The sequence below is a fragment of the Vicugna pacos genome, chromosome 34, assembly GCF_048564905.1.
Source record: "Vicugna pacos chromosome 34, VicPac4, whole genome shotgun sequence".
NCBI lineage: Eukaryota > Metazoa > Chordata > Mammalia > Artiodactyla > Camelidae > Vicugna > Vicugna pacos.
In genome coordinates this window covers 9,852,957-9,997,135 of record NC_133020.1, presented here as the reverse complement: position 1 = coordinate 9,997,135, position 144,179 = coordinate 9,852,957, and the positions used below count along the sequence as shown (strand labels likewise).

At 37.5% G+C, this 144,179-nt stretch overlaps 1 protein-coding gene and 1 long non-coding RNA gene across 2 annotated transcripts; both read left to right on the top strand.

Annotated features, from left to right (window-relative positions):
• The first annotated feature begins 43,257 nt into the window (after positions 1-43,257).
• Positions 43,258-44,290, top strand: LOC140691350 (uncharacterized). The gene is made up of 2 exons (XR_012066977.1): positions 43,258-43,346; positions 44,094-44,290. It is a non-coding gene; the product is annotated as an uncharacterized lncRNA (long non-coding RNA).
• A 4,920-nt stretch (positions 44,291-49,210) lies between these two features.
• On the top strand, positions 49,211-96,163 carry LOC140691244 (uncharacterized). Its single transcript, XM_072954258.1, has 8 exons — positions 49,211-49,358; positions 52,306-52,398; positions 60,386-60,456; positions 64,117-64,198; positions 66,969-67,126; positions 68,409-68,465; positions 79,449-79,518; positions 95,867-96,163. Exons 1-8 carry the CDS (start codon positions 49,211-49,213, stop codon positions 95,878-95,880), a joined length of 693 nt encoding a protein of 230 aa, XP_072810359.1. The 3' UTR covers positions 95,881-96,163.
• The last annotated feature ends 48,016 nt before the right edge of the window (positions 96,164-144,179 follow it).

Below are 144,179 nucleotides of genomic sequence, written 5' to 3'. Positions count from 1 at the left end.
ATAAGCTTTCTTATATCCTCTGTATATTATTTTTGGTAGAATTTTGGAAACCAATGTAAAGGAATAATATATTTTGAATATTCAGTCTTGTCAGATTGCTCCAGGCCTTTTGTATAAATTTGCAGCCCATCTAATATCTGTACAAGTCATGTGTGACATTGTCATTTATGTATCTGTTGGTAGATAGAAAAAATCCTGTTACCTCTTTTGTATATTCATTTTATTGCTGTGATCTGTGTCAGGTCAGATTTTTGTCTTAACTAGCTTTGGAAGGTAGGGATGGGGAAAGACTGCCATTCTGTATATTGTGTCTTTTGTATGTATAAACTCATTGTTTCAGTATAAACATGATGAAAAGTCCCATATTTTCCAGAGAATGAAGTTCGGTAATACAGGGGAATACATTTAAGTAAAAAAAAATATATAATTTATAAAATATGAGAAATGGTGTGGTAACTATTTGGTATAACAGAATGAAAACTCAAGGTTTCAGTGAACCAGAACATAGGCTGTTACCCCCCAAAATTGCACTCTTGGGGTTTTTTGTTATTGTTTTCTTTATTATGAGATACAGTATATACATATATATAGAAAAAATTATAAAACAAATATTTATCATGTGAACAGATAGTTCTGTGGTAAACCCTGGGTACCACTGAGGTGAGGAAGTAGAAGCTAGCCAGCTCCCTGGAACCCCCAACCTTTTTCATCCCTCTCTGGTCACAACCCCATCTCTTGACTTGAATGTATCCATTCTATAATCGTTTGTCATAAATCTGTAAAGAAAGGGGACACTAACACCATTATATGCATCTCTAAAAAGCTGCTTTTTATTTTAGTTTAGCTATTTTTAAAAACACTCTCTTTGAATGAAATCATACATTTCTTTTCGTCTAGCTTCTGTATCTCAATATTATATTTGTGAGATATATCTACAATGTAGTGTTTGCTATAGCTGTGTATATTTCATTCATTTTCATTGATGTATAGCATTTTATTATATGGGTAAACCACAGTTTATATGTATCCTAGTGATGGAATACATTTGGCATATTTCCAGCTATGAAATCTTTGTACTTGTTTTCTGGGGCATATATGTTCCAGTGTCTCTAGATGTGGAATTGAGTCAACGGGAACCTAAATCTTTAGTCATTATAATGTCAAAGAGTTTTCCAGCAGTATATGAGAGTTCCCATTGCCACATCCTTATGAACAATGGTATAATTAAACTTTTAAAATTTCCTTTTAGTCTAATGGATATGCAATGATTGTAGAAATTTGTATGACCCTGATTACTAATGAAAATGAGAATAATTTTTTTTACATTTATTTGCCATTTGAACTGTTTTTTTGACTACTTTGCCTAGTTAAAAATTTTGCCCATTTTTCTACTGTATTATCTTTTAAAAATTTATCTATAGGAGTTATTTTTATATTCTAGATACTAGTTTCTTTTTGTGTTTACACACTGCAAATATCTTCCTCTAGGATCTGTACTTTTATTTTCTTTATCTTTTTGATAAGCAGATGTTCTTAATGTTATGTGGAAGAATTTGTCAACCACTTTCTTCATGGGTAATTTTGTTTGTGTGTTATTTAAAAAATCCTTCCCAATCTAAGGTCATATGGATGTGTTTCTCTATTATTTTCTTAAGATTTATAGTTTTATTCTTTTCATTTTGGTCTTTAATGTATCTGATTGATTGTAGTAGATTGTGTGAATAAGAGTCTGATTTTATAGTATCTCACATGGATGTTCAGTTTTCCCAGCAGCATTTACTTAAAAAGCTGCCATGTCTTTACTAGTGCCACTTCCGTCATATGTGAATGCTTATACCAACGTGACTTGTTTCCTAGCTGTTTGTCACTGGACTCACACCATACAGTTGTACTGAGCTTTATAATAAGTCTTAATATCTGTTCGAGCACATTCTTACACTTTGCTTTTCTTCAAAAATATTTTGGCTATTTTTAGCCTCTTAAAAGTTTGTATGTATTTCAAAATTGACTTTTCAAACTCTAACCAAATGACTGTTGAGATTTTGTGGGCAATTGTATTGAATCTGTACACTCGAGGAGAGTTTGTCATCTCTAAAATAGAGATTTTAATCTATGAACATATTTTATATTTCCATTTATTTGGTCCTTTTTAATGTTTCCAGTTAATTTCATAATTTTTTCATGGAAGTCATACATATTTTCATAAATTTGTTCTTAAGTACTTTATATTTTCAATCACTGTTGTGAATATATCACAGTTTAAATTTTATGTCTTATTAGGAATACATTTCTATATTGACTTTTATATATAGGAACCATGCTAAATTCTTGTTACTGAAAAATTATATGGAAGTTCTTTTGGATTTTATCTATACACAATGATTTCTTCTGCAAATAATGACAGTTCTATTTCTCCTTTCCAATTCTTGTACTTGTATTTCTTTTTCTTACCTTATTGCACTGATCAGAACCTCAAATGCAACGTGAAGCACAGTTGTAACACTGGGAAATTTTATCTTGTTCCTGTCACAAAGGAAATGGTTTCATCATGAGTTGTGATAAGTACGAGTAGATTATGTTTTATGGATAGGAGTTGGCAGTCTGTGGCCCATGGGCTAAATCTAGCTGCCACCTGATGTTGTAAGTTAAGATTTTTTGGAATACAGCTGTGCCATTCGTGTAAATATTATTGTCTATAGCTACTTTTATACCAAAAAGGCAAAGTTGAGTAGTGGCAGTAGTGGCAGAGATCACATGGCCTGCGAAGCTGAAAATATTTATTATCTGGCTCTTTAATAAGAAAAAGTTTTCCAAGCTCTACACTACCAGATCAAGTTGTTCTCTTTAGTCCTTCATTCCTTTTTGTTAAATATTTTGTTACCAAGAATAAATACTGGATATTATTAAATAATTTTTCTGCATTTCCTGCCTTGAGATAATATGGTCATGTTGTGAATTAAATTGTCTTACTTGTGTGAAACGAAACACATTTTCAGAATAAATTCTCCGTTGTTAAAATGTAGTATTCTTTGTATATGTCTTTGGATTTAGTTTGCCACTATTTTGTTGAAGATTTTGCATTTTTGTTTATAGTTCGGTTGACCTGTAACTCTCCATTCCGTTACTGTTCCTTTGGGTTTGGGTATGAAATTGATGCTGTCCTCTTCGAATAATCGTGAGTTATATTTGGTTGAATGGCCAGGGGAACCATTTATTCCTGGAATTTAGTTGTGGAAAGACTTTTCATTATTGATTCAATTTCTTTCATGCTGTAAGATTATTCACATTTCCTCTTTCTTCTTGAGTCATGGTTATGTTTTTTCTGGGAATTTATCCATTTGTCCTAAATTTATATTTAATGTCATAAGCTGTTCATAATAGCCTCTTAATCTCTTTAATGTCCGCAAGATGTTCTTTTTGTCATTTCTAATATGGGCGTGTCTTCTCTCTTCTTGTTCACTAGTATTTTATCAATTTTGTCTTTCAGAGAGCCAACTTTTGGCATTTATCCTCTATTGTGTTGTGCGTATGCTTTCTAATTCATGAATTTCTCTGTGAATATTTAGTCTTCTACTTTATTTGGCCTGTAATCTGATGCTCTTTAATTTATTGAAATGAATGTTTAGCTCATTTTTTCTGTCTTTTTCAGTATGCCTTTGAAGTGTGTCATTTCTTTAAAATAAACAGATGTTCTTAATTTTGATACCTTCCATTTTAATTTTCTTTCCTTTATACTTTTCTGATATCTGATATAATTCTAACCCATGGATGTTGCATGATATTTAGGAAATAGTGATTTATGGATTAATTATGTTTATAACATTTTCTTAGGTTTTTTATAGAAATTTCTTGATAGTTGATTTATGACTCAACATATGGTCAATAAATGTTCCATGTAAATTTTTAAAGAATGTATGATGTGATATTATATATGTCCATTAGGTCAAATGTATATATGTATTCTCTTGTTCTGTATCATTAATTTTTTTTTTGTTTGCTTGTTCTATCAGTTATTGAGAAAAGCACACTAAAGTTTCCATCATAATTGTGGATGTATCTCTCTTTCTTTGTTCAGTTAAGTTTTGCTTTAAATATTTGAGGCCACGTTATTATAGGAAAACTAGAGAAGACAAGACACAAGTTTGTCTGGTAGAACCCACTGGAAACCCTGAAAGCAGAGGTTGAGGATTTAAGATGATCATCACAACCCTTTATAATTGCTCAAAATGCTTTCATGTGTAATCTCTCCTTTCATAATTATCAGATCTGCGAATTAAGACAGATATTATTAACCAAACCTGATGACATTAGGACAAGGATATTATCCTGAGTCATTTTACCTGGGCAGGTAGACGGCCCTCTGTTCATACATCAGCTCTTTAGAGAGGCTTTCCCTGAGCTTTCTGGTCACTCTATTCCTTTAGCTGGTTTTATTCTTCAAAGCATTTAACACTATCTGATGTTATGTTATCTATTGGAGGATTCAATTATTATCTCTCTTCCTTATAGTATATCAGTTCAAGACACTAAGGTCCATACTGAGTTCATAGTTATATTTCCAATATAATGACTGACACAGAGTTGGTGTTGAACAATTTTTGATTCAATGAATGAATGAATGAATTAATCTTAAAATAAGTGTGTTGATCAATAAAAAATAGTTTGACTAAGAAATAATTATGGAGACTTTATAAGTATAAGGAATTCTTTTCAGCATGATGGAGAGGTACAAGCAGGAATAAAACAAGATTGCTGACTTTGGTTTATAATCCAGTTGCAGATATAAGATACAAAAGATAGAATCTAAAAGTGATATATAAAAAAAAAATGGTGATACAAGAGACGTCCCAGGACTGTGAACAGTTAGTAGCCAAATATATTATTTAAACAGTAAATGCTATGAATTCCACTGAAATAAATATCACTGAATTCTTACTATTACATAAAGCAACAGACATTTAAGAGAATATGATCTGGGCACATTATTGTTTGTTTAAGCATTACCTTTTCTGTTAAAAGCAGCAGAAAAAGGGAAAGGAGAAGTTCATAATCATCATAAGAGAGATTGGATAAGACCTAATTTTTTCCCTCCATTAACTATAAGTATCTCTAGGGGAGAAAAACAAAACAAACAAAAAAAAAACAAAAGAAACTCTATGTGCCTGGGGATAAGATATGAATATGATAAGAAACATATTGTATTCATATCCCCAGCCACACAGGAATCTCTTAAATTTCTTTTCAAGAATATTAATTTAAATTCTCTTAAATTTCTTTTTTTTTGGTATTTTTAAAATTGAAGTATAGTCAGTTTACAATGTTGTGTCAATTTCTAGTGTACAGCATAATGCTTCAATCATATATGAACATACACATATTTGTTTTCATATTTTTTCACCATAAGTTACTACAAGATAGTGAATATAGTTCTCTGTGCTATACAGTATGAATTCATTGTTTATCTATTTTATATATATTAGTGCCTACAAATCTCAAACTACCAATTTATCCCTTCCTACCCTCTTCTCACCCTGGTAGCCATAAGTCTGTTTTCTATGTCTGTGAGTGTGTTTCTGTTTTGTAAAGAAGTTTGTCTTTTTTAGATTCCACATATAAATGATATCAGATGGTATTTTTCTTTCTCTTTCTGGCTTCACTTAGCATGACAATCTCTAGGTCCATCCATGTTGCTGCAAATGGCATTATTTTATTAATATTTTATGGCTGTGTAGTATTCCATTGTATAAATATACCACAACTTCTTTATCCAGTCATCTGTCAATGGATATTTAGATTGTTTCCATGTCTTGGCTATTGTAAATAGCGCTGCTATGAACATTGGGGTGCATGTATTTTTTTGAATTAAGGTTCCCTCTGGATATATCCCCAGGAGTGGGATTGTTGGATCATAGGGTAAGTCTATTTTTAGTCTTCTGAGGAATCTCCATACTGTTTTCCATATTGGCTGCACCAAACTACATTCCCACCAACACTGTAGCAGGATTCCCTTTTCTCCACACCTTCTCCAGCATTGGTTTGTGGACATTTGAGTGATGGCCATTCTGACTCCTGTGAGGTGATACCTCATTATAGTTTGGATTTACATTACTCTGATAATTAGCGATATTGAGCATTTTTTCATGTGCCAGTAGACCATTTGTATGTCTTCTATCAGTTTGTATGTCTTCACTGGAGTAAATTCTCCTCAATTTCTTTTATTTTCTATAATACCAAGAATCCAGTGATATTTCCTGCCATTGAATTAACTTTCAATGCCTGGTAAAGGACAGCAATGTTAGAAGATACCTCTATATTTATATATCTCTATTTATATATCCTATCTATGTATCTATCTGTCTATCTCATTGGTGATCAGCAATGGTACCCCATGATGTAGGTAAGCGTCTTGCAGCCATAGTACTTTGTAAAATGTATTGGTAAATTTAAGAGTAGGCTGGTAGATTTATGTACCATTGTATTTTAAATTGTCATTTTGCTTTTTCCGCTCCTTTTTTTCTCTGCTTGAGAGAAGGAGATCCTGGATTAGGGATCATGCTTGAGAGATCACTTTGGTTCCCTGACAAACCAAGAATGGCATTATTTTCATTAATAATCTAGTCTCCTTCTCTTGTTTAACCTGGACATGTCTGTCTCTTAGTTTTCTAAACATTATAGTTAAGAGAATTTCTGTGCTTGGAATTTGAAGTCATATCACACAGGAAAAAAACCCCTAATGAAAAAATATTTTCTATTAGATTTTCAGTGGCATGGTTGGTAGAAAGAGGATTTATTTTGTTTTTACATTATTTAGTCTTCATTGCATTTGACTAGAAGATTGGTAGTTCCCAGAAAAATAACAATTCTTCCATATTTTACACCTTCAGATAAATTCTACCCAGCAATTTTTCATTGTTAAATACAACTATAATAAGAATTTCATCATCAATTTCAGCAAACTCTACAGCTTGAAATATTTTTGTTGGTTCAAATCTAAATTATATATTGGCATTAAGATAAAGTTTTCTTTAAAGACTGTAAGCAGCTGAAATAGTGCACTTAGTTGACCACAAAGCCCTCCGAGTTCTTATTTTTCATCTGATTTAGGAGCATATCTGGGACTGTGAGGACTGCCTGTTCTTTAGGGGTGAAACAGATGCCTGCTGAATCCCAATAATCTCTTTTCCTATTTATGCCGTTAATAAAGGTAGCTTTCCCGTTCAAGTTCTTCATGGTTTTTATTTCCATTTCTATGTCTGTGCCTGGCAATTTTATATCTTTGTCCCAGACTTCTCTCTTGAGATTTAAACTACCCTTCCAAATTCCTGCTGACTATACCCTGTTTGGATATTCCATAGGTGCTTCAAATATCTCAGACTGAATCCATCCACTTCCCTGCACATCTGCTGGTTTTTTCTGTGAAGTGGTAGGTTCTTAATGAACAGTTGCTGAAAATATTTTTCAGTGAATGAACAACTGACTAAAAATGTCTCGGGTATCTGTGTAGCAGAGTTTCAGTAAATAGTTTTTGAATTATGAATAAGTGAATGAAATAATGGGACTTTTATTCAGATTCACAAATATAATTGTTTGTAAATTTTCAAGTTTGTTGCTGTATTTTCCTAACTATTTTTTTACTGTATAATCTTACTATTTATGCAAAGTCAAGAGTCAAAATGTAACTTTGCAGTTAATCTTGTATTGGTTTTTCTTGGGGCTCTGTCCTTGGTGATCCTCTCTCACTCAACTTCCAATTACTCTATTTTATTTTATTTATTTTTTTTACTTTGAAGGCTTTGCTTTTAATTGCTCCAGACACCTTCTTTCCCCCAATTTCTGACTGGATGTTCTTTTCCAGCGTAATTAGTTTCACTCTCGATCTTTTTTTCAATCCATGGGAAAAAACATCACACAATAGCGCTAGTCATGTCTGCAAGTGCAGCATGGTTTCCTCTCCATCATTACTATATTCTAGTCTATTCTAGATGTATTTTTTGTATTTGGGTCAACTAATTATCCACCTGAATATGCGTATGTGCAAATCCCAAGACAGCAACATTCTAATCAGTGAGTGACATCTAAAGTTGATCATCTGCCAAGCTGTGAAAAAGCCAAAGTTGACATCCTTCACTTCTCCTTTCAGCGTCCATCCTCTTTTCCTTTCACATTTCTCAACCTTATGATATAACTCAGGTAAAGACTTCCTCCCAGCTATCTGCTAAGAATATTTCTTTCCGAGGTAAACGAATGACATACGGTATTAACCTTGCCTAGGATGTTTGCATTTGGTTTGGAAAATTCTAAGAGATGGAATGCTCCCCAAGGCCAAACGAATATTCTGTTGGTAGAATTTAAGGAGCAGACACCAAGAGATGCCTTTGTACCAGAGGCCCTTCCTGGAAATCTAAGGTCATAAGGAAAATGCATTTATAGAGATGGCTCGCATTTGTATCCATTATGAAGTCCTAAGGCTTCCAAACTCTAGGAGCACAGCCTGGTTCTGTCATTGTGCTTCTTTCTATGAAGTACCAGGAGCACAGGAAAGGTGACTAGAGAGAAGAAAGTACCAGATGAGATGGAGAGTGAAAGCTTGAGCCAAAAGCCTGCCAGTGTTCTTCACATTAACATCCCCCTTATCCAGTTAATCACAATGGACTATGTATATTCAGTCACCAAATATGTCTTCAGCTGATCAATTTCCCCCCATGTCCTTCGCCACCTTCTTACTTTCATCTAATCCATCATCATCCCTCCAATGTAGCGCTGGAGGAACTTCCTCATGGGTCTCCCTCCTCCTCCTCTGTGCCCCCACCCCCCAGCTCATCTCCACACCAGTAATCATAGTGAATTATTTAGAATGCAAACAGGGTCATGCCATTTCCTTGCTTATCATCCATCTTTCAAGGGTCTCCCATTACCCTTAGGATAAAATACAGACTCTTAATGTTGCCTTCAAGGCTCTTCAGGCCCCAGCACCTGCCTGTCCTGCACCATCTCTTGTTGTTCAAGGTCAGCAGGCTCGGCTGGCCTCCTTTCAGCCCCAAGCCCAGGCGCGCTGAGCTCTTAACCGCGTCAGGACTCATGCTTTTGCTGCCTGGATCACTTTTGACTTGACTCAGTTCCTCAGGTTTCAGGGTCCCCGGGCCACTTTTTCAGATAGTCCATATAAATGGACCTTGTCCTGTTACTTCTTCTCATCTGTTTTAGCGCCCTGATCTTTCCCTTCACAGTAGTAATTTCATTGGCAATTACGCAGATTTATTTATTAATTACTTCTGCGTCTCCTAATCAGACTTGATGAGATGGTCTTTTGTTCTACATTTAACTCTTGACTGAGGCTCTGTTGAAGGATACTTTTGTCTGTTTTTCTGCATTTTAATACTTCACAAATTTATTTGTCTATCTTTATTTTTCAGTGTATATCACTCAACTGTAAGCTCTACTGCTGGTTTTTTTTTTTTTTTGGTTGTTGTTTGATATATCCCTGAATTCTTTGCAGAAGATAGTCAATAAATGATAATAATGAGTAATTAAATTATTTACCCTGGTGGCTGAGTGTCTGGTGGCCAGATCATTGGAAGAGCACATCGTGGAAACCAATAGGATTCTAGAGACTTGAATACGCATGTCGTTTTAATCATGTGTGGTGTATGCTGGTACATATGGGATGGCATGCATTTGAATTTTAGAACAGTACCAATTTCATGCAACCTCATTCTCTTAAAAAGTTAATTATCTGAATGCAGTCTCACCTCTGATTTACCTTTATGCCTTCTTAACTAATTCAGTGTGTAACCATTCACATACCACTTTTTAAAAAAGGTATAAAAAAAGTCTTGTCGTACTGTGGGTTTCCATTTTTGTTGCAGAACTGTGGGCCAGGTTATTTATGCCAATGAAAGGGAATTAAGGCAACCAGAAGAGAAAGGTCGCTTAGCACAGACTTGTGCAAGATACTCGGTTGTGAGCCCTCCCCTGGAGTAGGGCTGTCACGGGGAGAGAGGAGGAGGAGCTGGGAGTAATGCGGAAGTGCAGTAATAAAACAATGTGCTTTGGAGAAGGAGCTTTTGAATATCCCCTGAGAAGTGGCCATTTATTAGCTAATTGACATGTTAAGCATGTCAATTAATTTCTGTGTGTCTCAGTTCCTTTTTCTCATAGATGAAAGAGCTAAACCCCATTAGATACGCTTTCCTGCCTTAAGATCCTGTGATTCTTTCTCTATAATGATGGCAGCATAAGAAAGAGTCTGAGAAAAAAGGATGAGAAAAAGGTGATTAGCTGCTGCAGAGCAGAAAGATGCATAGGGGAGACATGGATGGTGGTCGTAAAAGGGAAAGTATGTGAGAAAGTAAGGATACAGGTCTTCCCCGCTTCCCCCGCAGGTTGTTTAGTGTTAATAAATACTTACGTAGCATTACTGCGTGCCAGCTTCTGTTCTAAGGGCTTTACAGAGATGAACTCATTCGGCACTTAGGAGATAACATACTACTGTTACATCTGTTTTATAGCTAAGGAGACTGAGGCACGAAGAAGTTAAACAACTTAACCAAAGTTGGATAATTAGTAAGGGGTGAGGCTGGGTTTCCAACCCCAGCAGTCTGGCTCCAGAGTCAAGCTCTTAGAGTGCTTGTTTCACTGTTAGAATTTACCATACGTTCTCCTCAGTGAAAATGTCTGAAGACATCAAAGACAAAAAAAAAAAAAAAAAAAAAAAGTACTGACCTGTAACAAAAAATAATAAATCACTCCAGACATATTGAGGCTAACACACACCCTATTTGTTTCTGTGTAATTACACTTTCTCAAGAGCCTGCCACATTGGGTATCACTGGTTTCTTACGAACTCTTCAGGCAAGACTGGTGCAGTATGGAGAGAACTGTTCTTGATTCAGCTGCAGACCAGGTGGCACAGCGGCACAGAGAAGCAAGCCGGGCTCCAGGAAACGTGCGAGGGAGACCCGGAAGCAAGCCCAGGCCGGGCTCGTGTGGAGTCAGGGAACATTTTCGTTCAAATGCTTGCAAACTTAAAAAAAAAAAAAAATTTAAGTGTATGAACTATTTTATTTCCATCACCCTAATTAAAAAAAAAACTTAAAAAAGAGAACTACTAAAATAGAACAATAGACAAAAACGATAAACCAAAAAAACCCAAAAAAATCCACCCAATGTAGTTTGGTTTTGCCATTGGGGAACATTCCAAGCTCAAGAGCTGTGTTCATCTTGTAACTGCAGGAGGCAGCATCTCATTAATAAAGTGGTGACCACGTGGTTCCCCCAACCCCCTCCCCCCACCACTGTTGAAATTTTTTCAGCGTTGTGACTATTATTGTAATTGTCCCATTCTCTGGTATAGCTTGGTTCCTCTTCAGAAAGTAAAGAATTGATAGGATTTTGTGTGTGTGTGTGTGTTGGGGAGGTAATTAGGTTTATTGATTGATTGATTTTATTATTTTTTAAATGGAGGAACTGGGGATTGAACCCAAGACGTGGTGCATGCTCAGCACGCACTCTACCACTGAGCTGTATCCTCCCCTAAGAACTTACAAGTTTTGCAAAAGGGTGAACCTGAGGAGGGATTGTTCCCTGTTGATGTAAAATTAAATCTTATTTCCTTATTCTGTCCATCTATTTTTAGTAGATTTAATTTCTTGTGCTTATAATATTACAGAGTTTAACACCTTAGGGTTGGAAGGAACTAGGCGATGAGTCTCTGGATTTAATTCTGTCATTTTACAGATATGGAAGTAAGACCAGAGTGGTTACAATGGCTGGCCCAGGACAGCTAGTGGCTTAACCCGGGCCGGCTTCCAGATTTTTCACTGCTGCTTCTGTGCCCCGCACATGAGACCAAGCTTCATTGTTCGCTCAGTTTGGGATTCAAGCCCCTGGAACATGCTTCTCTTTCTCCTCCCCACACAAAACCACACAGCTTCCAGTACATCTTCCTTTATTTTCTTTATTCTAGTTCAGTTTGCTTTAGAAGATTAATACGAGTATCTGGGGAGTTAATGTCTAGAGGGCTGTTCAGATTTCCTAAACTTCAAGCAATGGGATGTCTAGAGAGCTGTGCCTAAAAGTTACTTTGAGGCTATCCCTGCAGAGAGAGACGTCCTGACTGCTGGGGGCTGGGGCTTCCCTCACCCCAGGGTGCTACAGTCATGCTGTCAGTGTGTGTTAGAGCTCATCTTCATGCCTCTGGTCCTGCTGCCCTGCCATCCTCTCCTTGCTCCTCTTCTTTTTATATTTTATTCAAATATTCATATTTTATGTATGTAATTTGTATTAACATTCTTGTTCCTGTATCTCCACGCTTGAGACTTAGTAATTGGTGTCCAGGTATTTCCTTCGACTAATGGTGTCTTTCAAAGAACAAAAGTTTTTAATTTTGATAAAGCCTAATTTATCTGTTTTTTATGGTTTGTGCTCTTTGTGTTCTAAGAACCTTTTGCCTATCTCAAAGTCTTAGAGACATTAAAATAATATCTATGTTTTCTTTGTTGTTGACTTCCAACTTAATTCTATGTTGTAGGCAGAGAATCCGCTCTGTCAGATCTCAGTCTTTTTAAATTGAGAACTGTTTCATGGTCCTATGCTCCATGTTGGTGAATATGTCATGTACATGCACACTTGATTAATATATATTCTGGATTTACTGATGCTGTTAATATAAATTGTGTCATTGTGGTTAATGGTATTTTTCAGGTTACTTCTATATTGGCCGAGTTTGTGTCTAGTTGTTTATTAATTGCTAAGATAGATATGGGTGTTAACGTCTCCAAATTTGATTGTAGAGTTGTATTTTTCTCCCTTTAATTCTGTAATTTTAGATTAATACATATTTATGATCTTTATATTTTTCTTTATTATTTTTACTATTTCTTTGAAGACTGACTTACCTGATTTTAATATAGGCATTCTAACCTTGTTATTCTGACTTTTGGCGTAGTCTATATTTGTAATATCCATTTAACTCCAACTTTTAGGGATAATTATAATTTACCAGGCTATAAATATGACTAAAGTAAGGGAAAATATTTTGCAAAATTCTCCTAAGGTGATTCTGATAATTCTCTCTCTAAACCCTGAAGGTAGAGCATGAAAGTTTTTACTTTGTTTCATTTGACTGCTTATAGCAAAAGTGAAAAGACTCAGGATTATTTCCCAAGGGTGATTGTGGACTTTGTTTTCATTGCAAGGAGAATAGAGAATCATTTGGCTCGAATAGCTAAGACATTGGTGTGGCAGAACACAGTGGTTCAATCAGTTCCTGGAGGTTTTTTCTTGTGTATGAGTCTAAAAAGTTATTAGAATAGTTACTTGTGAATGCATTTCTGCTAAGCAAACACGTAAGAAGCCACAGACATATGGCCTCTTGATTTTTCTTGAATGAGGGTGTAGAATGTCACCATGCTAAGAAAAGGGTGAGATCTGAAGTGAAAATTATTTGGATTAAAATTGCAAATAATATAAATGTTTATGTCTGGGGGAATTGATAAATTCATTGGTTAATTATTGGTAATGAAGGGAGACCTATGTTCTAGTGACAGAGCAGCCCTGGCATTTTGGGCAAATCACTTGTCTTCTCCATTCCAGATTCCTCATCTGTAAAATGAATGGGTTAGACTAAAGCATAGCTTTCAAATGATGTTACAGCAGGACTCTTCTTTGAAAGAAATAGGAGAAGGAAGCTGAACATGACAAGTAGGAAAAAAAAAAAAGGAATCTGCTATGGTTGAAGAACGCCTGTTGTTGTCTGCTAGGCTCCCCCGTGTTATAAGTTGGCTCCTACGCATTCTCAGATAGAGGGTTTCCTCCATCCCATTCTAATGTTACTGGTTTGTGAACCACTATTTGAGAACCATTGCTCTGAGCTCCCTTCAAGCTCCAGAATTCAATGAATTTTTTTTTGCTTCTGAGTTGGATTATGTTAAATGAGTTTCCTTTAGGGTGGATGGAAATTATACCACTTACTTCTGTTCACTAGTGGACGATTAAACATCTTGAGAAGGAGATCTCTCTCCTTCCTATCTGAGTCTGGTTGCTTAATCTGTGTGTTGCCTCCTCCAACATTTACTTTGTCAATAATCTCCTCTCTGTCCTGTATCTCTGGATTTTCATTGGTTTCTTTCATATACTCAAACTTTTTTCACTCCACTTTCTCTTCACCCTCCCCTACACCCCAAAGCAAGCAAATACAAAATTCCCTCTCCACTGACACTTCATCCTCTTTTAGGTACTACCCTAGAGAAAAAATAACCTGTTTTCTGTCTTTACTTCCTCCCTTATTCATTATCTTGATCCAGGAAATTTGGCTTTTGTTATCACCCTTACACTGAAAATTCTTTCACTAAGTTTACCTTTTAATTGTCAAATCTTGGGGGAAGGAATAGCTCAGTGGTAGAGTACGTGCTTAGCATGCACAAGGTTTAATCCCCAGTACCGCCATTAAAAAATGACTTAAAAAAAATAAATCTAATTGTCCCCCTCCCCCCAGAAAAACAAGAAAAAAATTGTCAGTTGTCAAATCTACTGGGAAATTTTCAGATTTTCTTTGACTTAACACTTTGGGTTATTCAATACTCTTTCACCTTTTGAAACTATCAATCTGCTGTCTTGTGATTTATTTACTTGGTTCTCTTGTGGCTCTTTTTCCCCTTTTTCCATTTCATATGTGCTGTTCTTCTTTGTCCTTGGCATCTTTTCTTTTCAAATAACTCATTTTCTCTCGACACTTTCATCCATGCTCAAGTCTTTGTCTTTCACATATCTGTTGACAATTCTAAGAATTTGTACCTCCAGCTCAAACCTCTCTCCAGATTTCAAGACCCATTATCCAGTAGGACACTCAGAAGTCACCTCAAGCTCAAAATTTCCATGATACAGTTCACCTTCCTCCTTCACATACTGTGCCAGTTCTTAATTTATTGCTTCTCAGCTCCAAATCCACTCTTCACTGTGTTCTCTGTGATAATAGAACTGGACCCTGTAAACATTTCTCCTTTACCAGTGGGATCGGTGTTAAGCTTTGTCAGAAGAGTATTGAAGGGCACTACAGGGGGAAGGGGTAGCTCTTGCATAGCTCCTTCCCCTTGATAGGCTCCAGCAGCACCATGGCCAGCGGCCAGCAGCACTTCCTCTCTGCCCCAAGGTTAGCTTTCTGGTGGATTCCACAGCATGGCACCTCCATGTGGATGGCATACTTTAGCACCCTAGAGATTGAAATCCTAGTGTGTTCTGCTGTCATGACATCTCAGCAAAATACTTGGTCATCATTGGGCTATGGCTGCCCCCCTCCATCAAATTCTGGAATCCAGCCGTGGTAGGACACAGGGACCTCTTCCAGACTTGCTGTTTCCTTGGATATTTTGCCTGAGCCCTAGTGGTAGTGATTATTCCATATCTGCCATTTCTGTTGTCTTTAAAGTTCTCTCCTCTTTCCCTTTCAGTAGGTCACCCCCTATTTTAGTTAAAGTTTCTCTGTTCAAATTTCTGTGTGATTTCTGTCCCCTTGTTAGAGCCAGACTCAAATACAGAGTTCCTTCTTGCATCCCTTATCACAGATAAACATGATCACTGCCAGCACTCCTTCTTATTCCTAATATCTGTCAGTCACCGAGTCCAGTTGGCTCACTCTCAAAGCCCCTTTTGTGCCTCTTCTCCACTCTGCCCCTATTTCCTGTCTGTTCTATCTATTGCTTGTGCACTTACATAGTACACTTCTTGATAGTGCTACATCTTCTCTCAACTGACTTCAATCATGATGTCCTTAAAAATTAGCTTTATTTAAAATGTTTTTCTTACCTTTTTTTGTTTAATGGAGGTGCTGGGTTTTGAACCTAGGATCTCATGCATACTGAGCAGACACAACACCACTGAGCTATTCCCCCCCTCCCCCAAATTAGCTTTCTAACACATACATCTGATGTCCATCCTCCCCCTACTCCTTTATGTGATATGAAATGCCCTTTGTGGTTGGATTCCTACTGGTCTGTTCAGGTTCATACTCCATCTCTGTGCCAGCAAACTCTTTTACTCCACTGGTGCTTGAGAGTTCATTTTATAGTTTCAGCCTCTGTGCCTTGAATATCTTTGTTCTTCTCCTTGAAATTCTCCAGACTGTCTGCAAAACCCTTACTACTGTGAGCCTTTAAAATTTGTCCCAGACAGACATGGGTGATTTTTTGTCTGAGATCCCACCATACTTTGTAAAATCCTCCAATGAAAGAGTTATTTTGGGGTATTGTAATTGTTTCCAAGTCTGCCTCTTCATTCATTTTTGATTGTCTTAGGGAGAAAGACTTGTTTTTCCTGTGTTTGTGTCCTAACAGTGCCTGAAGCCTTTAACAAATACTTGCTAACACACTAAATGAATTAAAATGACATTTTTATAATTTCAAATAAAAACATTATTTTTATTAAGTTTCTTAACTTTCCTTATAGTAGACTGTTTTGACCTGAAGTTTTTAAGGACTAAGTGAGAACAAAAGCAGTGATACCTTTTTTTAAAAAATGACATTTATTATTTTTCTCTTCCTCTTACTTTTCTGTACAAAGGAGAGAGAAAGAGAAGGAAAAAGGTTATTATATGACCTCCCTTTTACCTCTTGGTTTACTTCTGCAGATTAAAGAAAGACACCCCACAAATGATAGTAAAATTCTGGTCCTTTGGGCTCAGGGGTGGAGCTAAGAGGTAACATTTCTTGAAATAGTACCACATGTCACACACTGTGTCTGTGGACTAGGCTACAGCATGATTGTCTCTCACCACCATCCTGTAAAGTAGGTAATTTCACACTTTTCATTTTACAGATAAGGAAAGTAAGGTGACACTCAGAGTTCAATGCTTAATCACTGACACTGTTAGTAAACAGGACCTGGGATTTAGAACCAAACATTCTAACATCAGAGCCTGTGCTTCTAACCATTAAGCTATAAAGCCTGATAGTAAAGTAACAGATGCTTCAAAAGTAGGACTTTGCCTAAGGACTGTTGAAGTAGAAGCCACCTGTTAAGCTCTTTCACTTTGGAAAGACTTGTTGAGAGTTTTACAAGCTGAATTGTGCTGTAGTTGTGACATACCATCATTAACCAGAGGACTGGATTGTTGGTCCCAACTGTGGAGCTGTCCACCCAGATGGCAGTCCTGTCTTCCTTATTTATCCATGGAGTCCCCCACCACCTTCTCTTCTCTGGCTCCCTGTTGGACAGATAATGCTTACTTAGTATTAATTCATAAGTTTTCTTTTTCCCCTCTGAACTTTATTTTACCCTCTAACATATATTAACATTTTTAGTTAACAACATTTTCTGTCATCATCTTGAGCCATACTGTAGAGACTAAGTATGTGTGAGTGTGTGTGTAAAACTTTAAAAAATACTGTTATTTTTTCCTACCCCCCAAATTCTATTTACACTAACATATGTGCTCAAATTATAACCTCAGTAATTTAAAAAAAGTGGTGGAGTAATTACATTGTATTGTGGACCAAAAAAGACTTACAGCCCCAATTATAAGGTTGACCCCTGGGTCTCCAAAATCTATTACTACCTTACAGCTAATTCTAATATAATATCTGTTTAGTCTTTCTCTTATGTTAGTCATATAAATTATACCTATTTAGTTCTCCTGGCCATATTTTATGTTAGATAAAAATGATTCCACTTTAATTTCATGAGGACCTTAGGGGATGCATCTACATTATTATGCAGCATTTACCTATGACTGGTGAGCTGAGTTGTTTAGAGCTCTGATAATGCAGTCTAGAGTCCATACCTACACAAGCCAATTTATTTTTCTTGATAGCATCGTAACACAGTGGTGAAGAGTGTGGGCTCTGAAGCTGGCTTGTCTCATTTGAATCCTGGCTCTGATACTTACCAGTTATATGACTTAAGGCAAAATATGTGACTTCTTTGTGCTTCAGTTTTCCTCTTTAAAGTGGAAATAATGATACACTTACCTCATGAAGTTGCAATGAGGATTAAATGACTATCGATTTTTTTTTCAAGTCTTAGAACATTTCCTGGCTCTCAAAAAATGGGTATTCATTGTTGTTATTCTTGTTGTTATTACTACAATTATTCAGTAACCACAAACTATGTTTTCCAACAATGTATTTTATACTGTTGATACTTTTCTTTCCATATTGGATGATGATGATAATGATGATGATGATATGGAATGCAACCAGTCATTGCTTTAAGTTCAAAGTCACTTCCATTATCTTGGCAATGGCTCACAAAGCACTGCACCAACAATGATGGGAAACAAGTGAGAGAGTGTGGATAAATTAGTATGAACTGATCATAATTACTGGAAAACCACCTCAAAGAGCACAAAAGGACAAACATGTGTACTGTTTTTGAATACAAAGGACTTTTTTTTTCTTAGAAAAAATTGAATAGCCTGCTGATTTCTCTCTGGCCTCAAGTCTTTGGGTAGTATAGTTCTTTTCATGTACTAGATGTTTTCTGTTTTCTAATTTAGAAGGTACTTGTTAAAGCATTCTACACTTCATCATTAAGTGCTGTTCTCTCAGCAAAAGATTCCATGTTAGAAAACACTTCGGGGCAGTGAAAAAAGAAGGCTGCCTAAGTTCATCCCCTTGACAGGGGCTTCATTAATTTTTTTGAAGAGTTAGTGAGAGCTGTAATCATTTAATTACTTGGCATTTGTCAAAAAATTGCTGATTAGCCTTCTGGCAATTCCAGATACTTTAATGACTGAGAGCAAAGCAAACAGAAAACCAGCACAACATTTGTCTACAATGAAAATTACTTGCTTGATATAAGCCTTTTCAACCAGCTTTCATACAGTTCATCCTGGCATTGGAAAGAGTGTCCGTATAAGGAAGCAAACTTGTGGTTCCCAGTGGGGAGAGCAAAGAGGGGAGGGGTATGACAGGGGTATGGGATTGAGAGATACAAACTGCTGTGTATAAAATACATAAGCAAGAAGGACACCATGTATGGCACAGGGAAATATAGCCATTGTTTTGTAATAACTTTAAATGGAGTATAAATTATAAAAATATTGAATCATGATGCTGTACACCTTAAATGAACATAATAGTGTAAATCAACTGTATTTCAATTAAAAAAAAAAGGAAGTCTGTGTAGAAACGCTGTGAAAAAAAGAGCAATGAGGACAACTGGACTTGAGAAATGTCTTCCTGATACAAAGAGAGTAGGAAAAGCTTTTGTCCTTTAATATATTTAATGCTGGTATCTGGTTAAAATGTGATCTTTAGTACTTTATTAATTTCCAACTTGATATTATAGAATTTTCTTCTTCGTGTATTTTCAGTCATCTCCAAGTTGCAGGGCCTCTTGGAGACTGAGGGACTCATGGGACTCAAAATTGTTGTACTTCAAAATGAGGATGTGGGAGGATTACAGAGAACATTATGGGTCCTGATTCCTGAGACACACTTGCCACTGAACGGCAAATGCAAGACCGATTTTTAAAAAGTTGTTACCATTTCCCCACTATTTACCTAGTTAATGAGTCCTCCCCCCACATGAATAATCATTTCTTTTAGTATCTGATCCAGAAAATGATAAGAAATCCTACTTTCTGACATGTGCTTAGTATATTTTTCTCCGAGTAAGGAATAGGTTTCTGTGATGTGTGTGTGTGTGTGTGTGTGTGTGTGTGTGTGTGTGTGTGTGTAGGAATGGGTTTCCCAATCTCATGTGAATGAGAATTATTCAGGAAGCTTGTTGAAAATTCACAGTTGTAGATCTCATCTTCAGAAACTGTCTCAGTAGTAGCTCTGGTCTAGAACCTGCAGCTAATTCTTAGAGGAGATCAGTAGACTACACTTTCACAAAATCTAGTTTATGGGCTAAAGAGGAGGAAACTGAAAAATCTCAAATAAAAAAGGGAGGTAATCTGACTGTTTTGTGGAAACAATGCTAGGTCCTAAAGATACAAAGATGAATGAAATCCCTACATAGAAGGGGCAAATCTGAGCTGTGCTCACTTTGTAGTAGGAAAATAGCACCCCAGACAGTAGAGTTATTTAGTAAAAGCAGATTAACTCCAGGGACCCTCTCATGAAATTATTTACCAGTACTCTTCAGCAATATTCTTCCCTTTTGATTGAGGTTGTGACAATTTAAAAATTGTAGCCATTTTGTGTGTGTATTACCAACCACGTTGAACTTGACGACAGTGACTGTAGGCTGAGTAATGAGTTTACTTGACTTCGTTATCCATATTTTGAATTAATTCCTCATTATGCAGATTTATGCAAAATAATATTTTGAGTCAAGAACACTTTTCTCTTTTTTATTTTTATTTTTTTTAATTTTTTTAAACATTTTTTATTGATTTATAATCATTTTACAATGTTGTGTCAAATTCCAGTGTTCAGCACAATTTTTCAGTCATTCATGGACATATACACACTCATTGTCACATTTTTTTCTCTGTGATTTATCATAACATTTTGTGTTTATTTCCCTGTGCTATACAGTGTAATCTTGTTTATCTATTCTACAATTTTGAAATCCCAGTCTATCCCTTCCCACCCTCTACCCTCCTGGTAACCACAAGTCTGTATTCTCTGTCCATGAGTCTATTTCTGTCCTGTATTTATGCTTTGTTTTTGTTTGTTTGTTTTTGTTTTTGTTTTTTAGATTCCACATATGAGCGATCTCATATGGTATTTTTCTTTCTCTTTCTGGCTTGCTTCACTTAGAATGACATTCTCCAGGAGCATCCATGTTGCTGCAAATGGCATTATGTTGTCGGTTTTTATGGCTGAGTAGTATTCCATTGTATAAATATACCACCTCTTTATCCAGTCACCTGTTGATGGACATTTAGGCTGTTTCCATGTTTTGGCTATTGTAAATAGTGCTGCTATGAACATTGGGGTGCAGGTGTCATCCTGAAGTAGATTTCCTTCTGGATACAAGCCCAGGAGTGGGATTCCTGGGTCATATGGTAAATCTATTCCTAGTCTTTTGAGGAATCTCCACACTGTTTTCCATAGTGGCTGCACCAAACTGCATTCCCACCAGCAGTATAGGAGGGTTCCCCTTTCTCCACAGCCTCTCCAGCATTTGTCATTTGTGGATTTTTGAATGACGGCCATTCTGACTGGTGTGAGGTGATACCTCATTGTAGTTTTGATTTGCATTTCTCTGATAATTAGTGATATTGAGCATTTTTTCATGTGCTTTTTGATCATTTGTATGTCTTCCTTGGAGAATTGCTTGTTTAGGTCTTCTGCCCATTTTTGGATTGGGTTGTTTATTTTTTTCTTATTGAGTCGTATGAGCTGCTTACATATTCTGGAGATCAAGCCTTTGTTGGTTTCACTTGCAAAAATTTTCTCCCATTCCGTAGGTTTTCTTCTTGTTTTACTTTCTCTTTTTTAAAAAAGAGTTAAAACAGTAAGTGAAATCAAGTTCAAGAAAATGAACATCAGGGAAACATATGACTGTCCCATCTGCTCTCCTTCTGGGGAAGCTGCTCGCAGGACTCAGGCCACTGTCGGAGCCCTGGGTACAGCACAACCTGAAAATCCAAAGCAGGGCTCTGAGCCTTCATCAGAGCTCAGCAGGCATGCGGCGTCCAGGAGTGATTTTTTTGTTGGCTGAGCACCAACGTCTTGATCTTTTAAATCTACTTTAAAAATTAAAGACAGGAAGAAAAAGAATTAATGAGCAAGTTTTCGAAGACTGGGGAACAACTTCCCAGAAAAGGTTATAGCTTTGTTCCTGTCTTTTGGGAAAAGAGGTCTGAGAAGGAATGCTTTTCTCCATTTTCTTGGCCATTTACCCTAAATATTTCCATATTTATCCTTTTTATTTGAGGGAAAAAATCCTTTGAGTTTTAGGCTCTTCATTTCAAGAAATGGAAGTTTTCAATTTAATCTCATTTTTTCCTAAACCTATTAAGGTATAAGTCAACTCAAAAATAACTGAATAGATGAGCATATTCCCCGATATAGTATGAGTCAGGTAAAACACTGTTTTACACGGAGTATATGTGTCCACCTGGTCAGTCAATAATAATTTATTGGGTATTTACTGTAGCCTCAGTTCTGTGAGGGTATAAGTATTTGCCTTTCCCAACTAATCTACACTTAGTTGAGCAGAAATGTCATGAAACATAGAAAGTAACTAAAAAAAAAAAAAACCCAAAACAAACAAACCCCAGAAAAACCAGCCAAAAACTTGATGAACGATGCAGATGATAGGAAACCACACTTGCTAAAAAGAGAAGGCAGCCACAGAACCTCCACAGACATCTGAGAATCCGCAAGAGAGCAGCAGAAAGCTGGAACCACACCTTGAAGGACAAATTGGAATTATACATATAGAAAGAAGCTTGTGGGGAAGGCAGGGGATGGAAGGAGATATTCCGGGTGGATGAAAAATATATGAGAAATGAGGCTGGTATTTTATAAGTTGAGTCCAAAAAATTAGAGCTGAAAATGTAAAGTTGGAGAGAATATAGTATGGGCGGACCAAAGATAACTTTGAATACTGTGCTAGTGAGTGTGAAATTTATTACATAGTAAGTATACAGAATTCTGCAGATTTTTGGATAGTGGAGTGATACAGGTATGCTGGTGTTTCGGGAACGTCAGTCTGGAAACCATCAGGTTGCATTTGGCCATGGCCATTAGAGTTAATTGCTTCTCACTTCTGTTTCCAAGGCTCTAGAAGTATGTCTTTCACAGTACACTGTAAAACAGTTCCTTTATTGTATACGCTAAATGTTTATTGAGTGCTTACTATGTCCCAGGCTTTCTTCTAGGTACTACAGTTAGAGAGGTGAAAAAGATCAAATCCCTTGTCCCCACTAAGCACACATTCTGATGGGAGAGGCAGACTAGAATAAAGTAAAATCACTATACAGGATAGAGCATAGACTCCAATGCTGATGAGTGTTTTAAAGAAAATGGAAAGTTAGGAATTAGAGAGGGACAGGGCTGGAAGGAAACATTTGCATGGGGGTAGTCAGGGAAGGGTTCTCGGAGATTGTAGCATCTGAGTGAGGAGATGTTGACACCTGAATGAGGAGAAGAGGGCAAGCCATGAGAACTGGAGGTTGCGATTACAGGCATTTGATTTTATTCCAGGTATGATAGGAAGCAATTGTAGGGCTTTTTAAAAATTTTATTTATTACTTATTTAGCAGAGTGACATAAACTGATTTATACTTAAAGATGATTGTTCTGATAGTGTTTTTTAATTTATTTTTATTTTTATTTTTTTGAGAATAGGTTGTGTGTGTAGAGGATTGAGGTGGGACAAGAATGGAAGCAGGGGGATTTCAAAATTGTAGAACAGATAAACAAGATTACACTGTATAGCACAGGGAAATATACACAAAATGTTATGATAAATCACAGAGAAAAAAATGTGACAATGAGTGTGTATATGTCCATGTATGACTGAAAAATTGTACTGAACACTGGAATTTGACACAACACTGTAAAATGATTATGAATCAATAAAAATGTAAAAAAAAAAAGAAGAGAAGCCATTAAAATCAAAAAAAAAAAAAGAATGGAAGCAGGGGGAGCAGTTGAGATGCTGTTATAAAGGACCATTGAAAGATGGTGGGCAGTGGTCAAAACAGGGAATTTTTAGAAAAGATAGGGCCAGTTGATCATATCGCTGATCGTATAATTGGAGAGACTAGCGATTTTATCATCCGAAGTGGGAGCCTTTTGAGCATGAAAGGACACTTCTACTGATTATTCCAGGACAGGTACAAATGGTGACTATCTTAGGCAAACATGTGGTATGATGGAAAAGTAGGAGGGGAGCCAAGAATGACACGTAGGTGAATAGTAACAGGACCACAACCAAGGTGTGCAGGACTGTCGACAAAAGATATTTTTGCAGGGTCCCTGTCCATGGAAGCAAATTAAGAATGATAGAATTCATGGATCCGTAAGACGTATAATGACTTTTAAAAAAATTAAAGTACAGTCAGTTACGGTGTGTCAGTTTCTGGTGTACAGCACAATGTCCCAGTCATGCATATATATACATATATATATATTTGTTTTCATATTCTTTTTCATTAAAGGTTATTACAAGATATTGAACATAGTTTCCTGTGCTATACAGAAGAAACTTAAAAAAAAATCTATTGTATACAGTGGCTAACGTTTGTAAGTCTTGAACTCCCAAATTTATCCCTTCCCACCTCCTTTCCCCCGTAACCATAAGATTGTTTACTAAGTCTGCAAATCTGTTTGTTTCGTACATGAGTTCATTAGTGTCCTTTTTTCTTTTTCTTTTTTTCAGATTCCACATAAGAGTGATCTCATATGGTATTTTTCTTTCTCTTTCTGGCTTACTTCACTTAGAATGACGATCTCTAGGTCCATCCTATAATGACTTACTGATGATTCAGAATTATGATTAGAAATGATTAGATGTTTATTGTCCAGTAAGTGTATGGATAGATGCTTCTGCAGTGATAAGGTACCATCTCTTCCTGTTCCTATTTAGGAACCATTCTCTTCATGTTCCTTAACATCAAATGTGCCATCTCTGGGTAATTTTCCATCTCCTACTGTATTAATTTCCTAGGCTTGCCATAAATTACCACACACTGGGTGGCTTAATACAACAGACTTACTTTCTCACGGTTCTGGAGGCTAGAAGTCTGAAATCAAGAGGTTGGCAGGACTGCATTCCATCTGAAAGTTCTGGGGAAGACTCCTTGCCTCTTCTTAGCTTCCGATGGCTCCTGGAAACCCTGCATAGTCTTGGGCTTGTAACTGCATCACTTCAGTCTCTGCCTCCGTGTTCACGTGGCCTTTTTGGTGTATGTGTATCTCAGTGTGTCCTTTCCTCTTCTTTCTCTTTTTGTTTTTTTTCTGGGCCTTTTTTTTAAACACTTTTTTATTGAGTTACAGTCATTTTACAATGTTGTGTCAAATTCCAGTGTAGAGCACAATTTTTCAGTTATATGTGAACACAAATATATTCATTGTCACATTTTTTTTCGCTGTGAGCTATCATAAGATCTTGTATATGTTTCCCTGTGCTGTACAGTATAATCTTGTTTATCTGTTCTACATTTTGAAATCCCAGTCTGTCCCTTCCCACCCCCTGCCTCCTTGGCAACCACAAGTTTGTATTTTTATTCTATGTCTGTGAGTCTGTTTCTGTTTTGTATTTGTTTTGTTTTTAGATTCCACATATGAGAGATCTCATATGGTATTTTTCTTTCTCTTTCTGGCTTACTTCACTTAGAATGACATTCTCCAGGAACATCCATGTTGCTGCAAATGGCATTATGTTGTTGGGTTTTATGGCTAAATAGTATTCCATTGTATCAATATACCACATCTTCTTTATCCAGTCATCTCCTTTCCTCTTAAAAGAACGCCAATCACTGGATGTAGGGCCCACCCTAACGCAGTGTGGCCTTATCTTGACTTAATTAATTACATCTCCAAAGTTCCTATTTCCAAACAAGTTTAGTTTCTGAGGGTCCAGGTGGACATGAGTTTTTGAGGGATCCTATTCAGCCTACTACACCTACCATGAGAAAAAGGGAGCAGTGCTGTTGTTACTCAAAATGCCCTGGCTCTTAGGATTCTCTTTGTATTGAAACAGAATATATCTTTCTGCTTCTGCCTACAGTTTCCTCATACCATTTATTTAATACTAGTTACATCATTGCTTATGTTCCTGTATTATTGTTCTCTGTAGTACCTGTGAATGCTGGGTTCCAACAACTCTGTTAAGAGTTGTTAATGTGCTTCGTTGATGATAACCACAAATCCGTGTCTTACCGAGAGGATGCTGGAAAATGTCAACAGTCATTCATTTCCTAATCATTTAAAATTTACTTTTCAGAATTTTGTATTATGAATGTGAAATACCATATCTTTCATCTATATCTTTTCCTGAACTTTTTAGGTTGTAATTGTTGCATTTCTAGAATGTGATCTCTCCCTCTCTCTTTCTTGCTTTTTCTCTTCCACTAAAGGTTTTATTTTTTTCCACTTTATTGAGGTATGATTGAGAAATGAAAATTGTGTATGTTTAATCTGTATAACATGATGTTTTGATATACATCGCGCTCATAGTAACAGAGAAGAGGATGGTGGTTACCAGGGCCTAGGGGTTGGGGGAAAATAGGGAGATGTTGGTCAAAGGATACAAACTTGCAGTTATAAGACGAATAGTTTCTGGAGACCTAATAATTATTTTTTGTATCAGCTTTATAATTTTTAAACAGTAACAAACTAAACAAGAGCAGGTTTCTTTGGCCAGATCCATAGTCACCTCTGTTGTATGCAGAGGAGAAAGAAACTTATCGATGGAACCTGCTTCGTTCTTTGTGGACTGGTAGGTGAGTCAGAGCATGTGTGGTAAACACAAGGTTACAGATTAAACTTCAAGATGAGCCTGTTGATATCCCTGTATTATTTCATATTTATCCCTGTAAAATTCCATCCATGTTTAGCCATAATGCTGAGGAACTGTGAATGGATTGCTGTGGCTCTGCCCGCTTTTCCAGAAGAATCCCTCATTGGCCAAGCTCTGGTGATCTGGATTTCTCTTGTGAAGGTCAACAGTTTGCATTATTTAGTGGTTAGAAAGCCTTTTGAAGAGGTAAAGAGGGCTTCCTAATTACCCTGAAAATACCCTTTTCAAAATATTGCAAACATGAAGTAGAAGCAAGCCTGAGAATATCCTTTTTCAAAATCAATTTTAAGTTATTGAACATGAAGTGGTTACATAGATAACACGAGGGTGCATTGCATTTCCTTAGCAACTCTGATTAATTAAGAGTTGAAAGTACCCTTTAAAGATGGAAATAGTAAACTGAGCCAGAGAGATTACCAGCCAAAAGCTTTGTGGGACAAAGAGGGAAAACAAGAAATAAATAATTAACTGTAACCTATAACCACATTTGTAATGAATATTTAGGTCACAGCTCACTAGAGCAAATATGACTATGATCGTTTTTGCCCAGAGGGGGGAAAAAATCTAAGTCGTAGCTTAGAATTCATTTTTTAAACACTATTACAATGCCCTCTAAAATTACAGTGCAACAAGTTAATTTTAACAAGTCCATGGGTTTATTGTCATAGCGTTTCTAGTAAAATAAAAGCATAGGATTGTAATATGTGCTCTTATTTGTCATATAATGACATGAGTAAAATTAGCCTAAAACTAAACAAAGAGCATAAAATTCAGAAATATTACTTGATACTATTTCTAATCGACCTTGCTGTTACAGAAATAAAAAGGACAGTGTTAGTGATCATAATAAAAATGTGCTAGGATAAAAATATTCTTTGAAGCAGACATTGTATTTCATTCCTAATACGGATATAGCAGAGATCTTCCTCTTTCTCCTCCTCCTCTGATGATTGAAATAAACACGGTGTGAGATCTTTCTTGAAATGCAAATACATCCGTTAAATAATAAAGTAGATCAAATTTTGTTGAAAGTAGAGAATGTTTTTGTTACAACATATATGACGATGTCCTTAAGCATATCCAATTTTTAATTTCTGAGTGGGTATGCTAACATTTCTCTAACGAGGCACAGGCATGAAATTTCAAACATGAAATGGTTAAAAACAGGGATGGTTAGAATTGAAGTATATTCTGTTCTCTAGAATTCTCACGAGTAGTTTAGAAATGCTATCCCAGCACATTAAATGTTATTATACTGATTATTTATCGCACAGTTAATTATGCCTGATGCAGAGCGAGAGTTTACTGTAACTGATTATAATTGGATGTATTTTGCTGTAGTTAGAATTTGTAATGGTGCAGGGTTTATATTTTAGCTTGGTGTGGGACAGAGAAAAGCTTTGGTAATGAATTTATAGCAATAATTAGGTCGTGAGTTTACTGCTAAAAGCATTACAGTCAAGCAATTCTCTCTATATATCTCAAGACTAAATGCGTACACACATATTTATCTGCAAAACATGTAACCAAAGACACATTAAAATGCTGAAGCAAATTGGTTTACATTTGCTGCATGATTTTTGTATCATTGTTTTGAAGGCTCTTTGAGATCACTGAAATGAGAGACGTGACTAGAAGTCTTTATATATATTCAGAATTTCAAGACAAATTGAAATTGTTCGTAGATTAATAACAAACTTAAGTACATATATGTATACATATATTTTACTAGTCTGGGCATCTATGTAAGTGAAAGTTTTAAGTAAGCCTGTAGGATGGGAAGAGTTATACAATAGTGCACCTTAAATTTCCTTGCACAGCAAAATCGATGCTTCCATAAGAATGACAGCATACCCCTTGTCCTTTGGATTTTCTATAGTCAATAACAGTAAGTTTTTTCCAAAAAATTAATTTGCTCATATTGGTGACTATGGATATCTCTAATCCTATTATAGTTATAATCTAATCTATTTTATCCTCTCATATGCAAGGAGCAAATTGACTTCAAAATTCACACCATGAAGAACATTTGGAATTTTAATTTTTGGTATATACTTTAAATGAGTTATAACATTTTTATTTCATATTTAAGTGCTTACGTTTTATCACAGCATCTTGCCCTTCACCCTATCCTGTTGAGTATTTTGATATTATCTGACTTGGATGATGGAAAAAGACGACTGAGAGCTGGGAAGAATAGCTAATATTTCAAATGGCAAAATCAAGATTTAAAAAAAAATAGGCAGAAATCAGTGCTTTGTAATGCAACAAGCATAAATACGAAGTCCAGCAGTTAGTCTAAAATTAACAAGAATGTAATGGAGGAGTCTTAACTTTATAGCAAAATGTCAAAGATACCTTTGGGTTTTGGTGGACCACAAGCTTAAGGATGGCCAAATAAATGATGCTTTAAAAAAAAGTTTAAAACTAAAAGGACTGAACTCAGGTCAAAGATGGTTGTAGAAGACCCTTGGTTTTCTTGTGTTTGGAACATGTCTCCTGGCCTGTATTTGGTCTTTGTGCCACAGGGGCATTCCTAATCTGGGGTCTATCAGGGTGAGATGAGGAGAGAGGAGGTGGAAGGGCTTCCAGGGTGGGTGAAGTGAGCCTGGGCAGACGAGGGAGGGATTGATAAGACCTGGCCTCTGCAGGAGAGTTGGGGTCTTCTCACAAGCTCAGTCCGAAGAAGGGTTGATTAATGGAGACTTAACTATGTGCAGGGCTGAGGGCTATTATTTAGAAGTGGAAATGAATTTATTTTTCAACGTTCTGGAGAACTTAGAGGTGAGGGTAACAGAGACATTCATCTTATTTCAGTGAAAGAAACTTTCCCCAAATAGGAACCAACCAACATTGGGACTGTCTACCTCACAGTGAGTGAGTCCCTTGACCTCTGAAGTATGCAAGGAGAAGCTAAACGTTAAGGAACAATTTGTTGAGGGGCACTTGGCTCTTCTGACCTGCCACATCCCTAACCTCATGATTCTCTAGGTTCTTGGGGCATTTGGGAGAAGCATATCTTCAATGTGCTTTTCAACCACACATAACAGCATTCTGAAGCTAATCAGTATTCCATTTGGGAAGAGAGGAACAGAATTGTGAACTACTCAAGGCCAAAAGTATATAACAAATGATGGAGATTTCTAACTTGAGATTCCTCTGTTTGATCCTGTGTACAATGCAGATTTTTGACTGATGATTGCTCTCACTTGCAAATTTATAATTTACCGAATTGGGTAGAAATTATGAAATGTAGAAAAATAAAGAAAACTCCAAAATATTAGGCTCCACATGAATTTTAATGATTCATTAACATATGTACAAAGCTTGAATGTTAACCATGGCAAATTGATTGATTCAAGACAAAATTTCCCCGCCTTGGATTTCCTTCCATTTATTTCCTGCCATTTATTTGCTTTGTATCAATTTTACATATGGCCGCTGATTTTATTTCCCTTTCCACCCTCTTAAGTCTGTTGAGGGCGCATTATGTTTCATTCTTGAGTTTCTCCATCTCAATCACTTTCTCTTCGATCAAGTCAAATCCCCAACTTCCAAGACACAGCTCTCATGTAGACTGCTTTGTGAATAAATCCTCCCCAGACAAAGGCTTTATGAATAAGTTCAGTGTTGTTTTGATGCATTTTCCCCGCAGTCTTTTATCACCTACTTTACATTGGATCCTTAAGTTGGCACGCTGTTTCTTTTCTTTGTGTCTCCTCACACTTGGGATAGAAAACGGTGACATGAGGAGTACCTCTGCCAAGCCTGGGGAGTACAAGAGTTCTGAATTGTCTGTTCTAAATTCATGCCCAGTCCTGATAGTTAAGAACTGGGAGATCTTTGAATAACCTTGTATAAGGTGGCTATGAAAACACTGTCACTCATTTCTAATTCTTTTTCCTGTGAGGGAGAAAAGCAAAATTGATTGGCTTCCCTTTTAACTCAGTTCATCTTGATCTTACTCATTGTCTGCACTTGCAATTTGGTCCTTGACTAGGAAGAGACTAGACCATTATAAACGCTGCCAATCACAGCTCCTCCTCCTCCTCCTCCGGCCCCCTCCTTTTTACCCTGCATTTGCCCCTCCCATACATATACTAATTGCAGTGTCTATGTGCGCTGCAGAGTCACGTTCATTTACACATGGCCTCATCATCACATAAATGTCACCCATTATGTATGGTCTTAAGAAACAATCACTGCTTGAACAGATACATAGATGCACACAGTCATTGGATGGAGGAGGAAGTGGCCAGTAAGATGAGAGGATGCAATGTTTAGCAAAGGGAAGAGAGCGTAGGTCCAGAGGAGCTTGCTTCTGTCCCTCCTCTTAGAATTGAGTCCTCTCTCGGCCCCTGTGTTTTATGGCTTTAACTTAATATCACACTCATTCTGGTCTACTTTGTATCCAAGTTCTATCTGCATCTCTTTTGTGGGAGGGTGACTTTACAGGTCTGTGCTGTCCAACATGGCAACCCCAGCCACATGTGGCCATCAATACTTGGAATATGGCTAATCCAAACCGACTGTACTGTAAGCCTCAAATCCACTCCAGATTTTGAGGACTTGATAAGAAAAAAATGTAAAATATATAATTTAATAATCTTTACATTGAACACATGCTAAAGTGATAATTTTTATGTATGTAGTTATATTATTTACCTTAAATTTACCTTTTTCTTTTTTTAATATAGCTACTAGAAAAATTAAAGGTGCACACTTGCTTTCACTCATGGCTCATATTTTTGTGGAGAGTGCTGTTACAGATGGCAGTGATTGTGCACTTTTCAAACTTGCATAAGATATTGCATGGTACTTGCAGGCAGTTGATAATAAATAATTTGTTGAAACTGAGAAAGTAGCTTGGGAGCTTGGTAAAAGTCAGTGAGCGAATGCATGATAAGTAGCTCAAAGATTTTGGTTAATTCATGGGGTTAAAATTTGCTGCCATACACTCAAGAACCTAGGTATTAGGGAGAATGAAGACAAAGAGGGAGGAGCTTTATGACAAAGACGTGGGTTGGTAGGAAAGAGGGTGTGATAATGATGGCATTCTTAAGATAGCCAACAAATATTTATTGAGGACCTCTTAGATGCCAAGTTCTGTTTTAAGCATCAGCGATAACAAATATGATTCTGGTGTTTTACTGCACCCACCCTCCAGGAGCTAGGGTGAGGGTCAAAAGACATACAGTTAGTTATCATCCAATGAGGTTCCTAGTCAAAGCAGACCATATTTGCCCTAAAACTATGTGGAGAATACAGGCTAAGTTTTAGAAGATCCTTGGGCAGCCAGATGGCAATTAGATGAAAATTTAATCATGTGACTGGGAGGTAAGAGCCCCACAGAGGTTGTCCTGGAGTTCTTAGGTTTGTTTTGCTTGGAATAGTTCCATGGGTAACAGGCTTGAAACAGAAGGGAGTTCTGGAAGTACTATCTGCGAGAGTTTTAAACTGTTTATCAACTGCACTTACGACAGCAGAAAATGTGCTAAGTGTGGATGACTAAGTGTGCATTTGAAGCACTGGCCGAACTTCTGACTGCTTAACGACAGGAAAACAAATACCTGTAGGATATGCCAGGCATCCCTTCTGTTGACTTTGTTTAGATGTATTGGGTTTTATTTGCAAGAAGAGCCGATTTTCGAGTGAGAGCACGTGCATCGACGTGCTCTGAGTAATGGCTGTGCAACCAGACTTACTGCATCCTTCTTAAGTTTTCCAACAGCAAAGGTGATGTCCTCACTTGGATACCAGGCAACAACTGTACCATTATCTTGTTCAGTTTTATGCCCTTTTCAAGTGCAACCTTTGACATTTCCAAAGTAGTAGGTAGGGAACTTGTTCATGTGATACTCATTAAAGTCACACGGCTAACCTTTCTGCCCACTTCTTTTGTTGAGAACTAGATAGAGAAAAACACTTTGCCGTCTTTCAGAAGAGACATAAAGCAGAGATCTGGACCACTTACAGATGCTGAAACACCTCTGTGGTCTCGTGTTAGGGGTGTCGTGGAAAATCTAACATGGCCTCAATTATGCTCACAATGAGTTTTTCTTTGAATTCCTAGTTCTGAATCCAGAAGTGTAATCCCGTGTATAGAGCACTATTCTAGGTGAGTAAGATTCTAATTTACTTAACTGATTCGTGGAGTTGCCATGAATACAGTTCCAATTCAACCAAAACGTTTCTATTGCCTATATACTTTATACTTCTAAAATTTACTCATATAATGCCCAGGAAAATTCTGTAAAAGAGGGACTATGATCTCCATTTAATGAGAGAAGAAACTGAGACACTGAGACACGAAGGAACGGCCCACTGTTGCCCAGATAAAGTTGTGAAATTCTAACTGATCTCAGGATTTTGGACACTGAAGCTGATGCCTTTCTTCTGTGCTGTATAACCGCACACTTACTGTAGGTGAAGGAGGGCTTTTTAAGTAAATCTTGACTTGTGTCAACCCTGATAGCCATTTTTTTTAGCGATCTGAATATGTCATTTAACTTTTCAGACCCATTAAAAGAGAGAAAACAAGTTGCTCCTTTCAGTGAAGAATGCAACATTAGAAAATCCCCTATTTGTAAGAAAGGGAATATAATGACTAGAATATCTGCCTGAGAAAAATTTAGAACCAATAACAATATGGGATGTGACTTAAGGTAATAGAGGTTTTTCTTTTCTGCAAGAAAACATAAACATACATATCTTGCTCTTTTGAACCTGGTAGAATCTTACATATCAGTTTTTTTTTTAAACTGAAATACTTGAGCATATGAAAATAGGTGATTCTGAAAATGGTATTACAGGCACCCCAGATTTCCCTAGAAAGCATGCAAAAGCTACAAAACCTCTGCAAAAATTCTCATTCCTCAGAATGGTCCCAAAAAGTTGACTCTTGCCTTTGGCACCTTTCACGTTTCTATTTTGGTTCTCCTTGCTCTAGTTGGGATTTCTGTCCCAACCAACTGATAGCTGTGTGTATCAAGCTTAGTGGACCTTTTTCTCATGGAAAAGTGATATGCCATTCAGGTGTCATTAGTTAATAAAGCTTTATAAGTAGAGTTTCCCTTTAAGTAAAATAAACATAGGATCAAAAATCTGATTAATTAGTTTAAACATTACATTAAAAAAATTTAGGCTCTGAATAATAAACCTCTGGGAGACAAGGATATATATATATATATACACGTACACACATACATACATACATACATGGATCCTGACCTCAAGTAGGTCCAAAGTGTTGCAGGTAGAGAAGGAAATGAAAACAAATACTCTATGTTAAACACAAAAGACACAGCTGAGAGGAAATAGTAATTATAAACGGAAAATTGAGGGAAGGGAGGGCATAGCTCAGTGGTAGAGTATGTGCTTAGCATGCAATAGGTCCTGGGTTCAAGTCCTAGTACCTCCGTTAAGATAAATAAGCCTAATTCACCGCCCCCCCCCAAAAAAAGGGAAGGTTGAAAGGGCTTATCCAAGACTTCGCAGAAATTGCATCTAAACCACAGTCTGAAAGATGATTTCAAGATGAGAATTCCAGATGAAGACATGTTTTCGTTTCTCTTGGATAAATATCTGTGAGTGGAATTGTTGCATCATAGGATGACTGTGTGATTGGACCAGGAAACTTGTACTAGCCGTGGATGTGAGCACTAGCTGTTCCACTTTCTCATCAGTATTTGTGTTCCATCTTTTTCACTTCAGAGTAATTTCCTTCCGGTGGGTGTGTAGTGGTTTTGTCATCTGTCGTAGTGGTTTTAATTCACATTTCCCTGATAACTAATAACGTTAAACACTCTTTGATGTGCTTAGAGAAACATTATTTAGTCTTTTATGGCATACCTTTTGCCTATTTTTTAGTTAGGTTGCCTACCATTTTGTCATTGAGTTGTAGAAGTTGTTTATGTATTCTGAATTCAAATCTTTTGTCATTTATGAGGTGTGAATATTACCTCCTAGTCTGTGGCTTGCCAGTTTTTTTCTTTTTAATAAAGATGGGGTTTTTTTGTTTGATGAAAACAGGCTTTTAATTTGATAAGTGAAGATTTATCAATTTTTTTCCTTTCATCACTAGTGCTTTCTCTCTCTTACCTAAGAAATATTTGCCTATCTCACGGTTGAAAGACATTTCCTTATATTTCTTCTGAAAATGTTTTAATTTGAGGTTACATTTGTATCCATGAACTATCTATCTTGAAATAATTTTTGCATAGGTGACTTTGCTTCTTCCATTCAGTTAGTTTGGTACTCCTGTTAGAAATCACTTGACAGAATATTTGGGGGCTAGCCTTATTTGATGAACAGGTTTAATAGTCATGAAATAATATAAGAATGTGCAGTTAAGTAACAAATTGTGTGCTTAGAGCTCCCTAGTAAAAGATGTTTTGTTGTTAACATAGCAAGCAAACATCCTGGTGTAGTTTCTCATTCTCTTTAAAATATCTAGGAAACATCATAAAAACACATAAAATAGCAACAATAATATAAGATGACACAAAATACCAAAATCTAAGTATTTTATATTAATTAAGGAATCAGTCAAAATAGTTTGTCTTGTTAATATTTTTCTATTCATTGTACTGGGCACTTAGTGGACATTTTCCTTCTGGTGGTTCATGTACATTGGTTACTGAAAATTTTCTTGTATTATTCTTTGATGAGTTTCTCCCAACCAACATGTTATCTGTTCTCTCTAGGGGTGATTTTATTAGTTGTATGAAGTATTTTCTAGATTAATCCTCATTATTCTTATATTTTCTCTTCCATTACCTATCTAATTGGCTTTGTGTTTTACTTTATATTTCCAAGACATTATTATCTAAAACTTCTTTGATTTTTATATTACAGAAATTCTACTTTAAAATTTCAAGAGAAAATATTTATTGCATCATTATTTGCAATAGGCAAGATATGGTAGTAACCTAAGTGCCCATCAATAGATGAATGGATAAAGGAGAGATATATATATTTACACATATCATATGTATATAATGTACACACAATGGAATATTATTCAGCCATAAAAACTAAATCTTGCCATATGTGACAATACAGATAGATGGACCTAGAGGATATTATGCTAAGTGAAATAAGTCAGACAGAGAAAGATAAATAGCATATGATTTCACTTATATGTGGAATCTAAAAAACCAAAACAAATGAACAAATAGAGCAAAACAGAAACAGAATCATAGATACAGAGAACAAAGTAGGTAGTTGCTGGAGGGAAGAGGGTGTAGAGAGGAGAGAAATAGTTGAGGGAGGTTAAATGTACAGTGTACAGTCAATAATTATGTAATATCTTTGTATGGTGTCAGATGGTAACTAAACTTACCATGTTGATCATTTTGAGGTGTGTAGAAAAATGGAATCACTATGTCATGTCCCTGGAACTAACATAGTTTTGTAGGTCAATTATCCTTCAAAATCAAACAAAAAAACTCATAGAAAAATCAGATTGGTGGTTACCAGAGGTGGGAGGTTGGGGGAGGGGGACTTGATTGAAGGTGGTCAAACGGTACAAACTTCCAGTTATAAGATAAAGAAGTACTAAGGATGTGACATACAACATGACAGATATAATTAATATTGCTTTATGTTATATATGAAAATCATTAAGAGAGTAAATCCTGAGTTCTCATCACAAGGAAAAAAATATTTTTTTTCTATTCCTTTGATTTTGTGTCTGTGTGAGATGATGGCTGTTCACTAGAGCAGTTGTGGTCATCATTTCATGATGTGTGTGAGTCAAGTCATGCTGTACACCTTAAACTTACACAGTGCTCTATGTCAGTTATATCTCAATGAAACTGGAAGAACTTTCAAAATTTTCCTTAAAAAAAAAACAACACACATACAAATTTCCTCTTTCATTGATACAACAGCCTCTTTTATTTCTACAGCCTGGTCATGTTTATTGTTACCTGCCTCGTCTGTTTTCTTCATTGTCTGTTTCCTACTAGCTACTTTATTTGTTGTTTATTCATTTTTCTCATTGTTATATTCTATGTTGGAGTCTTTCCTTAACTATTCAGTAATCTTTGACTGTCCATTCATTTGGGTGAGAAGCCGAAAGGCTGGTGGGAAGATCTTTGGGTGGAGGAAGGCTTGTACGCCACGGGTCTTTGTTCTAGGGTAGTCAGACAGCTGGTTAGCTTTGTCATTGGGGGATCCCCAATGTTAGTAGTTGTAAGTCTTTATCTCTTTATTTTCTCTAGAAAAGGATCTTGCAGTCTTCTTGCTGGACACATCAGCCTAGCTGCTGCCATCCTGGAGCCGGGCGGGAGGGGTAGTGGGAGTGACTCAGTGGTCCAGTTTGCAGACTGAGTCACCTGTTTTGGATATGACCTCTCACGCTGGCCCCTCTCTGTGCCTGGAGCTTGGCGCTGCTCTTGCTGGGTTGCCCATGAAACAAACATTTGGTCTCTTGTTAATCTTCTAGAAATTTTACATTTTGAGCTGCAGATCAAACTGCTGCTTCTATAGATTTTTGAAAAATAGCCCCTGTTTTATACCATTTGGTGATTCTTGCTTCCTATGGGATCTGACCTTTGAGTCATTCTTGATTATCACCTGCATTGTCATTCTGAGGTTCTGTGAGGACGATCACCTGGTTTTTCATTGGTTTCACTTATTATAGTCACTTAGGTACTCTGCCTATTTGCTAAGCCATTGATTTAATCTATTTCAATATTTATATAAATTCTTTTCCACATGTTTCGTTTGCATTGATGATGGAATTGGTTTTATGTTTTGTGTTCTCATTATTTTAGGGTGATTCCTTGAGGGGAAAAAAAGCAAAAATGTTTTTACTCTCCATTTTGAAACTACACATCTAACTGACTCTAAAAAAAGAAAAAAACATCCTCTCAAACTAATATAATAACAAAAGAAGAAAAAACATGTATACTCTATCTCATTCTTTGTCAAAACAGCAAAACCACTAAGGTATTTGCATCAAACCTTACACAAAGGAAGAAGTCTGTAACCCATAAATGGAGATGAGTATAAATAGGACTTGTTTATTTCTGATAAGTCATTGTATTACTGATGCGTAGGGTGAGGATGTATTAAGGTCCTAACTCACAATAGAATATATTCTTATTCCTGTTTATTTCTTGGATTAGATATTTTGTATACCTGTTGCATTTTTATACTGTATCTCACATAGATAAGCATTTATTATCACCTTTATTCTATAAAAATAAGTTAAAAAAAATTACTTTCTTACGATATTAGTTGGCATTAAAAGTTCACTCTGTTTTGTACCGTGCATACTGAGACAACCACTAGAGCAAAACTTAGTGGCTCGCAAGATTAATTTTACTTTATAAAATGGATCCCTTGTAATATCATATAGTAAAGTAATTCTTGAACTCCTTGAAATATTTTTCCACTCTTTCTGAACCTTAGTATGTTTTATCTATCAATATGCTATAAATAAGTTTAAATTAAAAAATAATTTTATGCTAGGAACTAGATTTCACAATTTACAAAAAGAAAAGTCATTTCTCTTTTATTTTACTTAAAGAATTTATTTAAATAAGCTGAAGAGGGTGTGGAAAAAAGAGAACCCGCCTACACAATAGGTGGGAATGTAATTTGGTGCAGCCACTATGGAAAACAGTGTGGAGATTCCTTTAAAAAACTAAAAGTAGAGTTAATATATGACTCAGCATTCCCACTCCTGGGCATATATCTGGAGGAAACTCTATTTTGAAAAGATACATGCACCCCAGTGTTCATGGCAGCACTATTTACTATATATACATACACACACACACACACACACACACACACACACACACACACACACACACACAGTGGAATATTACTCGGCCATAAAAGAGAACGAAATAATGCCATTTGCAGCAACACGGATGGACCTAGAGATTCTCAGACTGACTGACTTCGCTTAATATTATAAAGACAAATAGAGTGTGATATCACTTACATGTGGAATCTAAAAAAATGACAGAAATGAACTATTTACAAAACAAACACACTGACATAGAAAAAAACTTGTGGTTGCCAAAGAAGAAAGTGAGGAAAGGGCTAAATTAGGAGTTTGGGATTCGCAGATACACACTACTATATATAAAATAGATAAACAACAAGGTCCTCCTGTACAGCACAGGGAACTATATTCAATATCTTGTAATAACCTATAATGAAAAAGAACATGAAAAGGAATATATATATATGTATAACTGAATCACTATGGTGTACACCAGAAACTAACACATTGTAAATCAACTAAATTTCAATATAAAAAAGCATTTATTTAAATGCTAGTGGAAACCCGATTAGGTAACTGTCTGTGAGAATGATATGAATGATACTTCTACTGAGCCATCAGCCTTTTATCCCATTGTTTGTTAAGAGAATCCTCTGACTTACAGAATTTCTTGAGAGCCACGCCCTGGCATGTCTTCTACAAATAACAACAGAAGCTGGTGGAGTGGGAGGGTAAGCAGATTGTCATTGGAAACTTTCTGGAATGATGTTAAAGAGATGCAGTAGTAATACTTGAACGTTGCTGCAAACTTGTTCTAGGCTGTCAAGCTCTGATCAATCAGGAGGGGAAGGTAAACTTGGCACAGCGTTAGTAAAAACTAGCCAGGCCAGCACTCTACACAGCACTAGATTTTTTTTTCCCCCTTTTCTCTAATGCATCTTAAAATTTGGGAAGTAAGAGTAGAGAGAACACCAGCATTTAAAAGGAGACATTGCAAATGTGGTTGTGAAGATCCCATGCTCCAAAAAACAATTAGGTCACCCTAATTTTTCTTGCATGATGTAGGCTGAAAAAAAAAAAAAGACTTCTGCCAAAGAATGATTGAACTCACCTTAACAAACATATGGGATGGATCATTAACACACTGTATCTGTGCATACATAGAGCTGTAAGCAAAAAACAAATTAGAGTTTGGAGGCTGGATGATTTAAGACGAGGAAAAGTCATAACCAGAGATAATTCAACTTAAGCTTATATGTTGGTAAAATTCCCTACATACCATTTTAGACACTTTTAATAATAGATAACAGTGATAAATTTATTTTGGAAAGTAAAAGGAAAGAAAAATTACTCAGTGATTATCATGGTGCAGTATAAGGACTTACTGAAATTTCCTTTTAGTTTAAGATGTTAGTATATGCAGCAGTTCTTCAGCAGATTATATAAAGTAACTCAGTTTTTTAAATTTTTTTTTCATTTTTCGTTTTGTCGCTATGTTAAGAGAATTTCAGTTAACAAAATGTTTTGCAATAAATTCTATGAGGGACTTTTTTTGTTTTTGCATGTGACATTAAGAATATGGAATGATCTCTGTGTGGAAACCAATGTTGTGATGCTTTTTTAAAGGAATAAGAAAAATATACATTGATCTGAAATCAAATTTTAATTCAAGTCTGGCAAGTTCATGTACTAGTTTTCCAACATTGTATTCCCAGCCCCTGAATTTTGGAGATTGAAAAATTGCACAGTAGCAAGGAATCGATATTAGTTTGCTGTATTTAACTGTGATATTTTTCACTCCGTGGAATAAATTTTGAGAGATAGAAAACCCAGCACATCTACCAGCTTTGTCCATTAGAGCACATGAGAAAGGGCAACCTTTCCATCACCTCTGACACTGAAAACAGTCCCAAGCAGTGATGTAGAAGAGACTTGTAGACAAATTTAGAATTACAAGGAAGTAAAGGGACCACCCCTGAGCCAATCCTGCCTAGCTCTTTTCCCTTCTAAAGTAATATAGTTTTATCCACTTAAGTGATTAATAAAATACAATTAAATACTTTTTGATGCTACAGTTTACCTTTCCCACATGCATTCTAATAAAGAGATTCTAAGGAAGCATAAGATGGCTCTTTTAAGGTTATAAATTTTATCCCTAAGGGACAAATACCCTCCTTCCTTTCAAAGGCTTTCCCTTCCAGCCATCCTTTTCATTGGTTTCTTGCTGGTGGCTCCACTAAGTAGCCTCTTTTTCTTAGACCTACTCACATGTTCACTTTCCTCTAATAAACTTTGAATTCTTGTCCTTGTCATTTTCTTTCATTATTAAAATTCTCAGAATGATCTACTCTTTCTTTTGCACCTGTTTTATTTCCACTCACGGGGAAACACCTGTTTTCTTAATTCCCTCCTCCAAGATCCAGCAGAAATCTCTGAAAAGCTCCCACTTTCTGTGCACCAGATCCAGTGTCAGTATTCTGCCCTCATCGCGTCCTGATGTTCTAGAGCGTGCTGTGTTCCCCAGTGACATTCATATCCCACCAATGGCAAATCTTTTCTTGAACTTTCCCTGCGCCATCTCTGTGTTCTGCCTCCTCCTGTGGTCCAGCCACTCCTGTACATGGAGTTATGCTCTATCTGGGCTGCTTTTTCTTGTCTGTATCCCTTGTAGGGCTGAAATTTTATTTTATTTCTCTTATTCATCTTTCAATTCCCAATACCATTTTCTCCAAAAACCGAACCTTCCATTCTTCAATTCAAAATGAATGGGCCTTTCTTATGCACTCTCAGGTACTGTATTTCATTGCAGCTCTTCATGCATTCATTTACTTGTTATTCTGGTCCGTCAGCAAAACGTGAGATCAAGAGCTCATACTGTAGCCGAAAAATAAAATGCTCAAAAAGGTTTTAAGATGCAGTTAAGGAACCCTAGAAGGGTTTGCACCCTTGCTTTGGGAGGATAAAAGAGAGGCTGAGCAAGTTGTTGGGGGATCTTCCTTCTTTGAGGAAGCCTGGGTTGGAGTTGACCTGGCAGAAATATGGGAATGGTTTTCTAGGGACTCATTCACCTATTCAAGGAATATTCATGATGCCTAGTATGTGTTGGGCATGATGCTGGCCACTGAAGTTAAAACAAACAACAAAAAACAGTGATAATGAAAAGCCCCATTCTTTTTTTTTTTTTCTTTTCCTAAAGAAGACAGAGAAGAATCTCAGGACAACTACTGAGTGCCCTGTGCCTTTCACATGCTAGAGCTACATGTATTGGCCTGGAGTAGTAGGCACTCAAAACCATAGAAAAATTGAGAAAAATGAGTGAACAGTTTGTACTCATAAAACACTAACAGTCCAGCGGTGACTATGGCCACATATTTAAACAAGAACTATTTTGTGGGAAACAAAGAGCTAAGAATAGCATAAACATAAAAGTCTTAATGGAAAGACCTCAAAGTCTTAGCATGAAGGATCAAGAAATCCAGTCCTGATACAGCGAGAGGAGGCCGAAAGAAGGGGGAGGAGTTGAACAGAGTTTGGAAGAAAAGGTATGGGTTTATCAGATTAAGTGTAAAGAGTTGCTTTAGAAGCAGAGTCCTAAGCACCATTCTGTGTTCTGGAAAAGGCTGATCACTTGGCCCGGCCGGGGCCCCGGGGGCATGCACGTAAAGGTTTGCTGCAGGTGCAGGCTTAGATGTCCTCGCTGTTCCTCCTTTGATCGTGGACCCTGACTTCCGAGTAGTTGTCTCTGTCGTCTTGCTCTGGAGCCCCGGGTGCCAGCTGGAAAAGGTTTTAAGGATGGATTGAGACACGTGTTTTGAAAAGATCACAAAGATGACTGGATTGTAGAGGGTAGGCTGTAGGCTGGAAAGCAACACTTCAGGAAGACCAGTTAGGAGACGGCTGTGCACTGTTTATAGGAGAGATGTGTGTAGTGCAGCCTAGGGTGAAGCCACTGCAGATGTGTCTAGGAGAGAGAATCAGCAGGGTTAGGTGTGGGGGAGGATGCTGAGGGTGAGGGAGGTGACAAAGAGGTCTCTTAGTTTTCAGCTTGAGGACCTGGATGGATGCTAAAGCGTATAGAGGAAGGAATTGGTTTGAGAAGACCTTAAGTTTTGTTTTGGGCATGTTGTTTGGACGGGTTTTCTGCGTCCTCGGCGGTGTGCAGGTGTCAGACTGTGTGATAGCAGTGCTTTCTGCTCAGAGACCAGCTTACAGCAGGTGCTCATAGTATAGGAGTTCCCCCGTCAATGCTAGTTTTTGCAGTAAGAGAACACTTCTTAACATTGGTGCTGAATTACGGTTACTCTACATTGGGGCTTAAATATTTCTTCTATAACTTAAAGTATTTTAGTTTCATTGTAAAATATTGGTACTTGAAGGGAATTTTCCCTTTGACTTAGCTCTTCTTTTTTTTAGCAGTAAAAATAAGAAAATTAATTAGAAAAACCTGTTGTTAAGGTTCATCCAAGACTATGATTTCATGAAGCTTAAGTAGTAAGGAAAAGAGACCCTTTTAGAAGTTGGGGTTCAATAATTAGGTATTTAATCTAGAGCATCTTTTTTTTTTAACCAGTTTGAATCTCTTTCTCTATTCATAACTCAAATAAGTCAGAAGCATAAATACTGTTGAATAAATAACAAGATACTGTGCCTTTGAAGGAAGGCAGCAGCAGTTTCTCACTGTTACTGGTTGCCTCTCCGCCAGGAATGCTACTCTTTTGCAGATCCAGAGCCCACAGTTTCTGGTGACGCAGTTTGAAGATATGCAAATAAACCCACACTAAACCCAAGGATATCAGTTGCCCAGAGGTATCTCCTGGTTGGCAGACAGCAAGGACATTCTAATATCTTGTGCCAACAGCTAGTCACCTGTCTCCTTTTGTGGGTGCTACTTGATGTCCTGGCAGGAGTGCGTTATTCTTACTGACTGTGTGTGAAGGAGCCACAGGACGCAGATCTTGCACAGAACAGATTTCAAGGACTCAGTAAGATGGATGACAGGCTAGGAAAGAGGGCAGTGACGGGTAGATTTGTCACATGATTATGTCTGAGGAAACACTGTATATGATGAATCTGTTGATTTCAGGAGCCACTGTTTAATAATGCCTTCCACGTACATCACATCGTTCATCCGCTCTCCTGCAGAACATTTTCTCATGCTGTGGAGCAAGTCTCTCAGGTGCAGTTACTTTTTTTTTTCCCCCACTAATATCACAAGGAAATGATTTTCTGCATGCCCCGTGGAAGTACATGTATTGCCCGTTCTCTCCTGCTTTCCCTAATTCTCCAGTAGTGCAGAACCCAGCTGCTGCTTACGGAAGGGAGAGCGAGCTTTGACAAAGACAACCAGAATGATGAATGGAATTAAATTTATGCACCATTCATGTGGGGCACGTCCTCTGGGTAAATCATCATGGTAGCACTTCCCCTCCCCGGCCAGGATGTGTTCTGCCTGGCTGCCTCAGCTCCCTCTGAGAAGCTGGGCACTTAAGGTTATGTAAGCATTGCACTGATGTTCAAATATTCATCACAAGAACGGCACATGGAAAGAAAAAGAAAACAAACGTGGAGGGAGGGGTCGGGGGCAAATATCTACCCAGATCAGCTAGGAGAGGCCGAAGCATTCAAAGGGATTTGGAGACTTAATTTGGAATTAGGGATTTACTCCCAGAGGGGATGAATGGAATGGATTCGAGCCGTGTGTAGAGGGCTGGAGTGCTATTGATTGGCTTTAAGCCCAAATTGATTTCAGCTCCTCCCTCCTGCGAGTCAATAAAGCCAAAGAAAATTATTTTATTTCATCTTAGAAAAATAACAGTTTCTTCCCTTGATAAAAAGTTAGCTAATGATTGTCACTGGACCTATATTTTTCTTTTTTTTACTGACATAGCCACTCATTCATATTATAAATTACTAATTCTTCAAGGTTTTGCCGGTGATGGAAATCCAAGCAGGCAGCAAACGCCCAACTGTGAGCGCTGAAGAATTATTGACCCATCTGGGCCTGTCTGCAGAGATGATTTAGGATAAGGAGTCTATTTTACTCATTTTCTAACAAGGAAAATATTCCAACTATGAGACTAAGCCCTTTATAAACCAACAAATAAATTAATTAACAAGGGACTCCTCTGAAATGAAGAGTTGTAGTCTGTGTCATACTGTGTGCATTAATTTCACTTATAATTAATGTGTCCAAAGAATCATCAATTCAATGAAGGCTTATAAATACCTAGGCATGCTAATTTTCTTCCTTAAACTAACTGATTGGGAAATAGAGATGAATGTTGTCATAATTCTAAAAACTTGAGCATATCAGCACTGATAATTTTCATTGCTAGAGAAGAACACGAATGCTTAGTAAAATTTAAATTTGTTTGGGAAACAACTAGAAGTTTTAGTTTACCTTTTCAATTTGGATCAGGTTTATACTGTTGACTTGGAGCCATTTTGCCTGTTCACATAAAATGACAGTTCACAGGACAAGAGCATGTAAATATAATTCATTTTCTCATGAGCTAAAATGGCAATTATTCTCTACAAAACAACTTGAATATTTTCAAGTCAGGGAAGCGAAATACTGGCTAGCCCTTTGTCATTTGAGTCTCTCATGCACACTCCTTATGGAGATGACAGTTGCAGGAGAGGTAGAAAAAAAGTTCATTGGAAACAAAGGAAAACAATGTACAAATGATCAGACACTTACGTCTATTTTGTACAGATAAAGAATTGTGAGCAGAAAAAGAGGACAAGACATAAGGCTATTTTGCTGATGTAAAAATTGAATTGGACAGACTAAGGGTTGAAGTGGGTCACAATGTCTCCGTCGCTCCCAGGCTAGTTCAGGCCACGCTTATCTCTTGACCAGACTATATTCATTGATTCCTCAGTGTTCTCCCTGCTTCTCCTTTTGTCTTCCTTCCATCCATTCTCTACCAAAAGCCAGTGAGTTTTTCAAAAACTACAAGTATCTGATCTGATTGTGTTATCCCCCACTTCTCACCCCTTCAGTGATTGCCTAGTGGCACTCAGAATAAAATCCAACCCCCTTCCCATCCCTTAGGCCCCATCATGGGCCAGCCCCTAACTGCTTCTCCAGTTTTAACTCTGATCCCTCTCCTCTCACTGGGTTCCAGCTACGCTAATCTGTCACTTTGGGAATCACCCCAAGCTCTTTCCTCCTTAGGACCTCATGCACACTTTGGTTCCTTTGCCTGGACTCAGTCCCAAAGTCAGCTTGTCTTCAAATCACCCTTTCTGGAAAGCCTTCTGTGACCACTATTTCTGTAGCAAATTCATGCTTCCACATTTTTTTCCGTTTGCCCACTGCCATTATTCTCTTTCATGGCACCCAGAAAGATTTTATAGCTGTTAATACAGTTTTGTAATAACTGTATTAGGTAGTTGGATTGCACCATGGGTAAGGACATGCGCAAAGGGGCCAGACATGGCTGAACATTCCAGGGGCAAGAGCCGTCAGTCAGTCAAAAGGCCACCTCTAAGTGAGGGTATAAGAAAAAGGCCAAAGACCACTGCTTTTTCCTCCCGTTCTTGGAGGTACACTTTTCCTTTTCTAAATGAATCCTTTAAAATCTTACACTGTACAATGCACCATCTCCCACTTGTAATCTTATCTTTCAGATACGACAAGAACTGAGGTCTTTTCCCCTTTTCTTTTGGGGTAACAGTTTATTTATATATATATGTTTGTTTTTTCCTTCTCTCTAAGCTATATGATCTTTGAAAGCCTTGTGTAGCCTTGATAGTAGATAGTGAGGGAAAAAGAGAAGGAGAGAGAAGAAAGTGATGGAGGAGACAACTGAGAAGAGGAATTTAAACAACATATTTGTTGAGTAAATAGTTGGCTACATTTTTTGTGTGATAAACAATATACTTAGTTTTAAAAGTTTGATGATGGAATAAATCACAGATTAAAAGTAGCTTAAAAAGCCACTGGATATATACTTTTGAATATCTTCTTAGAAATGGGAATATCAGAAATTGAAAAAAGTGGGAAAAAAGATAAATAATAACCCAGGGCACATTCAAATAAAGTTTGAAAGAATCCAACATTGTGTATAAATATCGCACACTAACCGATTGCGCCACTGGAGCTCCTGAACGAATCCAACATTGTGGATGCTTATCTGATGCAAATGTGCAAACTTCTCAGAGTTCAGTCATTACTCACAATTAGGCTGACAGTAGGGCTCCCAAACACTGTCTAACCACCATCTGGATCAACACTTTCAATCACTCCCTGGAATTTCATTTTGTGCTTCCAGGCATTTTGGTGGGTTACTTACTCATTTCTGTAATTCCAATTTAAAATAAATGGTGGAATATGATCAGCAGATTCTTTTAAAGGAATTTTTTTTTCAGGGCAGATGAGGAGAAACTATTGTGCCATTTCTTCTTCCTTTATAAAACTTGTAAGATAAATGCCCCATTGAATTTAGCATTATTTTCATGTAACTATTTGGCAAACACGTAGGCTGCATTCTCAGACTCACCACAAATAACTTTTGGTTTAATGCCAATTCAGTGGATTTTTCATGGTAAGAAAAGGAAAACAAAGCTTGCTGATAAACATGCAAGGAATTACCCCGTTAGTTTTGCACACTAAAATTATTTATCATTACAGAGCATCTAAAAAATACACCAGGTAACAATTCTGGGAATGTCTAGTTTGATACTAAGTCAAAGATGTTAAATAATTTGATGGTGCTTGAATTCTCAAGTTACAGTTCACAACAGACTCTTTCAGTTGATTTTTAGATTTTTCCTTTTTATAATACAAGAATCATTAGACTTTCAGTCCCTTAAAAAGTTTGCAAAAATAACTTCTATGTATGTGTCAATAGTTGCTCTTTTTTTGTCTCAGAAAGGAATCTCTTTTTCAAAGAGACTTTAGTTCATCATTTGCCCTTAGATGATTGTTTTTAGGTTTGTTGTGGTTAAACAATTCGCTCTCTGGCTGATTGATTAGGTTCTCAAACTGTGGTGTTTCCACTTACAATACCCACCCCGTTTCCATGCTTGCCCCATAGCAGCAGTGGATTTGAATATACTTCCCGTTTTAGTAATACGTTGTATTACATCCTTGTGCTACCAAGTTTCCACCTTCTTCGAACCTAATTGATTGCTTGTCTTTTCCGATGAGAGTTAATAGTTAAACTTCTCAGCTAACATTCAAGATCTTTCGTTTCCTTCATTGATTTGCCCTTTAGCTATACCGATCCACAACCCCCAACTTTAGATCAATACGAGCAATTCCTTCTGCTTCTATGCCGTGGCTGGCGGCACCAGTGAAGAGAAGGCACGCAACTCTGTGAACTGATGCCACTACAGATTTATGATTTCCAGTCCCAGCTGGCCTTGCACCTCAGGTCGATAATGCCTTTAACAATCTCTGGTCTGTCCCCAGGCCCATTACCTCAGCCAGCATTCCAAACTTTAACCACTCTTCTCACGCCCTTTCTGGTCCCATCAGCCATGAAAAATGACCTTGCCTGCTACCTTAAAAAAGTCCATGAACTTTTAGCTTTTACGTTTTCTGGACTTCAATATAATTTGTATTTCCAGTCACTGTTCCACTAAGGTGACAAGCATTTAACTCTCTCAGCCAAACAGCAAGTCCCGCTGCCCTGCTTACTTGCTCCCTGAGTTGTGACTATGTGTGGGGGGGGTGTGTTGGCGGAGGGGTAGGTAGTGATGAAAGAGATGGAGAGCTTTCTGCTCTTTCATGTCACTTGGTTGCAGAAGTATCGTGAGCCATCTGCTCTCTACTGAGTTCTTAATCAGTCGTTGACACAGACTTTCACGGAATTGTTTGTTTCTTTGGAATCAGATCAGTTCACTATTGCTGTGTAACTTTTTGACCCACTTTGGGAATGCTTTCTGTTTCTCTCATGCAATAAACATGAATATCTGGGGGTTGCCCGAGGCTCCATCTGCTTAGACCTGCCGTTCTCAGCCCTGGTTGAATGTAAGGATCCCTGGAGGAGCTTTACAGTTACCAATACCTGGGACAGTGGTTCTCAAAGTGTAGTCCAAAGTAGCAGTATTCAGCCTCACCTGGAGACTGATTAGAAACAAATTCTTGTTACATCCCAGATTTAGTGAATCAAAAATTTTGTGGGTGATATCTAGATAGATAGATCGGCAGATAGGTAGACAGATGGATTTTTTTTTTTTTTAAGCAGAAACTCTGGAGGTGATTTTGATACCTGCTCAAGTTTGAGAACGGTGCCGTGCGTGAGCACTGGTACGGTTCCCAGGTGATGCCAGTGTTTCACTAGGGATCGCAGCTGCCGTTCTGGACATGCCAGTCAGCCGCTGCTTGTTTGGGTTTTGCCGCTGCCCCATGACTGTCTTGGGAAGATGGGATATACGTTCTGATTTTAAACCCGCAGACAAATCTGGGGCTTTGCTCTCCATGTTTGGGGGAAATAACACATCACTTCTGGGTTGTTTCTGGGCAGTCATGCTACAGAAAGGGTGCTGTGCGCCTCTCTGGGTTAGCTCAGGGGGAAGGGTCCAGGGCCCCTCTCTCTGGGTCCTTCCATTTTTCTTCTCTTTTCCTTCTCTTCCATCCACAAAATCCTTTGCCTGTCGTAGAGAGTGGAATAAGGAGAGGGACTGCCACCCTTTTTCATGATATTTTCTGCACAATGTTTTAATAGGAGCCACGAGTCTTCCTTCCTGTTCTTTCAAGGATTTAGGATTGTGACATTCAGAAGCCAGCTGGGAAATGCTCCCTTTCCTCATCCCCCAACTTTGTGCTGTAGAATAAAAACTTAAGTGTGCAGGAACATTAAATTTTTTTTCTGTATTTCAATTAATTTGATTTGTGCTTCCATTCCTTAAAGTGGTAGAAGATTAATCTCAGTCAGTTCAGGGATTCCTGGCCCTCCCACCCCCCCACCACATCCTATCCTTTACCCTTGTAAAGTTGTATGTAAGTTTTTTGGAGGGGAGCAGGGGATTGGGTGGGGGGGTGCTTGTGTATGCCAAGTTGTCACTAGGGTGGAGAGAGCAGCAAACATGAAGGAGCTGTGTGAACGGAGAATGAGGATATTGCTGCAGGGGTCTGCGTGGATGCTGACATGGGACCAGATAAAGACATCACTGTCTCAGTGGGTACCCACAATGTTGGTGAAAATGAAGGCTGCCTCCTCTCGCTTTCTTCTCAGTATCTTTATTTGAGTCTAGAAGTTAGATGTCAGTCCCTGAAAAGGGGTGTGTGTGGGAGTCGCTGAATGGAATACAAGACTTGGCCGATGCAAGAGCTTGAATTAGAAATTCAGTTAAGTAAACAATGAAGGAAATTACATTACCTGGGTTTGTGGGCTGAGGTTCCTGCTTTACCTCTCTGCAAAAGTCTTGACCACATTTGCCTTTTAAAAATCAGCTCAATAATACTGAAATAATTTCAAATTTATAGAGAAGTTGGAAGTATATTACAAAGACCTCCTAGGTATTCCTCATGGAGATTGCTCAGCTGTTAACATTTAACACATTTAATACATTTCCTCCATCACCCTCTTTTTAAGGAATTCCTCCATTATCATTCATCTTTTTTTGGAACTATTTGGAAGCAAGTTGCAGACTTGATGTTGCATCATGCCTAAATGCTACAGTGTGTTATTTCCCCAAATATATGGACATTCTCCTATATAACCTTTATGAAACTCCCCAGATCAGGAAATTGTTGATACAGTACTACCATCAAACTCACAGATCCCATTCACATTTCTCTCATTGTTCAGCAAAGTGTCCTTTCTGGCCCAGCATCCCATCCAGGAATGTATGTTGCATTAAATTATTATATCCCTTGACTTTGCTCCAATTGTACAGGTGTTCCTCCTTCTGTCATCTTTCCCGTCCTTCACAGCTTTAAATACCCAAGGCTCTACATTCTGTCTGTCACATGACACTCAGCCTGGGTCTCTCCAGTGTTTCCTCACAGCCAGACTGAAGCTTTCTTGGCAATAATACCAGAGAAGTGGTGCTGTGCCCCTCTCAGAACATCCCATCTGGAGACACACAGGGGTGATGTTAACTTTTCACCTGGTCATGTTGCTGCCTGCCAGGTTTCTCCACTGTAAAGTCACCATTTCTCCCTTAGTATATGAATACGAATCATAGTACTTTGTTGGGGGGAAAATATTCTAAGATGATGCTCGTATCGTGTTGTCATCAAATCTTCACCCACCACCTTTAAGCCTCTACTGACAACCCGTACTTGCATCAACCTCCATTATCATAGTTGCTAAATGTTGATTTTTCTCTTACTGTCTACATTGATTTGTTGACATTCCAGCATAGAGAAGAAGTTTCTCTTCTCATTTATTCATTTTTGAATTTAGTCAGCATGGTCTCATGGATTCCTGTTTTATTCATTGGTTTGTAATCTGTTACTGTCATTAATTTTGACAGTTGTATATGCCCCAGATACAGCCAGTAGGAGCCCTATTCAAGGTTCCTGTGTCTTTCTGACAAGTACTCATTATTCTTTGAGCCCTTTTTACTTTTTGGCTCCCAAATATATTCCTGCCTTGTCTTGTGCTTTCCCTGCCCCAATCCTGTAATCAGCTGTTTATCTAAGAAGTTCTGGTTCTTAGATCTGGGCTGTCAGTGTGTTTGTTGCTAGTGGAATGCCATCTTCTCATATAAAGCTAGAAAATATATTTATTAATATTTCTATATCTAATTGAATATCTATTATAACATACATATATAATGTCGTAGTGAATTGCTAAAAGAAATTCTGTTTTGTTACCTCAAGTAGAGTCATACATTGGGGAAGGTACCATGGGTAATTGTCAGTGATAAACACTTCTGCTGGGATGGAGAGTGGTGGCATGGGGAGGAAGCATAGGTGGCACGGTAGATTTGTTGCAGAGTCTAACCGCTCCTATCCATGGTGGATATTATTAATTTTTGCATTCTTTCTCTCTGATCTTGGATTCTCCCTCCAAAGTTTTCTCAACATAATGTTCCAGAAAAATACTACCAATCACTTAGAACTGATACTTGAGTTGAAACTTTTTGGTACGCCTGCCATAGAATTTTAGAGCTACACATTGGTTCTGCTCCACCAGGCTTGTATTTCTTCCTCATCAAACCTAGAGTAAGCAACACTGAAAACCCTGTGTCTGCCACAGTGCATCTCGATTTTCCTGTGCTGTTAAGTCCACACTAATGTCAACTTATCTAGTTTCCAAAGGTTCCAGGCTTGGAACGTTATAGATAGCACAGCTTTTGATGTAACAAATTATTTTCTCTCCCTCTTTTTTAAAAAATCTTTCCTCCTCCTCTGCTTTAATACTATAGTGAAAACTCTACCATTCTGATTCAATATAAGACTTTTCATATTAAATCGTATTAAATCCCAAAGACTGAGCTGTGATAGGACTTGACTGATGGAATTCATACTAAATCTTATTTTTAAATGTGTATCCTGGCCATTGAATTGATTACGCAGGTACAAATAAAAAGATGTTTAAACATGCGATGTGGTTTTGCTTTTTGCTGGCATCTGGGATCAATCAAACCAGCACGCAGCTGGATGGAGGTGAAATATGCTATTCATAGTCTGGTCTTTTGCAGTGTTGTATGGAAGTGACTCTTTCATTATTTGTCATCCTCACCCCAAAGAAAATCAACTCTGAGAAGTGATATGAGTGACTCTTGGACTGTAATAAAAGCAGGTAATGTCACAAAGGATTTGTCCACTTAGGTCAGGCTGACCAATCATTAGTTCAAATGAATCAATTAAGTTGTATTGCATGTTTGTTCACTTGAGCTTTTAGAACTTCTCACATAGTGATGGTTATTCTTTCCAACTGGGGGCTGGTGGTAATCAATAGCCAGGACACTGTTCCACAGAAGGGTGGTGAAGTAAACACTGCCCTTCATCGACTTTAATCAAGGTTCAGGACACAGCAAAGGAGACAGTTTCTCAGAAGAACATCTGGCAGCTAGAGGGGTAATGTAGGTCGGCTTCAGATGTGAATGTTTGGAATTACTTAGTTGGAACAACACAATGTGTCCGCATTAGCCCACGTTTAATCAGAACAGTTCCTGTTATGTGCAGGCGAACTGAATAACAGACCCACGTGTTCGCCTCCCTGTAGGGCTAGAATCCCGGAGATGCCAGTGGAACCGGCACATGCTGGCTAGAGAAGGTGTGACCTACTCACAGTCTTGGGGCTCCAAAGCCTCCCTTGGTAGGTCTGGCACACATGAAAGTACAATTTGCGTACTGATGGGAGTTTTTCTTTTTAAAACTAGGATAATGACGATGTTCAATCAGTTCCTGCTTTCATGGGAAACAACAAGAACAATAACAAAAAACTAGTGAAAATGGCTCTCCATGATCCTTTCACCCAGACTAATCTGCCACAATAAGACATCTTAGTCGCACTGCCTTTAATAGTTTTTTTTTTTAAGCTAGCAATTTAAGAGAAAAATGATCGCTTCAGATGCCATGGGGAGCCTCTGAACACTGGGTATTTATTTGCTTGTGCTTTTGGGTTATAACAGAGGTCATCCTTAACTCCAACACCTAGTTACTCTTAATCCTGCATTGATTCAAGGAAATCTGAAAAAAAAAAAAGTGAGGTGGACTAGGAGGAATTACGCCACATGGGTTTGAACTTTTAGGAAGTCAATATATGACGAGACTGACAAAGAAAGTTTGAGGCTTTGGGGGATATAAACCACAAGAAAAGGCTCAGTGGGTCTTTTCTGGTTCATTCTCTGTCTTGGAAAAATTCTCTCCCCTGCTTGTTTACTGTTTAGTTTTTTCCTTTTTTAGATTTTTTTTTTTTTGCCCATGAAATTTCCTTTGTTGCCACATCAGTATTGCTTTTGGCTATACGTAATAGAAATCTGACTCTCTATTTCTGACTGCATGGAATCTGACTATAGATTTTATTTACCAAATAGAATTTTGCTTTTACATATCGAAAAAAAATCTAGAGACAGGCAGCTCGGGTTGGTGCAGTGGCTTGAAGAAACCGTCAAGGACTTGGATTCTTTTTTTTTTTTTTTTCCCTTTCCATGCTGCTGTGCTTTGTGTGTGGCTTTGACCTGAAATTGACAACATGATTGCTCCATCTCCCAGTGTCCTGTTCATGTTTCAGGCAGAGAGAAGGGGCAGGGTTGAACAGAAAGGCGTGTGTTCACTGTGTATCTCTTTTTGTTTTGTTTTCTTTTGTGTGTTTTTTTTCAAGTTATTAAGTTACTTATTGTTGCCATTTCATTATGTACAGTTGGTTGCTTGTATCTCTTTTTAATCAGGAAAACAAAAGATTTTACAGAAGCCCTTCCCAGTCAGCTTCCCCTCACATCTTACTGGGCAGAACTGTGGTGGGGTTGTATGGCTTTAGCTTCAAATCAGTCTTGGAGGGAGATGCACATTTGTAATTTGGCACATGGTCACGCCGAAGAAAAATCGTCATCCTCTGGGTGGTGATGAAAGGGAACAGAGATCATGTACACAGGCAACTAGCAGCCTTGTCACCGCTGGTAACTGAAGTCGGCCGCAGAACGTTTTTCCTCATTTTCCTACCAGGAAAGTGGCATATGAAACACCACATCACCGTGATCTCTTAGCTCAAGCTAAGTCATTCTTGAGGCTTCCACAAGTTCTTTCTAAAGCACAGATCTGAGTCAGTCACTGCCCAGGCCTTCTGGAAGCAGTCTGGATTCCTCGCACATAACGTTCATGCTCTGACTTTGCCTCCCTCCCCAGCCTCTCTTCTCACCGCTGGTCTGTACATGTTCCATGTACCCGGCTGTGTAAACCACATGTAGTGTTGAAAAGCCTAAAGATGCTCTCTTGTCTCCCTGTATTGGCATGCACTGTATCATTTGCTTGCATCATGCATTCCCAATGTGCCTGTCATAAATAAGTTCTTTTTTTTCTTTTGCAAGGCTCTGCACCATGGTAACATATGGGCCTAGTTGGCTGCTGCTCCCTGTAACCATGCAGTGCTTTGAACGTGTATCTGTTACACTTTCTCTCTTTCACAGGTGTTTGTCACCCCCTCTATACTGTGAGTTGAAAAAGGGATCCAGTCTTACTTCCTCATGTCTGATTCAGAGGACTAACGCAGTGCCTGGCATAAGGCAAGCCCTTAGTAACTGCTTCCTGGATGAGCGAATGAATCTGCTGATCAGTGCACATCACTGAAGGCTCTCTGCCTCCATTTAAAACCTCATGCTCTGTAGTCAGACCAGAGTAAGCCTGGGTGCATGCCCTTCACGAAGTTGTTGATTTCCTTATAATTGTTATGGTGTGCCTTAGGATAGATTTTTTTTTTCCTATAGGAAAAACGTATTGTGTATATACCATGTAATGCTTACAAGACCTATTCTTTACTGTTTTCTATACCACATGTTTAAAGATCTTACATACAATGTTTAAGACCTGTACTGGTCACACAGAACAGGGAGAGTGCAGTCCAGGGCTGACGTTACCAGTGCCTGCAGAAATCCAAGGTCCACAGATCGCCAGGTCCAAGAGCTGCATCTTTATTGGCTTTTCTTGCACAGACTGTGAAATGAAGCCACAGAAGTTGGGTAGAAATTCCACACTTCACTCATTCGCTTAGAGAAAGTCAAATGTTTATTAGGTTTTTATTAGGTAGTTTTTATATATATACATTTTTAGGCATTACTGTGAATTACATTTTTAAGGAACTGTGCCCAGAATTATTCAATAAAGTTTTTCACGTGTCGGATATTGCTTTGAAACGTTTTTAGCTTCACACTTTTGGAGAACAGCTTCCTACGTTTTCCCTTTTTACGTTCATTTTTACAATCTCCTCTAAAAATAGTTATCTCTGTGCGCAGTTGTTTGTGTTTTCCTCAAGGAGTCAGTGCTGAATTTTCACTTAGGGAAGTGTATCTCTTGCAAAAATTCAGGTGAGACAGTGAAACTAATAAATTCAGAGTTTCAGATTTTACCATAAGAGGCATGCTTGCGAAAACCGTCACGAGGAAGGAAGAAGAGGAAGGAAGCTGCAAGCATTAGTTGTAGGGGAAGAAAATTCTGTACTTTAGATTTTTCAGTTTCTGGGGATGCTGGATGCACGTGGCTTACAGGGACTTTGAGCTATTTTCTCAGGACTAAAGTTTTGGTATGACATGTTATTTGGTGCTTGTGTCTATGAGTAGAATGATACAGTTGACCCTTAGAACAACATGGATTTGAACTGCACAAGTCCACTTTCACGTGGGTATTTTTCAACAGTAAATGCTGTAGTGTCACATGGCCTGTGGTTGGCTGAATCCGAGGATGTGGAGGAACCAAGAGTTGCATGAGTTCTCTACAGCAAGTCTCAGACAAGCTCTGGGGCCAGCCCACTGCCAAGATTGGTAAACACAGACACGTCTGCTGTGGTTGCTGCCAGACATGGTGAGATGAATGCGCTTGGTCAAAGCTTGAGAGTAGCTTGGTAACATTCCATTTGCAGACAGATTGCTGGTGCTTGACTTGAGAAGTACACACACAAATACACACACACACGCACACTCAGAAAAGTAAACTATGCTCAATTCTGTTTTGTAAAATAATCCTCAAGTCAACAAACTTCAACGGAGATTTGGAAAGCATTTTTTTTTTTCCTGGACTTCCTTTAATGATAGCTCACAAAAGGGATCCTGGCTTTCTGAAAAGCTCTGTGGTTGAGGTTTTTTTGTAGTCATTTATAAAGCATACGGTGGTAGGATTCATAAAAATGCTGGTAATAAAATAAAATGCTATTCAAACATGTTGGCAACAATTAGCTTAGCACATATCATGGTTTCAAACTAACTCGACTAAGAATCCAAGGTAGAAAAAAACCAAAGAACACTCAAAAATACTGCACTTAACATGAAGAAATTGTCAGACTAATAAGTCAAAAGTCCTTCTGAGCAGAGTAATCTTGAAATACTCATAAGTGCACAATCACAATACTTCCTGAATGTACACAATATGACCTTATTTATTACTTCTGGACTTCAAAGCTTGCAGAGAATTTCTATCAATATTTGCATTTGTTTTGATCCTTTAAAACATGGGGAGAGGTAGATTAAGTATTAATATCTCTATGGACAACAGGAGAGAATTTCTCAAGATCAAACAGGAGGAGTTATTGTGGTTGTTTGATGGTTTGTTTACTCTGGGACTTGCTCTGTTTCACCCATTCCATGTTTCCTTCATTTTTGTAACTCAAGCTGGAAGAGTCCTAGATGAAGGGGGGTTCTTGCCTATTACTTCTGCCCCATTGTTTACACTTTTATTATCGAATGCCCCTTTTTGTCTTTATGGCTTAATTTCCTCATCTGCCAAACGCAGATGATACTAGGACTTACCTCATAAGGCTATCAGACGAAGACGTAGAATAAAACACATGAAGCACTGAGCACCGGGTCTCCGTGATTAATTTCCACATTTGCTCCATACGCGCCTACACCCGGCGTGTATGGGACACGTGAGGTGTGCAGGCTCCATGGTTGTACTCCAGCCCGAGCCGCTGTGGGGTTGCTACCGCTGGGTGGAGCGAAGTCTCATCACTTCCACAAGAAGTGCACCTGCAGCAGTGGTTCTCAAACTTTTTGTCTTGGAACCCTCTTGTAGGCAGAGATGCTTTGCTTTTCTATGGTTATATCTACTGATATTATATATTAGATGTTAGAAATTAAAACCAAGACTTTTTAAACATGTATTTACATTTATTTTAAAATAACAATAAGAAACTTATTACATGTTAACATAGACACCTTTTTTTTTTCTCTAAGGAGAACTATATTTTTTGAAACTAAAGAATGTAGTGAGAAAATTTGGCTGAAACTTTCCGAAATCTGTTCTCTGCTCATAGGGAAGGAGACTGCCTTGGCTGTGGCACACCACTTACACATCTGTCTCGGTGGGTGGACACACACTGCACAGCTATACAAATAAAGCAGGTGGGGCTTGTAAATGGAATTATATGATTTATTAACTCTGCTAATAAATCACAGGGGGCCTTCCCTCCACCTATTTTTGCTTTACTATCCTTTAACTACATTTTAGATTATAATGGTGATCATAAATAGAAAATTAATGAGAAATGGTGCTTATGTGAATCAACAGTAGAAATGTGGTAAGAAAACAGAAATGGAAAACATTTTAATTTAGTTGTATTTCATAGAAATATTTATATATGTTCAAGTTATGTTTGAAAGAGAGAGATACTGGTCTTATGACATAATAATGATGGTTTATATTAAGGCATGCCAGGTGCTTTTTTTAAAATATATTTTTATTCAAGTACAGTTTACAATGTTGTGTCAGTTTCTGGTGTACAGCACAATATTTCAGTCACATAGGAACACACATACATGCGTTCTCATATTGTTCTTCACTATAGGTAACTACAAGATACTGAACGTGGTTCCCCAGGGCTGTATCACTTATATGTGGGATCCAAAAAAAATAATGAACTTATTTACAAAACAGAAACAAACTCAGAGACATAGAAAACAAACTTATGGTTACCAAGGGGGAAGAGGGTGGGAAGGAATAAATTGGGAGTTAAAGATTTGCAGATACTAACATATATATATTTATCTATATCTATATATGTGTGTGTGTGTGTGTATAAAATAGGTAAACAACCAGTTTATGCCAGGTACTTTTTAAAATACTTTCCATGTTTTAATCCATTTTAATCCTCATAATTGGCTAGTGAAATAGGTTCTGTTATTTTAAAAAAAGAAGAATCTACCAGATGTTCTAGCACACAAGCATTAAACTGTCAGGAAAGTAGTGCTTGGATAAACTCGTGTTGAAAGGAAGTAGAATGGAGAAGAGAAAACAACATACAGGTGTTTTTTCCAGTCTCTTTTTTTCTGCTTAGCTCCTGATTTCTTTCACGCCTGTGTCCCTAACATTGTGCTTATCTTCCCAACTGTTAGTATAAACATATCTTGACATCTGTGTTGCACAATCACAAGTACTAAAATTAAAAAAAAAATCCCTGCATTTATTTCATTTATAGAGACCAATCTTTCCTTTGAGGATATAATTGCTAACGTTTGGAATAATTCTTGAGAATTTCCGCAAAGCTGCTTGTATTTAAAATATGTTTTTTGAAAACATATGTGCGTGTTTGCTTAAGCATATGCTGTATTTTTCTTTATCAAAAGCTGTTGATTAATATTTACAGAAATATATCGTGTAAAAAGATGAGTCATCTTTCTCTGCTACAGCTATGCCTGGAAAAGATCACTTTGTTTCCATTTGAGCACATTAACTATTGGCAGTAAGATGGCAACATCACTTTGACTTCTGTGGGTTTAGGTGCATCTCTTGGGCAGTTGCGCCTCTATATATCTTAATTTAGACTGAGTTGATGTTGTCAAAAACACCAGATCCTCAAAGAGTTCGGTATTTTGAGCTTTCTGAATGTTCAGACATTGCATGCAGTCCTATTATCCGTGCAGAAGTTACATAAGAGAGAGGGGGAGGGAGGGAGGGAGGGAGAGGGAGAGAGAATGAGAATTAAATGAGGAATTTGGCTTGATTTTTAAGAATTGGTATCTCATAGTTTTCAGGTTCATCCCTCAGAGTCAATTTCACTGTGTCAGAGCTCCCCTCTGTTTCTCTGAGGGCTCTGGAGTACATCACCACCAGCTGACTCTGTTTTAGTTCATTGATCCTGTCTCTTTTAAAGTTCAGTATACACTGTACTCCCAAACGTACGATGGTCTCAGTTGGGCACTGGTTTAAATTTCCAACCTCTGTGCTGAGTACTCTCTATGCTGTAGCCAAACACTGTCTCTCAGTCTTTCTCATGTATACAGTGGGTTTTATGTCTCTGTGCCTTTGCGTTTTCTGATTCGTATCAAGTCCATCTCAAATAAGCTCTATTCTTTAAAGCTTTCTGTACTCCTCTCACGACCTGATGTGATTTCTCTTCTTTTAAATTCCCAGATCTATTTTGGTAGAATGCTCTTGTGACACTTCTTATCTTATGCCTTATTGTGTACAGACAGACCTTGGAGATACTGCAGGTTCAACAGTTCCAGACCACTGCAGTAAAACGAGTATCGCAGTTGAGTCACATGAATTTTTTGGTTTCCCAATGCATGTGAAAGTCATGTTTACCCTATACTGTAGTCTATCTCTATTAAGCGTGCAATCGCATTATGTCTAAAAATTGTATTTACCTTAATTAAAAATACTTTATAGATGAAAAAAAAAGCATCATTGGAACCTTCAGGGAGGCATAGTAGCAATATCAAAGATCACTGATCACAGATGACTGTAACAAATATGATAATAATGAAACATTTGACATACTGTGAGAATTACCAAAATGTGACACAGAGACAAACTGAAGAAATGTTTTTGGGAAAATGATGCTGATACATTTGCTTGACACAGGGTTGCCACAGACAGACCTTCAGTTTGTAAAACAATGCATTAGCTGCAAAGCCCAATAAAGTGAGGTTTGCCTGTAATTATCTTCTTGTCTGATTTCTCCTACTAAATTTCAATTCATTGTTGCCGAAACTTGCCCAGTAATCATCATGCTGGTAAAAATTCAGATTCTCAGGCACTTCCCTGAGTAATTCTGATTCATTCAATTTAGGTGGAGGCCCACGAATCCATACTTTTAGAAGCTTTCCAAATGATTCTGATGATTAACTAACTGGCTCAATTGTATAAAAATTAATATTTGTGTCTCCTGATTGCTATTTGACAAGGCATAGTTCTCAGAAAGGCTAGATTCTTAATGTGTTTCCTGATTGAGGGGAACTTTTTAAAGCAAGTTCTATACAGGCAAATAGGATGTTAGAATTTGTTAACATCTTTACCATGAAGTTCTCTAAAACAGTTGTTTTGTTTTATTTGGTTCTTTTTGGTGTTTATGAGATGGCATTTTGCCCTGATGGCTTTTGACAGGTTTGTTATTGAGATCTAAGCTGGGAAGGCAAAAACTAGAGGAGGAGCATTGGGGCTTGGGAGAAAAGCAGATTAGCTCCAGGGGAAAATGTCTGAACACTGTTTCTTTAGAATCGCATTTGCCCTGTGAGGCAACATGCACCCTTGAGTGAACTCTGATTTGGCCGAGAAGCCCACAGATCTCTCTGACCTCCACAGGGCAGTGTTAAGCCTCTGGCAAGTGCTCTGTAGGGCAAGCCCATGATGTCCTGCCCTCGAAGTGATTCCTGCAGGCTTTTCTCTTGATGCTGCAGCCAGCACCCAGAGGATCCTGGAAGCCACACCTGCCGATCCTGGTGCTGGCGTGAGGCTGCCTTGGCTCAAGGCTTGAAGAGGAGGAATTTACGTCTTATGTGTACAAATAAAAATGTCCAGTAATTTAGGGCAATCATGGGAATTTCCTTTCTAGAAGAAGATTGCAAAAGAAGGCGCTAGGATTGATGAGTATAAATGGTCTCCTAGCAGTAAATTTCCTGAGTATAGCTTGTGTAATGTGTTTGGAACCAAATCTGTTGGGGGATAAGAGACCATCTTGATTTAATTGGCCCTACTGGCAAGGATGCTGTTAATGAAGCAGCTGTCTTTCTCTCAGCTTCCCTGAACATGCTAATAGCAAGCTAAATTTCTTGCCTTTGATCAGAAATAGGGTAGTTAATACATTTTCAGAAACTGGACTGCTCAAATAAAAAAAATTCTCCTTTTTTAATATCTTTGTTTTTTGTTTGCTTTTGGTGGGGCAGCAGGTAATTGGGGTTTTTTTTTTTTTAAATGAAAGTGCTGGGGATTGAACCCAGGACCTTGTGCACGTACTCTACCACTGAGCTATACCCTCCCCCCGGGTCTGCTCAGTTTTCTAACAAAGTTTGAATGATTATTTTTGTTAGACTATTTTTTGTGCATATAAGAAAGAAATTTCTCTTGATGTTTGTATCTTTTTCTTCCTCATCAAAGACTCCCAAGGAAACCTGAACGGTCTGGAACCATAGGGGTGTCTTCTGATTTAAGCTTGTGTTTGGATATCCACAACAGTGGTGGTGAACTGGGGTGGAGGGAGGTGGAAAGGGCAGGGGCTTCAGAGCATGCTAGAGCTGGGCTCCTAACCAGGGAGACATTGGGAAAGTTACTCCACTTGTCTGGGACATAGTAAAACAAAAGAGTACTTAATTCTTTGGGTTATTTTAAAAACTAAATGCTATAACATTTTAAAAAATGCTCTGACATATTATTTTGTACTAAATGATAAATAAAATTGTCCCTGTGCTCTGGAACTCACAAACATGGGGGAAGATCAAGGTGGAAAATCCAACATAAGGTCTAGAGAAGGCACTTGGATGCTCAGGGTTGCCAGGAAGACCGGCTTCACTTGATATGAGCAGAAAGCCATCCTAGGGCTCCCAAGGCCCTGCAGAAGAATGGTATGGTACTTTATCCCAGCTAAAAATTGAGAGCAAATAATCAAAACTTTCAAATGAAACATTGGCAGTATTTAAAATAAGTCCAAAATGTAATAAAAGTAAGAGTAAAAATTTTAGAATAAGAGTATGTTATTTACTACATAGAGTAAAGCATGATTTAGAGGTGAGTTTTAACTTCTCAACAGCTTCTAAATACTGAACCACTTCTGCCTTTGCCTATAAACAAAGTATATATCATGCTAGTTTGCAGTTTTTTGATTACTTGTGTGCTTCTGGGCCACTGTCAGAGTAGCTTTGTTTAGTGACGCCTCTAAATTTTATAAAGTTATCATGAATAGGGGTCTACGAGTCCAGAAAAGTCAGGTATAAAATAACCATAGTTTGTCAGTTAACAATGCAGCAGGGCTGGGATTAGGGTGCGGAGAGTGAGGCCAGGTCATGTACATATAAGGGTGGACCATCTCAAGCAGGATAATGGCCCCCAAGGATGTACAAAAGCCAGTCACTGGAACCTGTGAATATATTACCTTCTATGGCAAAATGAACTTTGCAGATGTGATTAAGTAAAGGACCTTGATATGTGGAGATTGTACTAGATTGATTGGATCGTATTGGGGTGGGTCTAATGTGATCACAAGTGTCCTTAAACATGGAAGAAGGGAGCCAGTCAGAGTAATGCATTGTGAGAAGGGCTCAGCCCAGCATTGCTGGCTTTGAAGATGGATAAAGGGGACCTTGCTCAAAGGAATGCAGGCAACCTCAAGAAAATGGAAAAGGCTAGGATATGGATTCTCCGGTGGAGCCTCCAGAAGGAGCATCGCCCTGCTGACCTCTTATTTTTAGCCCACTGAGATGGTGTCAGACTTCTGGACCAGAGAACTGTAAGATAAGATAATAAATTTGTACTGTTTAAGCAACAAAGTTTAAGGCAACATGTGACAGAAGCCACAGAAAATAATCCACTGCTTTTATTTAAAATTTTGATATTTTGCTCATCATGGATTTTGTTGCATTAGTTTTGATTTTTTAAAAAATTGCACTACAGTATTATTTATCTTGATTACTGAGGTTTCTGACCCCAAGATGAGTGCCTCAGTTGCCGCCCGCTATTCTCAGTTCCTTACTTTTGCCCCCAGGATACTTCATTGCTTCCCGAGGGTAATGCTGGTGCCTGTCGCTTTAGAAAAATCTTCAGCAGATTTGCCGACTATGTCTTTTTTCACTTTTTTGTTTAGCTTGAAGCATGTCCTACACTTTTATCTGAGGGTGTAACTTTGACAAACTAACATGAATGAATATTAGCAGCAGCATGATAAAAGTCTATATGGAAGACCTGTCCCGTGTATTACCTTTATTATGTTTGGAGATCTTAAAACAATAATCTGAGCCTGTTTCTGATGTTGAATTTTATAGCTCTGTTTCATCACCCGTGCGAAGGAACTTTTCATCATAACTTAATTTCAATGATTTACTTACTTTGTCTGAGAATAGTATCTCCTACTACTTGGGCAACCCTGGGTTGAATTAGGGTTGAATTCCAGACTTGTGTCATAAACTGTCATCCTACTGGAGAAAGATCCCGCTTGCTTTATTTTCAGTTGTGTAACAGCGTATGGTACCATGGTTGAAAAAGACTAATTTGCATAGAGAAAAACAACCGCCAAGTAACAATTGTAACAGTGCCGTTAAAAATGGAGTAAGCATGGAATTTTCACATAATCCTCAGAACAGCTCTGCAAGGCATGTTGTTATCCCCATTGCCCAGATGAGGAAACTGAGGCTCAGAGAGATAATAATAATAATATCTAACACTTAAATAGGGCTGGCCATATGCCAGGTACTTTTTTTTTTTTTTAAGGGCTTTACCCGTGTGAATTTATTTAACCCACAGCAACTCTCAGAGGCCTTATCTCATTTTGCACATGAGGAGATTGAGGTCTCAGACAGTTACGCAGCTTTCCTAAGGTCGTATGCCTAGTAAATGGAGAAGGTGACTTGCTTGCTTAAAGTCATACTGGTGGTAAAGAAATGGAAGAGTTGAAATTCAGACTGGGATCTATCCACTTTAAGGATGGATGCCATGCTCTTTTTCCCCTGCTAGTCCCCCCATCTAGAACCTTAAACAGGGTTGGCACTAATCTGACTGATTTTATAACGTCAGTTACAGTGACACTTTTCCCCCTTTAATGCCATGATCATGTCATCTGCCTTTTTGACAAATTCCAGGCTCTGCTCTGGTCGGCTCCCTGGGAGGGGTTTAGGGACTTGCTGTCCGACTGCCCAGGGCTCCCAGCATGGATGTGAACGCCACACCCTGAAGGTCTCCCTCGTTTGCTCCTAATCCTAGCAGTACACGTGGCAGAGGGGTAAATTGCTTTTCTCAGAAAGGATTTACAATCCTGACAGGATGGCTTAAGCAAATCTTTATTGCCCTAATGCCTTGGGAAAGGTATTATCTGACCAGGGTGGGTAGTTGATAATGCTGTTGCATGAATAGAATCTATCATTGTGTTAAAGTACAGTCAGTAGATTCTGTTTTACTTACTTAGCAACACTTGGGGATATCTTTAAAGGGACACTTCAGAGTGAAGGTCATTTTGAAAATTCAACTCCAAATCTTATGGTTTACCTGTGAGTTGTCTTCCACAAGTTGCATTCAAATATAAAATGCTTTTTTTTTTGTCTTAAAAAAGTAACATTAAATTTAGGTGTTTTATTTAATGACATATTTTTAATCTTTCTATTCCTTTTTGGTTGTGACTTTAGTTTGAAAGATGCATTGTAGGAGTTAAAAGTTTTGTCAATTTATACTTTAAATTAATATAAAGCTAACAATGACTGTACCCTTTTCTCTGAGGTCAAACTCTTGATAACATATATCCTGAAATGCATACTTAACTTTATATACATCAAAATGTTGATTCATTTGGATGGCTCTGCTTTTACCACATTTAGTATTTATTAATGATGGACAGAGGGTATCAATTTTGTAGCATAAAACTATCATAATGCAAAGAAGAGTGGAAAAAAAAAATTGACCAGGAGTCCAAAGACCTGGTTTTTGTCTCACTCATCACTGGCTATAAAATTGTACTTTTCTGGGTGTCAATTCACCCTTCTTTAAAATGCAGTTAGTAAGATATATCCTTCCTACTTTATAGGGTAGATTAAAGAATAAGATGAGATAAAGATAATTTGAAGACAAATGGTGTCACGTACTCTGCGTAAATTAAACCATTGACGTTTATTTTTCTGGTAACTTGTTTCCTGGTAACTAAACATACTAGTTTCATTTTCACATTTGGTCATGTCATAACTTGCATCACATATTGTGTTTTTGTATCTTTTTATGTGTATTGAACAAGTGACAAGGAAATGAAGAGGGTCTGATGTTGGGAAAGAGTTTGATACTTTGAGGAGTGTATTGAGCTGGCCCTGGCGGCCTTGCCTTTTGCTCCATACTCAACATCCAGTGCCTGGGTTCTCGCCCTGTTACCGGGAGAGGTCAGTTTTGCTTGTTAAGGCTTCAGTTTTCTCCTAAGTGAAAAACATGGAGATGCCACGAAATGGTATCTAAGGTCCATTCTAGAGCTAGTCACTCTTTTCTACTGCCTTAGATTTTAAGTTTTCAAGTCAGTTTTAGTTATCAAGGAGCATATTAAAGAGTGAATACATTATTATCTCTATAATTTTACTTAAAAATAGAAAAAGAGAGCTGACTCAAAATCATGCATTTTAATGCACTGTTTCATAAGACTCATGCACATGATTTAAATTTGGCATCACTAGCTTCAATAAACTTATGTTTAGTTTTTTTTATATATTTATACTGAAGTACAGTCAATTTACAATGTTGTGTCAATTTCTGGTGTACAGCACAATGCTTCAGTCACATAGGAACATACATACATTTGTTCTCATGTTCTTCACCATAGATTACTATAAGATAATGAATATGGTTCCCTGTGCTATCCAGTATAAACTTGTTGTTTATCTATTTTATATATATTATCTGCAAATCTCAAACTCCCAATGCTTAGTGTTCACTGTTTAAAAATAGCTGACATTTATTAAGGATTTCCTTTGAGTGAGGCACTTTGATAAATACTTTTTATATATTGAATTAGATAATTCTGAAAATAACCCTAAGTAGTAAGTGTGATGATTACCTCTACTTTAGAGATGAGAAGATTGAACCTGGGGGGGTTAAATAAATTGTCAAGGTCACTCTGCTAAGGGCCATTTATGGTTTGAATCCAGATCTTTGCTCTATATTACATCATATAAGAGAATACATCCTCGTTTGAGATATTCTGTGAATTATCTGACAGAGGCTCTCCTAGGCTAATCAGATAGAAACTCTCTGTCTTCAGATATGAAGGGCTGTCTGTGAACACCTGGACCTAAACTCCTCACCCAAGGATTTGACTACAGAAAGAATTTAGGAATCTTGACTTTGAAGTAAGAATGATACCTGTTCATTTACTACAGTAGTTTCAGATCTCCTATTTTTTTTTAAATCCTACTTTTTAAAGTGAATAATTGTAGTCAGATTCTGTGTTATGCAAGATAAAACTAGGTAATATTACTTAATATGCCACATTCAACATGGGCTAGAATAAAGCAGTTATGTAGCAGAATTACTCACTAGGCAAGTCATGTGACATTTTTCTTCTATGGCAAAGTTAGGTACAGGACATTAGGTTAATTGAGTTAAATCTTCATGTCACGTAACTGTGTAACCACAACCTTAGGCACATATATTAGAGAAAGTTTTTTAATATTATCCCGCAGAGGGAGATTGCATAATAGCCATTCACACTGTCATTTTTAATGCTGTATTTTTCATAGTTTCCTATAGCATCCTAGCAGGTAAAACCTGGGGGGTAAGCAAATGTTTTGATACTTTGAAGACTATTAAAGTGGTAAGCTTAGTTCTTATAGGCAGCTAAATGTAACCTACTTTATCGGAGTGAAATAAAAGTAATAAAAATATGTCAGATGTAGATGAAGAAGAGATTCTAAAGTAATTTCCTAAGGAAGTTAGAAAAAGATCTTGATGTACAGCATGGACTCTAGTTAACAGCGCTTTGTTATATGCTTGAAAGTTGCAAGGCGTAGGCCTTAGAAGTTCTCACCCGCACAGAGGTAACTATGTGAGGTGATGGATGTGTTAACTAACCTTATTTTGGTAGTAATTTCACTATATATATAAAGTCATACAGTACATCTTAAACTTACACAATGTTTATGTCAATTATATCCCAGTAAATCTGGGAAAAAAGTCTCAAGAAAAATAGGTTGCATTCAGAAGTGTGTTTTTCCTTTATTCTAGTGTGGGCTGTGGAAACATGGGAGGGCTTTTAATATATAATCTGCATTTATTGGCTTTATCTTCAAGATTGCAAAGACAGATTCGGAGATGGGATAGATTACACGTACTGTGACTATGCGGTTCTCACTGACGACTGGGATGATTTCGCCTTCAGTATCTGGAAGATAGTCACCCTCAGTCAGGATGTTTTAGCCTTGAAATCAGTGAAGAAATGCAATCAAATGGTAGGTCTTGGGCTAGTAGCAATATTTTCCACTTTCTTCTCATAAAACTTAAGTGTCTTATGAAAACTATACCTATTCTTGAAGCAAAGTAATGCTGAAGTTAAAGTTTCACAATTTACAGGTGTAGGGAAAAAACCTCAGTATGCTTAATCAGAGGAAAAAAGATTTAAATAAAATGAGAAAATATCCCTAAACAGGAATTTGAAAAAAAAAATGTTGGAGGGAATGGTGAAGTAAAAATACCACAGGTGGATTCCTGATATGAAGTATCTCATATATATATGTGTGTGTGTGTGTGTGTATACATATATATATATATATTTTTTTTTTAACCAGTTGGTGTGTTCTCATTTTTATAATTTTCTTGGTGTCTGTTTAATGGGTAGAGTTTTAATATGAAATGAGTAGTTTAAATTTTTTTTGAGTGGCAATGAAAATACAAATGTCATTTAACAAACTCAAAACCATATCCACCCAGTTGCAACCATTGATGCGTTTGGTTAACTATTTGAAATGAATTCTCCTCCGTCATCCTCTCTTCTCTTTAGTAAGTGCTCTGAGACCATCTTCAACCCCAAATGAAGCAAAACAAACATTATCAATGAACAGCTGTTGGTGGTGGTCTCCAGCTGACCTTGGAGCAGATTGCTTCTCATTAGGGGGCTTATGTGAATCCTAGAACATCCTAGAAAAATACTGGTGGGAATCTAGGGCCTGGATGACACCTGTGAAGAATACACAAAGGGAGGGGCTAGCAAATTCACCGTATCTCGTCTGATACTACAACTTGAACATCTTTTCTTGAGTTCATGTGTCTGCACAAAGCTACGTAGACCAGTCGTTTGCAAGCTGGGGTCCACTGGCTCCAAAATTTTACCAAGACACTAAGATACTGTTTTTCACAGGATCTACGTGTATGCTGTCCTTTTGGGCTGATTCTGCTTCAGCTTGGGGTTAACTTCCAGCAGCATCTACAAAAGATCGTGGTCACCTTAGGCATGAGATGATGCTTTTAGTTTTAGTGAAAATTTTGGGGTCACTAGAAGTGTTGATATCATATAAGAGACAGGATTTCATTTAAGCATGCTCATCCAACAAAATTGTTTTGGAGTCTTCCTTCCTGTTTTATTTCAACAAGCAGAAACTTGTATCCTTCTTTCTCAAGAGCACTTCTTTTGAGTCAGGAAAAAATTAATCTATTTCTTTCCTCCTGAAAAGTTACTTCTATTTTTATGCTGCTCATTAAGTTTTCATTAAGTTTATGCTTTTAATTCTGTTTCAGTGTTTCTTGTACATCCTGGTTTTAACCAATAGTCCTGTAAGAAATGTGACTAAATACGTAAGTAAAGTCTCCTTAGTCCTATAATTATTGGGTTGGCCAAGGGATGACTAGAAATTAAGTAACTGTAAAGTTTTAAGTCAGTGTCCAGAAGAAACAAAACAAAGCGCACGATTTTAGGTGTGAATCTTCTTTGTAAGACTAATTACCTTCCCCTTATGTGTAAATTTCAATTATTTCCTCATTTGCTGCTCATACTGTATACTACTTAAATCTTGTCTCAAGTTACTTTGCCAATTTAAAAAATGAATTAGAATTTTTAAAACTCGACAATACATAGTTCAATTTTAGCAGATCTGATTATGATATGTAACAGAAAAAACGTTTGGAATATATTTAGATCATTCTGGGAGATAATTTCAACAAAGCAGTTGGCATCGGCAAGGGGACTTCTGAGAAAGCTTAGGAGTGGTTCTGTTCAAACTTGAATTAAAGCTCTTCCATTGTGAATGGTTTATAGTCTTTCTATTGCTTATGAATTTCTACTCTTTGTTATTTCATATGTTTTGAAGTCACATTGTGACACACAGCAGGGAGTGGTTTTCTTTTTCTTTTTTTTTAAACTGGAGAAAATCAAACACAGTTTAATAACATGGAAGAGACCTAGAGGACGTGAGTAAACCCAGGAAGTTTGCTGACAGTGCTTGTTAGCACCATTTAATTAGAGAATGAAGTTCTCAGTGAATATTTCATGTTGATTTGTGGTGCTCGTGTTCCTTTTTTTTTTTTCTTTTTCTTTTTGAAAACAATCATGGAGCGAAGTCCAGGCAGCTTCCTCTCATTATTCACAAACATGAGTTTCCTTAAAATGTGTTGGAAAGAGCAAATAGCTAGAACCCAGAACACTTGGAGTGTAGGTTTTATCTTACTGTGTCTGAGTCGTTTGACTCTGCCTCTCTGAGCCTCAACTTCTTTTTCTGTAAAATGAGAATAACTGTGCCCGGCCTGCTTTCAAGTTAGACTCAAATGAAAAAGTTCTTTGTAAATTCTGAAAGATTTTATTACCATATCTTCAAATTAAAGGAAGCATATTTTTCATGCTTCTCTGATCATGGAGATAAACTTACACAATGATTTCATGTTCTTGATAAAAGTTACAGTGTGTCGCCCTACAGACTTAACAGCAATTTCCTGTGAGCTGTTGATTTTGAACCACTTAGGGAGTTTTACCATCATATCCATCATGGAAGCATCTAGTGTTGTTAAATTTGCAAGCAGATGTGCCTATTTCAAATCCTGGCTTCACCTCTCATTAGGTATAAGACTTTGGGCAAATGTCTTAACCTTGTTAAGCCTCAGTTGTCTTTGGAAAGGGGATAATAATACCTACTTGATACAGTTGTTGTGAGAATTAAATGAGGTATATTTTAAAAAGCACCCAGCACACAGCGGACTTCAGTGAATGCTTGCTCTTTGGTGATGATGATGATAATGTAGGCATAAGAGGCAGGTGACTGATGGTTGACACCTGGCCTGGGCCAGCCAGTTATTAAGCTGATATGAACAACTCAGTGGGGTGGAGGGGAGACAGGTAAGTTCTTAATAATAGGCAGATAACTGTTACGAGTTATTATAGATTTTCTATACGAGTTAGATTTTCCATGTCAAATACATCTCAATTAAGAAATGCCGGTGGGGAGTGTATAGCTCAGTGGTAGAGTGCGTGCTCAGCATGCATGAGGTCCTGGGTTCAATCCCCGGTATCTTCATTAAAAAAAATAAATAAACCAAATTACCCCTCCCAAAGAAACGTATTCCTTTGTTAGCAAGGACAACTTTCAATGTGAGCAGAAACATGAGTACAATTTTTCTCTGACTTCTTTAACAATGATCTTGAAAATGTTTTACTTGTTGAAATTTTATACATGATTTTATAGTCTATAGTACCTGAGATATGTGTTTCCTTTGTGGTCAATACATTTGTGGTCCTTCTTAAATAAAATTAACCTAGAGAGGAAGGTGTTAATCTTTCAAAATTGCAGTAACTAGCTAGTGACATCACAAAGTATCTCATTCTCACGGTCAGAGGTTATCTTTTTTTCCCCTCTGGAGCTTTTCATAATGCTCAAATATTTATAAACTAAGCCAATATAATTTTTTTCTCAAATATGGGCAACATTTGCTCATTTGGGAACTTGGAATCCTCTGGCTTTTGTCTTTGCTTTCTTATTTGCCTGTCTTTGGGGTATTTTAAGAGTCATTAGCATGACAGTGAGTGGGGAGGAAACATAAAAGATTGAAATTAAAATTGGCCTGACAGTCTCCTGCATCAGCCTTGTGATGTGAATCATCATAAGGGTTTTTTTTTTTTTAATAAGAAATAGAGCCCCCAAAATTTTCTGGCAAATTCTGCAGCTAGTTCTAGCTGTAAATGTGACATTTTACAGAGCATGTGTTGGGAGAAGACATGGGTGAGAGGGTGATCTATGAAATTGTGGGGGAGATTTTTCAAATGACATTGTCATTCTCTCCAATACTGAGAACCTCAGGGCCAGAAAGAAAAACAGAGTAGCAGAGAAACAGACAGCAGACTGACTTGAGCCTTGCTGAGTATTCTGAGGACTTGATCCTTCTGCAGTTGTCCTCTCATGAACTAAACCACAGGATTTTCTGAAGCAGAGCAGCAGAGAACCAGGCATCACAGGAGGGAGCTGGGGAGTGGAAAAGCACTCTGGAGGAGTAAGTAGGGACAAGCAGGGGAAACGTGACAGTGTAGCACAGCTCACAAAGCCAGCCAGCCCTGCTCCTGAGTGTGTGTTCAAAGTGTCCAGTGATTTTCCAGCTCCAAGGTGACCACACAGGGTAGAGAACGAGAGATCACAGAGGGGAACTAACACGTTTAGAAGGAAAAAGGATACAAGGGGTGGAGGACATACAAATTGTCAGTGTAACCTTAAAGGTACAATAATGCAGCATCGTAGGAGAGAAGAAGGAATCTATAAATCTTTGGCAAACTGTCCACATACCAGTAAGCGTGGAAGAAGAAAAGGCAAACTGATGGCAGTGGAGAGGACTCGGGACAGACTGAGACTCAGATTTAGCTGTCCAGGATCCAAAAATGATCCTGAGCGTACTGTGGCAGGAGGTGTCAGTGGTCACAATTCCTAGAAGGAAGGCGGTGGGAATTAGTGGTAAGACTTAATTTAAATGTTTAGTCAATTCACATATTGTTTTTTTCCCCATGATCCATAATTAATAATAAGCAAGTCCTTTTTCTTAGTTCAAATTCTAGCCTAAGGGAAAAAAAAGCAATTATATCAAAAACAGTGGGGCAGCAGAGTATCCATTTTACTGCTCTTTGTACCTTTCTGTTTCAGTTTTTTTTGAATGAAGGGTGTTCAGTTAACCTTTATTGAATTAAATGGAAAGAAATTTCCGAGGTTTATCTTTCTACCTCTGGTGTCTGTGTAACTTTTCTCTTGATTCTCGGAGGCTGACTGGCTCACTCAGCGTTGGGGTCAGCTGGGCCAGATGCTCAATGTGGAAAGTTACATAGTTTGGAGCCTTGGAATGCGTTGTTTATGCTAATGAACACACGGCTGTCTTTTGCACAGTGAGACTGCCACTCAGCCATCAGTTAGCACTCTTCCCAGGCCTGCCCTTTTTTACGCATTTCAAGTCTGAAGATATGTTCTGGGCTCTTGTTTGTTTTCTTGTTTTAAATCATATTCTACTTATCTGAGACCAAGCGTGATGTTTTCTTTATTCCCTATCTCTTAGATAGGGCTCACCTGCTTGCCAACAGTACATCTTCAGAGCCCAGTGAACAGTATCCCTGTGTGGCTTCCTCTCATTAGTTTGTTTTCTGTCAGTCCAGGATGTGTCACATTGCAGACAGATGGACATTATTGCTACAAGTCTCTTTTACCTTTGATTGTTAAGAGGGGTGGTAGAGGGAAATTCGGGAGAGTGTGCTTCTAAAATTATTTCTACAGGCTTCTGGAAAAAGAGACCAGAGTTGGGAGTGGAGGTGAAGGGAATTGGATGAAGGTGATCAAAAGGTACAAAATTCCAGTTACAAGATAAACACCATGGATGTCATATACAACATGATCCAGATATGAACACTGCTGCATATTATATGGGAAAGTTGCTAAGAGAGTAACTCCTAAGAGTTCTCATCACAAGGAAAGCAATTTTTTTTTCTATTTCTCTTATTTAGTGTCTGTGTGAGATGACCGATGTTCACTAAACTTACTGTGGTCATCATTTCACGATGTGTGTGAGTCAAATCATTATGCTGTCCACCTTAAACTTACACCGTGCTCAATGTCAGTTATACCTCAATGAAACTGGAAGAAAAAATGCTAATATAAGTTATTGACATAAAGAATTTAAAAACATTTTAAGAATCTCTTAACAAAGGCTATGAATTGAAGTACTTGAATATCCAAAGTGTTGATATATTAGACACCATAGATCTTTGCCCACTGTGCTCTTTCTTGTAGAGTAGGATTACGTTTGTTATTGTCCCTCTAGAAACATTTATTAAGTGGCCACTATGCACTAAGTTTTGAGCGAAGAAGTAGAGATGAAAAAAATGAGAAATTTAAAAATATGTTCCACATGTCCTCCCAACCAAGTAAAGGAATCTCTCTGCATTTTACATGACTGTTCAGCTTCCCTTTCAAATTACAGGGAATAAATTGTGTGAAATTCCAAGACTCTCTGGATCCGATTCTCTTCCTCTACTCGGGAACTTTGCTCCTGTTATTACACCCTCCTCCTGCGTCAGACGTGTCCCTCTTTATTGCCTCATATCTATTAGCAAATGCCCATGCTGAAATCTCTCTCACTTTTAGAAAACCCATTCTGGATGACTTGTCTTGTTCCACTTTACAGCTTGTTGAAAGATCATTTTCAAAATAAAAAGTAAGAACATTGTTCTCTTACAGATACAAAGTGAACAAACAGTAAAGTTTTTATGTAACTTAATTATTAATGAGAGATGCAGTAAGACACTACAGGTAGTCAAAGAAGAATTCAACCACTTCCCATGCATTAGGATGATTGGCTACTATGAAAGAAACCCAGACAGGAGCAGGTGTTGGTGAGGACATGGGGAAATTGAAATCATGGTGCATTGTTAGTGGGGATGTAAAATGGTGCAGCTGATATGGAAAACAATATGGTAGTTGCTCAAAAAATTAAAAATAGAATTACCATATGATCCAGCAATCCCACTTCTGGGTCTGTACCCAAAAGAATTGAAAGCAGAGTCTTGAAGAGATACTTGTACACCTGTGTTCATAGCATCAGCATTCTTATTAGGTAGAACCAACTCAAATATCCCTTGAGAGATGAATAAATAAGCAAAATGTGGTCTATACATACAATGGAATATTATTCAGCCTTAAAAAGGAAGGAAATTCTGACACTGCTATAACTTGGATGAACCTTGAGGATATTATCTAAGTGACAGAAAGCCAGTCACACAGATATTGTGTGGTTCCACTGACATGAAGTCTCTAGAGTGGGAAAATTTGTAGACATAAGAAGTTGGATGGTGGTTGCCAGGAAGTTGGGGTTGGGGGACAAAGGAGGAGTAGGGAGTTACTGTTCAATGGGTTTAGAATTTTTCAAGATGAAGAGAGTTCTGGAGATGGATGATGGTGATTTACAACAGTGTGAATGTCCTTACTAGTGAGCCATACACTTAGGAATGCTGAAGATGGCAAAATTTTGTTATATTCATGTTACTACAATTAAAAATTAAAATGTGAAGAAAAAAGAATTCAAAGAGCAGACATATTTATAGGTTAGAAATACATTAATAAATGTGCAAACAGAAGTTGGACTGGCTTCATCCACTGTGGGAGAGATGTCAAAAGAGCCTGTAGGGGGCAGAATTCAGTTTGCATGTCCAGAGACAAGAATCATTTTGCATCACCATGAGTTATCTATGATTCGCCAAGTTGTAAGATAGCCCCCATAGAATCAGATCACCTGGAAGAGTGTGCTGTAAATATTGCACAGAGTTTCCCACTGAAGGACACATTTTTCTCTACAGGAACACACGGAGTAGACTATACTCATGATCTTTCCTATTTATGCTAGACTAAAAATGGCCACAAATTATTTTCAGCTCCTTCCATCAGAGGGTGGAGTCTGTTTCTCCACCTCTTGAATCTGGCTGGTCTTTTCTCACATGTTTTGAGCAACAGAATGTGGCAGAAGTGACCTTGTGCAAGTTCTGAACATAGACCCTACAAGGCCTCGCCGCCGCCCCTCTTGCTGTCCTGGAAAAGCTACATGAATAAGCCTGAGCTGGCCGACTAGAGAGACCAGGCCACCCAAATGGAACTGTCAACCCACAGAACTGTGAACCCAGAAATCACTTTTAAGCCACTGATTTTGGAGTGATCTGTTATGCAGCAAATGTTAACCGTGTTATATCAGGGCGTAATGATACATCCTTTCAGTGACTAACACCTGAATTTTTCCAGCTCCTCACATCTCGGCCCTTAGAGTTACCATATCCTCCTTTTCTTAAAGCAGCATCTCACCTATTAGCAAATGCGAACTCTTCCTTCAAAATACATCCCAGCCCTGACCACTACTCACTACGTTGGCTTGTTCTAAGAATTACCTTAATGAAAAATGAACATAAAAGCCTTATGAACCACGTACAGAAATCTTGTCCTTTTACTTTAAGCAGATACATTTCATTCTAATACTTATAGCACTATACCATAATTATTTGTTTAGATGTCTGTTTTCCCTGAAAGACTCTGAGCATTCTGCAGACAGCAACCACACTGACATCAATGAAAACTCAAAGAAATAGAAAATCAGTGACAAGGTCCAAGAACAATGAAAGTTTCAGAGCGGTAGCTGGACAAAGGCAGAATGACCTCAGGGACGACATGGTGTTGTCTGACACGGTCATGCAGCACGTCAGACAGACTAGACATGAGCAGGAGGAAAGAGACGATGCTGCTGGAGACAAGTTCTTAAATTTTTTTTTATAATTTGTACCAGGATAAAAGGTAAGAGGCCACCCTTGTCCCATGAAAATCTCAAAAGTTTTACTGAAGGCCTACAAAAGATGTATTTCACGGCCACTACTCTGGGCTTTGTATTGTTCTCCTGCACAAATTTGCTGCTACACAAAAGCTAGAATGTTAGACTCTTAAGTTTAAAGGCAAGGTCAAGTAACCCAGCTGGCTCTACGTCTCCTCCCATGCCTTCAGTGAAAAGAATGTCATCAAATAAGATGGTGTTCTGTGAAGTGGTGCTGCAAATTCAGGATGAAATGTCTGGCTAAGTGTTATTGGAATTCTTACATATGCAGCACATTTCCCTTCTTTCTCAGCCCTCCCTCAACCTCCATCCCCACCAACCAGGGTTTCTTAAGGTTTTACTTCCTTTGTTTGTACTATGAAAATAAGGGTTCCCTTCCTCTTTCATCAGCTACAGCACTGTCTTATAATAAATTCATTGTTCCAAACTGCACATGCTTCCTTGTAAATTTTGATCTGTTTCTCTTTCTCTACTCCATTCTCCTTGTGCATTGCTGGTCTAATGTAAGATTAGATGGCAAAACCATCATTCTGCAAGAAATGTACCCTTACAAGCATGGAAGAAATAAGCAAATGAACATAACCATAATTAATGTAAGTCGCTAAGTCTTCTAAACAGGTCTTCTGAATGATACCACATTTCACTTCATCAAGCTAGCAAACAACAAAATGGAAGCTCTGTTGATGTTAAGTGGTTTCCCTTGTTTGCTGTAGAACTAAGATTTTTTTTTTTAAATAAAGGAGGTCACAGAGGAACAGTGGGTCATAAACCATGTGCATTTCTTGGATCACATAATGTTTTATTGATTGAATTATATGTAGGGATTTATTGGAACTGTGGTTTAACACTCCTTTTAAAGTCTTTTATCACTGGCCCGTCAATGGAACAAACGGGCCAAAATACTTTTAGAGTTTAATCATTTACCTAGGTAGCGGGATGGGAGTAAATAGGAGCTAGATGGGGAAGGTTAGAGCATTAATGAATGGTGCTCCATGGAGAAAGGAGGACTGATTGATAACATCTTCACTGTTTCAATGAACAGGCTGACATACATAGTTGTGCAAGTTTTGCATTGTACAGTTCTAGAGGGCGCCATTTGCGTTTGTAGTTATTTTGTATTTCTTTATTTATAATGGCAATTTTTGTTTTTAGCAGATGTTAGTACATTGCCTTAAGAAAGTGTCGGATTCTTCTAACTTTTGCAAAGATGCTTTTGGATTAGTTGAAGGGTTGCCTGATGATTATTAGAGATCCTACCCCTACATACTTGCCTTGGGTAATATGGACAAAATACAGTATTCCTGAACCTCAGATTCCTCCTTTGTAAAAAATAGTTTAAAAAATGCACCTCAGTGTAAGGATTGTTATGGGTATATGAGAATCTGTACAGAAAGTGTCCACCACACAGCTGTAAATGGAAGGTATTCTTATTACAAATGCTGTTACAACATTCTCATGATTTGTTTTAACCTACTGAATGATAATTTTCTATATGCTGCCTTTACAAGGAGTTTTAAAAAATATATCCGTGTTTGTGATTTGCATACAACTACTAATTGAAATCTAATAAAAGGGACACACTGGTGGTAGTTTATAAAAGAATTTTTCCAGTATGAATTTTGTTTTCAATGTGAGATACTGAATTTCAAAATAAAATTACTAAATCCGTGCCTGAGTCTCAGATACGTTCTTCTATATTCAGCCAATGAAATGTTATAATAATTAAATGTTTTGTTCGCCATATTAGGAAGCATGCTTTCATATCTATATTTTTATGATCACTGTTTATTTGGTGTCTTCAGTAAACAAGGTATTTTATGTTCTATAGGAATTAATTTTATCTGAACTGGACGAGTGTTATTACTGATAACCTATTGCTATGAAAGATTACTTGGGTGGGTAGGTCCCAACCCCTGGACAGACTTGATTGGGCCAAGGTGGAATGTGACTCAAGAGTGAGCCAATCAGATTCACTCTCTTGGTAACTTGAACTCAGAACCTGAGAGACTCCGTTAGGCGGCCATGGACGTTCTACCTATAAGTTAAAAAGAGTTGGAGGCAGGAAACGAAACTCATTTGAAAGTTGCTCTTATGGAGAAACAAACAAACAAAAAAATAACTGCATTGCAGAAGATGGTCTAAAAGAGAAGTAGAAAAATTGCCTGAGAGAGGAAAAACTGCCTTAGGAGTTTTTCATGTTTTATCAAACTAAATATATTTTCCGTATTTGGCTACTCCAAGACAACTTTGAATCTCTTTTAAATTCCTTCACTCTGGCTGGTTTGAGTAGATTTCTGTTATTTTCAACTGAAAGATCCTTAAGATGCTTATCTTGTTCCAAGAAGGATTCAGGCTGGTTTAATATGGTTATGCCTTTTTTGTGAGCCACTGTTCTTCCAGTGAAACACACACACACCATTCCAGACCATCAGGAGTGAGAACTGCTCTCTTCTTTGTCTTGTGCTTATTAATAATCCTGATTACTTTTTCTAGGAGATGAAGACTCAGTTCAAATCTTCCTAGTCGTTTCTGGATCTTAACCCTGTGAAATTTGAGAGGCCATTAAGAACAATTTTTAGCCATTTAAAATGCTTAATTGTGATTCCCCCTGGAAAAGGGACTGGAGAATAGGGTGGTGGTGCCTTTGCCTGAAAGCATTGTGTACGAAGGTATTTGGAATAGCTCCTGTGTGGCAGTCTTTGGAGGGGACATGACAGAGCTGCATAATTTTGCTGAGTAGGAAAACTAGAATAAAGAATGTCTTCTTTATCCCCTAAGAACTGAAATTTAGCACTCACAGTTCTCTACTGGCTTTCATTATATCTTGTGGAATTCAGTATAGTTTTTCTTTACTAATTAATGAAGCCATTGGTCTGATCTTGTAGCAGAACACAGAGTATTCCATCCCCATATGGAACCAATATTGCTACACTTGTGGGAAGTTTTCTAAGGTTAATAATTTGATTATGGGAATAATAAAATGAGAGGGCCCTCTCTTTATAACAAAATCTTTGACAATGGAAGAAGACCATAGCCTGAAAGTGGAACAGATCTTGCCACTTGGAATTCAGATCGAAAACCACTGACTACCATGATAAATAATGGAAGGTGATGCTTTTACTGTGTACTGACTTTGATGAAAACCATATACTCTAAAGGCCATACGCTGGGTGATCATTTGATTATTCTGTGCCTGTGGATACTCATGTGTCCCCTGCGAAAGGAATTATGAATTGTACATTTGGCAGTCATTGGACTTATGTCCAAATGCAGCTGCTTCTGGGGAAAGAGAGCAGCTATTTGACATTTGCACCCAAATTTACTGAAGCAGGAAGCAAGAGCTTGGATTATCCCAGTGAAATAGCCAAGTAGTCTGTTGTGGTTTGGGTTATAGTATGCTTTGCCTTTATCTTCACAAAACAGTTTCATTTTGTTGGGGTCATTTTCCAGTTCTTTTCTAGGTAGCCACATGGTAATGCGATTTGATAGACTTCCAAGACACCACTCAACATTTGTAAATTATATTTTAAGACTTTGAGTTGTTTTGCCTTCACAAAGAGGAGAACAGAAGGAAATTTGGAGGGAAAAAAGCAAAGTTTTCCCATTACAAAGATTACTGAAAGGTGAATAAAAGTATCAGATGCCTTGGGGAGGTGAAAAATAACTGATTCAATAATATTATAAAGTGAGGAAATGTGGAAGACAGAAACAAGCATGGGACAATTAAATGAAGCAGGACTCTACTTTCTTAAAACAACAGTGAGAATATAATTTGGTGTTTGAAAACAAAAAATACTTTTAAATCGGTGGTCATGTAACATCGTGGAGTTATCTGAAAGCATTTCCATAACCCAACCTTGTTAATTTACTTGGCAAATTATTACTAAGTTAACTGCTTGAGGGGTACACATTGGGATGATACAGGAATTGTGATGAAAGGCTGTGTTATGTCTTCTGCAGGGTAACCTGGGCCCCCGACAACTGGAAACCTGGCAGACCTTCAGTAAAGACCAGGAAGGGATGAACTGTGGTGAGTGCAATACTTATTTATATGCAAATAGTGCTTCTTCAAGTGCTTGATCTCAGTTTGTCTACTTAAGTTGTTTAATCAATTCCCTAAACTCCTGGAATTGTTCAGAAGTGTAATTGGAGTAGTAAAACATTGTCGAGTATAAAGTGAAGCATAATGTTCATACAATATAGAGTTGCCATTTGTGGAGGTAAGTTGTTCAGACACCATTACAACTGAATTCAATAGTCCAAGTCAACAGGCAGGAAAAAATGAAATTGTTAAGGTGAAAGAAAAAAGACAACTTGTTGACTTGTTCAAGGTCATTGAGTAGGTTGCTAGTTAAGATTATTCCTTTATCTCTGCCCTTGCTTCTTGAAGCGTTCTGTTCTGATCAACCATCACCTTAGTAAAGCAGTCCTCTTGCTCTCCATCATTACAGGACATTGGCTACAGTTTGCTACTAGGTGCGTCAGGAGTTCAATTTTATTTCTGTTTTTCTGTGTCTACTTGTGTGTTTAAATCCATGAGAAGTGCATTCCTCCTGGTAATCACTAGAGTGGAAAATACAATGAGTTAAAATAATAAAAGAGATTTATAGAAGTTGGGGTTAGGTGTACGGGAAAGAGAATATACTCTGGTTTGTTTTTTTTTTTTAATGAAAAAGAAAAGAAAAAAGAGAGAAAGCAAATGAGCAAGCAGACAAGCAAGCACAAAGCCGTGCCAAAGAGTAAAAACAAATTTATCTTGCTGGCTAAAAATTAACAGGTATCATAAACCTGGTGACAGTTTTCTTTGATAATCTATCAACTCTAGCCCAATAAAAGTAGTTGGCCATGTCATGCTTCTGCTTTTTTCCCCTTTTTCCCCTTTTAAGTCATGCCATTCTTTCACTGTGATGGTGTTACCTGTAATTGAAAAAATTTATGGCTAAATAAACTAATTAATGTTAACAACCATTTTGTCATGTGAAGGCGGAGGACTGTAAATAAACATCAAAAGGGGCAATTGTTCTTTAGATGACGTCTGTTTATAACAGGAGTTAAAAATTATGCAATGCATTTCAAATAGAAAATGTTTTATTACCATTATTCCATGTTACCTGGGTTACGTATGTATGTGAGCCGTGTAAAGTGAGATATTTGGGGAGAAACAGTCCACACTGGGTGTCAGAGGATGATGCAGTCCGAGCTACCACTTTGAATAAAAGAAAAACATAATTGTTAACCTGTTTCCAAGACACTGATCCATGTTTGATTGTAGTAATCAAAGAAACCCATACAATAGCAGGTATAAATAACCTGGCATCAGAACAAAACTGAAAACATATAAATATATATATATATATGTAATTCCATGATTACATATCCACCCTAGCAAACAGATACACGACAACACCACGCTGCCCTATGCGAGAACATTTGCCAACAGAACACCATGCTTTTATGACTCTTATATTTGCTTTTGCTCTTCTGCCTTCTTAGTAATTCTCAGGGTATCAGCTGTGACCTATTACTAAAGAAGTACGTGAATATTAAAAATATATTCACTTGAGGCAAATAATTAAAACTCTCAAAACCTTTGTGGTGGTTTAATTTCTCCATTTCATGTTGGGTTTTGAGCATGGGATGACCATGGTGATTGGAGTCCGAGGACTGGGGTTCTATTTTAGGCTCTTTCCTGTACTTTGTAAAATATGACTTTGTCAGAGTACTTCCCCCTCTGTCAAAGGAGAGTGGAGATAATACTTTATCAGGTCGCTGTGAGATTTCAATGAAATATTGTAGTGTTTGAAAAAAGTGCTTTGTAAGTGGAGCAGTGCTATACCAGCAGTAGTTCATGCAACCAGCAGCCTGACCTCTGCACAAGTGTTTATTGGCAAGTAGGGATTTGTTATACCAGCTAATTTATCATTAGTCACTGATAAGTTATTTAAAACACTGATGGTTCTATGTCAAATCCAGACTTTAATGCATGTCGTTGTTTCGGGGAAGATATAATTTGACAAATAGAAGTTCTGAATTCATGCTTTGAAAAGAACTGCCCATAGTTTCTTAGTAGAGAGTTTATTTAAAGACTCAAGAGAGAAGATTTTTTTTCTTTCTTCCTGAACAAATAATTCCAGGTTGTGTTTTAAGGTGATTGATATAATCACAAATCCATAACTTTAAGTGCAATTTTTATTGTTGACAGTGGTTGGTTTAGATTTTATTTATCTTCTTGGCATACAAGTGTTACGACGCAATGTACGCCCGCTACATAGTGTATGTTTTCCCCTTTTATCCGTTGTACTTTGTGAAGCAATTTGAAAAATGATTAAATTATCTCCGATTATGTGACCCGTTATACCCAGCTCTGAATGCAGTTCTTTTTGAACGTGCTGGTGTGTTTGACACCTCGTGTCCGTTGGTTGCACCCTTGCAGGGACCTGATGGTGTGTAGGACACCTGGCTTGTGTAGACTTGGCCAGGTTTGTCCTGGGGACTTCATTCACTGTCTGTTTGTGGGAGCCAGTCTGGTGCTTTGGAACTAGATCCAATCTTCACTTGTAAGTCAGTTTCTATTCTAGTAGATTTTCTACTCAGTCTCTCTCTCTTTCCATTTTGCTTTCGTGTACATACCACCCCTCGTTGTAGATCTTCACATACCTGTGTACATTTAAAGCCCTCTCAATGAACACAGACTTAATAGGATGAAACACTGGTCCTGTTAAGAGGCCAAAACTTTAATCATCATCATCATCATCATCTATATAGAAACAAAAGGACTCTTTGCTTATTAGTAAAAGTTGAGGGGACATTTCATAACCAAAGAATTCTTCAAGTTGGATTCACTTTGACTCACTTTGGTTATATTTAGATTTTGGGTTTTTGATACCTGCTTTAGAATTGGAAATTTGAGGAGTATCTGTTTTTAAAAAATCCTTCTTACCAGTATTTCCGTGGTAAAAAAAAAACACATGACATAAAATTTGCCATTTTAACCATATCTTTCTTAACATTAAGTGCTGTTGCTGTTCTCAAATTTCCTGTACTGTTACGGAAACCACCTTTATCTAAGTGACAAACGTAATCTCTCTTCTAATCCAGTTAAGTCCCCGGCTAGTGCTCTCATAAAGGCCAGTTTTCCTTTCCTTGTGCTCAGATGCGACCTGCAAAATCAGACAGAGGATCTCAGCTGCACTCACTGTCTTCAGAGCTCAGCCAATAAATTGCTCCATGCTCCAAACAGATGTTTCCCTTTTAGGTTAATGCACCGCTTGTGAACCATTTTTCCTCCCTGAGAGGAAACATCAGTACAGTCATAAACTGGAAGGCATCCTCTGAGCATCCAAGAAACATCCAGGAGTGGCAGCAGGAGTAGCAGGGAGTGAATGTGGAGAAGTGGAGAGAAATTTCTTCATGAAATGCTCCCCCCTCCCCCACGTTCATTTTCCCTTCTTTTCTGCCACTTTCTATTTCAGAGATCACTTGAGATATTACAGGAGTGCCTATTATTATTTTTATGCTTAAAAATGCTTCTTGGCTTTTTCTTTTTAACTTGTTTTAGTACAACGAAGATTGACACAAAGCCAAGGAGATTCTCCTAACTGCCATTCATCGTAACACAGCACAGCATCCTCCAAAAGGGTCCCCTTCTAGACTGTGCAGGAAGAGAGACATTTCAGATTCTCAGCATGAGAGAAATAACAACATCCCTCTTAATGACTTAGTGAGACTTCTGACAGAGAAAGAGACCCTTATTCAGTGTATTACTTACTGTGGTCTTGAAGCGCTGTTTTAGTGTGGGAACATCCATGATGTGTAGCTTGCATGCATCTAACATTTTTGTTGTGAGGACTGTGTGGCACAGGGAACTATACTCAGTATCTTGTAATAACCTATGATAAGAAAGAATCTGTTAGAGAATACAAATGTATAACTGAATCACTATGCTGTGACACCAGAAATGAACACAGCATGGTAAACCAACTCTACTTCAACAGTACTTCAATAAAAAAAATTAATGTCTGAAATAGGAGAAAAAAATGACATGCTGCTCCACTGAAAGTGAATTGCCAAAAAAAAAAAAATCTCATTTCTTTGTCATGTTTTGCTTTCCATGAAAGATCAGGCCATTACTTTATGTCAAAAGTAAGTCACAACCCCCACACCTTGTGGCCTTCCTCTCACCTTTTGAAACAGCCTACACTCCATACACTGTGTATCTCTCTAAATAAATCTACTTTTATTCAAAAACAAAAAAAAAAGTAAGTTTCAACCTTCTACAAATGGGAGTCCCTATTTTTGGATGGTGGCATTATTTTCATAGCCTATGAGAGTAGTTCACAAGTGCGTTTTCTTCCCTCCCAGAGAGATTTTGCCATCTTGATGCCTCAAAAATTACTGTCTCTACCTCCACTCATTTGACTGAAATGAAGACTTTATTCGTCAGTATAAATGGGGGAGGATGGAAGGCGAAATGTGGAAAATGTGAAGGCATTTTACAATTTACCAAAATATGATCACAAGTACATTATTTATTTTTTTTAAAAAGCATCATTTATATATCCTTTAGAAAACTTTTCCCAGACTCAAAAAATCAGAGGATTTTTATAGGAAGAGAATTTTAATGATTGCTGTGGTAAAAATGCAGTGTTTCGGACTTTTCTTATTCCTTGCTGATCAAACCCCTTTATTTACTCTTGTTTTTTGGTCAGTTGAAGAAGTTTCCAAACTTTTCATTCAACTGGTGTTAAATTTTCTCAATGCCACCTGATTTTAAGACTTTAGATTTACTTTTGGATATTCAATATGCCTAGTGACAGAAAACCCACTTTAAATTGTCAGTGAGCAAAAATAAATGGACTTCAGGAATTCTGAATTTTTTCCTTAAATTTTTTTTCCTTTAATATTACAAGAGAACAAAGTATAGATCTATGTAGGGCAGAAGAGTTTGGTACAATCATTATTTTTTATCTGAACTGGCAGGAGGAAGAGGTGGGGCTTCAGAAGCTATAATCTTTCTCCTCAAGCAGCAGTATTTAAAAAAATTATTACTTTTATTGAAGTATAGTCAGTTTACAATGTTGTGTCAATTTCTGGTGTACAGCATAGTAGTTGAGCCGTACATATACATACATACATTTGTTTTCATGTTCTTTTTCATTACAGCTTACTACAAGATACTGAATATAGTTCCCTGTGCTATACAGTAGGTCCTTGTTGTTTAGCTGTTGAGTATGTAGTAGTGTGTATCTGTTAATCCCAGATTACTAATTTATCCCTCTTCCTCCTTTCCCCTTTGATAACTGTAAGTTTGTTTTCTGTGTCTGTAAGTCTAAGAAATTTTCAGAAATCTTGTCTTTCATTTATCAGTTGAAGAAATTAAAGCTCGGATTGGCTAAAATTATTTATTTGCTTGAGGACTCAAGCTGGCTTTACTCTGTTTTCCCTCTGCCACACAGCTGCTTGTTTAGTGCTTTGTGTTTTTGGCTTGTTTTCCTTACTCACTATTCCTTGCCTACTTAGATGGCCACTTCTACATCTTTCCCCAACCCATAAAAGGCCTATTTCAGGCATATGGCATATACATCAGTATTTTCTGACTAGTTGTTGACTAGTTAATGAAAAGTTTCAAGAATACTTATGAGAAGTGTGTTACCTTGAAAGTCTGTAAAGATGTTCAATGGCTTATGTGACAAAGGGCACCCTACCCACCCGTCCCCAATCCACTGGGAATGGTTTTAAGGTTACTCATTGATCAGAATGTGTTACCCACTAATACAGGATCTTCAGATGAAAATAAAAACACTCAAGATGGAGGATTTACAAACATTACAGTCGGTTTCTGGGAGAAGTTGGTAGAGCATAATGGTTTCTCTCCAGGTAGCTAAATCAGGAAGACAGACATAGGGTAGCTCAATTCTCTTGACAGATTTGGTTGGGGTATTTCTCTTAGTTTGATGATTTTCAGTTAAGTATACCTAGATCTCTAAGTAGTTCATACTTTTAATATTTCCCCGAAAGCTAATGAATCGCATATGTTTACCCAAGATAAGGCTGCATGGTGTAACTCAAATATCAAATTTCTGTTAACTCATGTGGTATTAATTATGCACACATGTATCTTTGGCTGATAAAATGGAGAGATAAGTGATTACATAAAGCATCCATTCTGTAGCAGTGGTTAAAAAAAAAAGGCGCGTGTCTGTGGGAGGTCCTTCATTGATAAAAAGTTTGGGAAGCACTGCTCTGTTTTGAAGTTTGTAGAAACTGAAGAAGATATTAAAATGTTTGAACTGTTAAGTTGTTTAAACTGAGGAACACATTAAAATAATTTGATCTGATTCTTCTATCAGACAAACCGTGGGAGGGAGGCTGTCTTGTCTTGATTTATGCAGAGGTGATGTTAGAATTAGTGTCCCGGTCTCTAATGTTAGCCATATTCCTTGTACCACTCTGTGCTACTCTAGAAGTTGTTTTAATGTAAGTGTTGGCGTCTGAAATTTCAAGGTTCAAGAAGAACTGTGCTGTACAAGTAAGCCAGGCAGTAAAACTTGGATCTTTGCCGGCTTGATTTGGTGTCATGTTAACACTCTGTGGTTAGTAAGACCAGTATTTCTAGGTTCTTGCTGCTTGGCACACAGCATAGGTAAATGACAGCGATGCAGAAAGGGAAGCAAACATCACTGATCTGGCTGTGTTCCCACAGACAGTTTAATTATGCTTATCTGTGCAGAGGAACAACACCTACCTCCCAGAGGGGTTTGCTGGTTTTTAAAACCATGATAGATCTAATTCCCTAGAAAATTTCTACCTAATACTTATAATCATCACCAGTACAGCTTACATATTCTTTGTGTTTAAATTTCCATTAAATTTTAATAATAGAGGGGGAATGGTATAGCTCAGTGGTAGAATGCATATATAGCAGGAATGAGGTCCTAGATTCAATCCCCAGGACCTCCACTGAAAAAAAATTTTTTTTAAATAATATATAGAATTGTAACTTCTATCAAGTCATTCACAGAATTCTGTCAATGGATCTAAGCATGTAAGTTTAATATTCAGTTCTTGGTGTCTTCCGTAATTTCATATGCAAGAAAAAATGGAAGTAAACAGTGGCTTATATTTGCTAATGAACATGGTTGGGAAATTGCTAGGAAAGTTTAGGGGAAAGGAGACCTTTATCGTGTTACATAATTCAGAGTCAAAGGAAACAGTGTGCTCCTCCTGAGATCGAAACCTCCTGTTCGTCTTTGTCACGTATACCTAATTTCAGCTAAAATGTAATACCCACTGAATAAGACCAGAATCTATTTTTCTTTTTTTTTAGATTTATGCTTTTATTTGTACAGATCATAATAGAAGAAGGGAAAAACAGGAAATAAAACTAATCTGAGCCCTAAACAGTCCAAAAGGAAATGACAATGCTACACAATTCCATATTTCATGCTTTAGACAAAAGAAAACATTGGGTTTTTAAGTAATATCTTCTTAGGAGTATTTACACAGGTCAATTTAATGTTATATCAGTTTATGCCCTTTGTATGTTTTAGATAACATTGTTGGATTTCCTCTGACTTCACATGAGGTGGACTTGCCAATGCGGTAAGCCTGTGCAGACAGGCACTCGCTCTCTCCTCCATCTCAACAAAAGCCATTTATTAAGCAACTGTTGTTATTAGTTGACAGAAGATTTTCCAACACTGTATGCTTTGATTTCACGACTCAGGTAGTTTCTAGGAAAACCACATTCCTTAGATTATCTTAACTCTCATTATACCAACTGGGTATGTCTACATGATGTTGTTTTGAAATATTAGGCAAAACCATAATGGAACCATAAGTTGCAATATTCCTGGCTACCTACAAAACATATTTTTTTTAACATTTTTTATTGATTTATAATCATTTTACAGTGTTGTGTCAAATTCCAGTGTTCAGCACAATTTTTCAGTCATTCATGGACATATACACACTCATTGTCACATTTTTTTCTCTGTGAGTTATCACAACATTTTGTGTATATTTCCCTGTGCTATACAGTGTAATCTTGTTTATCTATTCTACAATTTTGAAATCCCAGTCTATCCCTTCCCACCCTCTACCCCCCTGGTAACCACAAGTCTGTATTCTCTGTCCATGAGTCTATTTCTGTCCTGTATTTATGCTTTGTATTTGTTTGTTTTTGTTTTTTAGATTCCACATATGAGCGATCTCATATGGTATTTTTCTTTCTCTTTCTGGCTTACTTCACTTAGAATGACATTCTCCAGGAGCATCCATGTTGCTGCAAATGGCATTATGTTGTCAGTTTTTATGGCTGAGTAGTATTCCATTGTATAAATATACCACCTCTTCTTTATCCAGTCACCTGTTGATGGACGTTTAGGCTGTTTCCATGTTTTGGCTATTGTAAATAGTGCTGCTATGAACATTGGGGTGCAGGTGTCATCCTGAAGTAGATTTCCTTCTGGATACAAGCCCAGGAGTGGGATTCCTGGGTCATATGGTATGTGTATTCCTAGTCTTTTGAGGAATCTCCACACTGTTTTCCATAGTGGCTGCACCAAACTGCATTCCCACCAGCAGTGTAGGAGGGTTCCCCTTTCTCCACAGCCTCTCCAGCATTTGTCATTTGTGGATTTTTGAATGACGGCCATTCTGACTGGTGTGAGGTGATACCTCATTGTAGTTTTGATTTGCATTTCTCTGATAATTAGTGATATTGAGCATTTTTTCATGTGCTTTTTGATCATTTGTATGTCTTCCTTGGAGAATTGCTTGTTTAGGTCTTCTGCCCATTTTTGGATTGGGTTGTTTATTTTTTTCTTACTGAGTCGTATGAGCTGCTTATATATTTTGGAGATCAAGCCTTTGTCGGTTTCACTTGCAAAAATTTTCTCCCATTCCGTAGGTTTTCTTCTTGTTTTATTTCTGGTTTCCTTTGCTGTGCAGAAGCTTGTAAGTTTCATTAGGCCCCATTTGTTTATTCTTGCTTTTATTTCTTCTAGGAGAAAATTTTTGAAATGTATGTCAGATAATGTTTTGCCTATGTTTTCCTCTAGGAGGTTTATTGTATCTTGTCTTATGTTGAAGTCTGTAATCCATTTTGAGTTGATTTTTGTATATGGTGTAAGGGTGTGTTCTAGCTTCATTGTTTTACATGCTGCTGTCCATATCCCAACACCATTTGCTGAAGAGACTGTCTTTATTCCATTGTATATTCTTGCCTCCTTTGTCGAAGATTAGTTGACCAAAAGTTTGTGGGTTCATTTCTAGGCTCTCTATTCTGTTCCATTGGTCTATATGTCTGTTTTGGTACCAATACGATGCTGTCTTGATGACTGTAGCTCTATAGTATTGTCTGAAGTCTGGGAGAGTTATTCCTCCAGCCTCTTTCTTTCTCTTCAGTAATGCTTTAGCAATTCTAGGTCTTTGATGGTTCCATATAAATTTTATTATGATTTGTTCTAGTTCTGTGAAATATGTCCTGGGTAATTGGATAGGGATTGCATTAAATCTGTAGATTGCCTTGGGCAGTGTGACCTTTTTAACAATATTGATTCTTCCAACCCAAGAGCATGGAATATCTTTCCATTTTTTAAAGTCTTCTTTAATTTCCTTCATCAATGGTTTATAGTTTTCTGTGTATAATTCTTTCACCTCCTTGGTTAGATTTATTCCCAGATATTTTATTACTTTGGGTGCTATTTTAAAGGGGATTGTTTCTTTACTTTCTTTTTCTGTTGATTTATCGTTAGTGTAAAGAAATGCAACTGATTTTTGAACATTAATTTTGTAACCTGCTACCTTGCTGAATTCTTCAATCAGCTCTAGTAGCTTTTGTGTGGACCTTTTGGGGTTTTCTATATATCGTAACATGTCATCAGCATATAATGACACTTTTACCTCTTCTTTTCCAATTTGGATCCCTTTTATTTCTTTCTCTTGCCTGATTGCTGTGGCTAGGACTTCCAGGACTATGTTGAATAGGAGTGGTGATAGTGGGCATCCTTGTCTTGTCCCAGATTTTAGTGGGAAGCTTTTGAGTTTTTCACCGTTGAGAACTATGCTGGCTGTAGGTTTGTCATATATAGCTTTTATTATGTTGAGATAGGTTCCCTCTATACCCACTTTGGCGAGAGTTTTTATCATAAATGGGTGTTGAATTTTATCAAATGCTTTTTCTGCATCGATTGAGATGATCACGTGGTTTTTGTCCTTTCTCTTGTTGATGTGATGTATTACATTGATTGATTTGCGTATGTTGAACCAGCCTTGTGTCCCTGGGATGAACCCCACTTGGTCATGATGTATAATCTTTTTTATGTGTTGTTGGATTCTATTTGCTAAAATTTTGGTGAGGATTTTGGCATCAATGTTCATCAGTGATATTGGCCTATAATTCTCTTTTTTTGTAGTGTCTTTGCCTGGTTTTGGTATCAGGGTGATGGTGGCTTCATAGAATGAGTTTGGGAGTATTCCTTCCTTTTCAATCGTCTGGAAGAGTTTGAGAAGGACTGGTATGAGTTCTTCTTTGTATGTTTGGTAGAATTCCCCGGTGAAGCCGTCCGGTCCTGGACTTTTATTTGTAGGGAGGTTTTTAATTGCTATTTCTATTTCCTTTCTAGTGATCGGATTGTTCAAGTGTTCAGTTTCTTCTTGATTCAGTTTTGGTGGACAGTATGTTTCCAGAAACTTGTCCATCTCCTCTAGGTTCTCCAGTTTGGTTCCATATAGTTTTTCATAATATTCTCGTATGATATTCTGTATTTCTATTTTGTTTGTTGTAATTTCTCCATTTTCCTTTCTTATTTTGGTAATTTGTGCTCTCTCTTTTTTCTTCTTTGTGCGTTTGGCCAGAGGTTTGTCGATTTTATTAGCTTTTTCAAAAAACCAGCTTTTGGTTTGGTTGATTTTTTCTATGGTCTTGTTAATCTCTATTGTATTTAATTCCTCTCTGATCTTTATTATTTCCTTCCTTCTGCTGCTTTTTGGGGCTTTTTATTGTTCTTTTTCTAATTGATTCAGGTGGTGGGTTAACTTGTTTATTTGAGCTTGTTCTTCTTTTTTGAGGAAGGCCTGTATCGCTATAAACTTCCCTCTTAGCACTGCCTTTGCTGTGTCCCATAGGTTTTGAGTGGTTGTGCTTTCATTATCATTTGTCTCAAGGTATTTTTTAATTTCAGCTTTGATTTCCTCATTGATCCATTGTTACAAAACATATTTTGATACTGGATACAGCATATCCAGGAACTCTGAAAACAAAGGCATTTTGTGCACCTCTCTGTAAATCTCAGAAAAAGCAGAACCCCAGCAACTTTTGTAGTGTGAATCTAAGTCTGCTGGGTTTCCCACTCAAGGTAAATGGCCACCTTTTCAACAAGCAGATATTGTTTGTCAGATAAACTGTGGCAGAGAAACAGTGTTCCACCTGTGAACAGGTGCCAGAAGATGTCTGTCCCCAGAGCCCAACCAGTCCTGAGTCAAATCCAGTTGTATCTTGCTTTTTTGGGGTGCCCAAAACTCTCAGCACAGAATGAAAATAGTTTTTAATGAGTCAAGACAAGTTGAGTTAAACAAAGGAGTGTGTGTACAATATCTGATATCCTGTTGTTTGTAACCACAGATCATATGGACCTAAGTTAGTTTTATTCAAAATATTTTGATGTTAGTAGCACTCAGATAGGAGAGATTCTCTCAAGTTCCCTCTGGCAGTAATATGAAATACATATCGTGGAATGTCTGTGGTGCATATATAGTTTTGAAGCATGAATGATAACATGTTAAAAGATTACTTATAATGCAGTTATTTCAAGCAAAGAGCGCATTTGCCCATAGAAAGAACATTATGAATGCCGCTTTAGTTGTGGTGACAGCCTTCCAAACCCTACTGAATTCAAGGTATAGCTGGATAGTGCCTGAGCAGGATATTTATGAGAACACAGACTCTGGGTTACAAATGATTGAGGCATAAGGATCACGTCTGCTCTCAGTATAGCCCTGCAGAGGGAGGGGGACTTCCTGTTTCTGCATCCCTTTCAGCAGACTCATCAAGGGGACTGCACTTGTTCAGGTTCCAGTGATGACAATAGGAAAGGGGCAGAAGATGGCAAAATCAGATGTCCCCGATCATGGCCAGGTGAAAAGTTTGGTGGCTTTAAGAGCAAAAGATTTCCAGGCCAAAGCAACTGTCCAACTTTAATGAAGTGGGGTTTCCCTAACAAAATGCTTACTAACCAATCGAAATAATACATTAGATCAATAGGACCCTAAGACCTAGGAAACAGGACGAAAAAAATTTAAACTATTATCCCCAAATCTCTATACCTTTTATGGACGTAGCCTGTTTCATGGTGCTTTGCTGTATTGCGCTTTGCAGATAATGTATTTTTCACAAATTGAAGGTTTATTGCAACCCTGCGTTGAGCAAGTCTGTCGGTGCCACTTTCCCAATGGCATTTGCTCACTCTGTGTCTTTGTGTCACACTTTGGTATTTCTCTCAATATTTCAAACTTTTTCATTATTACTATATTTGATACAGTGATCTGTGATCTTTGAGTCATTACTATGACTCACGGAAGGCTTAGATGATGGTTAGCATTTTTCAGCAACAAAGTTTTTTTTTAATGAAGGTATGCACATTGTTTTGTTTTAGACATAATGCTGCTGCACACTTAATAGACCACAGTATAGTGTAAACATAACTTTTGTATGCACTGGGAAACCAAAAATATTCGTGTCACTTGCTTTATTGTGATGTTCGCCTTATTGTGATATTCACTTTATGGCAGTGGTCTGGAACCAAACACACAGCATCTCTGAGGTGTGCCTGTGTCTTCATGCTTGTTTAGTTCATATAACATAGGGCATGAAGTAGTGATGGGAAAGCCAAACCAAACCAAACCCTGAGCCGATACCACAAAGGGGGGCAATTATTAGATAATACAAGAAGCATCATATAGTTTTTGACTTGGTCATTGGAGGTCTCCTTTCCATCCCAGTATCTCCTCCCCCAACCCCCGAGTTAGGTTCCTCAATGAAGGGAATAGAACAGAATAATACATCATCCTTGGGACAGGGATGGTCAGCAGGATGTGAAAAGTCCAACCTCACACAGATACCTTGTTTGAAAAGGGAAGAGTATTTTAATAACAAATTCAGACAATTGTGAATATTCTTCTTTGATATTACACTAAAACTTGGCAAGTGGTAGTTTCTTAAAGTTTATTTGCAGTGTAGGGTATGAAAACATGTTAATTAACTTCATTGTAATTAACTCTATGCTATACACTACAATCCGTTGGATTTTTACCTCTTGCACGTTTACCCATGCTTGATTTTGTAAAATGCTGTATTAGTCCTTTGGAAACATGTGATTCACTGAGTTAATGCAGTCCTCCTAAATGTTGACACATTTCAATCTATGACATAAAGATTACTTTCATTAAATAACCACTGAGCTCATTTGAAAACCCCTTAAGTACTAAGGAGCTATCAGACTCATGGTGGCCGAGATAATGCATCAAAATTCTAATATTTTACTCGAAAACTTGAATTCTGTTCTTGACAACAAGCCTGTCAATTGCTTTCCTTGAAATGATCAGCTTACTTCTTTGCTTTTGAAGAAATTACCAGCCAGATGCCTAATTTACCATGACGAGAGCTTGTTGGCCAATCGTTCTTTCAAGCAAGAGCGGTGTTCCATGGGAAGAAGCAGCCGGTTCATTTGCAACTCAAGAAATAGCACATGTACCATTACATGAGATAACCGTTGTCCTTCATGATGGGGTGGAAATGCCTGATGTGTACTATTCATTACATCACATAGAATATCAAAAAGAATAGACTACACAGTCAAGATTATCAAAAACGAGTTTGTTTTTGATATTTCATCTAGGAAATTCTTTATTGAAACCATTTGTTTAAAAATCTGAAAGTGTGGGGAGGGGAGGGTATACCTCAAGTGGAAGAGCACATACTTAGCATACACAAGGTCCTGGGTTCAATCCCCAGTACCCCCTCTAAAAGTAAATAAGTAAACCTAATTACCTCCCCCCTCAAAAAAAAAAACACATGAAAATTTCAAAGTGCGTAGAGATGATGTGGGTGCTTTGTGTGTAATCAAACAGTTTTGTCCACATTTGCCTTTGTACCATCCATGCTAATGTCAACACAGTGAAAAAGGCAAATAGCACCTTAGTATAATAATAAAAAATAGTTTTGAGCTCACGAACTCCTGGAAGGTTTTCAGGAAACCCCAGGGGTCTGTGGAACATACTTTGAAGAATGTCTTCCTAGAGAAGTATGTTGATTACAGCCACTATTTAGAAATTCTGTTAAAGATAAGATACTAATTCACATCTCTGGTTTATAAACACACACACACATTTTATTTTAGTCCCAGTAATTAGTTTAACTAATTTGAAAGACTTTGTTTTTAAAAACAGCAACATTTAATTTCATATTTCATGGCTAAAATGACAGTAAATGCTCAAAAAACAGCATAGGAGAAACTAGCATGTGTATTTGTGTGGTTTTTGTCATAAGAACAAAATAATGCTGGAAAGTTGTCTTTTCCTGTATCACATTTTGTGTGTGTGTTCTCTCTGTTAGAAATTAGAAAGCTTTTTCTTTTTCTTTTACATACATTAATTCTCCTCGTTTTCCTCTTAATCATTAGCTTACTCCACTTAAAATATTTTTATTACTGCCAATTTTCTTATCTTATTAAAATCATGGGTTCATGTCAGTAAATGGGAGTGCTTTTGAGTCTAAACTAAAAAGTATAAATTTCACTTCACTGTATTTATGGTAGGTGGTCAGACAGTCAAGTCATGTTTTTCCATCTGAGAAGTACAGTCAGGATCTGTGGTCTTTCTCAGAGAGAAATAAATTCTTCTTATAAGATGTAGTTAAAAACTGAGCCTTTCTTCTGGATTTGCAAATCATCCTTTCTTGACACAGATACGAACTGCTATCTTAAATCTTACGCTTCTCAATAAAAGTGTCCAGCTCACTATCTTCTTTTCTTTAGTCTCATTCCTACAGACATAAATCCAATCTGTTCACACTTTCCAGAAGTTCTTACACATTTTTCAGGATACTGGTGACAAACCGTGAACTAGACTACTGAAAAGATGGAGAGAGAACGCTGGGAGCGTAGCTGTAATTTCTCCAGTGCTCAACGCAACAGCACGGCACTGGAGAACTCAGTCCCTTCAGACTCAGTTTTATTTTAGATGAGAACAATCTTAGTAAATCTGATAAGTTAACAAAATTAAAACCCTCTGGTTACTTCAGATAAAGTGGAAGGAAAACAAACTTCCAATTTCCCCTCATTTCAAGGAAAAGTCACAGGGGAATCATTTGACTTGGCAACTTTATAAGCTTAGATGATCTTTAGAACTTACCAGATTTTCATTTTAAAATTTTACATCATTGTTAGGAAGTTAAAAGTGACCATACGCTGCACATACAAAGAAAAGCCTGCTTAGAAGTGTGTGACACTAATAATTGATGTCATATCTGTATCTTAGAAAGTCTTTAGTTATATAAAACTCCTGTGGCCGATTTTACCTAGTAGAACTGATTGCCTTTTGTGTCTTTGGCTGACCCCGGCAATATCAGCATTGCCTACAGCTGCCGGCGCTGTGGGCTGACGGAAGAGCATCAGCCGAGAGATTCACCTAGAATCCAGCTGTCAGAACTTGAGGTTCCCATTTGGCACAAAGGCATCAGGAAGACATCAGTTCAAGCCAGATAGAGAATGATTATGGCTGACAACATCCTGGGCAGTTTTTATCTTTCCAAAGTGACGTGAAGACACTTCATTCGTTTTTGTCTTTTCAGGAATGCCCAGAAAAATAGTTTTTGAAATCATTATCAATAGCACAATAAATACCACTAACACGGTGTTGGGTGTTGAATAGCAGAGGTTAAAGAGCTGAACTGAGGACACTCTCTTCTCAGTGATCACCCTCCTAAAAACCTCACTTTACATATGTCTGTTGTTTTCGCTGCCTTACATCGTCATGTTTGCATCCTGTCTTTCCCTGTACTTGGCTTTTCTTTCCTTGTTGAGAGGGGAATATAAAGATGTTTCCTTGTGAAATTCTTTTGCTCTCTTGCTTTTCCTTGTGTCGAGATGGCAATCAACTCAGCTGTCAGCAGAGGCTGCTTGGTGCTTTAGAGATGCGTATCAGCGGAACGCATTCTGTCCTTGTGTGCCAGGGCAAGTTAAAGGGGAGGCCAGCTGGGCGGTTACTGGTTTTGGTAAGGAGAGAGGCGCCTACGTCAGCGTTCCCTTGTCTGTCCCTGCCCGTCTGCCCCTTTCCTTCCTGCCTTCCTCCTTTTATAAATTCTCCTTTCACCTCTCTAGGACTGGTCAGCTAATCAAGTACTGTATTCATTGTGAGGTTCCAGTGCAACTCATCGTCTGCAAGGAAGAATTAGAACCTGGCTGCTTCTTATCCCTGCAATTTCGCACAGAATTTTTAAACTTCTGTGCGATGTGTAACTCCTTCGAGACTTTGTGGTCTCGGAGACAAGGGACCTTCATTTTTAATAAACGTAAGGTAATTTTGACTGAAGTGATCCCAAGGCTAGCTTTGAGAAACATTTAAAAACTCTATTTCCACCCCCTTCCGAAGGTGGACAAACCCTATGGACAAACCATTTGCATAAAGCCTAAAAATTAAAAATTTACATTTGCTCCAAAGTGAGTTGTTTCTTCAGTTCTTACTGTGAATTGACCAAATATAAAACTAATATTAAAAAAAAAATTTACCAAAGGGGAAAGGGCGGGGGAGAGAGAAATTAGGAGTTGGGGAATAACAGATACACATTACAGATATATGTAAAATAGATAAACAACAAAGACATACTATATGGCACAGGAAACTGTATTCAATTTCTTGTAATAACATAAAATGGATAAGTATCTAAAATATATATATATATATGTATGCGTATGTAAAACTGAATTGCTTTGCTTTACACCTGAAACTAACATTGTAAATCAACTACACTTCCATAAAAAAATGAAAGAAAAATTTCCCGCTAGAGCAAACTCTTGGATAGCAGGGTGTCATATAACCTTGAGAACCATTTCTCTAGACCAAGAGTTCTCAATCTTGGATCTACCATAGAGTCATCTGGAAGGTTTTTTGTTTGTTTGTTTTTTAAATGTAGTTGCCCAGACCCACCCCCAAAGATTCTGATTAAGAAGACATTGGTTGGTTTTGTTTTTTTTTTTAACTTCCCTGTAACCTTATTATGTAGATTTGGAGTGTGATCTCCAGATCACCATCACATGATAATGTGTTTGAAAGGCAGATTTTTTGACCCACCCCAGCAAGTCTGGGGATTGGAACCAGAGTTAAAGGAGACCTCCGAGTGATTCTGTACATGCTAAAATTTGAGAACCATTGCTCAAGACCAAACTTCAAACTTGAAGCAATGGACGTTTAGATGAGACTTTTTTAGTGATTGAGATAAATCAGCTATGTTATCCTTCTCTTCTATATTGTACTTTTTGCATATACACCTTAACAAAGAATACAATGTTATTTCTTTTTTAAAATTTTAAATTGAAGTATAGTTGATTTACAATGTTGTGTTAATTTCTGGTGTAGAGCATAGTGACTCATTTATACCATATATTCCTTTTCATATTTTTCATTATAGTCCATTACAAGGTATTGAATATAGTTCCTTGTGCTACACAGTAGGACTTTGTTAACTGTTTTATATATAGTAGTAAGTATCTGCAAATCCCGAACTTCCAATTTATCCCTCCCTTCCAGTGTTATACCCAACAAAAAGTGTATTTGCTATAAGAAGAACATGTAATAAATTACAATGAGATAAAAGACTAAAAATCCCCAAGAGATGTAGAATCCACTAACCTTGCTGCTCATTACTCTATCACTTTGAAGGTCAGCATTCTTCTATAATAAATGTAAGAAGTCAAAGATGAGAAAAAATGTTGAAAGGCAAAAGATGAACCCAGATGTATGGTATTTCTCCTTTCTTCCATGGAAAGAGTAGAATATACAGAATTAAATGCATTAAGCAACCTTCTAAAAGTAGAGGATTCCTATCAAATTCAAATTTTAGAGTTGAATAAAGTGGTAACTTTTGTTTGGCAAATAGTAAGATATGTTTATGTACCAGGTAAGACTCTCCAAGCTTTAGAAGTTATTTGATCTTTACAACAACATTTGGGGTTAGGTACAGATGTAATATCGGGAAGGAAAGTAAGATGGGAAGGGGTGAATTTGCCCAAGGTTGTCGACACAGCTATAAAGTGGCTTAGCCTGTGCTTAATCATTATATTACTTAGGGGGAAAAAATTCATAGCTGCTGATTAATTCTTTACTATCTTGAAAATGTGTTTTGTTCAAAACCACTTTTTCTTTGTGATCTCAATTTTTCTTCCAATTTCCCTCGTGCCACTTTTTGCATTAATTTATAATTTTTAATTGTTTTTTGGGGGAGGGAAACATTGTGTATCACTTGTTTATTACTTGCAATATAAATTTTCTGTTTTTAATCCGCTAGGGAAAGTAACTGAAAAAAAATTCTGCCCTTTCAATCACAGGATGTTTTGAGTCCATTGCTTGAGCTAAGTTGAGATATTTGGATAAGTAAAGAAAGGTGAACATATTTCACTTTCAAATTTTCCAAGGCAACATTAGCAGTTTCCTTTGCTTCTTTTGAGAAAGATGAATTTGGCTATTTGAAGGAAGTCTCCACCAAAATTAATCCCTTTCCCAGGATTTGTTTTCCATATTATTTATCACATTGATAGGTTTCTGCAGAGTGTGGGTTTGGCAAAGTCATACTGAAGGACCAGAAAACTAATCTCTTGATAACTTTTGTGTCAAAAAAGGCAGAGAAATCCAAGCTTTCAGGTATCCGAAAAAGTCTACATCTTACAAATTCTTGGCCCAGCTTTGTAAACCTAGTGCTTTTGAATAAAACTTCAGTTTTCTCACGTATGATTAACAGTATGGTGGTTTCTTGTACTATGTTACATTTTTCAGCAAAAAGAGGGATGAGAACAAGGGAGTGTGGAGAAGAATTTTTTTAAAATCCTTAACTGAGTACATAATAACTCTGTGAGACATTGAAAGATGAAAAAGGACTAGATAATATCTATTAGGTAACTTAATAGGACTGATTTCTACTTCCTTCATACAGGAGTAAGCATGGAGAAATTTATCTGGAGCTCTGATTGCAGTTACTAAGAGTTGATTGGTCTAAGGATCTAAATATTCAACCTCCCTCACTTTTTATCCCGTTAGGTTTTAATTTCTTTTTATCTCTGGGGACGTATCTACGGGGCAGTGTAATGTTGGGGACTGAGCTGATTGGAGGGACCACCTTCTGGACAGATCCTCCGGTGTTCGCTGCACTCTCCCCTGCATCCAGTCCCCTATTGCTTGTGACAAGTCACTTGCCCATCCTGGTATCAAAAGAGATGAGTTCTAGAAGGTACATTGGCTTGAGTGTAAATCCTGAATTTGACAGCTACTCCCCGTATGACTTCAGAAAAATTACTTAACTTCTCAAACATTCATTTTCTTCACTTGTAAGAATAACACACAAATATCTGCTTTATAAGGTTGTTATGACTAGTCTGTGATTAATTACAACAGTAGTAGCAACAACAACACAGCAGAGCATCCAAGAGCCAAACCCTCTTCTGAGACGCTGTGCACAACTCTCGCTCAGTTCACACAAACCAGCTTTCCTCTTCGAATTCCGAAACCCACAGCAGAATTACGTAGCCATTCGGCCATGTCGGAGAAAGTTTTGTAAACAATCAGCTCTTAAAAACAATCTCTAAGCTGGGTAAGGTTATCGTTTTCTCCCAAATATTTATTTTTGCAACCCCTTTTAATTTCTATTGGGACTTATGCAAATGTCTAAAAGGGCTGAATCTGGCTTTCAATTATGGAAATCTGGGGCCTGTACTCCTTTAAGGGTATTTTGGTACAATGTGGCTATGCTTTGTGGTAGATCCATGCTTCTTAAGGGGCTGCACACCTAACCCCAGCGAGCGCAAATGGTGAAAGGCCTGCATGTTGTTAGGAATTCTAATCGAGTTTTAGTTACATGCATTTTGTGGTACTACCAACATTTCATCAGAAGTTGAACAATCTGGTTTTGATCAATTCAGATACACAGTTTATCTGCAGACAGCCAGAAAGTGAGCAGAATATCTCCAGGAAAAAAAAAAATGCTTTCAGATTAATTCTTTCTTGGAAAACAAAAGTAACAGGAGTTTTAGTAATTCCTGATGGAGAAATGCAAACACTAGAGAGTCAGCCTTATTGGGGAGAAGTAAAAGAATATTCAGTGTCTTGCTTTCTTTAATTTTCATTTGACAAAATGGCACTGGGTACAGTGCTGTCTGAGATAGCCTTTTAACAAAATGTTTTTAGTGAAGTGTAGTTGATTTACTGTGTTAGTTTCAGGTGTACAGCAAAGTGATTCAGTTATACATACACACACACGTATATATTTTCTTTTCAAATTCTTTTCCATTATATGTTATTACAAGAGATTGAATATAGTTCCCTGTGCTATACAGTAGGTCCTCGTTGTTTGTCTGTTTTATATATAGTAATGTGTATCTGTTAATCCCCAACCCTTAATTTATCCCTCCCCAACCTTTCTCCTCTGATAACCATAGTTTGTTTTCTATGATGTCCGTGAGTCTGGTTTTGATTTGTAAGAATTTCTATCATTTGTTTTTAGATTGCACGTATAAGTGATATCATATGATATTTGTCTTTGTCTGACTTAACTTCACTCGAAATGATAATGTCTAGGTCCATCCATGTTGCTGCAAATGGCATTATTTTATTCTTTTTTATGGCCGAGTAGTATTCCACTGTGTATGTATATGTGTGTGTGTGTATGCCTCATCTTCTTTATCCAGTCATTTGTTGTTGGACATTTAGATTGTTTCCATGTCTTAGCTATTGTATATAGTGCTGCTATGAACATTGGGGTGCATTTATCTTTTCAAATTAAGAGTTTTCATCTTTTCCAGATATATGCCCAGGAGTGGGATTGCTGGATCAGATGGTTAGTTTAGTTTTTTAAGGAACCTCCATACTGTCCTCCATAGTGGCTGCACCAATTTACATTCCCACCAACAGGGTAGGAGGATTCCTCTTTGAGATAGGCTTTTACTAGACATGCTTTGCATTCAACATGTTGGGAAAAAAGGCTGAAATCTTTTTTTTTCCCTATCCTTTTTACAAGTTATTCTCCTATTGTTTTGAAGTGTTAAATGTTAGCTATTACCACACATCTGCGAGTGCAGAGCAGAGCAGATTTGCTTAGTTAGATTAGCCAAAAAGTCGGCACTGCAGCCTGAGGACCCACATCTGTTCTCTTCTTTGAGCCAATTCCACATAATGTGAATGAGTCAGAGAAAAACAGGCTGGTTCGGTCAGCAGCAGCTCTTTTTCTTCACGTTAGTCATGACTGGGACTTGGGGCTGGAACTGCCTTAAAAATATGTATCTGGACCTTTCCCTGCTCAAAGGCAAGCATATGGTAGACAGTATTTTCATCATGAACCACCCCCCCAGAAAAAAAACATTTTACAACTTCCTTGAACACGTTCAAGTGTCGAGAATCTACAAATTGTAATCTCTCTGTTCTCTCATTTGCCACTTTATCTAAATTCCCACTGCTGCAGCTTGTCCGTGTTTAACTTCACCTTGCTCTCAGCTGAAAAGGACTGTCACTCTCCTTTCCATGGAATACTGTCCTTCCTTTAATACTGTCACTGGCTTGGGAACCATAGATAGCACAATGTTAAAAAAAAAAATCTTGGTGTCTGTATCATTTTTTTTAGACTCCACATATAAGTGGTATCATATGATATTTGTCTTTGACTTACTTCACTTAGTCTGATAGTCTCTAGGTGACCAGAAATGAACACAACATTGTAAATCAACTATACGTCAATTAAAAAAAATTCTGCCGGTATGTTTGTGGCAAAAGGATATGACTTGCATTGACAGTCATTTATCTCTTTACAAAAGCGTTTAATGTCCACTGATGTGGTCTCCATATGTGTCCTCGGAAGCTTTTCTAGACCCATGAGTGTGTGGACAACAGTTTGCTTTGCATTTTGTTCTGTCCCTGGAATTAATGGGACACGTCATTGGAGTTTGTGCTCCTTGGTGTGATGCCTGCAGTGGAGGAGCTTGGTAGCCTGGGGAAGAAAGTGCCTCTGACACCTTTCCGACGGGCAGATGTACAACCCTGAGGTCATTTGGTTGGTGTCCTGCTCAAGACTCTCTTCTTTACGAAGGCTTCAAATTGTTTAGTGGGGAAAAAAAAAGATACTCAAATCTATAATAAGAGTATATATAGAGGGAAGGAGGGAGTTTTCCATATCTAAACACAGTTCCTAAATTTGAAAATAAACTTACATTGACAAACATACTTAACATAACAAGGGTGAAAGTAGTGGTACCTGTTTGGGGTGAAATGGTCTCAATCATTTTTTTTTTTTCCCTAATGTCTTCTGTTTCCTGTGCGTGGCATGTTCCTCAACCTCCTTGAATAAACTACGGGAAGGACTAATGCAGACTAAAGAATAGATTGAAAATAAGGCGAGTGTACCAAGAAAAGTGTTTACTCAGATCATGTTCCAGCCTCACAAAAAATTGCACTGAAGCCTTCATTTCTTTGCCACTGGGACCTAAAACATGTTATGTCACAAAAATAAAGTCACTCTTCTGTGTCTAAAGATAGCTTCTGTTTTATTTGTGCTAACTTCTAGATATAATTCTTGGAAAGCTATGTAAGTGAATCAGGACTTTTGTGTTTTGCAGACAACAGAATTTTAATTCAGTCTTGAGCGAAACGTGGATCGAAAGCTCCAGGAAGTGGACGTGACTTTAGGTATAGCTGACCCCGACATATATCTTCCAACAGCATCCTTTTTCCTCTCTGTCTTGGCTTTGCTTTTCCCTGCATGGTTTGCTCTCAGGAAGGATCTTTCCACCAGTTAGAAAAAGGGGAGTTGCCTCCTGCCCCCAGTCCCCGTAGCATCACCACACCAAAGGAAGGAGAACTCTTCTTTGCCGGCATCCCCAGAGTTAGTCCAGTGCTTGTGGCTTTACTGTCCTGACTTGAGTCACATGCCCATCCCTGAGGATTTCAGTGTTAACGGGATCTATCTGAATGAGCCTGGCTTCTCTTGTCCTGATCAGCTCAGGATGGTGATGACAGTTGGTAGCTCATGTGGAATGAGAAATCTGCCAGGTGAGAAAACCCCACCCCTGGACAGAGAGATTTCCATGACTCTTATTTCTGCACCTAGGAGAAGAGTTATAACAGAGCTCAGAAAACACTTACACTAGAGTATAAGGCAGAGAGACCTCCTCAGCAAACCATTATTATTGGCTTAATGTGTTGTTCAGGGCCCCAAAATTCTTGTTGCGATACACTTAGCCCATCTATCCTTTTTGGTGCCTGTGCTAAGGCTACAGAACCTCCCTTTATCCGTAGTTAGTTTATGTAGGGGCTTTCCACTAGCAGGAAGGCCTACCGCTGGCCTAGTGTGTAAGGTCAGCCTAAACAAGTAATTAATTACCCATAGGAAAGTCAAATACTCTTATCAGAAGAAAGAACACTGGGAAGAAAATACTCCTTGTCAGTATTTGTTAAAAAAAAAAATACGATTTGACACTATTATCAAAGGCTATGTATTTTTTGATAATTTCTAGTTTTGTAATGAGTGGCAAAAGAGAGTATTTTCCATGAATAAAGATATTTGTGATTGGGGAATTTTTAAGTTATGCTGTATATAATTCATGACATAAATATTTATTAAACTAGAGGTTATTCTTTTTAGGTTTGAAACCACTTTTGTTTTTTTGTTTTTGATTGGGTTTTTTTATTTTTTATTTTTTAACTTTTTTTATTGAGCTATAGTCATTTTACAATCTTGTGTCAAATTCCAGTGTAGAGCACCATTTTTCAGTTACACATGAACATACATATATTCATTGTCACATTTTTTTTGCTGTGAGCTACCATAAGATCTTGTATATATTTCCCTGTGCTATACAGTATACTCTTGCTTATCTATTCTACATTTTGAAATCCCAGTCTGTCCCTTCCCACCCCCTGCCCCCTTGGCAACCACAAGTCTGTGTTCTATGTCTATGAATGTCTGTTCCTGTTTTGTTTTTGTTTTTTTGTTTTTTCTTTTTTTAGATTCCACATATGAGCGATCTCATATGGTGTTTTTCTTTCTCTTTCTGGCTTACTTCACTTAGAATGACATTCTCCAGGAGCATCCATGTTGGTGCAAATGGCGTTATGTTGTCGGTTTTTATGACTGAATAGTATTCCATTGTATAAATATACCACTTCTTCTTTATCCAGTCATCTGTTGATGGACATTTAGGCTGTTTCCATGTCTTGGCTATTGTAAATAGTGCTGCTGTGAACATTAGGGTGAAGGTGTTATTTTGAAGTAGGGTTCCTTCTGGATATATGCTCAGGAGTGGGATTCCTGGGTCATATGGTAAGTCTATTCCTAGTCTTTTGAGGAATCTCCATACTGTTTTCCACAGTGGCTGCACCAAACTGTATTCCCAATGGCAGTGTAGGAGGGTTCCCTTTTCTCCACAGCCTCTCCAGCATTTGTCATTTGTGGACTTTTGAATGATGGCTATTCTGACTGGTGTGAGGTGATACCTCATTGTAGTTTTGATTTGCATTTCTCTGATAATTAGTGATATTGAGCATTTTTTCATGTGCCTATTGATCATTTGTATGTCTTCCTTGGAGAATTGCTTGTTTAGGTCTTCTGCCCATTTTTGGATTGGGTTGTTTGTTTTTTTAATTAAGCTGTATGAGCTGCTTATATATTCTGGAGATCAAGCCTTATATATTCTGGAGATCAAGGCTTTCATTTGCAAAAATTTTCTCCCATTCCGTAAGTTGTCTTTTTGTTTTACTTATGGTTTCCTTTGCTGTGCAGAAGCTTGTAAGTTTCATTAGGTCCCATTTATTTTTGCTTTTATTTCTATTGCTTGGGTAGACTGTCCTAGGAGAACATTTTTGAGATGTATGTCAAATGTATGTTTTGCTTATATTTTCTTCTAGGAGGTTTATTGTATCTTGTCTTATGTTTAAGTCTTTGATCCATTTTGAGTTTATTTTTGTGTATGGTGTAAGGGAGTGTTCTAGCTTCATTGAGTTACATGCTGCTGTCCAGTTTTCCCAACACCATTTGCTGAAGAGACTGTCTTTATTCCATTGTATATTCTTGCCTCCTTTGTCGAAGATTAGTTGGCCAAAAGTTTGGATTCATTTCTGGGCTCTCCATTCTGTTCCATTGGTCCATATGTCTGTTTTTGTACCAATACCATGCTGTCTTGATGACTGTAGCTCTATAGTATTGTCTGAAGTCTGGGAGAGTTATTCCTCCAGCCTCTTTCTTTTTCTTCTATAATGCTTTGGCAATTATAGGTCTTTTGTGGCTCCATATAAATTTTATTATGATTTGTTCTAGTTCTGTGAAATATGTCCTGTGTAATTTGATAGGGATTGCATGAAATGGTTTGAAACTACTTTTGCCCATTTGACTTATGTTTATTTTTTTCTATTGTGTATTAGGTAGAGTTTTTCAGGGAAACATAATATATATACATATGTAGAAAAAGATTTAAGGAATTGGCTTACACACTTATGGAGGCTGGCAAGTCCCCAAATCTGCAGAGTCGGCCAGCAGGCTGGGGATACAGGGAAGAGCCAGTGCTGCAGTTCAACTCCGAAGGGTGGCTGCTGTAGGATTTTTTCTTGTCCCTAGGAGAGGTCAGTCTTTCCTTCTAGTCAGGCCTTCAGCTGATTGGATGAGGCCCACCCACACTGTGAAGGGCAATCTGCTTTGCTTAAAGTTTACCAGTGTAAATGTTAATCTCTTCAAAACAACCTCACAGAAGCATCCAGAATAATGTTTGACCAACTATCTGAGAACTGTGGTTGAGCCAAGTTGATACATAAAGTTAACCATCACATATTGTAAAGTATTGCACTGTGGCAAATCAGATTTTATGAATGTGTGGTTATTTTCATGATCCAATAATTTGCAGACTTTGGGGGCTTTTATGTCAGATTTTGTTACTATGAAATTAGTACTGTTATAAAAATTTGTTAAATATTTTTAGATGACCTCTTGAGATTTTTAAGGGATAACGTGGGATCTTATAAAACTAAGATTTAGAATGTGTTTTTAAAGCAGAAATCGTTCAGTTTAATAATTTCTTCCTAAAGTAGAAAACATTAAGTATATTGAAAACGAGCAGGAAAAAAGGTTTTATGTTTTCTACGGATTATCAGATTGTAAGAAAGGGAGAAGGTAAGCTTTATGGTTCCCATGGTGGTTTGATAATGGCTAACTGAGCCTATTCATTCATCAAGTGCAGGATATAATGCCCCTTTACACACTCATTCACATCACTCCCATTTCCTGCATGTTTTCAGCAGGGAAATTTGCTATCTGAATCAATAGTTGCTGTTCTCAATATATTTCCTTCTAGAATCCCAGAACCAAAACAATTTGGCCATTTACAACTTGGAATTAGTCCCAGGTCTTGGATATGATATTTTTATTTTATTGTATTTTATTGTATTTTATTGTATTGTATGTATGTATGTATAATTTTTTTCTTTAAAAGTGTCTGTTCTATTTGTGGACTCCCATTATAGAAAAGTGGAATATGTAAGGCAATCAGGCACAAAAAAACCTGGTTAAGGTCAAATAAGCTGGTTAATCTGTATCTTCTCTTGCCAATGCTGGGTACCGGAAATTTGACTACAAAATCTGCTAGTCCAGAGAGCTATTTCCAGAAATACTCGGAGAGGTCTTTCAATTCCTGCTTTAGGAAGACAATGAGAGTGCTCGGTTAAACACATACAAGGGATTGGAAATGACATTTATCTGACCGTGGTGTTAAGCATCATGATGCACAACAGGGCGTGGTTCTGATACTGATTTCCTATTCTGTCTTCATTTTAAAACAGGTGAAACTTCCTTAATGTGCATGGCTAAGAGAAGCATCTTTGTTCTCATCCAGATGCAGTCTGCACCCCCAACACCCATACTCATACCTTGCCATTTCTAAATACAGACACATCCTGTTCTGAGTTAAGAAGATGGAGTCAAGTTTTGCTTCTCCGTCTACCTTATGCCTCATAAAATTTTGTCTCAAGACTCAACTTTCAATTTTTCTGATTAAGAAAGTTCATTTCTTCATGACTCTTGGCAAAATTCCTGTTGTGAATTGCCTGTTATCCTGGGGTGCCTCCTCTTCCTTGCTAGGCCCTCTGCATCACTGTCTCTCATTTCTGTGCTTTATGTATACCTTACAAGCAACTACCTCATGAATAACTGCGGTACTGCATTCTGCCATCAATTCTCTGATACCGTCTGGGTGTCCTACACCCAGGTGAATTGAATTAGAATTCAATTCCAGTGCTAACTACATAGAGTTAGCACTGACCCGAGTTAAGGGTAAAGTTTCTCTATAAGACTGCCCCTACTTCAGACGTCAGTTACGAGCTTGTGTGTCTCCAAGCCACCCTCACTTCTGCCTGGTGGGCAAAAAAATCTTAGGGTTTCCCACGACTCCCTCAGATTTGGTAATCTGTTGGAACAACTCACATAACTCACTGAAGGTGCTATACATATGCTTACAGTTTCATTATAAAGGTTATGATGGCTGAATGAAGAGAGACATTGGGCGCGGGCAGGTGGTTGGGGGAAGTGGAGAGTGTCTAATACTCTCTTTTCCTGAAATCTGGACACATCACTTTCCCAGCACATCAATGTGTTCACCAACCAGGAAGCTCCACTGAGCGTCAGTGTCCAGAGTTTGTATTGGGGTTTCATTATAGATGCAGGATTGATTGAGTACATCATTGGCCATGTAATTGGACTCAGTTTCCAGCTCCTCTCCCGTTTCCAGATGTTGAGTTGGTGCAAAGTTCCAACCCTCTTATCACAGAATTGGGTCTTCGGTCTTCATGGTTACCAGTCTCCACCTTAAAGCGATTCAGGGCTCACTTCATTAGCATAACAAGCTTATCCTTATCACTCAGGAAATTCCAAGAATTTTAAAAGCCCTGTTCCAGGAAGCAGGGACAAAGACCATATATGTATATATTATCATACCACAAATGCATTCTTCCCATTTCTGATTTCTGTTTATGAAATGGTTAGGGCGAGTTAAATTGGCCCTCTTAGTGAGAAAATCCTGCCTCCTGGGTTCCAGGCTAAAAATGAGTCTCCCATTAGGTAGAGACATGGGTGACATGACGTTTCTGCTGAAGTGCCTAAATCTCCTTTAACAGGTCAGGGGCTTGCTGTGTAACCCTTTCATGGCCTACTCTCATGTGACATGTTGAAGTACCGTTTAAAACTGAGTATTTATGCTTTCTTTTAGGACTTTTATGTTTCAGTTACTCACAAGAGGTAAAAGCCTTAACTGGTATTTAAATATTTGTTCATCCTTATTATGTAAAAGGCACTTTGGATGCACATTAAAATGAAAAAGACTAAGTTCCTTTTCTCCCTAGCTCTTCAGTGTGAGTTTTAAGGGCTGAGTGGTAACATATGTCAGTGGTTTTCAGAGTTTATTCTCTTCTAAGCAGAGCTACTTTTGTTGAGGAGTACCAGAACACTTCACAGAACCTCAGGACTTGGAGGAAAGCAGCACACACACAAAAATCACCCATTCAGGGTACATTGCAAAGGATTTTAGTGTGCAAAACACAACTGACTAAAATAACTAGGACAAATGAAGTACTTCGAGATTGGAGAAATGCAGGATCACAGGAAGAATCTGAAGTCCCCTGCAAAAGCTACGTTGGATACAGAAAAATGAGGAAAAGACTGATAAGCTTTCTCTGTGGGGAGAAATAACAGAAGCAAAAAAAAAAAAAAAAAAAAGAGACATGGAATATATCCTTCGGGTGGCCATAGCATATTCTTTATTTTAGCTGGAACAAAAGATGTATGTAGATGAGCAATCATTTATGAAGCTGAATTCTATCTGTTTGGCAAATGGAGAGGGGAGTTTATGAGAAAGACTTGGAGGATGGAGTGGAACTATAGACTGGATAACAGTTTCAAAAGGTTTTGAAAATGTTAAGGCAGATGATAAAGATTCGAAGCAGGAGTGATATTCGGAATGGGAAGAAAGATATAGGGACATTGTTAATTTTGAAAAGGATGTAGCCACAGGACCTGACAAGTGGAAATGAAGTATAATTTAGATGGAAATACCAGGAGCTTAAGGAAAATAGAAAATCACAGGTGGCTGAGATCAGTTACTACTTCAAGCAAAAGAGGAGTCTGTTAAAACGTGGGAGGCTCCTCTTTAGTAACAAAAGGTTCAGGTTTACACACTGCTTGGTGAACGTGACAGGAACTGGATAATTGTTCACCTATGCATTTAAGTTTATGAGAACATACAGAGACTTGAGAATGTACTGTAACAGTAATGTCTTTGAAAATATACATCAGTATTAAAATACTTTACTTAATATCAGTGTTACACCCGGAAATAAAGACGTGACATTTGCAGTACAAAAGCAGCTTGTCTTTTATGTCCAGTACTTGGTGGAGTGCTTGGAGCACTGAAGCAACATCTGGACAATACTTGCTTTATAAAACCAATTAGGTAAGCAAACAGTGACTGTAATGACATTCTAACAGCTGAATAGCATATTTCAAAATAAAACAGGAAGGCAATTCTTGTTTTAAGGTAAACATTTTCAAGACGAACACTTATTTCAAACATTGCACTGAAACTACCCAGTAGAGTTCAGCCAGCTGAAATCTTTCGCAAATTGCCCCACAGTTGGCTACTGTATCGCACCCCTATAAGGAGGCTATCTGCAGGAAGTCATTGACCCAAACACTTTGGTCAGATGCTTTTCTCCAGGCACTGGCCAAACAGTGGTTTGTTTTTTTTTCCCCCCAAAAGCAAAAATGTTTTGCGGGCAGACCCATTGATGTACTAAACAAACTGCAGTCTGTGGCTTCTTTTTCCTGAAATCTGAATAAATTGAACAGAGTGGTCTATTTACGATTAATTACTAGAGACTTAAGGTTAATTGCCATGTTTTCATTCCATTAATTCCTTTTACAAAGAGCTCTGCTGGTTGATTTAACCACATCCACCAATCAGTTCCTGCCAGTGGTCAGCTAGCCCACTAGCACAAGAACCAAGTATGGGGGAGACAACCAGCTCATTGGAATTTTGTGATGATTTTCATGCTCAGGGGCATTTTAAAAGATAACAGAAACTCATTTGCCTTCTACTGTTTCTTTCTAGAAGAGTCTGAGATTGTTACTTACAGTCTGTGTGTGACTGAAGAACATTTTTCTGAGTTTTAGACTGCGGATTTTTTTTTTAACCTTCTGATTAGAGTTGCAAGTTTGACTGTACAAACAAGTTTGATAATTCTGAGTGACCTGACTTACAAGATTAAGCACAAAGTCAATTAATTTCTGTCTGAATGCTTCCTCATTGGCTATTCATGTGAACGTCCCCGCCAGACTCTTCCAAAACTCCCTTCTTTATCTGTAAATCCAAAAGTTACTTTTATAAATCTCTAACTAGTATCCCTGGACGTATTCAGTGTATAAAATAAGAGACTAAAATGTGAAAAGTTTTATGGTAAAGCAGAGAAGTAGTGTATTTTAGGAAATGCAAAAATGTGTATAGATATATAAAAGTAAAATGTATATTTATGTGTATATATGTATAAAACTATGTATCTGTGGGATAGAAACTACCTATGTATCTATCTAGGGAGTCATATGTGTATATGAAGTGCAAAAGTATTGGCTACTGTTCCCTGATAAGATAGGAGCAATGTTGGTAGTACTGCAGATAGAGAGTTAGGAGACCCCAAGGCCTGGCTCCACATCTGTGTAATTAGAGGTAAAGGCAGATATTTACCTAATTTGGTTCTTGATTCCTTTTAAATAGATAAATTCATATCTTTGATCATTGTTACCAAAATGCACTTGTTACTCTAAATGACATGTATGTGAACTCAAGGTAAAGACTGAGAGTTAAACGCTTTTTTTCCACAGTGATCTGTTTAAAGCCTCATACGCATTCCGTACAAATAACTCTGGCCAACAAAATTGCTAGCCTGTGGCTGCTTTTCTTTTACTAGTGAAGCCCATTAGAAGTTGCAGGACTGAGGGGAAAGTTTAGAAGTCATAGAGGTGTCCCCAGACAGGATTAAAAAAAATTTTTTTTAATCGAAAGATAACTTTTGCAATCACTGCTACCTTAGGCACTGATACACCCTGAAGAGTCAACAGAAAGCTATATAGGCAAAGTAGGAATAAAGGAGATGGAACAAAAGAAAGAGAAGATGTGCAGCTGAGGTTAATTTCAGCATCAGCTATATCCTTGGAATGTTAGGTGTTGGGTATGAATTGCTACACTTGCTCATGGGTGTTAAAAGTTTTTTTTTTTTTTGACACAGGTGTGATAATGAAATTGATAAGAATAAAAATGGCAAATGTTCAGTTGCAAGGTTTGCTTTTTTCTTTTCTTAATGCCCAGGTGCATTCCAGTTGTACTTGTGTAATTAGGAAAAACTTTGAAATGACCATAAATTAAATCATGTCTAAATGTAGGTCTTAGCTTTCTTACTCTATACTTGGCAAACTCCAACTCTGAATACATTTCAAGATTTAAAATAAGGAGTTTTGCATTTACATCACTTAAATTTAATGAATAAGACTAGCTCAAAGCAGTTTTTTTTAATATAAAATGAATATTTAATACTGTGTAATCTTCAGACAGTTTAATTCTGTGAATTACAATCACAGGCTAATCTAACTCCATTGCTCAGTTATGGACATATGAATGCTCATGTAAAATGATGTCACAATTTGCTTTAAATTTCATCATTCATTATTCTATACAGTTACATTATATGGAAGCCTGTGGTGAACAGGCTTTAAGATAGTTTTTTAAAGTGTTAAGATTTTTTAAAGTTTTAAGTTACAGTATTCTTAATTACATTAGTCAGAACTTTTCTAAAGTAGAAGAGTCGAGCAACCTTTGTGTTTACTGAATTTCTATTCCTTGATATCCCTTACAGATCTTTGAAAATGGGGAAGAATTGGAAGTATACTTAAAATTTATGGCTTTTGCTTGGCAGGATAATTGTTGTTCTGTTCCCTGTCATGAAATATATGTGAGAACACTGATAACACTAAACTGTACTTTTCCAATAAGACTTTTTAATGTTACTAAATAACTGTTTATTGAAGAAAGGGGAAATCAAAAAAACTAATCCTCTAATATTTGGTCCTTTCTGGTATATTGTCATTCTTGGTCAGCTCAACCTGGAGAAAAAAAAAATGTAATTATTCATAATCATTCTGTCCTATTTTCTTAGTGTAGCATGTGGGAAGGGGGCGTCTGTCTAGATGTTATCCATGTGCACAGAAAATACAAAAATGTAAAACATTTTAACCACTGTGTCTAATTGCAATAGAAAATAAATCACTGAAAGCAATGTGAGAAGTATTTCAAACCCAATCTAAAATAGAGAATGGTAACAAGAAAACAGGAAACTGCCTGGAACAGGATTTAGTAATAATTCAAGACGTGATTTAGGACTCATAGGTCCCAGCTCTGGAACGACTGCCTTGCTCTGCACATAACTCCAGACCATTTAGTAAGGATTTCTGAGCATTAGTTTTTTTTTTTTTTAATCTGCAAAATGTTCACAATTTAGACTCATTTAATTGCTTTGAGCCCAGTGGAGGTCCAGGGCACTCCTCAAACAGATCAATAGGCAGTACATGGTAATGGAGACAAGTCCAGCCTATTTGTCATACTTACTCATTTAGCTGGGAAACAGTTCAGCCCGATCTCACATTGTGTTTGACCATATCAGAAAAATGGAACTTTTAAAGTTATAAAGGCCCCTTCGTATAGCTTCATGCTCTGAGAGATTTTCTTTGCATCCTTAAAATTGAAATTATTAATCATATAAGTTCTCCCTTCAGGGAGTTTCTTTCCATGGATTCATAATTCCAATAAATATAATTCCATAAGTGGCTTAGATATAATTAGCCATTGTTACTGTCATTGTAATCATGACAATAGCTCCTACAATGTAGAGATTCTGGATCATTAAGAACCAACTATCTGGAAAGACGGAAATTAGCCATCAAAAGAGCGTAATTTGCAAGATAATACCCAATTTTCTCTTTCCTATTGGTTTTGCAATTCAGTTCTTAACTTTATTTTGGTATGTAAAAATAAAGAAAATTTTAAAATTCTGTGACAATGCAAACTTCGAGTCCTTAAAAAGACCCTAGTCACATATCCACTGTGAGCTGGGCCGTCACATGTGCCTAGTATATTTTATAGTTATCGCCAAGGTATATGGAGTGTAAGATCAGTATCCTTTGGTTTTAATTACAAGATCCTACCAGACATGATACCAGGATAACTTGAATCCTGTATAATGTACCTGGTAATTACAGATCTTGATTGGGCAGTTACTAAAGTGCTTACCATACGGCCTTGAGCTGTGTAAGGCATCATTTCTTCCCTTAAATTTCAGAACACTTCTGGAGAGATAGAAAATTAAGTAACATTTCAAAACATTGCAATGTAAATATTGCAAAAGTGAGAAAAAAACCTAGTGATTTCTTTTGTTGTTGTTGTTTTTATGTTTTCCCTTACTTGTTTAGGAGGATTTTTCATCTTAGGTCCTCATCCCTGAGAATATTTTTAAGTGTGTGTTTCTTGATTGTTTTGCCTTTCTTTGAAATATAAGCTAATTCCCATAAAAGTCATATCAAACGTTTGAGCTGAATTCTATTTTGGATCCCAACTCACAGAATGACAAGTTTTAGAGTTTTATGTGTCAGATCTCCCTAAGATTTGCAGTCAGATTTACAGGAACCAATGTAATAGAAGCAATAACATTGATCCACATTCTGTTTAGCAACGGCTTCCTCTTTTAAAAACCCGTATGTTACGGTACTGTTCTTGGGACACTTAATGAGCTTTCTCTCCTCAGATGAGTCATACACAAATTGTAGATGAAAAATTTGAACCCTCTTTAATCTTCCATTTACTAGCTAAAATAGATTGCTCTAGAATCTAAATAATTTACAAGTGTTACAAGTAACTTTTCTCAGTTATGTATCTTCTAAAGTGTGCCTTTTGTGTGAAGTACCCGAGGGAATGACGACAATGAAAGTCACTTTTGCCAGTAACTCATGACAGTGTCTACACTAACATCAAGAGCGTCTTTTAATGAATCTCCTGATGCAGACCAGCTTTTCCACTTGAGGCAGAGGTCTGTCAGGCAGATAAGTTTCGCAATGGTCCTTTGAAACCAGCAAACTGGTAACCAGAACTGACATGTTTCTCCAGTCTGAGGACTACCATCAGAAGTCAGCCTAAATATCTCCATTGACTTCAGGTCTTTAAAAGGTTAAAAGATTTCACTCATCCTTACGTATTTATCCGAGGATAATTTCCTCCTCCAAATCATGGAGGAAGTTCCAATTTGGTTTAATTCTCAAAATAAGTTCAGATAATTTATCCGTTTTTCCAACTGATAAAAAAACAAGAACAACCTTCCCTTATGTCCAGATCTCTGTGTCAAAGTTTATCACAGGAGATTGACCTCATGTGAAGGCATATAATTATGAAGCTTTTCTATTTAAAAGTCATTCCATAATATTTGTGTTGAGAATATTATTTTTAACAGGTAGAGATGGACAAGGAAATCAGATGGCTTCTAGGAACAAGGTGTGAGTCTGAGAAGTATGTGTATTTTTGTTTTTTTAAAACTAAGTTCAAATTGCAGAGACACCCCTTTGATACTAATGTCCTTTTTCTTACACAGTAACACTGTCGTCTGTGATGATGTGACAATGAGATAAGCCCATTAAAAGGGTAATCTCTTTTTCAAGGTAACTCTTTTATGATGACTAATAAAGATGGTATGTTAAACGTGTTACCTGGAGTTCTGAGAGGGACTGTAATAAAATGTATGAGTTATGTGCGTTTCTCTTCCTGATTACTTTTAATTCCTCATATGACAAATTCTGAGGAAATTCAGAGGAGACAGGAATCTGTGAGAAAAACCTCTAAACGGAATCCCATCTTTACTTCCTGGCAGCGTCGATGGTAACAAGACTTAAACATGTTAACAATTTCTTTGTAAATCAGATATAACTTTCACAAGTAGTTCTGGGAAAAAATATGTGAGAGAAAAATGAGACTTTCTTCCTTGTTTCTATTAAAGCCAGAGTAACAAATCTAAACACATCAAAGTGAAAAAAAATTTTTGCTGTTCTTTTCTTTTTTTCAGCTGAAGTATAGTTGATTTACAATGGTTCATGTGTACAGAAAATGATTCAGTTTTTTTTTTTTATTAAAGTATGGTCAGTTACCATGTGTCAATTTCTGACGTACAGCATAATGTCTCAGTTTTTATATATATATATATATATACACACACACACACATACACATATACATATATTCATTTTCCATATATATGTATTCTTTTTCAGATTCTTTTCATTATAGGTTATTATAAGATACTGAATATAGTTCCCTGTGCTATACAGTAGGTCTTTGTTGGTTATCTGTTTTATGTATAGTAGTATGTATTTGTTAATCGCAAATTCCTAATTTATCCTTTCCTCTTTTCCCTTTGGTAACTGTAAGTTTCTTTCCTATATTTGTGAGTGTGTTTCCGATTTGTAAATAAGTTCATTTGTATCATTTTTTAAGATTCCACATAAAAGTGATGTCATATGAGATTTGTCTTTGACTTACTTCACTTAGTATGATAATCTCAGGGTCCTTGCCTGTTGTTGCAGATGGCATTCCTATTTATGGCTGGGTAATATTCCATTGTATATATACACCACATCTTCTTTACCAGTCATCTGTCAGTGGACATTTAGGTTGCCTCCATGTCTTGGCTGTTGTAAACAGTGCTGCTGTGAACATTGGGGTGCATGTGTCTTTTGAAACTAAGAGTTTTCATCTTTTCCTGATACATGCCTAGGAGTGGGATTGCTGGATCATATGGTAGCACTATTTTTAGTTTTTTAAGGACTCTCCATACTGTTTCCCCTAGTGGCTGCACCAATTTCCACTCTTAACAACAGTGTAGGAGGGTCCTCAAAGTGAAAAATTTTAAGTATTGTTTAGAACCTCTTATCTGTCACTGCCGATTTTGCTTCAGTCTTCAAAATTCATCTGTCCTTCCCTTCCTTCCTTCCTTCTCTCTCCCTTCTCTTTCTTTCATCATTCTTCAAGTGTCCACTGAATGCCAGATACCAGTATATAAAGACAGCAGGACTCAGTCCCTGCCCTCCAGGAGCTTATAGTCTAATGCTGAAAATGAGCTGGAAATCGACGAAATGACAATACACGATGATAAAAGCTCATGCGGGGTTGGAGAGGTGGAGGGTTCGGGGAGGATGAGGCAGGAGGTGCCGGTGGAACTGTATTCCAGACAATGGGAATACATTTACACTTAGTTTTTTTAAGCAAGTGAGTTTTCAGAAAGACTTTTTCTAAACTTTTTTTTTTCCAATTTTGAAAAGAAAATACAAGTTTACCCAAAAGGATTTCCACTGTACTGAGTTATATATTCTTTGTTTTCAAAATCAGACTAAACTGCTTGGTTGTCGTTGTTTTACGTTCTTGTTTTCAAAGTGGCAAGAGTCACTTCTTCCCTCCCCAGCTGCTGTTTTACAAGACTGAAAGCTCCTTTTCCAGGGACAAACTATCTTGGGCAGGAAAACATAAGGTCGCTGGTTCTGTTCCCTAGTTGAATTCGTTCGTGTCCTGTCTCTTTTATGTAACTTGAGAATGGATTGAATTTCATCTGCATAAAGCTATAATTATATGTTACTTACTTGTACTGTTATCTCAAATAATTAAGGCTTGGGGCAAAAAACCCTGGTTCTTTTCAATGTGTTCTAAGAAAAAATACAGTTTAGCATCAGTGTGACTGCAGAATATATAAGTTTCTGAAATGCCTAGTTAAATTACATTGTCTGTATTTTGATTAAGCAAAGTGAAGGGTGAAAAATTTACTAAAATTTTAACTCTTTGAACATGGGCATAGCAATGTGAAAAAAATTAAAATTATTATGTGAGTCATTTTAAAAAAAAGTGCAATAGGTATAGTGTCCTTAGGATTTAAAAAGTTGTTAGAACTTGTATAATTACCTAAATTCTTGACTTTTCCCCACCAGGTCATTCTGGTGGTAGTTAAGGGGACTGGAGACTGAGGCAAGAGGTTGAGAGTCTAAGGGAATGTAAGTTCAGCCACTGAATTATTGTTTTAGTCTCCAGTTAATTATTTAAATTGCCTAAGCCTTGCTCTGTGATTTATCTTCTTTCACTTGTGGAAGGATTTTCTTTCCAGTAACTAATACGTTCTTTCTGGATCATGTTGTTTATTATTAATGCCTAAAAAGCCACATATCACACAATGGCTATTTACACATCTGGGTAGTGTGAGCAGACACCACACTGGGCTCCTGCAGCGCTGTATTTCCCCTTTGATCACATTTATGTAACTGTGCTCATTATTCTTTCCTGCTCTGACGAGGTGCCATATGTCTTTTCTTGCTCACTCATGCATCCCAGAGCCTAAAAGAACACTTGGCAATAATACATTTCTGTTTAATGAATGAATAACTGAAGGAGTGATTGAAGATATAGTCAAAAAAGTGCTCAGAATAAATACAGCTTTTAAATGCTTATTCCTTCATTGTCATGTTGTCAGAGACACTGGTACATTGTTTTTGCTCAAATCTAGTGGCTTATCCACAAAATCTCAGATTCTATTTTACAAAATTTACTTTGAATAGATCACACTTCCCCCCTCCCCCACCACCAGCAGGATATTATTATTAAAGAGTATGGCAGATTTTATTTCCTGGTATATCCTATTCCTATCTTTTTCTTAAAATGTGACCTTGACATTCCTCCAATAAGAGGTGAATTCTGTATTCTCACCACTGAATATGGGTGAGACTTAGTGACTCGCTTCTAAGGGACAGCAGCGTGGGAAGTGACTGTGTGACTTCTGAGAGGCTGGGTCATGAAAAGTGAAACAGCTCCCACCTGCCTCTCTTCTCCCTCTGTTGAGACACTTGTCCTTGGAACCTAGCCACCCTGCTGTGAGAAAGCCCAGACCATGTGGCCAGGTCATAAGAAATTGTTCCAGTCAACACTCCTCACAAAGAGCTCAGCCCACAGCCAAGCATCCACTACCAGACATACGAGTAAAGGTATCTGGAAATGATTTTAGTCTTTCGGAGTCTTCCAGCTGGGGCTCCAGATGTCACAGAGCAGAGCAAGACCATCTTGCTCTAACCTGTTTAAATTCCATGACCATATGAAATGGCCATTTTTTTGCCACCACGTTTTGGGGTAGTTTTTTATGTAGCCATAGTAACTAGAAGAAAGATTTAGCTTTTACTTTTGCTTTATTTCTTGAAATTATTGATTGAGATATAAATTCACAAAACATAAAACTCACCATCTTAAAATGTACATTTCAGTGGTTTTAGTATATTCACAAGGTTGTTTGACCATCACTATTATCCGGTTCCAGAACATTTCATCACCTTAAAAAAGAAACCCCATACCTGTTAACAGTCTCCCCTCTTCCCCTTAGACTCTAGCAACCATCAATCTACTTTCCGTCTCTGATTTACCTGTTCTGAACATTTCACATACATAGCATCATACAATATGGAACCTTCTGTGTCTGGTTTCTTTCACTTAACCATAAAGTTCCAAGGTTCATGTTGTAGCCTGTATCAGTACTTCATTCCTCTGAATTATTCTCTGTTGTATGAATACGCCACAGTTTGTTTATCAGTTCATCAGTTGATGGACATTTGGGTTGTTTCCACTTTTTGGGTATTGGGAATCGTGTTGATAGAGATATTCATGTGCAAGAAGTTCTTGTGTGAAAATATGTTTTCAGTTCTCTTGGGTGATAACTTTGTTATAAATAATGTTTAAATTTTTGAGAAGCTGTCAGTTTTTTCTTCCAAAATGGCTAATTTATATCCCCATCAGCAGTATTTGAATTTCTTCACATCTTCACCAATATCCGTTACTTTCTATTGATGATGATGATGATTATTATTAATATTATTATTATTACTACCATCTAAGAAAGTATGAAGTGGTATCTCATTATTTATTTGCGTTTCTCTAATCACCTAATGACGTTCAGTATCATTTCACATACTTATTAGCCATTTTTATGTCTTCTTAAAAGGAATCTCTATTTAAATCTTTCTTTTATTTTTAAATTGGCTTATTTGTCTTTTCATTTTGAGTTATATGCATGTTTATTCTGAGTATTAGACCCTTATTCAGATTTGCAATAATTTCTCCCATTCTTTTGGTTGTCTTTGCACATTCTCATAGTGTCACTTGATGCATAAAAGTTAATTTTTGTAGTCTGATTTATCTATTTTTCCTTTGTTTGTGCTTTAGGTGTCATATCTGAGAAATCATTGCCTAATTCAGTATCCTAAAGCTTTTCTGCTACACTTTCTTTTAAAAGTTTTCTCTTTCACATTTAAGTCTTTGATCCATTTTGAGTTAATTTTTGTATATAGTGTGAAATAGGTCCACATTCTTTTTTTGTTTTTACATGTTATCCACTGTCTCTGCACCATTAGTTAAAAAGACTATACTTTTCCCACTGAATTATATTGGCACCCTTATTGAAAATCTGTTGACCATAGATGTTAGGATTTATTCCTGGACTCTGTTCTACTCCATGGACCTATATGTCTGTCTTTATGCCAGTACCACACTGTCTTGATTGCTGTAGTTTTGTAGTAAGTATTTGACACTTTAAAGTGTAAATTCTCCAATTTTGTTCTCTTTCTCAAGATTGTTTTGGCTGTTCTGGGACCCTTCCATTTTCTAACAAATTTTAAGATCAGCTTGACAATTTCTTAAAAAAAAAAAAAGGCAGAAATTTGATAAGGATTGCATTCAATCTATAGATCAGTTTGGAAGATATTGCCATCTTAGTAATATTGTCTTCTAATATATACACAGAAAATGTCTTTCTTTTTATTCAGGCCTTCTATAATTTTTTTCAACAAAGTTTTATAGTTTTTAAGTATATAAATCATATATTTCATTGGTTAAATTTATCCCTAGGAAATTGATTATTTTTGAGGGTGTTGTAAGTAGAATTGTTTCATTAATTTCATTGTTGGATAACTCATACCAGTGTATAAAAATGCAAGTCATTTTATACACCGATCTGCCATCTGCAAACTCAGTGAACCTGTTTTGTTAGCACTAACTGTGTGTGTGTGTGTGTGTGTGTGTATCCTTTAGGATTTATTATGTACAAGACTGTGTCATTTGCACACAGAGATACTTTGACTTCTTTTGTTCCAATCTGTGTGTCTACAATTTCATTTTCTTGCCTAATTGCCCTAGTACAGTGTTGAATGGAAATGGTGAATGCAGACACCTCATCTTGTTCTTGATCTTAGAGGTGAAAGTTTTCAGTTTTCCATCATTAAGTATAATGTTAGATGTAGGTTTTTCATAGATGGTTTTTACCTGGTTGAGGAAGTTGCTTTGTATTCCTAGCTTGTTAAGTGCTTATATCATGAAAGGGGGTGGGATTTTATTTAATGTTTTTTCTGTGTCTATTGAAATGGTCATTTTTTTCCTCCTTTTATTCTATTAATTTGGTGCATCATTACAGTGATTGCTTTTCATATGTTGAATCAATCTTGTGTTCCTGGGATAGATACCACTGGCTGATGCTCTGTAATGCTTTTTACATGTTGCTAGACTTGATTTTTTTAGTTTTCTTGAGGATTTTTACATATGACATTCCTCTGTAGTTCTCTTATAATGTCTTTGTGTGGTTTGGTAGTTGGATGAGACTGACCTCATAGCATGAGTTGGGAACTGTTCCCTCCTATTTCTGGAAAACTTTGAGAAGGATTGGAAAATAACATTTTGACTCTAGGTGCTTCAAAAAATAAAACCAAAATGATATAAACTATGAGTATTAGTTTCCTGTGGCCGCTGTAACAAATTACCACAAACTGGGTGGCTCAAAGGAACAAAAATGTATTCTCTTCTGGTTCTGGAAATGGGAAGTCTTAAATCAAGCTGCTGGCAGGGCTACATTCCCTCTGGAGGACTCCAGGGGAGAATCCATTCCTTGCCCATGGTAGCTTCTGATGGCCATTGGCATTCCTTGATTTGTGGGCTGCCTCATTCCAACTTTTGCTCTGTGGTCACATTGCCTCTTCTTCCTTTTGTCTCAAATCTCCCTCTACCTTTCTCTTATAAGGACATTTGTCACTGGATTTAGCAACCACCTGGATTTCACAGGATGATGGCCTCATCGAAAGGTCCTTAATTTAATTGCATCTGCAAAAACTCTTTTTCCACATAAGATAGCATTCACAGTTTCCAGGAATTAGGACCTATCATGGGCGGCAAGGGAGCGGATCACCATTTAACCCACTGCACTGTGTAAAAAAGTATTTTGTGAACTGTAAAATAATATAAAGTACATATGGTATTGTTATGGTATTATAATAGTGAAAGTGAGAATGTGTGGATTTTCTGTAAAGGAAGATTCCAAAATAATTAGAATGGATATTATTCTAAATGTTTCTAAACTTACTCTATTTCTTTTGTGTTTTTTTATGTCTCTTCCTACTTTCCCATTCATATGTTCAGTGCCTCGTGATACAGTTTGGGAATCTGAGCCAGTGTTTAACTCCTTTCTTCTTAGTTACATAAATTTTTTAATAATTCATTATTTAAAACTCAAGATCGATACAGTTTAGTTATAAAAAGGTCAAGCATTGTAGAAGTGCATGCAGTAAAAAGCAAAAGTACATCCTCAGACAAGCACGCACGTTACTTTCTTTGCCCTCTTGCCCAGGATGGCGGACTCTCAGACCCAACCTGCTTATTCATTCATTTAAAGGACTATATAGTGTTCCAGAGCATGGACAAACTTACATTTATACATTTTATTGTGATGAACATTTAAGTTATATTCTGTTTAATGAAGTTGCTCATCTTTAGCATATATTTGTCAGTTTTGTTTTTTAACAGAGGTGTTGGGGATTGAACCTAGGACCTCGTGCATGCTAATCTTGCACTCTACCACTGAGCTGCGCCCTCCCCCCAGGGTTGTTTTTCCTTCTGTGATTGGCCTGTTTGTGTACTTTGTCCTATGTTCTACTGGGTTATTATTTTTCTTATTAACGTCCAAGGATTCTTTGAATTAAAGCTATCAACTATCTCATTAGAGAAATATAGACTTAAGTTCAAATTCTAGTTCTGTCCCTATTTCTGCATGCTGCCTTTCTACTAAATTTGAAAATAAACTTATATAAAAGTAAAAATATATAAGTGCTTTAAACATAATATAATTATGACACCTTTAATTAACTACACTCTACTTTGTATGTATATCAGTACATATTTTGTGGTTGTGATCGGTGAAATATCTGAATAGAAGAGTCAAGTATTTTAAAGTATCTGGATACCTTGATGATTTACATGATCCAGAGTAACTATAAGGGGGTAGTCTGATGAAGTAATTAATAACACAGTCTAAGGTAACAAGTGAGTTTGAGTATTCTCCTGAGCTGTTGCTGTATCTCTCTAAAAAATTTTAATTTTTTTACCTGTTGAATGGATATAATTATCTATTTCAAAGTGTGATTATAAAGATTATGTAAGAAAAACTATGAACAGAATTTAACACGGGGCACAACACATAGAATTCATGTAACTAATGGTAGCTACTGTAATAGTCTCATGGTAAGATTAAATCTGTGTAATTGGCTACAGTTTTAAGTTTCTGAAGAGCATAGTTCACCAATCCTAAATTTTGTCTCCGTTTTCTTCATCTGACCTCAGAAGAGGAGGTTGAGACATCTGGAACGTAAATTTTCAAGTTCAGACCAGCTCTGTTCTGTGACTGTGGCCTACTCAAATTGTATTTGCATGCGAATGGTAAGCCCATGAAAGAAATACTCTTGTTACTAAGTTGGTACTAAATCCTGTCCTGGTCTTCTGCCTTGGTGGTTAGGCTGAAATTGTGACCTAGTACCCAGATGGTGAAGTAATAATCCCCCGGGCACAGCCACAGAGATTCTAGAAGATTTTCACTCAGTAGATTGAAGGAGGGACTTGGAAACCTGTACTTCTGAAAAGCTCCCTAGCTGATTCTGATGGACAGTTGCTTTTGGAAGCCATGGTAGTAAAACAGCCCTTCGCCCCACCTCCTCCCAGTCTGTATTTTCTCTTTCCTGTTGTAGTACCTGACTCTTAGGCTTCAGGAATATTAGCCTAGGAAAGAAAAAAAAAATATTGCTACAGGAAGCAAAAAAGAGCCAAGAGACCATCTGTCTCTATCTGCCTTTTTTTTTTTCTCATTAGAATTTTACCTCCTAACAAACCGTGTCCATTAAGTCCTTTCTGACCTTTAAAATGGTAATACCTTTTTTCTCCCCCTTGGCAGTGGCATGTGTGTAGAGTAGGAAAGGGAAAAGGGCTTCAGATTTGATACGAAAATTGGGGACCACCTGGTTTAACAGTCTGTTCAGCCTATGATCCAGTTTCAGGAAGAGGAAACACAAAATTAGAGTAGGAGACTAAAATCCCCCTCACTCATCCGTACATGTGCGCGGGGAAAACAGCCCCCACTCTGGGTAGTCCCGTCTTACTGTGCCTGTGAAATGCTACCTGCTTATCTCAGGCTGCTGCCAGGGATTCAGCCTTTGAAACTACTATAGGAACCCCACCTATGACCACTGGGGGGCAAACATGATGGCAGGAGAATGACATTGGGAACTGTGATGAATCTGATATGAGATACTATAGAGCTTCCTCTGAATCAGACACTGATGTAAGGAGTTCACGTAGATTGCCTCCTTTAATCCTCGTAATAATCCTGTAAGACAGATTAATTGTATATCATTTAGAAGACTGTGAAAGCTATTGGACCTAAAGGCAAACATATATGTGAAAAGGATACAGAAGTCCATTAAGATCAAAGTCTTCAGAGTTCAACGGGAAAGACATTTGCTTACCCTAAGAACCAAAGAAATGCAAAATCCATTGAAGGAGACGACAGATTTCCTGAGTGACACCTAAGGCAGCAGGTTTCCCAGGGCACTGGTAAAACCAGGAGGAGTGAAATCTCTGTCACAGACCATCATTAGGGCTCACTGTGTTCCTAGGAGACTCTAGGAGCTCTCTTGGCCCAAATCTCTGGATATTAAGCAGTTTCACTTGGATGGTGAGGACCCTGCTCCCTACAAAGACATCCCAATTGCCTGGGATGCCCTAGTACTTCTTTTACTGAGTAAATATCTCTCAGTTCTAAGAAATTTAGAATTAAGTTTAGAAACATTTAAGAGAATTAAACCTGCAATATTAATAAGTTTGTGTTAAGAAACCTGCTCCCATTTACAGAGATATAAGATAACTTGGATTTTGAAATAGTGGATCAGCCTGGAAATTCTCATTTAAAATGTATATGAAGTATATCAACACTATTAAAATGTTTTTAAAACATGGTGCATGTAATGTAATGTAATGCACCATGTTATAAAGAGTTTTCATTAGCTTTGAAAAACTTCTTAAGTACCTGAGAAGATTCATTAGTCACGCAAATGAAGTACTTAAAAAAGAAACTGAATATATTTAATTTATAGATGCGAATTTGAAGATGTTTAATTAATTTTTAACTTGAGACCAAATATTGCTTAAAGTTCCCTTATAAATATTACATTTTGCTAAATTATACACAGGATGTCTTGTAAACTATGTTTTAAGCTTAACGTAGACATGTGTTCATAACTTTAAGCAATAGCATTCAAAACCAAAGTAAACCTCTGAATAAATTTTCTATCATAAAAGCTACATTCTAGGGCATCCAACAATTCACATTTAACAAACATAAAAAAGGCATAAAATTCTGATGAAAGATTAAAGCTCCTATCCTCCTTCCTTTGAGGAAATGTTGCAGAAAGAATGTGTTATATATAATCAAGGAAGAACAGGGAACAATGTCACTTATTCACATGGCATGTTATGAAGGCTACCCCATCTCCTAACTGCAGTCCTCCCAGACTCCACTTCAAATGGCAGAGCCTTGACTGTTGTGTCCCCAGAACATAAGGAAATCTTCTGTGACTGTCTTTCTTGTCACTGGTCTGCTTGAGCTTCATGACCCTAGTCATGCAGGCAGCAGAAAAGGAGGAGGAAAGAAGGGCACGCCCACTTCTATTACAGAGCATGCCCATGAAACTTTGCCTACATCCCGTTGGCCAGTATTAAATCATTTGCTATCCCATATTGCCAGGGAAAGCAGCAAAATGCAGTCTTTATTCTGGGTAGCCGTGTGCCCAGTTAAAATGAAAAAGTCAGCTGTTAAAGAAGATGGGACTAGATAGGGGGCATATGAGGCTTTTAGATTTGCGTTCATAGACGTGATTATGGGGAGTGTCAGTCTCCCAACAGTTTACGTCAAATTTTGTAGGAAAAAAGATAAATAGCTTTTTACCAGATTTCCAAACTCATGTTGCAAAAATATTTAAGAATCGGTGTCTTATATATAATTTTAAATCAGTATAAAGAGTTAAATATTGTGCAAATAATGTCTACTTCTCATTACACCTAACGGATTTTGTAGCTGTCAGTAGTAATGTACCTGTTTATATCAGGTACACAAGTATTCTATGAAAAATATAAAATAGAATTTAAAGAAAAATAAAGGCTGGGAAGTAAACAGAGATCTTTAAACCTTGGAAGAACGTGTAAAGAAAAGATGATTGACACACTACTTGCTTATCAAATATTATAAAAATGTGTTTGCTTTTTGTCTCTTACAAGTTGTAACCTTGGTTGCTTTTTAACTCTATTTATTTAGTAATCAAATAAAAGCAAGTTAAAATAACAAAGTATTATTTATTCACTCTTAAAGTCAACAAAATAAATGAAAACAGTAAAAACCCTAGTATTCTGTGGCAGAATATAATTGGTATAATCATTTTTGGAAGACAGTTTGACAATATACATAACAAATATTTCGATTAACAGAATTTGTTAGATGAAAATGATTTAAAAAAAAGAAAAATACATAAAAGAACATATTTATTGCAGCATTTTAAAATAGCAGCCCCAAATTGGAAACCACCCAAATATTCAGCTATAAGAGAATATTTGTGCAAATCCCACACATCAACAAAGAAAACATATGTAACTGTTCAGTGATAATTATGAAACTTTTGTAAACAGCATTGAAAATTATATTGAAAAAGACACAAATTATTTACAAAAGAAAAACAGACTCACATAGAAAACAGATTTATGGTTACCAGAGGGAAAAGAGAGTGGGAAGGGATAAATTGGGAGTTTGAGATTTGCACATACTATTATATATAAAGTAGATAAATAATAACTTTCTTTTGTATAGCACCAGGCGCTGTATTCAATATCTTGTATTAACTTAGAAAAGAATATGAAAAGAACTATATGTATGTATAACTGAAATGTTATGCTATACACCAGAAATTGACACAACATTGTAAACTGAGTATACTTCAATAAAAAATAAAATTATAATGATATATTAAAAAGACACAACAGAGAATTATACACAGAAACCTATATAAACAACAGCTGTATAATAATATACAAAAGGAAAAAGTTTCATTAACTCATTTTTTCCCTACATTTTAACTTACTGTTGAAGCAGATTACCTTTATAACTGGATTGCATGCATACGTACTTTAAAATCACTGATAGAAGATCACAAGAGCGCCAGACATGCCTTCAAGGAATCTTATATAATTTCATATAATATCCATATAATTAATGAAAATACCTGAAAGGGAGCATTTGGGCATTCAAAAAACTAGTTGAGTGAGGTTGGCCTAATGTCATCAGGTAAATTAACTTCATTGTTCTACTCTGTTGTAAAAGATTTAGTCCTGTAATATTCTAGACAGATGTTAGAATTTACCCCTGTCTAGAATTAGCAGTTTGTACTCAGAGCCTCTCCACCCTTCCCCTATGATATTGCTCAAATCAAAATGTTCATAAAAAATACTTTCAGTCTTATTTTTTTAAGGCCTTAAATTTAAATTTCTTAAACAGGAGAAATCAAGAAACAAAAAACAATGAGAAGGAAGGAAACCTTTTTTCTTGATGTGTAAGAGCAGTACCCCCTCCCATGTTCCGCTCTCATTTCTACACACTATTTTACTCCCCCCATATGTTTTATTCTGTATTTTAATTTTATTTATTTATACACATAACATTAAATTTACCATCTTAATTTTTGTTTTTACTTTTTACTTTGGGGAGGAGGAGGTTTATTTTTATTTATTTATTTTAGTTTTTTATGTATTTTTATTGGTGTATAGTCAGTTTACACTGTGTCAAATTTTGGTGTACAGCACAATGCTTCAGTTATATAGGAATGTACATATATTCATTTTCATACTCCATATTTTAAATTTATTTTTAATGGAGGTACTGGGGATTGAACCCAAGACTTTGTGCATGCTAAGCATGTGCTCTACCCTCGAGGTATATCTCTCCCTCTCCGTTTTAACCATTTTTAAGTGTGCGGTCAGGTGGTATTAAGTACATTCATTCCTACACACACTTTTGAAAATTGTACTGGAAAGATTTTCTATGACCTTAATATGAACTTTGTTAATTCACTCAGCAGTTGGCTTAAACCAGAGGAAGGTAAGTGTCACAAGGTTGGAATCTGTAAATTCCCAGACGTTAAAATGGTGTTTATCTCCTTTGATGTCAAAAACTTACCCACTTTTCAGAAAGATTTCTCTGATTCCTTATTGAAACTACTCTGCGAGTCCTCCAAGAGGAGCATTCTGCTTCTGCTGACTCTCTTGAGAAGAACAAAGGCAGAGTTGAACCCTTTTTAATCAAATCATTTAACATTTAAGTGCCTCTACATGCCAAAAATTGTGTTAGACACTTTTGTACACAAAACCCTTATTATAGCAATAGTTTTCTGATGTCAGTGGTATTGCTCACATGTTACAGATGAGGAGACTGAAGCTCTGAGGTTGTACGAGTCTTGGCTGGATGTGGAGACACTGGGATTACAATCCAGATCTTTTGGTCTCCAGGCACACTGCTGGGTCTTCCCACCACAGCTGCCATCTCGGATGTGCGCAGCCTCTCCCAAACCAATCCAGATGTGGAGACCACACAGGCTGACTCCCAAAATGCCGCACAGAGGAGAATGTTTCAGATTCAGCTCTTTAAAACATTTTTTTTAATTTTATTTTTTAATTGAAGTGTAGTAGATTTACAGTGTTAGCTTCAGGTGTATGGCAGAGTGATTCTGTTATACACATACACACTTTTTTTTTCTTTTCAGGTTCTTTTCCATTATATTACAAAAAATTGAATAGAGTTCCCTGTGCTATACAGTAGGTCCTTGGTGGTTATCTATTTTATATGTAGATGCAATAAATACGAAAAAAAAAGATACAACTTTTTTTTTCTCCACCACTTTTCACTCTCTGGCATTCATCACTTGAAAAACGACAACTCCTGAGGGTGGAGGTGAGTTACATCTTCATTATTATATTCTAGAAATAATTCCCTTCTGGATCACACTCTGGGCTCTAGTAGATTTTTTTCCTTGTTTGTGTATCTGCTAGACTAGGACTTGAAGAGCAAATCAGTAGTGATGAGGTTGAAGGTGTAGTACACAGAGCACGGATATCTATTCCTGTTCTGATGTCAGTATCAGTACAGAGAGCGAGATTATATGGAGTATGGAGAGGGGTTCAGGCGTCTGCACTTTAAACTGCAGTTCCTTGGATTCTAAAGAGACCAACTCTGTAAGGATTCTTCAGGATCTTGAGTTAGTTGAAAGAAGGTTATAGCTTGAAATAGCTCTGTGTGTGTGTGTGTGTGTGTGTGTGTGTGTGTGTGTGTGTATGGGTATATATAAACATACACATATATAAAATACCCATATATATACAGTTGACTTTGAACAACAGGGGTTTCAGCTGTATGGGTCCACTTAAATGTGGATTTTTTTTAAATAGTAAAATACTATAGAAATACACAATACAAGGTTGGTTTAATCCCTGGACATGGAACCTGGGATACAGAGGAAATGAATACAGTGAGGGACAACTATTCCTTATAGTGGATTTTGGATTTGGCAGAGGGCGGGGTCCCTAACCCTTGTGTTGTTTAAGGTTCAGCTGTATATATAGCTTTGCTATTGAGGACCTTCGGATATGAATTATTCAGAAGAACTAACTCTTCCAGTTAGCTAAGGGTTAGATTCTTTTTTAAAAACAGCTTTTCCTTTTATTTTTCCCCCACTGTTTTGGACAAAAATCTGAAACATACTGCATATTTCCTGGTGTTGTTTATGCCAACATTTTTCTCAGATCGTGATGTGTCTGTCACCACCTGCCCTGTCACTGAATCCCCACTCCCAGACTATGAGGTGGATACTATCACCATCGCTCTTCCAAAGAGCCTGAGCTTGAAAGAAGTCAAGGAAGTTGGTCAAGTTCTCATAACTAGCAGGAAGGAGTGAAGCCAGGATTGGAACTCTGCCCATCCCGCCCCCAAACGTGTTTAAGCATGTCACTATACTGTCTCTCCAGATAATAAGTTTTTGTGGTGATTCTACCTTCTAAAATTAAATATTGAGTTAACTTGTATCATAATAGAGTGGGGTCATCTGGGCTCAAGACCACAATATTACAATGCAAATATATCCATACATATAAATGACATATACATTGTAATACTGTACTCTTGAGACACTGAATATAGGTGCACATAGTCACCATTGGAACTTATATTCAGTGGCCTGAGATGACATGCCTTTTGGGTTCATGACACTTAACATTTTCTTTTCTATGACCTCTTTTGTTGAGCAGGTGGCCTTTTGTGGTCAGAAGTATGTGGTTTGCAGAGTTAGGGAGCTGTATTCAGTTCCTGCTCTGGCACGTACTAGTAGTGCGATCTCACTTTCTTCATCAGTAAAATGGGTGTAGTGTTGCCTACTTCGAGGAGGATGAAAAGAGACAGTGTTGCTAAGTGTGTGACACAGTGACTGGCGAGCAGTCAGATCCCAACCAATGGCACGCTATTATTACGGCCTATCACTGCTGTCAGGTGGCGAACCGTAATTTCTCACTGCTATCAGTGTTCCTGTTATATCTGGCGCTCTCACTGATTTGTAGAGTCCAATCTGTTGGGGCTTGGAAAACAGTTCCTGTATTGGTAACATAGCCGAATAGACTTGTGCAAGATATTGGCACTGAAATGAGGGTGCAGAGTCAAGCCAGGAACAAAACAGGGGTGGAAATGCTGAGAAAACATGGACAGCATTCCAAAGCACAGTCCATGCAGTTGAAACAGAATCAGGGACGTGACTGGGGCCAGATCCTGGGGTAGTGCAGAGATACCAATGGGAGAGCCAAACTCCATGGCTCCGACTCGGGTCACAGGCAGCCAGGAGCCAAGCAGAAGACAGAGCACAGAGGCGTGGGGAAGACAGGCCAGCCTGGGAGTGCTTCTTGTAGCCAGCAGTTTGTGCTGGTCCTCCTTTCAATGGCCTGGAGTTCTTCCGCAAGTATACTTTGATCCCCTTCATGGATGCAACTGTCCAAGACAAGCGTGTGTTAATCAGAATAGAAACTTCTTCTATCTGAAATGAAGGTGTATAGACAGTGAGTCAGGGTTTGGGGCTATTTCTCTAAATAAGAGAAATAAAAAGGAATTTTAGTGTATACATTTTATTTTCCAGTAAGTTTTTAACTAAGTCACAGAGACATGAATTTTCTTGCACACATGGTGTAAGAAGTGGGTTGCAGATAAAATGTAGAAGGCCTAAATAAATAGGAATTTCAGAAAAAAAATGGAGTTTTTTTAAAAGAATAAGTCAGTTCCAAATACTGCATGGGACATATTTCTGCTAAGAAATTATTCTTTATGTGAAATGAAAATTTAACTGCATATCTGTTTTTTTGCTTTTGCCCAGTCCGGAAACCGCGTTCATGACTGTCTACAGTACCATGAATAGTAGTTAAAAATTACTGAGCACTTTCGGGAACCGTGATGTGTTTTAATGTGCATTATTTTCTTTCTTACAACTGAGAAACGAGGTACAACTACTGTTCTCATTTTACCAGTCATAAAGCTGGGGCTTGAAAGGTTCTTTTCTAATAGGTTGCAAATGGCAGAACTAGAATTCAAACTCAGATCTGTCTGACCCCAGAGCCTTAAAATAACACACATACCTTTTCATCAGTTTAAATCCATACACCTATTCTGAGGCTGTGACTGAGAAGATAAATACGTGTATACTGGATTTCTGTGATATCTGGTTATTTGAATTCTGGCTATGGTCATCGTTCATTGTACCTTATGAAGTCCTAACCGAGTGCAGCCATTTTATCTGTTTTCTTTGATCGAAAAGAAAAAACTCATTTCTGAGTGATCAAGTTCAGCAGATACATTTCTGGGCTTTCGTAGCAGGTGATCATTTTTCTGTTCAGTTTTTTTTTTTAATGGGACTTTTTATTTGGTGGGGGGTGGTGATTAGGTTTATTTATTTATTTTTTAACGGGGGTACAAGGGATTGAACCAGTATTGCTAGGCATGTGTTCTAGCACTGAGCTGTATCCTCCCCTCTTAATGCGCATTTTGAGGCTGTGTCCAGGTGATTCAAAGAAAGCCTTCTGACCACTCTGTGTTAATGGGTCCCTGCAATACTTCGTAGCAACAATCTCGTTTTCTTATTCATTTGTGTTACTAACCTAGCCTGGGGAACTTGGCTGGGCAAATGTCAGTTAATGTGGATAGACTGGCCGCTTTCCAGGAGCTAATTGTTGGCAATTCTCCCTTGCCATTAAATATTAAGTGCTGCAAGTAGGTGAAGCTAATAAAACCACTTAAGAAAATAGATGTCATGTTATCACACCTAGTGATGGACGTATAGAGCTATGTTGGTGCCCAGCCTTCTGTGTGTTTTGGGATTTGGGGATGTTGGCCTATTTACCACAATTAACCTCTTTTAAATAGTTACTTAATCACTGGAAACCAAACTACCACCATATAAATCGGAAAACTTTATTGATTTTTAGAGGATGTATTATCAAGGACCGGAATCGAGAAACTGCAATTTATACCCCTTGTCAGCTCTTCTGTTATTAACTTCTGTTGGCAAAACAGGCTGGAGGCATTTACTGTTAACGTGGCTGAAGCAATTATATGAAAGGCTTTCAGATAATACCCAGCAAATGTATTCTTGATTGCATTTAACAGTAAGGATTTAAGGCAATTCAGGAGCTCATTATCATTAAGTAAGAGGTCATTATCCCAGGAGATAGTCTAGAGAAACACTAGTTTTGAAATATTTTTTAAAAAGACGTTGTGTTAGCTAATTCCTCGGAAAAAAAAGCAGTGGAAAAACTTAACCCGCTAAAAAGAAATTCATTCTTTTTTTTTTGTCTGTGTAATATATTCATATTCTTTTTTTGTCCTTTTATGCAAAAGCCAATCAGTATTCCAGTTATCATTTTATTGCTCTTTGCCTATCTTTAAATAGACCGTAAGAAAAAAAACCCCAGGATTTTATGTCTTGAGTTCTGGTTTCAAATTTGAAAATAGATGCCACTGAAATCATTTTCAGCTAATTAAGTCTTGTATAGAAACATTCAAATGATTCATTGGATTTTTCACTCTTCATCTGGCTATTTGGGTTTTACGTCAGTACATCACAGCTTGAATTCACTATGATAAACTTTGGCAAGATGCCACTATCTCTCATATGACATCAAAGTGAAGAGAAATGAGTACGCTGATTTCTTTGATGCAGAAATCTGACTGGATCTGAGACAGCAATTGTGACATCTTCAAAATAAACCATCAAAGTATAGAATTTAGGAACTCGTCATAAAAGAAAGATAATTCTTCAGTTTCCCTAGGTACCAAGTAAGCAAAAGTGTATTGAAACCTGTAAGCTTGATGATCAGGAGGTTCAGAAGACACGTAGTCTTACTATGTTTGCCTCGAACATCACAGGAGAGTTTACAAGCTTCTCTGGGTCATCACTTGTGTTCTTTTTAAGGTACATTTTTAAACTCTGAAGACAATGGTGTTTGCACATTCAAGCACACGACGTTTAATTTCATCGGGTTAACTTGACACAATCCACTACAAAGCAACACTTTTTAATAATTAGTGTTTAAAGAGTTTAAAGAAACAAAATTGCAACTGGTGCCAACATTGAGGATAACAAAAGGGTAACAGAAAGGAACAGTGGTTACAAGTCAGTGATAGAGTCAGAGTAATATTAGTGCTTTCTGAGAGCTCACCATCTCGGCTGACGTTGGCTGACGTCCCTGCCTTCTGCTTTAACAGTATTATTATGAAATTGCACATTGAGGGACCATAGATTTTTATTACAGTATTTGGCGAAACCAAAGAGAAAAAAATAATGGATACACAGTATTCTTATTCCTTGCCACGAACTTTTTTTTAATGCAATATTTTTAAAATTGAAGTATAGTTGATTTACAACATTGTGTTAGTTTCAAGTGTACAGCAAAGTGATTCAGATATATATATATATATATACACACACAGATATATATGTATTTAAGATTCTTTTCCTTTATAGGTTATTACCAGATATTGAACATAGTTCCCTGTGCTAGATAGTAAATCTTTGTTGTTTATCTGTTTTATATATAGTAGTATGTATCTGTTAATTTCATACTCTTAATTTATCCCTCCCCCTCCTGTTTTTTTCCCCTCTGGCAACCATAAGTTTGTTTTCTATGTCTGTGAGTCTGTTTCTGTTTTGTAAATAAATTCTTTTGTATTATTTTTCAGATTCCGCATATAAGTAATATCATATAATATTTGTCTTTTTCATCTGACTTACTTCACTTAGTATGATTATTTCTAGGTCCACCCATGTGGCTGCAAATGGCATTATTTCATTCCTATTTATGGCTGAGTAGTGTTCCATCGTACATATATACCACAACTTTTTTATCCAGTTACTTGTTGATGGACATTTAGGTTGCTTCCATGTCTTTGCAATTGTAAGTAGTACAGCTGTGAACACTGGGGTGCATGTATCTTTTCAAATTAGAGTTTTCTCTGACTATATGCCCAGAAAGTGGGACTGCTGGATCATATGGTAACTCTATTTTTAGTTTTTTAAGGACTCTCCCTGCTGTTTTCCATAGTGTAGTGGCTGCACCAAATTGCATTCTCATCAACAGTGTAGGAGGGTTCCCTTTTCTCCATATCCTCTCCAGCCTTTATTATTTGTGGACTTTTTAATGATGGTCATTTGACTGGTGTGACGTGATACCTCATTGTATTTTTGATTTGCGTTTCTCTGATAATTAGCAATAGTGAGCATCTTGTCATGTGCCTGTTGGCCATCTGGGTGTCTTCTTTGGAGAAATGTCTATTTAAGCCTTCTGCTCATTTTTTTGACTGGGTTGTTTGTTTTGTTGTTGTTGTTGTTGAGTTGTGTGGTCTGTTTGTATTGAATTGTCAACTTTAAGTAAAGGAATTGTATAATATGTGAATTCTATCTCAGTAAAGCTGGAAAAATGGCACCACCAAAAAATTTACAAAAAATCATAGTATGTTGATAAAACAGAATATCATGAAGTCAGTAAAAGGCATGAGACATGCAGTGTGGAGAAGAATATGGATGATAAATTGTTAAAGAAAAGCATGTTGCAGAGTTATTTGTATATAGGATTCCATTTTTTTGGTAACAAAAGTAAGTAAACCTAGGCTCATTCATGCAGATAGTTTATGAAAACAAATACAAGAAATTGTTGACAGTATTTGCTTCTGGAGGCTGGGGCTGATGTTCAGTAATAGATATATTCTTTTTACTCTAGATTCTTCTATCATTTGAAAATTTTTAGGAAAACGTATCTCCTTTTTGATTTTTTTCCTCAAAGGATCTTAAAATTATTTGGCAATACTAACTTTCAAGTTTACTCTACTGTTAATTGATCATTTAATTCCTTCATCATTATTCTTTCTCTAGAAAGAAATTTCAGTCTTCTTTATGTCTGTGTAAAAAGCCTGATATAAACATGTGAAAATTAGATGATGTAAACGAAGAGAGATACTTAAAATTGCAAGGGCAGAGGATGGGTTCTGTGGCTCTTGTTCTAGTTCACTTGCATTGCCAGGCAGGTTTTAGAAGACAGGGTGTTCCCTGGGACTTGGACATGTTGTCATGCCTGGAACACCTTCTGAAAGCCGAACATTAGCAGCTAAGGTCTTCAATGGAATTGAAGATTCCAATAAAGATAGCTCTTGTTTAGAGTCCTAGCTGTGAGAGAAGGCCTTTCACTTATTCATTTGTTCATTTATTCAACCAATATATACTGAGTGCTCCCTTGTGCAGGGCACTGGGTAACTAGTGGTGAATAATAATCATCCTTCTATTTCTTGAGCCATTACCAGAGCACAGTACTAAACATGTCACATGTACTATCTCATTTAACATCACAATAATCTTGCGATGTGGATACTTTTATTACACTTCTTAACCAAAGAGAAAATTAGGATTTGAAGAGATCGAGTGGGTTGCTCAGGATTACACAGCTAGTAAGCAATGACCTTGGGGTTTGAACCTAGGGAATCTGCTTCCAGAACGTGTGCTTCTAAACATTATTATGTGCTGCCCTTTATAAAGTGCCAGTAATCTCGCTCTGGGGGAAGGGAACGCTGCCAGCCTGTCATTCCAGCTCAAGGGGCAGGAATAGTGGTCAATACTGCAAACATGGAGGAGCAAGACAGACATTTTTACTGCCTTCATTCAGTTAGCATTTTTTTAATGAAGTATCTCCTGTATGCCGGCTCTGGCTCTAAGCCCGAGGCTATGGCAGCTAGAAGACCCCTCACTGCCCACATGGCATTTGCATTCTAGGAGTGGAGATAGTCTAAACTGCAGGTAAAATGCAAGAATAAAACAACCAACAAATCGAGATAAGAAAGAAATCGATTACTAGAGGCCAAGCGGAGTGACCTGTTTGAGACTGAATGTCAGGGCAGGGCTCTGAGGAGGAGCCAGGGGCCAGGAGAGGAAGAGGCACTCAGACACTCAGACCCATTTCCTTTGCCTTCTGGGCACAGAGCTAAACAGTGTTTCCCAGGCTTCTTTGCAATTCCACGGGGCCAGTGGGATGGGGGCAAAATGAGCAAACTCCTCTCCGAGACCTGGTGCCCACTCTCTGCCGTGTTGCGCTACGTTCTCCCTTCATCTCCTGCTGGATACGGCAAATCCAGTGAAGGGATCCAAGACCTTAGGAAGCGGTGGGGCCACTACCCTGGAAAACGCAGGTCCATGAAGCCTCATTAGAAACCTAACACCAGCTGACTCTGCTGTGTCATGATGGACGGGGATGGAAGCTGGCTTTTGAGAAGCCACTGAGAGTTGGGGGTTGTTACAGAAGTCAGCACATCCTGACAAATCCAGTGCTGTTTAAGCCAAGTCTTGAGGGATGTAAAGGATGCTGTGTGGGAAAGAGTGTTTCCGAGAGAGGAAACAGCCAATGCAAAGGATGTGAGACAGGAAAGAAATCACTGTGGACAACAGACCAGAAGGTGTCAGTGTGCCCGAAACTTCAGTGAGGGGGTGATGAGCAAGTGGGGAAGAATGGTCTGCCCCTTGACCACGCAGGTCTTTGGAGAACGTGGTATGAATGAGGACTTCATTCTAGCTGCAGTGGAAAGCCATCAATCTGTTTTGTCTGTTTGTTTGTTTATATGTATTTTTATTTATTGGTAAAATAGAGTTTACAGGATTGCTGTGAATATTAAATCAGATAGTGTCTTTAAAACAGGAAATTTTCATCCCTTAACCCCTCAAAAATTCCATACTTTTTCCCTTTGTTTTTTTACATCTTTCTTTTTTGGAGAGCTTAGCATTACTTGACTTAAAAAAGACAGGTAAAATGTTTTAAAGTGAAATTCATATATATTCAGTCTATTCCTCATATTAATCAATTCTGAAAACTGTTATACATGTGTATATGTATAACTGAATCACCATGCTACGCAACAGAAACTAACACAGCACTGTAAATCAACTATACCTCAATCAAAAAACAAAATAAAAAATAAAAAGTATTAGGCAATGAATTTGAAAGAATTATTCAGAATTTTGAATTATCAATTTCTCTTTCATCTCACGTAGCCTGAATTTATTAATAATGAATTTAGTAATAAATACAGCTTTGTGCTACTGAGATATTATACAGCATATTCTTTCTATTTTATATACTAGAGAACCAGACAGTGGACCTAATTAAACTTAAAAGCTTTTGCACAGCAAAGGAAACCATAAACAGGATGAAAAGACAACCTACAGAATTGAAGGAAATACTTGCAAATGACACAACTGACAAGGGATTAATTTCCAAGATACACAAACAGCTCATACAGCTTAATATCAAAAAATGAACAACCCAGTCAAAAAATGAGCAGAAGACCTAAATAGACATTTCTCCAAAGAAGAAAGCCATCAATGTATTTTGAACAGATGAGTGCCATGATTTACACGGTAAAACTAATACCCTGACTTTTTGTGTAGATTGACTCAGAAGGGGCAAGACTATAAAGAGGAACAAGACAGTCTACACAATTTGTCAGCCCTGGCACAAAATGAAAATGTAGGGCCCCTTGATCAAAGACTATTTAAAATTTCAAGATAGCAACAGCAGAATGTTAAACAAAACACAGGGCTCTTCTAAGCGAGGACCTATGCACCTGCATAGATGTTGTGCCATTGACCGTTTTGAATTGGCAACTCAGGTAAAAGTCTCCTACAAAAGTCTAGAAAAGAGATGATGGTGACTTAGACAAGGCTGATGGCAGTGAAAATGCATGGATTTAAGATATGTTTTATTAGACGGGCAGAATTTTAAAATGCATTAAATAATAAGAGAAAAAAGAATCAAGCATGAACCCACGTGTTAGTAACAGGAATCAGGTGGACCAGATATTTTCTCCAGGTGATGTGAGACCAAAATTTTGCAGCAAGGGTTCTCTAGAAGGCCTGATGTGGGAACGGCCATGGGAGGTGGCAATGCTACCATACCACTTGGGAGAACAAAACAGCCTCCACTTGAAAGGGCTGTGGGGGAAACAAAGCGCTTGATGAGATCCAGGTTTTAATGGAGGCACATGGTTGCAAAGACTTTAGTGGAAGAAACTCAGGATATAGGTCTGTTTGCTGATCACCGTGTGGGAATCCAAAGGACATACTGTGATGGTGATAAGGATGGCTAACAAGGGGACTGATGATAGGTCCAGGGACTTGAGTTCTTTCCCTGCTGGTGTATCAGTGATGGATGTTGTGATGAGAGCAGTCAAGAGTGCATCCTCTCAGATTACTCTCAGTTCTGTTCCCAATTAGATCCCAATAGAGCGACTTATAGTACAGAAGTAGAGGAAACACTCTGTTTAGAGGGTCTGATTATTCCTCAAATCCCAGATGACGAGCTCACCCGGAACAACACTGGACCTCCCATAGTGTCTGAATTTTCCCATTGTGTCTTCCTTTCTCAATGCTTTGGTGGTTAGTGTCTCCTAGACTTCTGTAGAGCATGCGGTATGTCCCAAGTGTATTTTCAAATCTATTCTGAAAATAATTTCCAACAGTCCAAGTTACTAACTTATAATCTGATATAAACAAAACAAGCTAGATTATTTTTTGAGCTAAAAGTACACCTTTGAATCTATGTATTATCTCACTGCAAGAAGGCAAACCCATGCCAACCCAAGGCGACATTAAATATGCGGATAAAAGGCTGGTGAAATGCTATTTTGCATAGATCTAAATAATGTAATTTGCCGGTTTTGTGAGTCAGGCAGATGCAGTTCATTTTGAAGCCGCCTTTGGGTCTTTTCACATGATTTGGCTATTCTTAGATTTCTGAGTCAGTCTGTCGTCCAGTCTAGTCATTTTTCAATTCCATATTCTCTATTCATGAGGGCAATGCAACATTAACCAGTCCAGTTTGGCAATGTGGCTCAATACTCTGGACAAACAGGCTATATATTCATTCCTGTGCTTAGCAATACCTTGGGAGAAGTTGAATGTAAATAAAATATTTGGGCCATATACTCCAACACGGTAGAATTTCTGGTCAGTGGTGCCAGGAAAGCTTGGAATGCACATGATTGCATAATTGTTTTGATTCAGTTTGGTTGTCCTCTTAATGACTAAAATCCCAAAGCAGTAGGAATACTTACGAAAGGAGCAGAAATGTGGATAACACGGGACGAGCCAAACACCCCTGCCAGTGTTTTATCCACCAGAAGCTGCATATCTTAACGATGAATGCAGGAGGTGCCTTGAGATCCCCTATAGTAAGTTCACCGAAAGTAAAACTCCTTTGACACACAGAAGGTAGTAATGAAAGCTTCATCCAGGGTATTATGGAACTTGGAAGCATAAATAGGATTGTAAGGGAGTTGATGGGTGAAATTTGGAATTGCACCTGCATAGGTTGAAGAATACAGTGGAGGAGGAGGAAGAGAGTCCACCAGATAACTTAAGGATTTCTGATGCTTCGTTGTGTTTTCATGACCATCTGATGAAACTGGCGGTCCACTAAATCGCCGTTCCTTGAGGTTAGAACCAGTTCCTTCCTTGTCCTTGGGTCCTCACTGCCCAACAGAATGCCTGGCATGTAATGGACAGTAATGAATATTTGTTGAGGTAAAAGATACCTGAGTGGAAGGGAAAAGCAGCCCCGTGTTTAGTCTTCCACTGTTTCATCCTAGGGGAGCCGCATCCTTACCCCAGCCAGCTGTTGGCCCCGGGTCTCAGTAGATGCTCTGAAACCTCCAATGGAAATAAAAAAATTGAGTCTGTGCAGCTTTTTGCCTCTCCCTCCCAGTTTTTTTCTTCCATTTTCCATCAGGAAAGTTTAGGGAACCGTCTGTGGCTCCGCCGTAGGAGAATCCCAGCTTTGAACAGGTGAAGTTTCAAGTGCAGCTTTGATGCAGCTTCTCCAGCAAGGGCTGGAAATCTGACTTGGATTAGGCTTGGATGCACCTCTTTGTCCACAAGCATTCTAACCACGTGGGGTTATAATTAAGCAGCCGACAGTAAATTCCAGCAAGTAGATTTTGAACACCAAAATGCTGCACCTATATGCAGTTTCGTGCTCAATATGGGGTGCGGTAAAGGGGTTAGTATTACACTGCATATGAAGATTCATTATTTTATGCTTTTATTTATGTTTGAGACCATCGCTTTGGTATTTAAAGCCTTTCTCACTTCCTCCTCTGACCTGCCCGAGAAGCTGGAAGAACTCCAGGTTCCCTCCATCATATCCTTCTCGTTTTGATCAAACTTCTTGAACATGTAACCTACCCTCAATCTCTGCTGCTTTACCTCACAGTCCCCACGGATGGACCTGGAGGTCGTCACACTAAGTGAAGTAAGCCAGAAAGAGACAGAAAAGTACCATATAGTATCACTTCTATGTGGAATCTAAAAAAAAACAAGACACAAATGAACTTATTTACAAAACAGAAACAGACTCACAGACAGAGAAAACAAACTTATGGTTACCTGGGGGGAAAGACGATGGGGAGGGATAAATTGGGAGTTTGGGATTTGCAGATATTAACTACTATATATAAAATAGAGAAACAGCAAGGCCCTACTGTATAGCACAGGGAAGTATATTTAATGCCTTGTAATAACCTATAATTAAAAAGAAAATGAGAAGCATAACTGAATCACTATGTGGTACACCAGAAATTAACACATTATAAATTGACTATGCCTCAAAAAGAAAAAAAAAACCAACAAATGAAAAAAAAATTTTGAAAAGAAGGAGGAGAGAGGACGTAAGAGTATAGAAGGATTTGGGATAAGTAATGGAAGATTGTTTTCAGGTAGGGTAGACCTGAGTATGTTTAAAAGCTGTAAGAAAAGTTTCAGTTTTGGCTGATTCCCTACGTGCACAGATAGGGGCCCGCCAAGCCTTGAGGTGGGTTGCTAGGATCAGGAAGCAGCCAGCTAGGGAAGGGATGGGCAGAGCCAGCTTTTCGGCTGCAGAACAAAGGAAAAAGTCCTCTGAGAGCGGAGAGAAAATCAAAGGCAGGCAGATTTTCAACCTTAATTAATCTAAAGGGAGACTCATGATTCAAGGCAATAGGATAAAGACAGAGTAAATAAAGCTATCATAAAAGGCATTACAGTGGACCCTAGGAGGTAGATAGTAGATCCTGGAGAAATTGCTTGTGCGTGGGGAACATAGCCACCACTTTGCTTGTAGGGCTCCTGTTGCCCTCCAGAGAAGGAACAATTAAGGGTGCCAGCCTGGCTGGGTAAATAAAGATGTTAAGGATTCTGGAGCAAGAGTTTGTAACAGATAGAATAAGATCCCTGAGGACATGAGGTGGATTGGCATCCTGACCACCGGTTGAGTAATTAACTTCATTAACATCATGCAAACCATACACGGGATTCTGAGCCAAGATTTGGCTTAAAGGCATGTTCTTTGTGCATTGATACCTGAGATCTGGGGCAGGGGGAGGGATTCAGCTGGTTTTAAGAGTCTGAGGGGGAAAAACATATATGCACTAAAAAGTCTGCATACTTTGCTTTTAAAAATCGCTAATTTTCTTAAACATTCCAAAAACATGGTCAAATAGACTTCATATAATGTTTGTGTTTAAAGAGCTTTAGTAGTTTTTAAACGGTTATTATTTTTTCCAGCTGAAAGGATATTTCCTAATGTGGCTTTCTCTGTACCAGTCCTCCAAAGTGCTTTTCTTAATTTCCATTTAATGAAAATCTCTACATTTATGGTTTGTATTTTCCTTGGATTTAAGTTAATCCTTCAAGGAGAGCGTTAACTCTCCCAAGCTACTGAAACTTCACTTTCTGGAACTGTTATGTGTACTGTTAGGGAGTAACTTCGGCACCAAGGAGAACTTGGCTCAATACATATTTTCAACAAAATTACTAATATAATAAATTTTAATCAGAATATCCGAAATGAAAATCTAGGTTTGAAAAATTACTCAAAATTTAAAGTCAAAATAATCAGATTTGTGATTTATATTTTTTCGTTCGTTTGTTTGTTTTTTAGTGTTTCTCTGAGAAGTCCTTGTGCTTTATTTCACCTATTTATAGCCACTGGTTCTGTGAAATCCAGTATTACTTGAAATCAAGATCTGGGGCATTGATGAAACTATCTGGATCGATAAATTACTTATCTGGATTCAGAAAGAAGATAAACTGAGTGGGGAGGACAAAAGCAACAAACAAAATTCACACTAAGGATTATTTCCTTTTCATTTCCTTCTCTTTGGATGAAAGTGTTGATAAAAAACAAGAACTTTTCTTAGAAACAGTCATTTGCAATGAACACTTAGTTATTTGGTGCTCGTTTACCTGAATTATTACTGTTTTGCAAAGAGTAATTTATAAAGTGAAGTTAATCATCTAAACTTTGAATTATCTCTCCAAAATCATAAAGGTTTATTCAAAATTTTTCTTGTAGCTTTCTGTGTTTCCCATATTTGTCGATGCTGTAAACTTTGAAATACACAAGTATAGAAAACATTTCCAAAAACATTTTGATTATTTTGCCTTAAAGTTTCAATTAAGGAGCTGAAGAGAGATAAACAACATGTAATGATTTGGATTTTGAAACAATAATGCTTTTTAGATAAATCTGAGTTCTTGCCATCTGCTAATCACATCGGTAACTTGGAAAATCAGTAGAGAATTCATATTTTTATTCATTCACATCTGATTTATGCTTCAACATTCCACAGTCTTGCTCTGATTCCCACAAATAGTATATCAATGTCTAACATAATCTAAGTCTTATAGTAATACTGAAAGAATCTATAAGTATATTTTAGAAAAATCAGCAAGCTATAAAACTTCTTTGATTGAAGCAGGTTAAAAACTGTACTTACTGTACCACTGAATTAATCCAAGTATCAACAAAAATTATAGATTAAGAACTTCTGGGTCTGATCTTCTATTTCCAGCCAGAATGGAATGAAGACTATGTTTTCATGGACGTGTAGTGCACAGTAACGCTCTCCCTCTCCTGTGTCCTCATTTCCCTTTGTCTCTGAGCAGAAAACTCCAGGGTGGGCACTAGTAGTCTATGTAGATGTTTAGAGAAAGATTTATACCCATTGACTTCAAAAGGATTGCAGGTATAACCTTCCTCTGAGGAGTTAAAAGTCACACATGTGAAGGGAATGAATTCTATCTGGATGGATTTATTGGCTTAATCAACAAATTAAACTTACTTATTTGGTATTATCATGCATTCAACTCTGCAGGGGGTGGTCATGCACATCAAAATTATAAGATCACTGATTGTCCATACACTTGTAATTTATTTGGACACATGAAGGTGATTGGATTATGTACAAATAACTGATACATTTCCTATTCTGCCTCCTCTGTTTTTCTACTTTGTACCTGTGATCCTACCCCATTGTGACCAGCTAGACAGTATTCAAAGGAAAGGTCTTACTAAATAGCTACAAGAAAGGAAAAAATTGAGAGAATAAGTGATAGGGCAGAAGTAGCCATGTACTAAGCTAAGATTGCTCAACTGTGGAGGGGAAGAGAGAGTAAAGAGAACCAGACAGCTCTCAGAAAACCTTGAAAAGGGAGAATCTCTCGGCATTTCTTACTAAATTTAGGAATGTAGAGCTGAGAATAGAGAGACTGAATGCCTCTCCCTAGGGAATGTTGGAAAGTCGTAAGCCTCACAGATGTGTCCTGCTACGTAAGTGCCAATAGGTAGTAAAGAGGACTGTTTGGAGATTATCAGTGGCAGAGAGGACAAACGAGAAGTTTTGGAAAGAACTAGCTGGGAGAATTCAGCAGTTCTGCTGGTCTCACTTGGGCTTATTCCTACAGCAGCAACCATCGTGTGGCTTGATTGGGGGTGGGAGTGCTGTCTAAGGTGACCTCACTCACGTGCCTGAAGTCTGAGTGTTCCCCGTTGCCTGTGGTCAACGATCTATAAACTCTCCCATCTTTCAGTAGTTGGTTCCTGGCCTCCTTAGACAGCAGGATGTTTTCCAAGACTGTGAAAGAAAAGCTGCAAGTCTTCTTGGAGGTTAGGCTCTGGAACTCACACAAAAACACTGTTACCACATTCTGTTAGTCAAAGCAAGTCAACAGGTGAGCCTAGCTTCAAGGAGTGATGAAATAGATTCCATTACTTAGTGGGAGGAGCTGCAAAATATTTGTGGTCATATTTAATCTGTTACAATTCATCCCCTGGGTATAAGTATTTACATTATTCCATATGCAACATCTGCTGATCCCTTCCACGGAAGTCTTATCTCTTGGAGTGTCTAGACCTATGCCAGTACATTGGCCGCAAGTCACATGTGTCTGTATTGAACAATTGAAATGTAGCTGGTCCTAGCTGAGTTGTGCTGTTGTTTAAAATAAACCCAGAATTGCAAACA

Coding starts and splice junctions, on each gene's coding strand:
- LOC140691244 (XM_072954258.1), top strand. CDS start 49,211: ATGAAGGAGCTGTGTGAACGGAGAATGAGGATATTGCTGCAGGGGTCT. Junction 60,457..64,116: donor CTGCCGATCCTGGTGCTGGC/GTGAGGCTGCCT, acceptor TTACTTACTTAG/CAACACTTGGGGATATCTTT. Junction 67,127..68,408: donor TGAAGAAATGCAATCAAATG/GTAGGTCTTGGG, acceptor ATTCTGTTTCAG/TGTTTCTTGTACATCCTGGT.